Genomic DNA, 124,625 nt, shown 5'->3' with positions numbered 1-124,625 from the left:
GACCAGCTGGTACGAGATGGAGGTTAAGACCCAAAGCCAGACAGCTGTCACCACCCTCCTGGCTTGTAACCCATTTTCCCTGCACCATCTTGCTTCTGACCATCAGCTCCTTTAAAACATAAGGGACCTGAGTTCACCTAGGCAATTCATCTTGCCTCACACTCAGGGAAACCAGGGGCCCAAAGAGGTGGCTTGTCGAAGTTTGCACAACACAGACGTGGCAGAGCTGCGTCTCAAACGTAGGTCTCGAGCCTCTAAATCTCCCGGGCTATTTCTGGCACCACTGAATGCATCCTTGAGGGCATTATTTCCGCGACTCTGTGGCTCGGGGGCCTCCCTAGCTGTGTGTGCAGTCATCAGGCCATGGATAGGATCCACTCACGCGTCCATTCAGGAACTCCTGACCAACAGGGCTGGGCACCCTGCCATGAATAGAGAAGCAGCCCTGCTTTCCTGAATTTTACCATCGAGCAAGGGGGCGACAGCTCCTGAGCGATTACGCACACGGAAAACCTCTCTAAAGACCAACTCAAGTCACAGAAGCCTGCTGCTAAGGGGGAACATCCCCATTCATCTGAATGGGAAATAATTGTGATGTGTTCCTTTCCGACTGCAGAAATCCAAACCGTTTCCAGATGGAGAAAACAAATCACCTCAAAACGAGAGCGAGTTTATGTAGGAAACAAAACAACTTGAAACCAGTTTGCACATAACATAGAATGGAATGGCTGATTCTACTTGGTCTTGGGTACGTGTGATTTTCTTCACCAACGTCTCAACCCTTTGGGGGCACATCAATATCCACAGGTATCTTGCACTTAAACTGCACTTAAAACATAAAGTTAAGGGGCGCCTGGGTGGCTCAGTCGGTGAAGCGTCCGACTACGGCTCAGGTCATGATCTCGCGGCTCGTGGGTTCGAGCCCCACGTCGGGCTCTGTGCTGACAGCTCGGAGCCTGGAGCCTGCTTCGGATTCTGTGTCTCCCTCTCTCTGCCCGTCCCCTCGCTCGTGCTGTCTCTCTCTCCCTCAAAAATAACTAAACGTTAAAAAATTATTAAAAAAGAGTAAATAAAGGTAAAGCAGTTTTAGGGCAAAATAAAAGCGACCCCCGAGAAAGCATGAAACGGAGGACATCCAAGACAGAGGGTCTTAGAAGACGCCGTTTCTTCACCGCCCTTGCTGGAAGTGAGCAAAGGAAAACATTTCAAACTCACCCAAATGAAGCACACAATTCGAGTCTGTTCTTCATATCCTCTGACCAGAAACTTTGTTTTTAACCAGAAACCGTACTGTTGTCGTCCGTCGGTGAGGGTTTTTGCTTGAAAACATAATGTCAAAGTATCTCCTTCAGCATGTGTCATTAGTGAGCTTGTGTGGAAAAGTTGATACAGCCAGACAAGGAGGTCCTTGTTCAGAAAGCGGGAGAGCGTTCTAAAAGTCCTGGCAAAAAACTGGTCCTGGAATGACTGTTGTGGGAGACTGAGTCTGGATGGTTCGTAAGAGCCATGAAATGTGCTGTGAAGGAAGGAAACGTGAACCCAGAGAGTTTTGGGAGGCTCGGGGGGCACACCTGACCCCGGTCCTCTCTGAGAAAGCGACCCTGGAACTAGAATCCTTTTCCCATTTAGTGGCCAGGGTGTCCCTCAACGAGCACGCAAATAAAGACACATCTCACTGGGGCTGTGGGTGGTGTTTTCTTTTTAATCTCCATAGTGTATTTGTTCAGTTTATTTATAAGCAGATCACTTCACTATTTACAGTACATGAGCATAGAGATTCTACAGTTTTTGTGATGTAAACAATAACTCCATAGTAGGAGTCTGAGAAAAGAAGCCAGTTCTGAAGTATTTACAGACGTTAAAATAGAACTTTATACTCACGAAAGAATAATACATAGAGCAATTTGGTTAAATTATCTATGAAACTATAGAATCTGACAATGTACAAATACAGGAAAACAGTTTCTCATTTAGAAGGTGAGACAGATAAATCACACCGGAAATAAAATAGGGACCATGACAACCACAATAATTAAAAGCAAAGAAGGTTTCTTCCTTGCCTCTTACAGATAAAGTATTTATATAAATAAGGACACAACCCAACGAAATGGAAAAAATATATAAAAATCCTCTACCAATTAAAAAAAATAGCAAAACTAAAAACTCGATTCTCAATCATTAGCAGTGTCCTTTAAAAAATTAAAATTTAGCTTTCTATTATAAATAACAAAGCAGATGTGTCCCTCTGTGTAGGTGAAATTCTTGCACCTTTCTCAAGAAATGCATCAATGTAATTCCACACATACACACACACACAGGCGTGCACACGTGCAGACAGACAGACACGCGCACACACACACACACACACACAAATACACACCTATACGCACACACACAGCCTTGCGCTCACGCACCCCAGGCTGTAGTTACCTTGTTGAGCTTCCTAACAAATAATGCCCCCTACGGTAGTACCCCTGGGGATGCCCAAACCTGACAAGTTTAGCCATTCCCTGGTTTAACCCTGTCACAGAGCCGGGGAAAGCCCTGGCTCCCTATTGCTCAGAATTCTCTAGGCTGCATGGTCACACCAAGAGAAAAGGATTTGAGTCCAAGATTTGGAAATGCTGGAAGGGACCATAGGGACCACCTCGCCCAGTCGATTAAGGCTAGCTACAGACACAGTCTTTTAGAAACCTGGGGTCGGGGAGAGGGATCTTGAGTTGATTTCAACATTAGCAGCTGCCTCTGGAGGAAGCCGACGCTCAAAGCCAATGCTAATACCGTGGCACAAGGGGGTGGGTGTGAATTTCCAGAGCGGACGGCACCAAGCCAGACTTCTGGATGGTCATGGCCTCCAGAAACCATCCGGAAAGCCAAGCGGTCCACCTCCCTGTCCCGCTGACCACCGTGACCACACTCCCCTGGAGATTTCCAACCTGTTTCCATTGGAATCAGAACACCCCTCAAGAAACAAAGTTGGGGAGAGTTTATGACTTTTTATTCCTAACACAAAAACACTCGACAAGAGTTTGAAATACAAAACACAAACACAAACAAACAAACAAAAAAACCTGTTTGGCTATTCAGTGGACCGTATCCAAGGCCATGGCCAGCGCCCTCCCCTCCCCCACTCCGCCCCCCCCCCCCCCCCCAGTCTCCTCACACCTCTTTGCTTGTCCCGAGGGTACAGGGCGGGCCACCCAGCAGAGGTTCGCTTAACAAGGTCAGCAGCTGGGATGCCAGTATTGCAGTTACAGCAAACCCCTCCCGGGCACCCGGACACAGGGTCCACTCCTGTCTCCTTTGCCCACAGGATAACTAGTGTGCTTCTCGGTCTGTGCCAGAGTCTGCTAAGCGGTTGCTTCTGCAGTCTTCTGACTGGCGTGACACTGGGCTCTAAACACATAGACAGTTCACTCAGGCCATTACACAGAATTCCCAAAGTTGGTGTTGCACAGCAAGGGGGCCGAAAGGATTTATTTGCCTTCCATCTGGGAAGCTGGTGGGTACAGTCTTTGGCCACTAGAGGGCGACCAGACGTCGATAAGGCAAAGTGCTGAGGTGGAAGCCGACCAATCCCTTCAAAAGTCACCCATAAAGCAAGGCTGGCAAAGGGGAAGAAGAGGCTCTTTGAGGCTCCCTTGCAGGCTCCTTTGACAAAACACGCAGCACAGAGCGGGTTCTAGCTACATAAACACGTCTTTCGTGGCGTTGCTCTGCCCGGGGACTGACCACCTACAAAACCGTATTTCCCGCGCCCCCGGGTGGGGCAGTCGGACCGCCCTGCTGCTTCCAGATGTGCAAGGCATTCTGACGAAACAGAATATCTGAAAATCCGTCCCCCGAGGTCTCAAAGCCTCAGCCACCACTGCTGTATCACTAGAGAAACAAAAAGCAGAAGCTGCCCTAAACACATGCAGTGTGATCGATGCCTCCTGTCGCCCCGTATGTTTTACAATCATTTGAAGGAAACGTGTGAAAAGTGCCTAAGTTAAGCGCTTTTGAAAAAACAAGTGTATTGCTAGTATTGTCTGAGAGCAAGAGAGAAACAGCCAAGCGGTCACAACATTCGGATTAAAAGCTGTTCCGCGGGGACGATGACAACGAGGCCGATGGGAGATGTGACATCGCCACCCAGCCAAGTCGGGGTTGAACTTCTCACCATCCCCACGAGAAACTATGGCTTAGATCTGTCCTGGGGAGCTGGCCTCCTCATACAAGGTAACTCGGCCAGGACCATGTGGGTTCGAGTCTGCTGCTGGCTGGTTACCCGGCAGAGAACTCGCACCCTGAACACGAGCTGGGCGCGGCCAGAGAACGGAATCCGGTTCACGGGTGAGTGACGGGTTCCTGAGGCTCCCGGCTGGTAACCTGAGCCTAGCGGGTTCGAAAGGGACTTGAGTGCTCATTCTATCCAACATCCTCATCCGTTAGATGAGGGAACAGAGGCCCCGGATCACACAGCAAGTAAGAAACATCAGGTTTCTCACTGAGATGGCTTATAGTTGAATGACTTGCTCTGTAAACCCATTTGATGTCAGCTGGGCTGTTTCAACTTTTTATACATAGATAAAAATAGGTACCAAGATCCAAACTCACCGTTCCCCATCTCTAGGGCCTCCAACAAAAGGGCCAGCAAAGGGCTGGCCTTTCCTGTTGCTTTTTAGGAAGGCATCTCTCTCCTCCCTCATACCAGCCCCACTCCCGGCCCCATCCCAATCCCTGGGAGAGTACCTCACTCAAGCCAAAGGAGACCCATCTTTGCCAGCGTAGAAACATGGAGCCAGGCTGAAGGGTTGTGGTTTTCTCAAAGTGCTTTTATTGGTTCAATGCAAAGTCAGCCTCTGCCTACTTCCTGGACGTCCTGCAGCCGGCTCCCAGGGGTCTCCCCACACCCAGCGTCTGTTTTGGGCCACGCGGGCTTCCCAGCTCCCAAGCTCTCCCTCCATTTACCCTGTACTTCCGGACTCAGCAAACAGCCCCGGAGCCCTGTCTGCCCCGCGGGCAAACACCCCGGGGACTTGACTTGGGGACCGGCTTAAACATATTGCACATAAGCACTAGCTGCTTTCCTTCCGCCCCGGTGGGAAGGGGTGAGGGGGTCCCTCTTCTTTGGCCAACAAAACCATGAGGTTCACTTTTATTTGCTACCGCACACGCGATTTCTTCCCTTAGATCTGAGGGTAGCTGCTAGATCTCAATGCTAAGAAAAACACTGCCGTTTTGATGTGAGTCAGATCAACCAGTCCTCCAGGGCTGATTCCGCTTCACAGCCGGGACGGCCCATCTCTCAAGCTTCAGGCTCAGCTGTGATTTCAACTGAGCCCAAGGCTTGGGATGAGGTTCTCACCTGTCCATGCAGAAGGACCGCGTGTCAACACCCTCCCTGCCGCCCCCAGCCGCCACTTGCACGGTGGCCTCGGCACGCATGTTGCACACGCCTGGAAGACACTGCTCTCAACACATCAACAAGCAGAGGCTTTATGCAACAAGAGACCTCTTAGTGCATCTTTTCCTGCGTCAGGACTTGGGCGCTGAGTGTTTGCAGCTCAGAGCTCTCCTCCCTTCCTCCTCCTGCCCCCAGAGCCCCGGAAGCCCCGCCTCTCCCCTGAGCACAGTCACCACGCAGCACTGCAAGACCTCACGGCGGATGCAGACCCCTGACTCGTGCTCTTAGACCAGTTTCCTGGCTTGGGAGCAAGATGTGAGGGGCTACGGGGGGTGGGGGCCTTCTCTGCACTCCATCCACTCATATTCTTTACCTCTTTGATGCATTTTCCTTCGGTCACCAGAACCCCCAAGCGTGAGGATTCTGATTCAGCCTTGTACCGACTGAGGAAGGAGATGGAAGAATTCCACTTAGCGGTTGGATCGGACATTTTTGCAAACACCAGCACAGCACAGGGACGGACAGTACAACCTGCCCGGCGTGGGCAGCTGTCGACACGGTCTACAGTAAGCTTTTATGGCAATCACATGTAAACATCATCCAGAGCAAATACGAGGACAGAGCTACGATGAGATGGTTGCCAATAGCAGCTGCTCCCTCTGGGTTACTCCTTAATGTGGTGGGCAAGAGACCAAGGTTGCCTAGTTTTCCTGGAGGAACCCCGGAGTCTCCTTGGTTAATAATACACAGCACCGAATGAGTCGTCCAGATAGAGGTTATCTGCAGGGTTGGTCAATTTTAGAAGAACTTGCAGCCTTTTGTGGACGGGATGGCAAGCAGAAACCCTGCGGGATGCTCTCGGCAGACATCCTCTCCCGCCAGCGGCCAGCCCTGACTTTAGGCACGTTACCTCCCAACACCGTGCGCAGATCTCGACTCTGCTCAAGGGCCAGTATCTAAGTAACCTCAAGGGTCCTGTGTTAACCTGACTGGGAAGGGCAGCCTCGGCTGACCCAGAAGACAGGAGCGGCTTAGGCAACCTCCAGGCCAACTCTTCCTGGTGCAGAAGGGTGGGGGAGGGACTCTGTGACTTAGCAAGGTCACAAAGCAAGTTCTTGGTGGAGCCAGGCCTCAACCCAGCTCTTCCAGACTCTGAATCTAGAGCTCCTTCCTATTGGCTTCCACAGGATAAAACCTCAGCATACTCCTTGGTGCAAATCAGGACGCAGTGGGGGCAGCAGACAGATTTAAATTCTATTCTATTGCATTCCATAACCATTTATTTATGTGCCTACTGTATGCTAGGCAGTGAATAGCTATTAAAGGAATTTACAATGTTCAGGTCTGTGCTGTGGATAGTCCCTTTCTTGGTTCATCCTCACAAACCCCGCCTCCCTCAAACATTTCATGTCCGCTATTCCATTCGCTCCCCCCACTCAAGTGGGGGTCATGTGTCACAGTATTATTGCGAGTCCTGTGCCAACGAATGGCTTTAGGGGGATTTTCTCTCACAGATCAGGACGCGATAGGGATGGGCCGACGTGAAACCCAGCCACCATTTGGTTCTGTATAATGGGAACCTTTCGAAGATCAGACCAGGTTAAACTCTGATCCGTCAGTAATGGCTGCCCAGAGCACTGTGTTGAGGATCCTAATAGTTAGTATGACCAAGCTCAAAGAACATGAGTGCTGTGGTCGATTAGTTATGTCTGCCACTGGCCAAGGAGGTGGGAGTAGTGGTATATGTGCCATATATGTATTTGCCATCCCGAGCTAGAGACCACCTTCACAGAAGCTAAGACTCTCAGAGCCGGCAGGAACCTTGGAGATCAACTTGCCTACTTCCCCTCAGTCCATTTCAGAGAAAAGAATGTGGGGGCCCAGAGCGGTCAAGTGACTTGATCCCCAGGAGCTCAGATTCCCTATTCTTTCTAAAGCCTGTTTCCTCCAGTCTTCTCTGTGGGCTGGGAGTATTCTCACCTCCCAGGACAAGCTCGCTTTCCCAGTATACCTACTAAGGTACTTGATAATCTTTAAAAAAAAAAAAAAAAAAATCAACTACCAATTCTCAAAGTTCTAAAGCCTGGCAGTAGCAAAAGATTAAATTAGCTTGTTTAGTTTAATGAGTCAATTTCAAACACTGTTAAAGCAAGCAGGACTTTTTCTCTTTCCTTTTCTTTTCTTTTTAAGACAGAAACTTCCCAAGGGACCCTGATATATGAACGAGATTAAACTGGAGCCACTCTGTCTGAGGCAGAAGCAATGAGCTCACACCCAGCCTGGCCACGCTTCCCCAAGGCACCTGCACAACATCCAAGCTGGACATGGCTTGACATCACTCAAGAACATCAAGTTTACGGTAAAGCCCAATCAGAATGTGGTCTGGATGGCAAAGGACCTTGGAGATGGTCTTATCCACCCTCGGTCCTCACATGCCCTCCTGCTACCCCTGCCCCATCCACCGAAGCAACTTTCCAGGTGAAGGAAAGGGAAAGACAAGCCGGTCGGAGTGGGATGGGTTGGTGGCTGGTCCCAGCAAGGACGGCTGCTTTTGGATCACCCTGCCTGTGCCATCCCAGGCGTGTCACTGAAGCTCTCATGGCATGTCCACAGAGCCCTCTGGATCCAGACGCAGGTCCAAATCTAAACCCGCCTAATCCTGGCAAGGCAGTTGGTGACTTAACCCTCAAAGTGAGCCCGGAGACTTCTAGTCTGGGGCCCAATGTTGCTCAACTCACCTCTACCAGTCCCTGTGACTTTATATCTTTACCCCACTACTGCAGGAGCATGGGACCAGGAATCAGGAGGCCTGGGCTGGGGCACCGCTCTGCCCTCCCACTGGCCATGGGACCTCGGGCCCGTCATCTCACCTCTTGGGGCACTGCCCGCCTCACCTGGAAAAACAAGAACAGTGCAGCTCACCCCTGCCTTCCTCACGAGGTCCGCCAGGATCCGAGTGCGCCAGGCCAGGCGCAAGCTCCGGGCACGAGCTGGCACCAGATGAGGGTTCTGACTCTAACTGGACCCACCCTTGCTCAGTGAGACACCGAGGGCAGAGCACGGCAGAGAAGTCCCAGAAACCTCTCCCCTCTGCTCCTCGTTGCGGCTGCAGGCCGCACTTCCCTGGGGATCAGCCTCCCGGCCGCCCGGCGCCTCTCGAGCATTCTGGCAGAGGGAGCGGAGCAGCTCAGTGGCAAACACCTCGCGACAGTGCATAGTTAAAAAATCAAGGAAGCGATACGATAATCCCAGGCACAGTACATCTGAGCCATAAATACGTTATTTGAAGGATATACTTTTTTTCTTCAATTAAAAATGTGTTTATAATCCTGATTCTATTCACGAGTAACAATTTCATCATCACATACTACGGACAAGAAATGTTATGGTGGACACAGCTGCACGTCTACGAGGGAAGTCGGTCGGGAAGGAAGGGGGAGATGGGTGACTGACCCAGCACTTGGAGGCGCACCCGGGGCCACCCGCCGGAAGCGAGGACACTAAGTGGCAGTGGGACATCAACACCATGGAAACTCACAGACAGAAGCAGCTTTGTTCAATGTAAACATTGATTTTTTTTTTTTTAAAAGGACAGCAGTCTCAAGTGTCTCTCTCACGTGTGTTCTCTCACGCGCTCGCTCTCTCGCCTTCTCATATACTTAATTTCTTTGAAAACGTAAACATATTGGAAGGGCCTTGTCTGAGGTATTGAGGTATTCCTCGAAGGTTAAGGCTGTTATCAATGCAGGCTCTGCTGGGCCTCCTTCAGTAAGCTGTCAAAATCCATGGCTTCGTACTTGTTTTTCACGGATGCAGGAAGGGTCTCTTCTGAATTGGAATCTGGGCAGGGGGTGGAGGAGTCAAGGAGAGGGGAAGGCAGTGAGCCACTCAGAAAGGCCAGGCGATCAGAAAATCTGCCACCGGGGTCAGCCCCATGGGGTGCATGTGGCCCCAGGCCTCCAAGAACACCAGACAGCAAGAATCACCTTTGCCATTCTACCGTGACACCACTGCCCTGTCGTCAGTGTCTCTCGGCCTCGGCTGCCCTGTTTCTAGAATGGGGTGGCCTGAACCAGAGCACCCTAGAGCTCCTTCCTAGCTCTGATATCCCATTAATCTATTTCCCTAAGAGCTTCCTGCTGGCTGGTGAACCGCTGCGGAGGTCACGGAAGGTGGCCACCAGAGCTAGGATGCCCTCATTGTAGAGATACGGAAGCAGGTCCCCATGGGTGGCCGTGCAGCCAGGTGGAGCACTGCCCGGCCTGGAATCCTCCTCGGTTTACTCACACTCAGCCCCGTACTACAGACCCCGTGTCAGACTCTCCTCTACAGATAATTCTCTCCTAAATTGTACTTCTTTGTCCTTCTTCACCAACTCCTCTCCAAATGTGAGAGCACGGTGACAATATTATTTCATTGTGGCCCATTAATGGACAAGGCTGCCTGCTGCCTGTTGGGGTCACCATGGAATGCCCCTCAAGGCGGCAGTGCAGCCACTGGCCCTGTGAGGTCAAAGAGACAGTAACCATCGTTCTACCAGCTGGCTGTGAACACAAGACTAGACCTTCCAAGTGGCCACAGGAGGCTTGAATCTGGTACCAGTCTTGGGAGAGGACAAGATGGACCAGAGACCAGAAGAAAAGCAAGATGGCGGCCTCCAGGCGAAGTGGCTGCAAAGTTACCCAATCGGCACATTAGAGCTTTGGCGTGGGAACTGGGTCCAGAGGGGGCTTTGGGTGTGGGTTTCATTAAAGGAGGTCACTGCCCCTCATGCCTTGGGTCTCACTGGAAGGTGGCGGGGCCTTGTGTACTTACCATAGTCAGTGTGTCTGGGCCAGCAAAAGTGCTGGAGCCCTCCGTAGCTCAGCTGGAAGGAGGGCTCGTTGCGTTTCCGCAGGGCAGCGCCATTCCTCAGAGACAGGGCGGCGTGCTCAGAACACCGGTAGGTGATGAAGCCATACTTCTCGCCTCTGTGGGGAGAGGTCAGGGGGAGCATGTTACTGGGCCAGCTTGATTCATACCCTCAGACCACCCATTACCAGAGGCAGAGCAGAAAGCCACACTGATTCAGTAACCATGGCCGCTTGCCCCCCGCCCGCCCCAATACAGATGAGGGCAGTCGCTAGGCTGACCTCCACTGTGTGAGAACAGTAAGAGCAGGTGATTCCCAGAACGTCTGCCGGGCGCCTCACTCTTCAGATCACCCTGCCACTGGCCACTGGCATTTTCTCCCCGCTCAGGGATGAGGAAAACAGGCTCTGCGGAGTTCAGAATTTGCCCCAAGGCAATGGCAGGCAGGGCATTTAAACTCAGGCCTCCCACCATGAAAGCTGATGTACTTCTCTTGGACCTGTGGCACCTAGGCCCCCACCCTTCCCTCCTGCCTCCTTCAAAGCCAGCCTCAGCTACCAGCACCTTGGCTGCTGCTGACTTAGCCTCCCCCTTCCCTAGTACTGCTGGCATTCTGTACACATCATCCTTTATGGTGAACACCTCTCTGCTTGCTCAGCAACTGAGCCACGTGTTCAGCCGGGCTCAGGGCACCAGGGGATGTCACACGACGGTGGCCCTCCCTGGCTACAGTGATGCATTCAAGGATGAGCCTGTCACCCAAAGCAGAGCCTCAGGGTGCATCCCAGCTCTTGGCCCCAACTGTGAGGGAGACTCCTGCTGCCCCTGGTAGGAGGTACATAAGCTTAGACGTGGAGGCGGCCATTTTGCCACCCGAGGGAAGCCTGCTTGAGAAGGGTGCTGAGGCGAAGGGGGGCCTAAGGTCGGTCCTTTCCCCAGCTCCTCAGTTCCACAAACAGCAAGAAAAAGAATCCTGACCGATCTGTCCCTCTGCTGCGTGCACTCCTCAGGGCAGAGACAATGTGGACTTCTGCTACGGCTCGCGACAGGCTTACCGACACTAGGCGCCTAATAAGTACTCAGCTGGTTCACATTTCCTGACACCTCTCTGAACCAGGCCAAAGTTGGACCCCTTCTGCCTCTTTCAATGTCCAAGCCTGCTTGCTTTATTTTTGCACGTTCTCTTTGTTTGACGTCCTGAAGACTGCACAGAACTTAAAACCATCCTATTTGTGTAACGACTTTCTCTTTTTAAGTTGTGGTAAAAACACAGAACACACAAAGTACCATTTTTATGGTTTTTAAGTGTACAATTCAGTAGTGTTAAGTGTATTCACGCTGCTGTGAACGGATCTCCACTTTCTCTGCTTGCTGTTCCCAGGAATCTGACTACTGCCGACACCTCACAGAAGTGGAACCCATATTGCATTTGTCCCCTCGTGGCTGCTTATTTCACGTAGCCTAATGAGGTTATCCACGATTGTCAAGGTTCATCCGTGCTTGCAGCATGCGACAGACTGCCTTTTTTTTTTTTTTTTAATGTTTAAAATATTTATTTTTGAGACAGAGAGAGACAGAGCATGAGTGGGGGAGGGGCAGAGAGAGAGAGAGAGAGAGAGAGAGAGAGAGAGAGACACAGAATCCAAAGGGGGCTCCAGGCTCCGGCTGTCAGCACAGAGCCCGACACGGGGCTCAAACTCACGGAGTGTGAGATCATGACCTGAGCTGAAGTTGGACGCTTAACTGATGGAGCCACTCGGGCGCCCAAGATTTCCTTCCTTTCTAAAGCTGAATAATATTCCTTTGTTTGCATGTACTACATGTTATTTCCCCATTTATGAGCCAATGGGCATGGGGGTGGTTCCCCCTTCTTGGTTATTGTGAATAATGCTCCTATAAACAGGGGCGTGCGAATATCTCTTTGAGATCTCTTGTTTTCAGTTCTCTTAAGTATATACCCACGGGTGGGATTGCTGGATCGGATGGTAATTCTATATTTAACTTTTTGAAGAACCTCCGTACCATTTTCCATTGTGGCTGCACCATTTTACCTTCCCACCAACAGTGCACCGGGTTCCGATTTCTCCACATCCTTGCCAACACTTATTATTTTCTGGAGCCACCTTAATGGATGTGACGTGTGTAATGATCCCTATGTAGAAACAAGTTTCTCATTGAAGTTTTTAAAACGATTATTAAATTTGAATTTAAAAACCTTCAAAGCTCAGTTGGCAAATACGATGGGAGATACTTTAGAGTTATTTCAAAACTGACAAAGTTTTGACATCTAAGTCGTGTGTTTACATGCAACCTATGCTTCCTGCATGCGGGTTCCCTGACAGATGAACACTGCTTCCCCAGGTGAGTGAGGAGAAACAAAGATTCCCAGCAGAATAAAGGGTCTGACCTGGCTGCTCTGGAGGAACAGAGGGGCATGAGTGGCACGGGTCCTTGCAGGGCAGTGTGGTTCCTGTGTAAGTGTCCCTTTAAGCCCCGGGGGGCTGTTTGCTGCCCTATATCAGAGTGGAGACCTAAAGCAGCTATGAGAGCTGCAGATTTGACTCTGCTACTAACTAGCTGCTCAGTTAATCTGTCTGAGCTGCCCGGGAAGGGAAAGCAATAGAAAGAATGAGTGCATATGTCATAGGCAGGTTAGAACGTTTAAGAGAAGGCACAGGATTTGCCTGGCAGTCAGCAAACCATCAGTGGGAGTTTACTGCTTATTATTGGGCCACACAGTTGTTACTGGACCTTCTGTGGGACCTGGCTCTCCAGGTCCAGGCTGCGGATCTCATCAGATTTGTTCTGTGGATCTTCTCCGGCATCTTTTGTGTGGCTGGCCCTGGACGGGGACCCCTGCCCTTCCCCACTCCCCTCTCCTGCAACAGCTTGACCGGACTCACCTGTTGTTTCTCGTCAGCACCTGGCACTCCACAATCTCACCGAACACTTCGAAACGCCTCTTCAGCTCTCGGGAGCTCATGTCACTGGAGAGATTGCGAACATATACCACACGGCCTTCACCCTGCTCAAGGAGGGAAACACACAGAAACCCAGTCATTTCCTGGCTTCCTGGGACCCGCTTGATGGGGGGCTTCTATGGAGTCCTAGGTCTCAGCCCACGATGTCCGGCTGAGGGGGTAACACTAACTGGGGCCGGAATCAGAGAGAGGACAATGACGGCTCCTCTCCGGAAGACCTGCCTTGTTGGAGGAGGGGGCTGCTAAGTGTCGGACGGGGAAGTGGCTTTAAAGGGAGCAAATGCTGGGGCGCCTGGGTGGCGCAGTCGGTTAAGCGTCCGACTTCAGCCAGGTCACGATCTCGCGATCCGTGAGTTCGAGCCCCGCGTCGGGCTCTGGGCTGATGGCTCAGAGCCTGGAGCCTGTTTCCGATTCTGTGTCTCCCTCTCTCTCTGCCCCTCCCCCGTTCATGCTCTGTCTCTCTCTGTCCCAAAAATAAATAAACGTTAAAAAAAAAAAAATTAAAAAAAAAAAAAGGGAGCAAATGCTCACTTGGAGGAAACGAGCAGAGAATGGACAGAGGCAGGAGGGGGGAGTTTATCATCATTAATCTAACTGCTTACTCATAACTGCTTACTCATATTTGTGTTTGGAGTCTGGGATTTTTTCTGCATAGTGGGGAGGGGATAGGAAGGCAAGCTGCCGGGGCATCTAGATGGCTCAGTCGGTTAAGCGTCCGACTTTGGCTCAGGTCGTGAACTCGAGGGTCTTGGGTTTGAGCCCCATGCTGGGCTCTGTGCTGACAGTGTGGAGCCTGAGCCCTCCCTCTCTCTCCCTCTCTCTCTCTCTCTCTCTCTGCCCCTCCCCCACTTGCACTCTGCCTCTCTCTCAAAAATAAAGAAACATTAAAAAAAAAATAAGAAGAAAGAAAGAAAGGCAAACTGCCGAGGATGGGAATGGGCAGGCATGGGAAACCAGGTCGTTGTGGGGGTCACAGTGAGCTGGGAGGAAGGCAGTGGGACCAGGACACAGGTCTTGGGGTCACCGCTATCCTCAGTCTTGCCAGGGCAGTGCATAGACAACTGTGACTAAGGGGTCACTTCAGGTGAGCCGGGTGCCATGCTGCGGGCCCCTAAAAGAGCCCAGCAGAGGGAGGGGTGGGGAGCAACCCAGGATGGAATGTGCCCTCCGCTCCCCTCCAATCTGTGATTGGATCCAGTGAATGCCATCGCTGCTCTGACCCGCTGGAGAAACTCCGGCTGCGTCCTGGAAACCTGTGCTCCCGTGGGTGAAAGTGACAGGTTCTGGTTTGGACAGGCTTTCTCCGGGAACAGGTTAAAGCCATCTGGAACCACCCCACTCTCATCTCCCAGCTGGCAGGGAGGAAACAAGGCCCAGGGGCCACAGCAGGCCTCTGCTGTCAACCATGGGAACTGGGTTCTGCTCAGTGTAGGAATCCCCTCCCCCAGCCTCCTTTCAGCTCCTTACGCTGGGAAGTTCTTTCCTGCCTCTGCCCCATGGTTCTCCTGAAACTACGTGGTGGCTCCTTTCATCTGTCAGGGTCTAGGTCCTCGCAGATGTCCTTCCTAGACTGCCATGTAAACACATCCTCCCCACTAGTCAAAACACGACTGTTTGTTTCAGAGAGTTTAGCCTCATGTGATTAATTCCACCGCGCCTCTCCCAATCTCTGATTACAGTGTTTATTCCTTGCTTACGAGTCTGTTGCCTTTCTCTCCCTTCTGCCCCAGCCACGGGAATGAGGACCTTGTCTGTCTTGCTCGTGCCAGGCACGGCCCCACTGCTGAATGGTCACACGTGGAATCCAAGGTGATGCTCCAGGCACAGCCTGTGGTTGTAAGTACCTGCCCGCAGGCAGCTGGGTACCTCTGGGGTACACACACCTCATGTGTCCTCCCTGCTTCTGCCCGGAAGTGCCAGTTATGCAGGAAAGCAATCAAGTGCAAGCCTGTTTGTCTTTCTGAGCATCTGTCTTACTTTCTCTTCCCTTCTTTCTAGTGACATGGAGGGGCTGGCTCCGGCTCCCCACTGCAGATTCCTGATGAATTTTCTCTAGGTGCTTTGCAGTGGGTTCACCAGGCACAGCCTGGGCCCATAAACTAACTCTGGGGGAAGATCAGGGGGGTCAGTAGGAAGCAAGAAGCAGGCTTCTCCTGGTCCCTCAGACCAGATCAAGCTGGGGGATGCTTAGGAAGGACAAGGCCCAACTCCTTTGTGTATGGATGAGTAAACTGAGGCTCAGGGAAGCTGGGAGACCTGCCCAAGGTCACACAGAGGGTGGTACCGGGGCTGGTTTGTGGCCTGGCTGGCCCTGCTCTGCTCCTCCCCGCCCCCAACCGCAGCCTGCCCTCTCGGCCCTGCTAAGCCTCTGACGTTCAGCCCTAAAATCACCACCCACTACATGCCTCACTGCCAGTCCCTCGGCCGCACTTTGCACGATGCCACCTCTGATGCCCTTTGGTGACCCTGGTGCTTCTTTAAGTGAGAGAAACGTGACTATCTTCTGCAGGCCACAGCTGGCCTCAAAGAGCTTCGGGTCTATGAAGCCCCCGCGCGTCCTGATGCCCCTGCTCTTCCCCATTCACTCCGGGCTCCGGGGCCCCAGATCACTTACAATGGCCTTTTCCCGCCGCTTCCTGGCATGCCGGACACTTGGCGTTCCATCTGAACACGGTCCTCTGCTCTCACACCTGTCGGTGAACAAGCAAACCAGAGGCACTCACTCTCAGGAGGGACCACGGCAGGGTGGGCGGGTGCAGTTGCTCCCGGAAGCGAGGCACGCTTCTTTAGAACTTGCTCACGAGGCCAGAAGGAGCCCAGCACGCCCCGTTCCCAGCAGTGGCAGCCCGGGGCTGGGCATGGCTCTGTACAATGTGACCGGCGCCTCTGGCCAGCCTCTGGGACGAGATCACTGGGGACCACCGTGTCGCGAAATCCCAACCCGCCTGAACCTCGCCTTTTTATGCCATTAGGGGTGGAAAGGCCCTCTCACTTCATCACTGTCTGGGACCTGATGGGGGGAAAACAACCTTTGAGGTCTTACGTTTCCCCATTTTCCAGATGAAAACCCCGAGGCTCAGGTTCAATATGGGTTTGCCTAACGATGGAACGTGGGGAAGCCAGAGCCAGGAGGAGGTCTGCTGATCCTGGACCCACTGCTGTCTAATGGCTGGCGCCCAGGCACGAGGCAACCCGGCCCTCACAGCCCCCACGTCCAGTCTGGCTATCAGGCTCAGCAGCCCGCATGCGCCGCCCGGGGACACCCCTGGGTGCCACACGCCTGCGTCTTCCCGCCTGTCTGCACACTGCCTCCTCCCCCAGAGAGCCAGACTGCTGGACTGGAAGGAGCACAGCATGGGAGGCAGGGGGGAGTCCGGGCTCTGCACATACTGTCTGCGTCCTTGGGAAATACAGCACGCAGGATAAGAACACAGACTCTCCGGTCAGACAGCCCGCGTTCGCTCGCATCCCGGCTCTGCCACCTCCTGCTGGGCGACCTTGGGCTAGTTACTCACCTCCCCTTAGCCTGAGTTCTTCAACTGTAAACAGGGAGAACTGACCGTACTGCCATCTTGGCCATTTGTGAGGATCAAATCAGAAAACGCTCGGCGCAAGACCTGCTCAATAATTACTTGCTATGGTTTTCTATTGAACCTCTTTGAGCCTCAGCTTCCTCATCTATGAAATGGGGGTAAGAAGCAGATGCGCCCTCCAAGAGCATCTGCGAAGCTAAACAGGGTAATAGAAGGGGGTATGACTTGCAAACTTTAAAGTGCAACAAATCGGGGCGCCTGCGTGGCGCAGTCGGTTAAGCGGCCGACTTCAGCCAGGTCACGATCTCGCGGTCCGTGAGTTCGAGCCCCGCGTCAGGCTCTGGGCTGATGGCTCAGAGCCTGGAGCCTGTTTCCGATTCTGTGTCTCCCTCTCTCTCTGCCCCTCCCCCGTTCATGCTCTGTCTCTCTCTGTCCCAAAAATAAATAAAAAACATTGAAAAAAAAAAAATTTAAAGTGCAACAAATCGCAGTGTCATCATCCATTGGTAACACATTGGCAGTTCCCCCACCTGAACTGTTGAGAGTGACCGAAAGGTACTGTGGGGTTTGTGTTGTGACACCAGCTCAGAGCCGGGATCGGAAGCACAGGTTTAAGAAATGTGAGCCGGGGGGGGGGGGGGAGGTGGCGCCTGGGTGGCTCAGCTGGTGGAACGTCCAACTTCAGCTCAGGTCATGATCTCATGGTTTGTGAGTTCGAGCCCCGCATTGGGCTCTATGCTGACAGCTCAGAGCCTGGAGCCTGCTTTGGATTCTGTCTCCTTCTCTCTCTGCCCCTCCCCACATGTGCTCTATTTCTCTGTCTCTCAAAAATAAACAGATGTTAAAAAAAAATTTTTTTTTTAAAATGTGAGCCCGGAGAAGGCTGATGACTCCTTTACCAGGCTTGCCAGGCACCAAGCTCTGCCAGCTGAGCAAAAACCGAGTCAACCAATTAATTTTCTCCAGTGAGCAGAAAAAGCCAGCCCTGAACTTGGCCCAAAAGCAAGAAGAGGAAAAGGCGAATCCATGGGAGTTTCTAGAGAGACTCGCAGCTCTTTGCAGGCAAGTTCATGAATACAGGCCCTGCCCTGACACCCCTGAGCCGGTCAGGAGGGAAAGGAGGCCAGGAAGCCCCAGCTCCAGCCTTGGAGGATGTGTTTCAAAAAGAAGAGAACCTTTCGTAGCTTCTGAGCTACTCAATGTTGCAGAGGAAGCTGCCTAGTGTGGACGCCTAGTCACTTAAGTCCCCGTGACCCTTGGGAAAAGGAGAATGGAGCCAGAGAGAGGTCTGACCAATCATCCTGGCTTATTACAGAGAAGAGCTTTTAGAGAAATCGCTAGGGAAACTCATTTTGATTAACAGGTAGTTCAGGGCTTCTTAACATTAGTGTCAGGGGAGTCTACAACCCCCCCTCAAACTGAATGCCCAGTTACAGGTCTACATACATTTTAAAGGGAAGAGAAGCGTTTGCTTTAATCAGATTTTCAGGCAGTTAAGAGCTACTGGTGTAGATACATAAATACAAAGCAGAGTTTTTCTACGAGAAGATACTTTTCTATTACCTGAATTCTAGTTCTCAGAGTATGGCACTCTGGTGACATCATCACCTGGGAACTAGTTAGAACTGCGGATTCCCCCTCCCCCCCCCCCCCCCCCCCATGTACAGATTGAGACACCGGGCAGGTGGGGTCCATGCAGCTGCAAGGTAACAAGCACTCCAGGTGGCTGCTGCATGGCTCTAGACCCAAGTGCACCATCTAGTGGTCACTCGGGTGCATGGCAGGCAGAGGATTTGGGACATGCCCTGACCCCGCTTAGGCCTCCCCAGGTCAGGTCAGGTCCTGCTGTGATCAGGGAAAGAAGCAACCTGACTCCACCAAAATGCGCCAAACTTCCATTCTTTCTGCCCAGCTCCCCACTGACTTTTGGACCAGCTCCTTCTTTCAGACCAGTTCACTGAGCCAAGATGGTCTGAGCAAACAGGCTCATGATGCATCATCCCCGTGCGAAGGTGGAGCGGCTCCCGGGGGATCAACTGACTGGCTGGAAGTCCTGACACAGCTCAGCAGGACCAAGAGATGGGAATAACCTTACTGCTGCTTTAAATCCGGGTCTTATTTTTAGAACGAAGATTAGAGTTCTGCTAATCTGCCTTTGACATGCAAGGGTCACATAGACATTAAATTGGGTCCAAAGCAGGAAATGGATGAATAAGGGACAAGTTCATTTAGACATAAAGCCACAAGCAGCCAGGAAGTGGGTATTCTTCCTCTCCCGGGGCCAAGAGATTTGGGTCACTCTTGACTGCCACACGGCAGGCTTTGCCTGCCTCCAGGACTTGCCCCACAACTCTCCCAGGGAGACCACCTCCAGGGCCTCTGACCAGGACATAGGCCACACGGAGAGACTCAGCCCCAGTTTCAGGGCTCCTCCCTCCCTTGGCACCCTGGGAACTGGGGTCGTCGGCTGCCCGCTGTCCCTCTTGAGGCCACCCATCCATACCTGAAGGTCCTTCGGACGGCTGGTGACCGGGAGCGGCAGGAGGAAGAACAGGAACTAGAACGACTGCGGGAACAAAGCTGCCGGCCGGCCTTGCTGGGGGGGCTCTGGTAGGGGCAGTGGTCAGAGCAAGGGGGGCTGACCCCCGAGTCCTCTTCTTCATCGTCCTCCTCCTCCTCCTCCTCCTCCTCAAGGAGGAAGCTGCTCTCACCACTGCTGCTGCTGCTGTCCTCAAAGACAGTGTCATATTCAGGACTCTTACAGGAGGCCAGGTCTTCGTCCTCCAGGGCGCTCTCCAGGAGCCCAAAGTGCTTGGTGAGGCTGGCGCGGATCTCGTGGTCTCGCAGTAGCACACTGTCCTTGGCGGGGGCGCTGGCATCACGGCTTCTGTCTTCCTCCCTGTTGGAGGCCTGCACCTCGGCCTGGAGGGCACCTTGCTGAGGCCAGTCCTCAAGGTGGACCCCAGACGGCTCCCAGGACCTCAGCACCTTCCTCTGCAGGGCGCCTTCTGGCTTCAGCACCTGGCAGTAATCGTGGTCTCCGAAGGAACAGGAGAAGGGGCGCTTCTGACCAGTCTGGGAGGCTGGCTGGGTTGTGGCATGCCGCAGGTGGGACAGGAGCTCGCTCCGCTCTGGGTGCTTCTTTGGCAGCTTGTGGGCAGCCCCCGCGGCCGCCTCGAGCTGGAGGCCCTCCAAGCTGGGAAGGCTGGGAGCTCTGTCTTTGCCTGGGCTGTGTTTGATGTCTGGCTTGAAGGGGTCCTCCTCTGTGGGCTTGTACGGAGGTGTGGTGGGCGGGGTGAGTCCTAGCCAAGCAAGAGGAGAACCGTGTGAGGTGGAAACGGGTCACTCCTCCAAGGGACAGAGGGTCTGGTTTGGGATGGCAGATAAGCGGTGTATGTACCACCACATTCCCAACCCAATGAATGGCAGGCATCACTAATCGAACACCGCACTGGTGGCTGAGCCTGAACGTGGCCTGGGACTCACGCAGCCCACGGTTAGTTCTTGAGCTGGCATGTGACAAAATCCACTTGCCATCCCTCTGTAGCCCGGCAATGGTAGCCAAAGCCTCCCGGTCATTCGAGATATCTCCTCCTGCTCTCCATCCAATCATTCGACCAGCTCTCCCTACTGTTTTGATGTCTCCCCAGGGAGCTTAAAGGCAGGCACCGCAGGTCAAACCTCCCACCTGGATTGGACCCCCACGGTGCCATTAGTGCTCCTGCATCTGACCTTGGCCTCCATCCGCCCCAGTGCAGAGGAAACTTGCTAAATGCCCGAGATCTCTTCCCGTCTGGGGCTCCTGAAGCCTGCAGGATCAAGCTCAAACTCTCAGCCTGGCATCCCTCTCGGCCTTCTGTGATTGCTCCTTCCGGCCCCTCCTCCGCTTCCGCGATGTGGTGATGCCAGGCGCACCTCTCCTCAGGAGCACCTAAGGCTTTCACCCTGGGTGCCTTTTGCTCCTGTAGATTCTGTTGCCAGGGATCTACTTCTCGCTGCCTCCTCTCTCCAGCCTCTGCCTATCCTGCGAGCCCGGCTCACAAGCCCCCTGCTCTGGATGCCTTGCAAATCTTCCCAGGCCACACTCCTGACCTGCCCCACCTCGCCCCTTCCTCCATGCTCCGGCGCTCTCGTACATACCCTGAACCAACACGTCTGCAACAGCACCCGTCATGGTGGGAGCCTGTCTCCCACATAACACTGCGGGCTCCTTCGGGGGAAGACGTGTGTCTCTCCCTTAGCTCATGTGCGGCTTGCTGCAGCTGACCGGCTGACTCTCCCCCTTATAGCACCCTCATTAGGTATCCCAAGACCCTGTGCAGCCCGAGCGGCGGTGGCAGGGAGGGCTCAGTGGGGCACCCCCCACAACTGCCCGAGGGGCTGTTCAGGGTGGGGGGACTCATTGCCGGAAGTCATACCAGCTCCCCCGAGGGCACCCTACCAGCTGAGCCCCTCGCTCACCTGCCGTGCCACAGAGCTCCACCGTCAAGGTCTGCTCAAAGCTCTTCTTGCCAAAAGGAGGGTCACTGGTGGGGGCGGGGAGGACAGAAAGGAAAGAGGCCAGTCAGCAGAAGGCTCCACTTCTCCCAGCATGCAAGGAGGGCAAGGGGGCACCGTGACAGAGCCCGGCTCTACTGCCCACAGAGGTGGGTGCTGGGGAGTTTTCCGGGAGACCCCCATCCTGGCTTAGAAGAGTTCAAAGCAGCCTATCACTCTTGGAGGACACACAGGAGTAATCTGCTGGAAGGTGGAGACAGGACAAGCATCAGCACCCCGCTTATTTTACAGACCTGACACCCCGAGTGAGGAGGAGACTTGCCCAAAGCCACGGAGCATTATCACCTTTCCCCCGTGAAGAAAGTAATTCCTTCCCAGGTTCTGAAGAGGACAGCTTATGAAATGGCCTGAACCCTTAATTCCTTACGTTCCTGGGCCTGCAGAGACCTCCCTTCTAAGGGAGCCCGGCTACCAAGGGCTCCGCACGGCAATGAGGGCAGGGGAATGGGGGGCAGGGGCAGGCTCATGGGCTGATGAACCACCCAACCCCCACCGCCATACACACACCCAACAGGACACAGACTCATGAAATAATAAACCACTGATTTCCAAAAATCTACCTTTGTGACAAGGCCAGCATGAGGCACCTGGGAGAGTCTGAAAAGAAGACGAAAAAGAAGAAAATAAGATTCCCCAACACGTCATCACTACCAGATGTTTCCCTCTGGAGGAGACCCCGAGCTTCCACTGGTACCAGGCAGAGCTCCCTTCAAGCATGTGACCCAAAATCCTCTCTCACTTTTAGGGAAGGGCAGGAACAACTCAAAGTCACCGTCATTCGCAGGGTCTCAGCAACATTAACACCTGGCAGACTACTCAAGGTTTGGGAAAGAGCAGGTAGGTACGAGGGCGACCCCTTCTGGCCAAACAGTATAGTACAGCAGGGTGGGGAGCCCCAGGGAAGGCCAGGGGCTCAGGGCTGGTCCACAGATGGATGTAGGACTCGAGGGCTGAATGGACGGCTCAATCTCTGTGCCTCAGTTTCTGTGTGTGCAATGGACATTATGACAGTACCTGCCACACAGGCCCCCTGTGAGGAGTCACTGGGGATAAGCTGTGTCAAGTTTTAGACCAGTGCCTGGCACAACAAATACACAATAGATACCTGTTATTACCAGCTCTACCATTGTTACCATTTAAAATTCAACGTCATTAGGGGCGCCTGGGTGGCTCAGCCTGTTGAGCGTCCGACTTCGGCTGAGGTCATGATCTCACGGTTTGTGGGTTCGAGCCCCGCGCTGGGCTCTGCACTGACAGCACAAAGCCTGGAGCCTGCTTCGGATTCTGCGTCTCTCCCCGCCGCCCACCCCCCCGCCCCACTTCTCTCTCTGCTCCTCCCCTGCTTGTGCTCTCACTGTCTCTCTCTCTCTCTCTCTCTCTCTCAAAAATAAATAAATACACTTAAAAAAAATAAAATAAAATTCAACGTCATTATGGAGCTAGATTTATAGACTCACTCCTTTCGTCACACCATCACCCAGGACGTCTTCTTTAGAGCACTTAGCACCATTTGTAATTATCTTCCTTTTTTATTTACTTTGTGATTGCCTGTCTGCCCCACTGAAACAAAAGCCCCATGAGGGCAGGCATCTCGCTCCGTGTTCATTAAGTGGTGCCTGGCCCATGCGTGATGAAAAACTCAGAGATGTGTGGGTGATTTCTGAAGATCCGCCCAACTAGCCCATTGCACAGAAAGGGAAGTCGACAGCCGGAGAGGGGAAGGGACTTGCCCAACACAGGGCTCCTGGCTCCCAGCGCAGTGGGGTATGCCACACCCCATCCCTGCCCCCTCTCTTACAGACCACCGACTCCGACTACCTCTGGAAGGGAGCCGTGGGCAGCTGGGGTCCTCATCCGTGTCCCCACACCCACTCTCACAGGGGCTCTCCAGAGCCGGGATCTGGGGTCCCTGTGGGAGCTGCTGGTCTTGACCACTGTCCTCATCCGTGGGGCTGCCCAGCGCCCCCTCCATGTCGTAGGCCTCGGGAGCCAGGTGCAGTGAGGACAGAGCTCCTTGGGGCTCTGCAGGGACCAGAGACTCATCGGAGAATGTCAGCCAGGGGCCCAGCTCCGGGTTCAGTCTCCTGGAACGCCGCACGGGGCACACGGAACTCTCCGGCTTCCTCCCCAGCTTGGTCCACGGCAGGCCTCTGCCCGGCCTTTTCCGGCCCCATTCCTCCTCCTCCTCTTCCTCCTCTTTTTCTTCCTCCTCCTCCTCGTCCTCGTCCTCTTCCTCGTCCTCTTCCTCCTGCTGCTGCTGCAGCCTGGCCGACCGGCCGGCGCGTCCTTTCACCTCCAGCCGCAGCGGGCGCAGGCTGGGTCTGGGCCCTGTGCTCCTGGGAGAAGCTGTGATCCTCACCTCCTCCACGGGGGATGGGTGGCCAGGGGACGCCTGGCTGTCTTTGGGGGGCCTGGGCCTTGGCCGGGGCGTGAGGGAGGCATAGACAGGTGTGGCCAGGCGGTAGGGTTTGCTGACGTCACAGAGGACATCTTGAGCCAGAAGTTCCCTCAGGATGGAGAACTCAGCCCAGGAGGCTTTGGAAGGGTGCTGGGACCGAGGCTGGGGCTTGACCTGCTTGGAGGGGCTGCTGCAGGGTTGGGGGGCTGGCTCTGGGGCCTGTGGGGGCAGCTTCCTCTGGGGGAGGCAGTAGGTGTGCATGTAGCGAATGAGCTGCACCACGGCGTGCATGTCTTCCCGGGAAACCTGGGTGCCGGGACGCGCTCTGCCCGGTGCCGGGGAGTCCTGGGGCAAGGCTGGAGCCGGCTGGGGGCTCGGGCAGTCCTCACCGGGTTCCTCATCCTCCTTGGCTGGGAGCTGGGGGCTCAGAGCGGGTGGCGGCTGCAAGCCCCTGTCTGGGGAGCGGGCTTTAGTCTGGGGGCAGGACAGCACCGAAGTGAGGTGCCTATGCAGTTCCGTACAACTCCGGCTCTGAGACTGCACCGTGGGGACCTTCTTGTCTTGGGTGCCGTCCATCTAGAGACAGAGAGAGGCCAGAGTGAAGAGGGAGGCCCGCACTGCCCCCCTCCACTCTGCCCCCCTCCTGCAGCCACTGGCCAGGCCCCGTGTGGCACCTGGCAATGCTCAGGTGATAAGGAACAAAGGAGCGACCAGCCTCCTAACAGGCCTCCCATCCATAGATTTCGCCCTCGTGGGTTCACTGACAAAGCCCTCCTCTGACCACCCGCTCCCCTGAGCTATACCCTTCGGTAATGGCACCTGGGCCTGGGAACAGGGATTCACTGTAAATGAGGGTGCCGGAGATCTCTCTGGGATAATGGGAATGTTCTAAAACTGAGCTGTGGTCATGGATGGGGCGCCTGGGTGGCTCAGTCGGTTAAGTGTCCGACTCTTGGTTTCAGCTCAGGTCATGATCTCATGGTTTATGAGTTCGAGCCCCACATCAGACTCTGTGCTGACAGCGTGGAGCCTGCTTCACATTCTCTCTCTCCCTCTCTCAAAAAAATCAATCAATCCACCAACTTTGAACTGTGGTCATGGCTGCGCAACTCTGCAGATTTACTGAAAATCATCAAATTATACTTTAAAAATAGGTGCCTTTTATGATATTTAAGTGACACCTCCATAAAGCCGTTAAAAAAAAATCCTGATTCTGCCCGAGGGCATGGGATTGTGTTCAAGAGCCCCCTGCAGGAGTGTCCAGGGACCAGAGGGGAAGGACGGAGTGTAGGCTTTGAGCAACAGGAATGCTAGGAGATCACCTATGAAATCGCTCGTTGAAAGTCTTAGAAGATGGAATCCAAGGAGGAAAAGGGATCTGCTTCACTCCTTGGTGTTTGCGACAGAGCTTTCGACTCTCAAAGGGCTTCCCCCAGAAGAAAGGCAAACACCTTCTTGTGGTCTCCACAACCTGCAAGGATCTCATGTTTCTGTGTATCACCCGTTAGAATCAGCCCGCTGAAAGCAGGCCACACCTTCCCTGTCCCTGCTCTAACCCAATGTCTAACACGGCGCCTGAAACATTGAGGTGTATGAGAAAGTCCGGGGCTTTTTCTAGAACCCCAAACTGGAAAGTGCCCAGCACACCAGCTACAAGGGCTGTGTGAGGCACAAGGAGGAAAACCCCAAGTCGACTGAACTTGACACCCCCTGATATAGAGCTGAAGGTTATACCCCTCAAAGCCCACCTGGGGGCCTCGGGAGATTTGGGGGCAGAAATACCTTAACACAAGGCCGCTGACTCTTGGACCTGAGGCCTGCCTGGCGCCAGGTGGTCCCTTCCTTCTGGGTATCGGAGCTTGAGGACGGGTGGGACGTGGCGAGGAGGAGTTTCTGCAGCTGCAGGAAAAGCAGAGAGGAGAGGAGCTGGGGGTGAGCTCTGCGGGGGGACACGGAGAAGCGTATCTTGGGGAGAAGCTTGAGCCCAGAGCTAGCTTCTTGGGACTGAGCACGCCCTGAGCCTGGGTCATCACAGGACCACGGGAAGAGGGTATTTAATGACCGAGAATATGTTCCCAATGTACTAAGCACAGAAAGCAGACTGTCCAACAACAAAGACCCACACAAGTATCCCAACGAGACGTAAATCCTTCTCAGAGTTACTAACCCAAGAGGAAGATCTGTGACTTTGAGAAATCCAAACAGATCTTGGGTAATAATGTCTTCCCATTCTACTGTTAAAATATGACGTGTATACTTCATTGGGGCGCTCCACGTACACCTGTAGCACTCACACGCATGCACACGCACAATCTGGAAAGTCAGGCGCCACAGTGATTCTTTGGTTCGGGATTCCAGCTGATTTCCCTTTTTGTTCTCTTTGCTTCCCCATACTGCTTTGGTAAAAATTAATTTCTTAAATTAAAAAATTATACTTGTGAATGGTGAAAAAAATATATATACCACGAATTCTATGGGGTAGACAACTGGAAACAGGAAGACCTCCTGCCCGAGGTTCTCCTTCTTCCTTCCCAGAGGCAATTACTATTAACCACCTTCTTGTGACCCCATCACGAGGCGGAATTCAATCACACAAGAATATACGTACGTGCCACCTCCCAACACACCTGCTTGGTTTTTTCACAAGTGGAAGCATGCCGGACTTAAGCTGGTCTGGCTTCTCTAATTTTTCTGTAAAAATCGCTGAGACTCTTACACTTCTGCACCCAGAGGGCAGGTGCACAGTGTATCCGGAGAGCAGGGAGCTCAGCACACCTGCAAGTTCCACCAGGGATCCTATCGCAGCGAGACTGAGAACAAGTCGGGAAGCATGATGGGTTTTCACTATGGCAGTAAGTGTCTCCTTGAGGGATATGGCCGCCCGCAGCCCCCACCCCGGCCAGGTCACCCCAGCAAGGAGTGCCAAAGGTTCAGGAACCAGAGAAAAGGCCATTCCACACTCCACCAGGAGCTGGAGGGTTCCCACCACTCTACCTAGACCCCAAACCACGCAGGTCTGTGATTCTCTGACATGGACAGGAAAAGATTCCTGGGCTGGTGGGAAGGGGCCTGGTTCTGGCCCAGCTCAGCCCCGCTCACTATGAGACCTCAGTGAGTGAGTCCTTTCCCTCCCTAGGCCTTGGTTTCTCCATTGGCATAATGGGGGAAAACTACACTAAATGACTGGTTATCAACCTTTTTTGACTCAGGAGCCCCTCTAAGAATACAACCGAAGCCGCTGACCTCAGAAAACTGCAGGGACATGTAGAGGTTCATGGGTCCCGGTCAGTCCATTGGTGGACTCTTTGGGATCCATGGCTCCAGGTTAAGAACTGGGCATCTAGATAACTTCTCAGGGCCTTTCTGAACTCTGTCGGTATGCTGGGAGTCTAGATGGTGAGTCTGTTTCCTGTGTGCCTAGCACAGTGCCTGAAACAGAGGTGCTCAGTAAACCTGTGTGGAATGAAGGCAGTCTGAGGTGTGGGAGGGGAAACTACCTGTGGCCAGCAGAGGCCGCTCTCTGCCTCCCTGGGTTTGATCCCTCTCCAAAGCCCTCTGCACTGAGACTTCCTCTCGTTAGTACTAACGGGTCAAGCCAGAACTATTACTTAGATAGTATTTATTGAGCAACTTCTAAGTACCAGGCACTGTTCTAAGTGCTTTACATGCATTATCTGCAGTACTCCTCCTATCAGCCTTTGAGATAAGCACTATTATTTGACCCCACCTATGGACCAGGAAGCTGAGTCAGAGAGATTAGGTGTCTAAAGGACAGGAAAGCATTAACTAACCGGTGCGGCTGGGATTCAAACCCAGTCTGATTTCAGTCTGACAGGAAGCAGGACCCCTATCAGCAGAAGCCACAACGTGGGACTGAACATAGTCTTGTGCCCAGCATACAGCAGGTGCTTACTAAATGTTTCACACTGCTTTGGGGGAACTTGAAGACAGTGGGAAAGGAGGAAAGGGGTCCTGGACCAGGGGTCTGAATACCAACTTGCTGTGTGACCATGGGAGAGTCCCCTCCCTGCTCTGGGCCTCAGTTTCCCCATAGTTGTACTTGACGGTCACTACGGGCCTTTCTACTCAAACTGTCGACGACCTAAGACCCTCCCCAGCTCAACAGGCTCTGATTTTCCACCTGAGTCTTGTCAGGCCCAGGAACCTCAGCGCCAAGGTGAGGAGCCCAAGATAGGTGAGCATAGCTGGGCTTCACACACCCCATGAAATCTCAGCCTGAGTTAGGGACACCTGCTTTCAGTAACTTGTGAGGTCTGGACTCCTTCGAGAAGGTGATAAAAGCTGAGACCTTCTCCCCGGAAAACTGCAATTTCATGTGCACATTCCCACATTCCACGTATACTCACACAGACGGCATTTAACTTTTGCTGGCAGGGGGAGGGGGGGGCGTCAACCGGTCCAAACTGTATGGAGGGCCATCTGGAAATATCTGTCTAAACTGAAAACTCAGGTAGCTGTAGACCCAGAGATTCCATTTCTAGAAATTCATCCACTTGGACGTGGCAAAGGCCTGTCCGGGGCACTGACAGAAGCAGTATTAACAGTAAGAGCTGGAACTATGTCAGTTTCCACCAACTTGGGGACGAGTAAAGTAAGCAGTGGCACATCCTCACAAAAGAACATTAGGTAGCTAACAAAAAGTATGGAGCAGAGCCACCTGTGCTCATCTGAGTTTTCAAGACACCCAGTTCCCTGAGAAAAGGTGCAGAGCAGCATATAACGTAGGCTCCCTTTTGTAGTAAAAAAAAAAAAAAAAAAAAAAGGTGGAAGAGGAAAGTCACCAAAAGGATAGGTAACCATGGTTACCTCCAGGAAAGGAGAACGCAGTTGTGAGATGGGTAAGGAGGTTTTGCTTTTAACTCTCCACATCTCCTGCTTGAATTTTTACTGTGTATGCAGGTATAACCTTAAGGAAAACGTTTTCACACGTAATTTCAAGAGCTGACTAATCACAGAGGCCAATCCATAAAATGCCAAAGGACCTACGGGGTGCAAGTGGAGCCTCCATGGTTAGGCCAGCCGTACAGGTGGGAAAGGTGAGGCCCCGTCTAGGCTGCCCGCTGGGCACCCCTGTTGTCCGAGATGCACGGACACCCCTGCCGGATCGGGAGCTGGTTCCCCTGCACCCACCACCCCTGCAACCACACGCCATATCCCAGGCCACGGCCATCACTTCAGTTAGAAGCAGGTTCTCACCAGTGAGAGCTCGTCCACCTCAGGCGCTGGGGCCTGGGGCCTCTCCAGGGAGGGGCTGGGACTGGGGGGTGCAGATGAGGGGGCAGGCGAAGCTGAAGTACAGGATGGTGCGTCTCCACCGTCCAGGGCCGGGAAGGCCGCCAGACCCACGTCGTCTTCGGGGATGTCGTCCAGGGTCTTGGTGAGCGCTGCCAGGAGAGCTTCATTCTCGCTGTCGATTATCTGAAGTGAGGAGCACGGGTGGAGCAGAGAGGGACACAGTTAGCCAACGCCTTGGGCTCCGCACACGCAGCACCGTCACCCCCCCGCCAATCCCCTCCCATCCTTCCCCAGTCATCAGATGGCTCAGCGTTGCCGGGATAGCAGATGCCGAAGAAATATGTTATCGACTCCAGGAATCACAGAAGTTTGCGAGCAGACAGCAGGTGATGCTGGAAGGAGCCTTGCCCTGGGAGCCCCGCTCCTAACTCTGCTGCTCATCAGTGTGCAACCTTGGGCACAGGGCTGTCCACCTGAGACACCTGGCCCCTTTACCAAGGACAGCAGCTCTACACCACGGCCTCCCGCATCCAACTCCTGGGACGCAGCCCCCAGCCCCTGAAGCTGGTCTCTCTGCCTCTGAGAACAGCATCCACCACAGCGTCCCAGCCCCTCTGACTCTGGGGCCCAGGCAGGCAGCGTATACGCTGGAAGCTTCAGGGTTGGCCATGACAATGACAACCACCGCAATGAGAAAACCACTACGATTGCCCAGAGGGTTTCCAGGCCTTGCTCACCGCTCAAGAGTGGTCAGGAGCTTGGGCTCTGGAGCTGGGGTTGAATCCCAGATCCCACACTTACCAGCTGTGGGTGCTTAGGCAAGAGCGAGGAACAGAAAGGCTTCGTGAACATTGCCTCAGGTAAACCTTATAATAACCTCTACCAGGGGAGCCCTACTCTAATCTCCATTTTGCAATTGGGGAAGCTGAGGATCGTGGAGGTTGAACAAGGTGTCCAGGGTCACATAGCAGATCCGGGACAGAGGCAGGACTTCCACCATGACATACATGAGCCAAGACTCTTGCTTTTCTGATGTCTAAGATCTGTAATGACACGGGTCAGCATGGATGCTCCCAGACCACCCACAGACACCAGCGCAGCAGCCCCCATGCCCAGAGGCCCTGGCGTGTGGCCATCACACTGCTTCTAGGTGAGCGAGGCACCTCGCTCGTTTAGTAAACCCTGGTTGCTGGGCCTGTCCTGGCAGGAGGCACATTCTGTCACATGATGCCCCCACCAGCACTCGTTCCCATCCCAGGTCAGGCTGTTTATCCTTTCTTCAGGAAGTGCATCTGAAATATGCATCTCGTGACGGCCCTTTGGCTGCACTAAATCTGTTCCAGCCCTTGCAACTGGAGCAGCAGCTGAGTAACTCGAAGGGGGGACATGGGGAGGAGAGAACAAACGCATTTGTAATTTTTGGAACAGAGCTAAAATAAAAGAAAGGTCAAAAGGAGGTTTTCATTGGGCCTGACCCAGGCCCTGGGGAGTGTGTGTGGGGGTGGGGGAAATGACACACAAGGGCAGATCCAGGCCTGTGGACTCTGGCTCGAGAATGTGATGGGGCTCACTCGACTGCTCCCCACGCCCCCCACCCGCTGCCACCACCCTCAGGCCAGAGCCCCCCGTATTCCCAGAGTGATCTGTCTAGCCCAGCAGGGAGTTCAGACCTTGCAACCGGGGACCCAATGACCACTCTTGGGGCTGACCACCTGGGGCTCTGCCACCATAGGGTGATTGTGGCCAAACAGCTTCTCTCTTCTAAGCCTTGTGGTTTTTCCTGCAAAATGGGAAGACATGATTCCTGCCCCCACCCCCACCCTAACTGTCTGCTTAGGAAGGCCGTGCTGGGAAGCAGTGCTAGAAATGCTCCCTAGGGTGCTCCCAGGCCTAGCTCAGCGCCTGGGGCAGGCGGCTTCCAGGCAGATCTACGGAGGAGAAGAATGAATGCACCAAACAATGACTTCTGGCCACAGGGCGAGACTCAGATCTTCGTCTCAAAGGAGAGACTCTAAGAAGGAAGTTATTCAGAAATGATGTCATCGGCACTGGATGGAGCGAGAGTTCCCTTTCTCACAGGGACAACGGCCAAATGTCCAGAGATACTATGAACTATCACAAATATCAGAGCTGGATCCCTCAGGGCTCCTGTAGTGATGACCAGAAATGTTAAACATGCGGCCCACATGCCCCGCCTCCCCCCATATCACTAACCAATTGTGGCCTTCGTTCCTTCCACACCAAAATCTTTCTTAACACGGCCCTCTAGGCAATGACTACCATTCCCCATTTCCTCATGAGGAAACCTATTCGCCATTCATTTTGAGGGGGCAGGAGGGGAATGAAAGTCCAGGAAACAGACTTGTCAAGGTCACACAGCAAGTCAGAGCAGGGGCGGGTGGGTGGGGGGGGGGGGTGGTCAAGGACTCACTACGTGCCAGGCACCACGCAAAAATGAATACAACATGGCAAAGACCTCAAGAAGCACCCAACAGGCTTCAAATCAAAATGAGTGACAAAAGGCCTCCTCCCTCTCCTTCAGCCCTTCCTGGGCCGCTCCAGCTCGGGGAAAGGCCGTTCTGCCCGCAGCATCCGTCAGTGCTAAGGGTAATACATCACCGGGGGCCGTGCCACCCTCTCCTCTTCCCGGGCCCATTGGCCAGGCTCTCCCCACTCCGCTTGGAAGTAGAGTGCAAATTAATGGAGAGTTAATCAGCGGAGGAAAGGATATTAATAGACTCAGCCCCACCCCAGCCTTCCTGAGCGGCTCTCAAGCGAGAGGAAAAAGGAGTCTTCAAGAAATCTGAGGGGAAAGTGCTTCACTTTGAAGGCCCAGGAGGGCCTGGAAGGAATGACACAGAACAGGATTTCTGTCACAAGGGCCACAGAACACTCAAAAATCCTCCCCCTGTCCAGGGGGCTCGACTAGGGTGCAGAAAACCCAGGGTATCAGTTTTTCCGCCTTTTTGTCCAGCAGTAGGCCCATATATTTCACCAGAGCCTAAAAGGACCTGGTGACCCTCTCTCCAGCAGATGAAGAATTACTGATGGAATCCACATCCCTTCTTTATTCCTTGCATGGGGAAACCAAGGCCCAGCCTCAGGGCCCAAGACCACGCAGCAAACTGATAAAGCAACCAAATGCTTGCTTCCTCCAAAATTAATTAGTGACGGTTATGGCCCTGGCCATAACTCTGGGAACACAGAAAAATGGAAGACACCATCTCTGCCCCCCCCATCCCACCCCCTGCCGTTAACACTGTTAAAGTGGCTTGTCCCCCACATTCCTAGTCTATTTCCATAGAAATGGTGCCATTTGACTGGGGAAACACAACTCTGACACAGGAGCAGGGCTCTAGGATTCCCACTGGTCAAATGAGAAAACTGAGCTTGTGGCCAATGGAGAACCCACGATGCCAGCTTGAGGTTTTTGGAATGGGCCACGCCCGGCCCTTGGCAGGGAAGAAAGTATCACAATCGGTTCCTTCATTCAACACACGTGATCGAGTCCTTACAATGCAGGAGGGCCCCAGAGACTAATCAGATGCTGTTTGTCCTCAAGGAGCTCAGAGTCTAAAGGACACATAGAGACACTAGCATACATGTGCCCGCACAGGCGCACACAAGATGGGAGCCCAGGAGAGGAAGTAACTCACCGAGGGGGCGACATGAGAGCTGGCATTGAAGGAATTACTCATCTGATCGGCATTTATTAAGCCCTGAGAAAGTGCCAGGCTCTGTGCAGCGTGCTAGAAATGCACGGTGCCATCGTGGCCCCCACGGTCATGGGATTTATGACGTGTGTGTGGCAGGGGGGTCAGGTGCTGATCACAGAATCACACCCATAGGGACGCACCGGTGGGCAGTGGGTGCAACTGGCCTGGGACTGGGAGAGCGGGCGGGGTGTGCAGACCATGACAGGGAGAGGGGCTGGGTGGGCAGAATTTGGCCAGAGCCCTATCTGTCTGTGAGGGTTTTCTGGCTTCCTTGCTGGGCTGGGAGCCCTGGGGCCACATCAGGCTCACTTGCATCCAAGACCATTTCATGCACACAGAGAGGCTTTTCCTGACCAGCCAGTCTTCAGATCCTTTTCTCACACCTGGCTCATTCCTTTCATGCCCATGTCACAATGACCACAATTTCTGTGTTAACTGATCTGGGGTCAGTTTTCTCTCTACACTGTACACAGCACAGTGCCTGATGCACAGAAGGAGTTTCCATTTCTAGAAAGAAAGCTACAACACGTCAGGAGTCTATGAGATGGTGCTCGTGACACGTCAGCATGGCATTTGACACCCAGCACATTATTGTTGTTATTATTATTATATCGCCAGACAGGCATGGGGAGCTAGAGCCTCTCCCCCAAGTCTTTATAGGGGAGCATATTTCAAGGAAAGAATAATAAATCTGGATGTCCCCATCACTCCACTTCAACGTGGTCAATTTTATTAATTATGTATGTACGTATGTATTTTGAGAGAGAGAGAGAGAGAGAGAGAGAGAGAGCACGAACAGGGGAGGCACTGAGAAAGAGGGAGACAGAGAATCCCAAGCAGGCTCCACACTGTCAGCGCAGAGCCCGATGCGGGGCTCAAACTCTTGAACCGCGAGATCATGCCCTGAGCCAAAACCAAGAGTCGATAATTAACCGACTGAGCCACCCAGGCGCCCCAACAACACGGTCAATCTTATTTCACATATTACCCTCCAGGCCACACACCTACACACGCAAATGCATGCGAACAAATAGAACTCGTTTTATTTGGATGCAAATCCCAGACATCATTATTATTCCATAAGAGAGGGCTTCTTAAAGGAAATGTCACCCATCATGTGCCCCCAAGACTGGACACAGAGCACACAAGGTGAGAGGCATTGAAATGCACAGCAATTCTCAGCACTGCCTCTTTTTTTTTTTTTTTTTAAACTTTTTAAATTTATTTTTGAGAGACAGAGAGAGAGAGAGAGAGAGCATGAATGGGGAAGGGACACAGAGAGAGAGAGACACACACACACAGAACTTGAAGCAGGCTCTAGGCTCTGAGCTGTTAGCACAGAGCCCAACGCGGGGCTTGAACCATGAACTGCGAGATCATGACCGGAGCTGAAGTCGGATGGATGCTCAACAGACTGAGCCACCCAGGCGCCCCGCCTCTTTTTTTTAAAGAAGTCTCTAGGCTCCAATTGGAAAATGAAGATAACTGTACCTGGTCTAAGAGTTGTTAGGAGAATTAAATGAGTTAACACACAACAGGGACAGTCCTGCCTCAGAGCAGTTGTTCAATACATGTGAGTCACCTCCATTATGGCATCGCCGTGGTTATCAAGCCCTGGCTCGGGAGGCAGGCAGACTGGGTTTGCATGCAGCTTAGCTTCTGACTAGGTAAATCGCCCTAGGCATGTGACTTAACTTCCCCAAGCCTCAGTTTCCTCATCTATAAAATGGGTTCAGAATCACACCTGCCTCACAGGGTAGGGATGAGAATTCAGTGAGATACTATAGGAAAGGGAGGTCTTGAAACCACCCAGGCCCACAGAGCGGCTCATTTCTGACTGGGCGGCACAGCAAGAGCGGCTCTTCCCAGCCCTCACCGTCCAGAGGTGATAACAGGCTCGGCAAGGGGATGAGAACTGCCCAAGATCAAGGGCAGATCCAGGATGAGAGGCAGGGTCCCAAGAGCTTTGGTGGGAGATGAGACTTCTTTGCACAACCAAGTGCAAAAGAAGGTGGTGCAGGGCAGAGCCAGGCCTTCAGGAGTAGAGGGAGTCACCGCGAGGCTCGGAGAACGTACCTGGAAAAGCTCTGAGTCGTCGGGACTGTACTGGCTGGGTTCAGTCTCGGAGCTCTCCGGGCACCACTGCAGCTCCCCGAAGCAGGTGGCTGAGTCAAAGTCGCTGGCGTCCAGCTGGGAGAGGTCAAGCTCGGGAAAGTCAGCGCAGAGTTGCTCCTCCCCGGACCCCCCACCCTGAGGAGACAGGAAGGAAGGAAGCGAGTCAGAGCTGGGTCCAAGCACAGACCCTCTTGCCCATGGTGCTGCCAGCCTGGGCCTCGGGCAGCCCTTGGCCAAGGCCTGATTTTGCTATGAGACCAAGAAATGTGAAGGTAGGCCCCGACACTCTTGCAGCTGTTGAAAGTACCAGGAACCAAGCCAGGCCCTGGCAATACAAATCCTGCCCGCTGCTCTCTCCCCTCCTCCTTTGCACTCCTACACATCCCTCAACGCCTCTTTCCCATAGTACCTCCCTCCTCTTACCAAAACCGTTGTGTGCAAAACTTCATGAGAAGCTGCAAACAGAGACTCATTTGCATTACTGTCCCCAGCTGAAAGGGGTTTCTGGGATGCGATATTAATAATGAAACAAACAACAGCAGTAATAATGGCTGGCATTATTGAGTGATTACAATATTCTGGAGAAATACTCAGCCACAGTCTCAGGGATTTTACAGGTGGATGTGTGTCATGTCTAAGATGTGGAAGACTGCTCATCCGTGCACAACAGGGAAACAAAACTATCACCACCTGTAGCATGGAACTGTTGAAAAGAACGAGGCAGACCTACACGCTCTCCAAGACACGTTAAATAGAAATGAAAACTAAATCATAGAAACTAAAAATCTAAAACTGAAACTAAATCATGAAAACTAAATCATATAGCGGGTCGAATATTAGCCCATAAAGAGAAAAATCGAACGACACAATTCTTTCCGTACAATAGTGCATATGCAAATATACCGGAAAAGGTCTCCAAGACTAAAAGCCACCTGACAGTGGTGAGTGGGGTAGAAGGGAGGCAGGGAGGACTGTGGCGACAGCACTGACTGAACCAGCGTTTCTCAACGTGTGGTCCCAGGACCAGCAGTGTCGACACCACCTGGGACCATGTTAGAAATAATGCAGATTCTCAGGCCTAAGCCCAGACTCACTGAATCAGAAGGTGAGGGCTTTCTCACCTGGCTCCCACATTTAACAACTACCAGTAGAAGGACAGAGAGACGGCCCAAGCTGGGAGGTGGACAGAAAGAACACAGCACAGGCCTTGGGGTCCGGCAGACCCGAGTCATAATCCCCACTCGTCAGCTGTGAAACCTGGGGCAAGTTCTCTTTTTCCCTCTGAAACTCAACTGCCTTACCTATAGAATGGGACACCTCCTGCCTCATACGGTTAAGATTAAGTAAGGTGATATTATGGTCTGGCTCAGAAGGGGCTCAATAAATGGTAGCTAACAGTAATAATAGCAAGTAAGAATAATAATATGGGGCGCCTGGGTGGCTCAGTCGGTTAAGCGTTCAACTTCGGCTCAAGTCATGATCTTGCGGTTCGTGAGTTCGCACCCCGCATCGGGCTCTGTGCTGACAGCTCAGAGCCTGGAGCCTGCTTCAGATTCTGTGTCTCCCTCTCTCTCTGGCCCTTCCCCTCTCGAGCTCTGTCTCTCTCTCTCTCAAAAATAAATAAACATTAAAAAAATAATAAATAAATAGAAAGGAAGGAAGGAACAGGGGCGCTGACTGGCTTAGTCAGTTAAGTGTCCGACTTCGGCTCAGGTCATGCTCTCGTGGCTCGTGGGTTCGAACCCCGCATCGGGCTCTGTGCTGACAGCTCAGAGCCTGCAACCTGCTTCGGATTCTGTGTCTCCCTCTCTCTCTGCCCCTCCCCACTCTCGCTCTTTCTCTCAAAAACGAATAAACATTTAAAAAATCTTTTTAATTTAAAAAAAGATAAAGAAATAATAATAATAACAATGACAACAGTGTCTCATGGTGGGCAGAGAGGGTGGAGCTGCCTTAGAGAACAAAAAAACGCCTATGTGACACTTAAAAGAAATAGGTTTTGCACAGGCCTTTTCCTTAATTGTTCCCACTTACTAAGCCTCATAAATTATGAACAAATGTATATTATTAGCTCAACTTGACACAGGAAAAAGGCTTTTATCCGAATTTGGGTCAAATGTCTTAATTGGCGTTTTGCAAGAAGCCTGTATCCACAGGCAGCACCAGGGCCAGGTTCTCTCAAGTGGCTGGTCCCCTGCTCAGACTAGGGACCATGGTGCCCTGCGGGCCTCTGTCTCCAGGGACATCCCCTCCCCAGGATCATTCCAGGCCCCGCCCAACACCCTACTACTTCTGGTCATCACGCTCAGCTGCCCTGGCCGCAGGGAACACTCAGGCGGACTCTCAGCCTCCTCTGGCAGCTTCCTTCTCCTCTGTGTCCCGACAGACTGTGCGGATGCGGCAGCCTTGCCTGTTCTAGATAGATGATCCGTTTGTTTCCAGTCCCTGGCTACCGCGAACACGTCTGCAATATGTGTGCACAAGCCTTTGCGCGGACGTACGTTTTTAGTTCCCCTGGGTAAACATTTCGGAGTGGAATTGCTGGGTCATAAATGGATGTGACTTGATAAAACGACAAAATTGTTCTCCCAAATTGCTGTGCCACAGTACATGCTTATCAGCTGTGCTGAGAGCGCCGACTGTTCCACACCCTCCCCGGCACTGGGTGTTGTCACAGTCATTTTAATTTTAGCCACGCTAGTGAGTGCGTTCCCACATTTATTAAATGCTACTATGAGCCAGGCGCCGGGACATGGAGGCCTCAGTTGATTCCTTCACAAGTTGACATCTTCGCGGGGAAGAAAACACATGCATATTTGATTACAGGTTGGGTTAGTGCCACGAAGGAAACAGGCCAGGTGCACTGACGGAGGACAAGAGAGGGAGGCGAAGTCTCTGTTAGTGGGGGGGTCAGGAAAGGCTTCCTGGGAGAGCCGACATCCGAGTTGAGACTTGGAGAAGTCAGGCAGTGGAAGACGTGGGGAAGAACGTTCCAGGCGGAGGGGCAGCAAGGCAAAGACCCAAGTGCGGGCCAGGCCTAGAGCACAAGGCACCGACCAAAGGTTGGTGAGGCAGCAGCTCGGGGGGGGGGGGGGGGGGGGGGAAGATGCCTTCAGAGAGGCAGGTGGAGGCCGGATCAGGTGGGGATTGGAAGGGATTTGGGTTTTACTCCAAGCGTGATGGGGGTGGGGCCAGCAGGGAAGCAGGCGGATGTGGCATCCAGGACAGGGGCAGGTGGCGGGGCTGGGAGGTACCACTCAGGCAGGCAGGGCGGGCACACGGAGGGCCTGTGGAGTGGGAGGGAGGGCCAAAGCAGAGACACATGAGTGCTGAACGTGCTGAACAGCTAGTGTCTCACTGCCCCTGGGGTCTCATTGGCCGGCAAAGCCCTCAGTGATGAGCTCCCTTGGGGAGTTCTCTCTGTGTCCCGGATCCCTCTCATCCCTGTAACTCAGAGAAGCCACATCTGTAGGACTTGCTTCTTGAGGCCTAGAAACCCAGACTGGCGAGGAACCAGCCGCCCTGAGAGGCTGTCCAGGACAGTCACCGTGGACGATCTGGGAGTCAGAGGCCCCTTCACGAACCAGACGAAAGCTATGGACAGCTTTTAGGTTACCCATTAAATATGTCTGAGCAACACGTGTGCGTGCAAGAAATTCATACTTCTAGGCCTTCACGAACGCAGCCTAAGGACTCCTGGCCGGCTGGCCTACCTCCTTCACTTTGCAGATATGGAAACTGAGGCCCAAAGAGGATAGTAGATTTGCTCAGGGTCATCCAGGGAGTGTCCTTCCCATCAAAACCATGCCACCTCCTTTACAAAACACCCATAAAATGGCAGTGACTGCTGCACTTATCGATTAGCCACAGCAGCTCGGCATACCCTAAGTATACCCAGGACACAAAAATAAAGAAACCTCAGCTTCGCGGCCTTGGCAATTAGGGCCGAGGCCACTCTCTAGCTAAAAACCATTAAGCACTGCGTTAATAGTGATTTCTCTGGCCCTCTCCGTATTTGGAGAGGCTTTTGGAAGGGGTGCCTCGGGTGACCCAGTTCTCTTGGAAAGGTCTGACTTGAGGCCTCCTTGTTCCTTACCAGCCACCTTCTGCGGGCCCCCCTAGCAGAGCTGGGAGGTCACAGCACAGGACTGACTACAGCCACTGCTATTACTGAGCGCTTACCAAACGCCGAGGGCTGCACTAAGTACCTTATGCACATCCTCTCATCAGATTCCTAAAATAACCCTCCAGGGCAGATGTCATTGTCCCGTTACTAATCAGGAAACTCAGAGAGGGAGTCACTCTCATTAGTTGCCCAGGGCTGCTGTAACCAAGTGCCACAGGCTGGGTGGCTTCATTTTTTTTTTAAGTTTATTTATTCCTTTTTGAGAGAGCCAGAGCAAGCAGGGGAGGGGCAGAGACAGGGGGGTGGGGGAGAAAGAGAGAATCCCAAGCAGGCTCAGTGCCGTCAGCACAGAGTCCAATCTCACAAACCATGACCCAAGCAGAAACCAAGAGTGGGACGCTTCACTGACTGAGCCACCCAGGTGTCGTTGGCTGGGTGGCTTAACCAACAGAAATGTTTTCTCTTCCCGCTCTGGAGGCTGGAAGGCTGAGCTCAAGGTTTTGGCAGGGGCGGCCCCTTCTGAGGCCACTCTTGTTGGCTTGTGAATGACCTTCTCCCTGTATGTCTTCCCACCGGCTCCCTCCCTCTGTGGGTGCCTGTCTCTGTGTCCACATTTCCCCTTTTGATAAGGACACCAGCCATGTTGGATTAGGGTCCATGCTAATGACCTCACTTGAACTAGATGACCTCTGTAAAGACCCTATCTCCAAATCAGGTCACATTCTTGAGGTACTAGAGGGTTAGGATTCAAACATCATCTTTTGGAAGACACAGCTCCACCCACAGTACCCAGGGTCCCAGAAAGGCGAAGCTGAGATTCCAAGCCAAGTCTCTTTGTTCCCTGCAAAGCCTGTGTTTTTTTACTTCTGAAAGTGAGAAGGAACATTCAAGACCATTTATTCCCATTTACAGATAGGAAGGTGGAGCTTCAGACAAGATCTGAGAAAGATCCAAGTCATGTGGCAGGTTCGCGGCTGCACAGGAACAGGTGTGGGGCCACACACAGGACATCTCGTGCATATGGCCCCCTCTGGTCTCCACTATTGGTCCGTTCACACCCCTGCCGGGGGATGCCCCTCTGGTCGCTGAGCCCTCTGTACCCATTCCCTCAGCAGCATCACACCCCTCATCTGAAAAGGCTGTGGCTGCCCTAAGCCAGGGAGATAAATGGCCCTAGCAGTGGATTAATGGTGTTTTGTACAGATTCACATAAGTGGCTTCATTGGAAGCCTGTGTATCTTGTTGGAAATCGATTCCCTGCTTAAGAAAGAATGCATCTTCAGGAAAAATTGGTGACTCCACTTTCCTGACTACAATCAGCAAATCGTCGAGCTTCGTCCCTGGCCCAGAGCACATTCTCGGAGTTACTGAGCAGAAGGAAGCAGGAAGGGGGAAAGAGGGAGGCAGCAGTGACAGAGCTCGGGTTCTGGGTCTGTCCACATTCACTATGTGTCCTTTACCATGTGTGCACTTCGCTATGTCACCTCCCCTCTCAGTTCCCACTGCCCCTCCTATTAAAGAGAACATCAAACAGACAGACTTTATGACCCCTCTTGCTCAATCAAGCATTTGATGCAATTCTGTACTAATCTAGTCTCTGAAACCCACATAGGCTTTCAGGAACTATCTAGGTAAAACTCGGCATTTAACTAATAAATAAATGAATTAATGAATTTACCGAAGGGGACCCAAAGGCGGAGCGAGAAATACTGTCTTGAAATGGAAAGAGGCTTAGACAAAGGTCGGGGCCCTGGCTTTGCTATTAATGCTAATCCTTTGAGGTCAGGACATAACTTTGGCCACTTCAGTTTCTCTTGAAGAAATGGGGATAGTAAAAAGCATCCTACCTCACAGGGTTCTTACAAAGATAAAGTAACATAGGTTGGGAGCCTAGCATGCATCAGACACCCCATGAATGGTAGTCAGAGATACAGCACCTACAGTTGACTTTCAAGTGACATTCACAGCTACGCTCTCATGGACACCTTCCCAAATGCAGGAGTGGTCAGTGGTCAGCATCTCCACTTAACTGATGGAAAAATAGGGGCTCTCAGAGGATCAATGCTTGAACTTGTCTTCTTACCCATCCCCTCAGTCCTTAAACCTACTGGTTAAACCGACTGGCTCTTCCAACCCTGTGTTCCTTCCACCTCCACCAGCTCCTGGATCCCAGTGTTATCATCACTCATGGTTTCTGCTGGAGGAACACCCTCGCTCTGACAGCCAGACTACACTGGCTGTCTCCAAGGCCTGCCTGGGATGGTGGGGAGCAGAGCCCCTACCCAGGCCTGACAGACCTGTTGACCACCATCTTGGATGCTCTAAGTACGACAGGCTGGCACCCTACTACCAGCTCAGAGCCTCCTCCACTGATAATAAGCTGTCTTTGACGGCCTGAGGCAAGTTTTCTCTTTTAAATTGCAATCGGGAATGCCCAGCCCAGCCACGAGAGCTGCTACGGTGGCAGGTACCCGGCAGTGAGGTCACCTTTCCTGCCTTCCTCACCATGGTGGACACCACTAACTGAACACAACTATATTTCCTGCTGAGCCCCACGCCTACTCAGAATGGAGCCTTAGTAGCCACTACTCATGAATCAGAACTGGCCTGGTCTAGATCTAGAACTCTGGGCCCATCCTCGCCTTCTACGAAGGACGTAAGGTTGGTATTCATAAAGTTCCTGCAAAGCCATTTCATTGCACACGTTTTCTTCCCCTCCCACCTCTGATGTGGCTGGCCTCCCACCCACCCCCCCTTCTTAATGGTGGCGGCCTCCTGATTTTTTCTTGGGGAAGCCGCCCTTCCCTGCCACCCAGACAGTCCAGGTAAGCACGGTCTAGCTAATTAAAATGCTTCATCCAGTGACCACAACAACTGCTTCAATTGGTTCAGAGGTGGATCACAGTGAACACCCAAGAATTCGCCGGCTCGTTTAGACAGAGGGGCTTAGCTGATTAAATTTAATTCTGGAGCGACTGGCAGCCATCTTTGCCACCACCTGGGAAGAGAGCCTGCCTGAAAAGGAAGCCGGCGTAAGGAATGCAGACCAAGAAGCTGAGAGAGACAGAGAGTCCTGATAAAATAATTTAAACACTTGGATCCAGCTGTGCCTGAAGCCAGTCTATTCTCTGTACTCTGCAGTTATATGAGTGAGTAAGTTCCTTTTCAGATTACATGCCAGCTGGAGTTTCTGTCACCTATCAATGAAAAAGTTATGACTAATTCATCTCTCTTACATTAAAAAAAAAAAAAAAAATCTAATCTTCCCACTGTCTTCCAAATTAGAACAAAACTCCTAAGGAGACTTCTAGGAGAACAGTAAGACGAGTAATTGATCTTAGTCCACACAGAAATCCTTACAGCATCCTCTGAAATAAGACACGGGAGCCACAGACACAAAGCTAAGCTCCACTAAGAGTAAGTTGAAAATGGAAGGGTTCTGGGCCCAGCCTAAAGGAACAAACACCCTGAGAGTAGATAAACCAGGCCATTGAAAGCCTCTCTGATAAAAACACTCAAGGCCTTTTCCATGTGGAAGCATCTGGCCCCAGGCCTGCCAAAGCACAACTCACGGATGTTCAGCCCTTTTCACTGGCGTCCAAGTTCTGGCCATACAGCCGCCCGCTTAAGGTTTAATGTAAAGGCAATCCAATGGGAGGTCATCAGGTCTGGTGAGAGTGAGTTCTCCAGCCCAGAGAGCAAAACGGGTTCTAGAATTCCAAACTGGGCTATATGCCAAGCCACACCCAGCTAACCAGGAAGGGTGACCAGATACCAGTGACTGGATGGAGCTCTTCTCAGCAGCCGGCCAGGTTCATTAACACTGTCAATCTCCTCCCGTAACATCAGTGTTCACTGATGCCCACGGTGCCCCCAGAGCCGCAGGGAGGACCCCCTAGGGCATCCACACTTCAACTCCCGCTGGCTGGGTTGCCTGTGTACCTGGGGTCAGCTCTGCTTCTTCTCAAACCTGTTTGTTACTAGAAATTCTTGATCCAACTGAATGAATCCCCAGTCTGGAAACAGGAGCCCTGGTACAGTGGGTGTGGCCTATACAGGAGATGAGCTGGGAGAACCCTAAGTGGGTTCAGCTGGTACCCAAACAGCTCTATAGCAGAAAACTGGAAATAATGTACATGTCATGCGGCTTCATTATTATGTTTTATGATTTTGTGCTCTTACTGACTGACTTTTTCCTAAGAATTCCCCTCTCCAGACCCCACCCCACCCCGCTACTGTTCCCACTCTCTCAGATAAGATGCCTATTGTACATGGATTGCAGCCTGCCCAGCACTGGAAATAAATACCTACGATGGACTACAAACAGCACAGAAACCAGGGGCTTGGGTGCTGGAAGATTCTGTAGAAAGACTTCTTTTGCAGATAAGGAAACTGAGGCAGTAAGTCTCCTGGGGTGGGTGTTATCTTACTCAGTCATCTCCTTCCCCCTCCCCGTTGCCTTCAAGCGGCCCCTTATCAAACAGAGATCTGCAAAGTCTCTTGGAGCTATGCCCAGGTGAAGCTACCTGGGGCGGAGTGGCTCCTGAATGCCCTGGCAGGTGGCTGTGCACGGCCCAGATGCCCCTCCCTTGGCAGCAAGGCTGTAGAAGGTGCCATCAGCTGTGTCCCAGCCCCATCGCACCCCTACTGGCACGACAGGCCTGCCTTTCAGAAGGCCCAGGCTGCCCCAGGCCCAGGAGAGTGGTGGACGTTGCGTGATTTATTTTCAAACAGTAAAAGGTTGGACTATATCCTGCCACTTGAGCGAGTGAGGGAGCGAGCGAAGGTGTTTTGGGGACAGTGCGATCCGCACGTTGCGTCTGCCTGCAATTGCAGTCAATTTCACGCACTTGAGTTCAAGGGCTCTTGAATTCAAAGGAGAGGGGCAGGAAAAGTGCTTGGCAAACTGCAAAGCATGTGCAGGTATCTGTTGATTTGTTGAGGCAGAGCTGGCCCCGGCTCGTCACTTACTAGTCGCAGGGCGTCACCCAGCCTCTTGGCATCTCCTGAGACCAGCCTCCCCTGTGGAACTGTTGTGTGGCTTGAGTTTCCAGCCTGGGGCCTCTCTGTGCTGGCACTCCCTTCGCCCGGACCGCCTCCTCTCTCTTGCATCTTCGAATGGCTGGTTGCTTCTTACGATCCCCGCAGCAGATTAAATGTCCCTCCCAGATGGGCCCTCCTGAGCACTGTATCCTACAGACAGCCCCGTCTCCCTCTTACGGTAACACCACTCTGCGGCAATGCCCTCAATTAGCACTCTATTCCTTGATATTTCCATTCCCCCTACCACCCCCGGTATTTTTAAAACTTGTGGTAAAATATACATAACATAAAATTTGCCATTTTGGCCACATTGAAGCAGACAGTTCAGAGGCACGAAGAAGATTCATTCACCCTGTTGTGCAGCCGCCGGCCACCAGCCCCTCCAGAGCCCGACCCCGTTTTTCCCGTATCCACCTACACGTTGGCGCCTCCCCCAGCTGTCTCCCTGGTGCCGAGCGCAATACTCGGCACATAGTAGGTGCTCAATAAACAAAACGAGCTAAAGGTGGACGTGCCTTGTAAACTGTGCATGACAGTACGAAGAAAGCAGCATGAACATGTTTTTCCATACAGCCCCGACACGAGGCCAAAATGCCCGGGAGCCTCAGTTACCGGATAATGATTTCGAGTTTTATCCAACACGGTGGGGGCAAACCCGCCAAGAACTCCTTCTCTTGCCTGGTTCCAGGCCCCTTTGCGAGGTCAAGAATGAAGATATCCGATCACACAAGCCACCTGACACGAACACTCACCATTTCAACACATCAGCTGTACCCAGAGCAACATTTTATCAGTCGCTGAAGGGCAAGCACAAAAATAGACTGTGGAGAGCAAATGCCACCCTCGGCGGCGGTTGAAAGGCTCTGGCATACGGTGACCCGAGGCCTGGGGACCCGGGAGGTAGGTCCTCTGTCACAGTAGCACACAGAAATTGGAGGGTGGAATCAGAGCCAGGGTGACGATAAGGTGAGGGAGGCACCCAGCCCCCACCCCCCGCTTTGGGCACCAAAAAACTCAGTAATCAAAACAGATCGTCTCTAGTGCAACACTCTGAAAAAAATCAAAATTAATGCAAAAACCCCATGATGAGCAAAATATCAAAATTCTAAATAAAGAGAGGCCAGTGGTACTGGTTTTTCCTTTTGCTTCAGGCATCTATATGGCTCTGTATGGCACTCTTACTGTTCCTGCCTTTATTTAAAGATTTGGTATTTTGTTCTGCATGGATATTTAGGCGTCCAGTTTTATTATTTTTAAACACTGCCTGAAAATATGATTAGCAGGGGTGCCATGGGTGGCTCAGTTGGTTAGGCGTCCAACTCTTAACCTCAGCTCAGGTCTTGACCTTGATCTCAGGGTCACGACTTCAGGTCCCACACTGGGCTCCATGCTGAACCTGAAGCCTACTTTAAAAGAAAAAAAGAGAGAAAGAAATTCAAGGGGGAAAAAAAAACCACAAAACCCTACGAATTGTCTTGATTACTGACTTTTTTGGCATCTCCTTTAATTTTGTACCTGAACCATGTGTCTCCTTTGCCTCCCCCTAATGCCAGCCTGGATGAGACGCTGAGTTACTCTATGTGCAGATGGCTCAAATGAGATCAGTCACGTCCAAGATCACGTCACTCCAGGCCTCTGTTTGCACATCTCTACAAAGGGACCCGTAACCCTCTGGTTGCTGTGGAATTATCCCAGACCAGCCCAGTGTGCTATTTTAGACGGAAAAATGCTTGGGAAAACTCTGAGGTGCTGTCTGCATGATGAGGAACTGTTATTAAATTTTTATCAAAGGTAGTGAGTGGTCCGACTGACTGGGAGGCAGCACTCAGTTCAGCAAAACACTTGCCCTATTTAGAATGAAGGAGGGAAGTTTGCTAAATGAATAGATTTTGCTTAAGAAGAGACAGAAATGAGGGGCGCCTGAGTGGCTCAGTCAGTTAAGCGTCCGACTTCGGCTCAGGTCATGATCTCAAAGTTTGTAGGTTCAAGCCCCGCGTCCGGCTCTGTGCTGACAGCTTAAAGCCTGGAGCCTGCTTCAGATTCTGTGTCTCCCTCTCTCTCTGCCCCTTCCCTGCTCTCTCTCACTCTCTCTCTCAAAAATAAATAAACATTAAAAAAAATAAAAAATAAATTAAAAAAAAAAAAAGAGATGAGAGCAGGTTCATGGTTCTCTCTGCAACCAAGCCATCCCCTCCCGTCTTGACCCCATTCCTGAATGGGAAGAAAGGCAGAGGGTTGCAGCTCGCCCTGGCAAATGTGCCCACCCGATGTGGCTGAAAGGGGTGACCGCTGACATTCTCATCAAGTCGTGGCAATCCTAAACTGGCTGACGCTTTCCTTCCTCGGCACATTTTGTGAGGTTTCCTCAAAATCTGAATTTCCTCAGGAGATGGTGGGGGGGGGGGGGGGCGGTGTTGGCTAGCAGGTGCCAGCTGGGAGATGGATGAAAAAGCACCTGGCTTTGGTCATATGACAAAGAAAGTTCTGGAAGTGGATAGCAGTGACGTTTGTGTGACATCGTGAATGTGCCGAATGCCGCCAAATCGTACACTTCAAAAATGTTTAATTTTAGGTTATGTATATTTTACCACAATAAAATAAAAACAAACATAAAAAAGTCCCAAAGACCGAAAAAAAAAAAAAAAAAGTAGCCAGCACACTCTGTCTGGAGGTATTCTCTGGGGTCCTACAGTGTCCGTGTTCTTTGGTTCTATTTATGTGTCTCTTCCCCCAGCTGCCAGGAGAGACAGGGAGCTGGGCCAGGGCTCGGCTGAGAAGCCCTTTTGCCTGTTAGCACCGTTATAAATAACCCAGAAGGAGGCAGCAAAGGGGTCCTGGCAGGGGAGTGAAGGTCAGGCAGCCCCTTTGTGGCATTTGAGGAAATGTCACGCTCCACAGGCCAGCAAGGTGCCAGCTCACATCTCCAGCCTGGCACTGCCCAGCGCTGACTGCGACCTTGCCCTCATGCCAGGGACCCGATGGGGTAGCGCTCCCCCCAGGAAGGGCAGCGCCCAGGGGGCTGGCTCCTGGCGGTTCTGAGCAGAGACAGGGCCACTGGGTGGGTGGAGGGGTGCTGGGTAGCTGAGGATCACCCCCCCCCCCACCCCGGCCTAGCGGGGAGAAGCCGATGTCAGGTCCCCAGGAACCCAGGCCAGGGCTCGGCCACCGGCACACCAGCCGCAGCCCCTCGGCCGACACACACACCGACCCGCTGAGAGAGAGACACGACTCAGCAACGCTCAACCCACAACTGCCCCTGCTGGGGCTGCTGCGCAGCCTGGGAGCCGGGAGGGGCCTCACAGCCCATCTGGTCCTGTGGTTCCCACGCTGGGCTCCCTGGGGAACCCCCTGCATCATCTCTCCCACAGCCCACCAGGGCCCTGGGCTCTGCAGTGGGAGAGATTATGAGCGGGTTCATTCACTGGTTTCTCCATTTTTATTAACGAAAAACCACGCAGTGGCCACCCATCCTACTCCTGTGGAACCTAAGCGAATTCGACATTATGAGCTGGGCCAAACACAAATACACGGAAAGCCAAACTTGTGCTTCTTTCTTACATATCAGAAATAGGGTGACATTATATTTTGCACATGAATCCTCCATTTCCCCATACCTTAATCTTCACACACACTGTTTCATGGGTAATCGAAGGCCTTGAGGAGGGTCGTTTGAATCCTCAGACTAAAAAGCCACTCCCCGGGGAGGCGGTATCCCCCGCTCAGAGCGCCTGAGTGGCACGTGAGTGAGGGTACCCCCCACCTTGCAGATGGAAAGGTAACGCTCAGGGAGGAGACATGACTTTGCTAAGCAGGATGTGAATCCAGACCCAGCTCCCAAGTTCTTGGCTGCCCCACCCTCGCCCCCCTCCTCAGGTGACTACTGCCGTCAATAGCCCTACGGGCGGTTGGGGGGCTCTTTCCCTCGCTCTGTGCAAGTTTATCTACTAGACTTTAAAATAATGGGGAGGGGAAAATGTTCTCAGAGCCCTGCTAGCACCTTTGAGATTCTTTATGCGTTCAGGAGGCCCAGGTCACAAGCTGCTGGTGTAGACCAACAGATGAGGGAGCCAAGGCCCCCTCCGGGAGGGCACGGGCACTGCCACCATCACCAGGGAGCAGGAGGCAGAGCTGAGACTAGGGTTAGTCATTCACTCTCCTACTTGAAAGCCTTCCCTGACTCCTCCCTGCCCCTGACAAACCCCCAACGTCCTCACCTGGCTATGAGGCCCGGACTGCCTTCTTCCCCACCCTCTCGGCTTGGGCTCTCCACCTGGGACACCTCCCTGGGTCCCTGGCCACTCTGCCAGCATTCAGTCTCAGTGAGACAGGCCCTTCCCAACACGGAACTCACGTGGTCACAGTGAACCATACATACCCCCACCTGCTATCCGCATCACAAAGCCAGGGACTGTCTGTCCCCCCTCCAGAATGCACACCGCACAAGGGCAAGTGGCTGGGCTTTCCTAGAACCGTGGCTGGCACAGAGTCGGTACTCACCAAACCTCTGTGGGATAGGTGGGGTAGCCGGGGATGCGGGTACAGCCCCCACTTCCCAGGACAGTTTTGGCATCTCTGCTTCACATTACTGTGATCCCTGCAAAGTCTCCCTCACGCTCACCGCCCCTCCCCCCACCAGCCTTTCCTGGGGTTGGGGAGGGGGTGATTTCCTTCCATATCCGTTTATTCCCTTAAGGAAACTCCTGCCTTTCCTTTTCCAGTGGGTCAGATGATGAGAAACCCAGACCCACGGGCTCCCAGATAAAGCTGGTGGGAAACAGATTCTCTCTGGCCCCAGCAGGCCCTCCCTGGTCATGGGGTCAGTGAGGGCCAGAGGAGAAGGGAGGCCAAGAAGGCCGGCTTAGCAGACCCCCTCTCACTCACGCCTGAGGCCTGGGCTCCTTCCAGCCACGGGTGGACCTGCCTTCCATAGAAGTGTGTTCCCTGCGAACATCACGTGGATCCGTGTCCAACAAATCCCCCTTCTCATGTGTCCCACGAAGTGGTACTGCCCCAGGCTTCTCGGGCAGGGCAGGGCGTCGTTAGTAAGCACTAACAGTGGAGTAACGGACGCCTACACTGTGAAAGGGAAACCATCCGACGGTGCTTGGTTATCACAGAAGCCACGTGATGGGAACGAGGCAGGAAGTGGGGAGTTCTCAGATACAGAACGGTGAGATTTGTCGGGGAGCGGAGTTCCCGCCGTGCCTGCATATAAGTGCCATCTGAACCTGCGAGGTTTCCCTCGCCCCATTAGAATCGGAGGTCTTCGGGCTCATAGGAATCCTTTATGCTGTAACCTAGACGTTCGCCCATTTGATCCTCATAAGACAAAGGTTACGCCATTTTCCCGTCGAGGAAGTTAAAGTTCAGAGAGGGGAAATAACTTGCCTAGAGTCATACAGAGAATTAAAGAGAGGAGCGGGACTAGAAACCCCAAGACCGCGGACTCCTGGTCAAAGCAATAATGGAGAACGCTGACCGGAAGTCCCAACCCTGACTTCTCCGCGCTATTGGCACGGACTCTTGAATGAGTCCCTCCATTTCTTGGAGCCTCAGTTTCCCCATATGCCAACACTGGCCAGCACTGGAGACCACGGCCAGTCAGGTGGGGCTCTGGGACGTGCAGGGTCGGCCCATGACGTCCTGGGCATGGCGGGAAAGCCTCAGATGCCCCGTCAGCAACTAACAAGGGGGAAAGACGGCGCATACAGAGCGGTGAGCACGGAGACGGAGCTCGTGGCGGTGCGCGTCTGCACCGGCGTCACGGGAGGGCGTGGGGAAGATCTGCAAGCTCCTGGCTGCACTCTTCCAAGTGTGGTCCACGGGCCAGTAGCATCAGCTTCATCTGGAGCTTATTAAATTCTGCAGACTCTCGTGCTGAATCCCCAGACCTCCTGATTCAGAATCTGCACTTCAACAAGATCCCCAGATGATTCATAAGCACATTAAAGCTTGGGAAGCAAAAATGTTTAAATGAGGAGTCGGGTTGGAGCATGTGATCTCGGGTTCAACACCTAAATCCTTCGAGCCCCAGCGTCCCCATCTGTGGCGTACAGATAATGACGTGCTCACAGGACGTCCTCACAGGACGGCTGCGAGGGTTACGTAACGTCACGCATGCCAGCGGCCTTGCCCGGTGCCCGGCAGGTAACAGCTGCCCAAACTGCTAGCTTCTTCCCTTCCTGGAAGGCCTCTCTTTCCATTCCAAGTCCTGCCTGCACATCTGGGAAGCGAAGAAAAGACCCCCATGGGGCAGCAACAGATGGGGACAGGGTGGGAGCAGAGGGAGAGGAGGAGAGAAGAGGAAATAAGAAGCAAACTAAAAACAAGCAGCAGAGACCGTCCGAATCCCCAGGAGGCAGGCGACATGTGAAACCCAGAGATGCAGCCAGCAGCCGTTTCAGCTCACGTCCTGCACCGGGGCTATCAAGGACTGCCAGAAGCCACCAGGCCGGGAGGGAGAGAGGAGAGGAGCAAGAGCCACACACCGTGTCCCCTCGGGCCAACACGTGACAATGCCTTTCCAGGCTGGCTCTGAACCGGTTCTGTGGCCAGGGCAGACATGACACCACCCCAAGGGTCACTGGAGCAACCAGACAGAAGCCAGGGGCTCCGGCTGAGCCCTGAGAAGGGTCAGACTTGACTGTAGGACACAGTTCCAGGGACTGTGCTTGACAGTGGGGGGCTGAGCTATGTGATCTTAGCCGAGCGATTTAACCCCTCTGGGCCTCAGTCAAACAGAGGATAATAATAGCCCTACCGACCACCTTAGGGTTCTTAAGAGGACGTAAGGAGAAGGGCTTTGCGTAGCGTCTGGTGCAGAGTAAGTGCTCAACAGACAACAGCCATTAGTGAGACTACACTGAAGAGTCCAGAAGGAACTGCTGGTGCTTCCTCACCACCCCCACCCCCATCACTGAGTTAACCCTTCACTGACCCTGGTGCACACCGCCATCAACTCACACAGGCTCCTGCTTCCCCTCCAGTCCCCCTCCGAGCTTCTGGACATGAGCCGCCACAGCCATCCCGTCAAGACGCAGATCTGACCCCACCGGGCCCTGTTTAATGCCCAGCCTGCTCCTGCTTGCTCCCAGATGGCGACCAAAATCCTTCCTGAGGCCTGGAAGGTCCCATGTGATCTGGGTCCCACCTACCTGCCCCGTATTGTGTCACCATATTAACCCACCCCTACCTCCACTTTTGGCCCCATTGGCCTCCTTTTCACCTCTGGCGCTTGCCAGGGTCTCTCCCTGCACAGGGTCTATGCACGGGCTGTTCTCTCTGCCTGGAACATCATCCCCACGCTTAGCCCTGCTCTGCCTGCGTATCTCTCCCCGCTAGCCTACTTCCCAGGGGAAGCTCTCCTTGAGCCCCGAGAAGCACGTGAGGAGCCCCACCGCACCCTCTCGCAGCCTTCTAGAGGTCCTGAGCCTTCCAGGGCTCATCACAGTTACTAACTAAACACTTTTTTGAATGGGCATTTTATTAACGCTCACTGCTATATCCCCGGCCCCAGGCACATAGTAAGTGCTTAATAAACACCGGGGTCGCGACTGAATATTCTCGAGCAACCACCTCACCCACCCCCTCATGCCCCAAGCCTTCACTTTCCACACACATGGAACAAGCCCCAGTGCTGCCTGATCCTCAACCTACATCCATGACCCGCTGGCCCGGCGCCAGAGATCCAAACGTTTCTAGATCTGATTTTCTTGAAAGCAGCTTTGGGACGTGGCCAGGGGAGGCGTGCACCGCCAGCCTCGGCAGTAAACGCTGATGAAGCTGTCTGGACCAGCTGAGCTGAGATCAGGAAATGCCAAGATTTAAAAGCATCCGGAACCCATTTATTTATTGTTGTTCTTGCACTTCCAGGCTATTTTAAGCTTCAGATCGATCTGCTGGCCCTCCTCTCTCCAAACGCCGCTTCAGAAAACACCCAACATGCACCTGGCCCTACCTGGCAAGGCTCGGCTGCCCCTGCCCCATATGATACACCACGGCAACAGCCACAAACGGGTGGCTGTTCTTGTTTACCAGGTGCCTCTGGGACCGGTAAGTGCTTTCACCGAAAGTCCCCAACACTCCCAAAAAAGGAAGTATTACTAGCTCCATTTGAAAGACAGAGAAATTGAAACTCAGAGAGGTGAAGAAACCTGCCCGGGGTCACACAGCTAGAAAGTGCTAGAACTGGGACTCAACCCCAGATCTGCTGAATCCAAAAGTCAGGCTCAACTCCTAGCCACTTGGCTATACTGCCCACCTCATGCCCCCACCAAAGCTCGTCGTACACACTGGGAGTTTTCTCATCCAGCCACCTGCAAGGACCGTACCACCAGTCGAAGGCCCCTGCCCCCACGGGCACTGCCACGAAGGTAGCCACGGTGGGTTGCTAAGTGAAAGGGGGAAGTTGACATTCTATGATCCTGTCTGTGCTTTTAATAAAAGATGCAGCATGGGTGGAAAGTAGACGCACAGGTCACATACTCAGAGATCCTCGCTAGGAGGACAGAAGAAAATATTTAAGAGTTTGGAAACAGGAACAAGGAGTTGGTTGGGGATGGGGGAGGTCACAGAATTTTTACTTTCTATTTAGGTCCTTCCTTACTCTTCGAGGATTTTATTTCTATTCGGTCACATACACGCCTCAACCCCTCCTCCAAAGTCCAATTCATATGCCACCCTGGCTGTGGAGCCTGCCCTGACTGTCCCCGCTTGTCCCTCCTCTCAATCTCCACTATCTGCTGCCTCTATCTCTCAGGCACATAGGCCACTGAGCCTGGGTCCTCCAGTGCATACAGATATGAGAGCTCCCAGGCAGGCAGGAGCCCCAGGGCCTGGGTCAGGGTCTCCCCACACTGAGGCCAAGCCTCTGCTAAGGTAGGGGCATGGAGAGCCTCGATGAATGAGTAACTGTTTCATTTTCTATCTATCTTGGTCCATGGCCTCCTGAAGCCAAGGAAGTTGGAAACTCTAAAATGGAGCTTGGAGGCAGGCAGGGAAGGAGGAAAGCAGAGAATCAGAGGGTAAATTCAGCTCCTGGAATCCTGCCCAGTGCTCATCCCTGGGAAATGACTCAAGCACTGCTTATGCCAGCAGACGGTCCATTTGGGCCCTGAGGTCACCAAATCTCGTCATGGTCCTGCTTATTAAATATAGAGGAGCGTGAAATAAAGCCACCACGTCTGGTGTCGGGGCTCTGAGGAAGGGACAGAGAGACAAAGACGGGAGGCAAGGAGTCTGTCCCCTGTCAACCAGTCCTGACTGCTCACCGAGGAAGCTCTGGGCTGTAACTGAGACTGGACCCGGATATCGGACTTGGCTCCTGGCCTTGGTGGGAGCTCAGGGATGGTCCCATCTCACCTCACAGGCAGCAAGGGGGTCCCTGCCTTCCTCAGTACCCAGCCCCTGCTTGAGGACCTCTGAAAAGGTCACACTTGATACCCATGTCATCGGTACTGTCCAACCACCAAGTAAAGAGAGGTAGACACACTGACCACCCCATTTTACAGATGAGGAAACTAAGTCCTAGGGATGGTAAGTAATATGTTGGAGATCATGCAGCAAAGTTAGTGATACTGGAACTGGACCAAGGCTGCAGCACGGGGAAGAGCCTGAACTAGAACTCCACTGGCTGGAGCTCTGTGACTACAGGAAGCCACCCATTGGCCCAAGGCCTCAGTTTTCTCATTTGTTTAGTGAGCTGCCTGCTCACAGGGCAGCATGAGAATCTACTGAGCTGGGGCCATGCTTCTCTGTCTCTGATCACATACCTACGGGGGACGCAGTGGTCGGCAGAGAAATACAAATGCACAGGCCCTCTCCCCACTCCCCAATATCTGGCACAATGGCAAATTAAATCATTTCACTTGGTAAGAAAAACTTTCTTCTATTATAAAAAACAAGGGTACACTGGGACTGTAACGCAAAAGCCGTATTAATCTTTCCAGATAAAATATGAATGGTTTTTGTGCCGCAGATTCTGTTTAAATCAGTCATAGGTTCAACTGACGGGGCCACTTTGGAAGTAGCAATGGAAACTGTTAACAACACTGACTTTGGAATCAGAAAGATCTGCATTAATTTGAGCTCGCTCACTCAACCAGCTGTGTGACCCCGGCCTAGATACTCACCCTCCCTGAGACTTAGCTTCTTTATCTATAAAACGAAAACGATAAGATCATGCTTTTAAAGCAGAAATCAATCTCTTTTGAGTGACTGGGTCCCACTGGTGAAGCTTACAAGCTTCTCAGAATGTTTACAAAATGTTTACAAATAAAATTAAGTGAAATGTTTCAAAGCGCATAAAATAAAACAGCATTATAAAGGAAACCAATGATATCAAAATACACTTATAAGATATTAGGAAGAATAAATTTGTGTTACAGTAACATCACATGCTTCCTCACTGCAATGTTAAAAAATAAGATCTCGGCGCAAGTATAATAATTACCCATAATTTCAAAGGAGCGATGAACATAAATATTCCCAGATAACTGAAATAACTGTAATGTGATATGGAAACAGCTGTGATTCCATTGGTGACAAAGTCACAGCCACCACTAATATTTTCACGGTTTGTCATCTATGTTCATAATGAATGGAAATTCTAAATTTCACTCAGAGGTTAGCAAAACATTCACTTAGAGCTTAGAGATCATTTTTGTTCTCTATCCAAGTTCACAGAGCCCCTAAATTCTAACCCCTGGGGCTGGAGAACGTGAAGGTTAAGAAGCTCAGTTATAAAACATTTCACACAGTGCCTGGCTGGTACAAGCCGTCCCAGGTTCTGTCCCCACACAGAACAGGGCCCACCTGCGTGCCGTGAGGAGTCCTCGGGGAGTGGCTGGAACAGCCCTGAGCCCATGAGGGGCCCCGGGCGGGATGTGGGTCACGCAAGGCTGTTGAGTGAGTAAGGGAGGTCCTTAAAGCTAAATCCACAAGCTTAGGACTGGAAGAGGGTTAAGCCCCAGTTACACGCGCACTTGGGCTGTCTCAGCTCAAAACATGCCATGTCCTTCCTTCCCTGCATTAGCTGTGTCCTCGGCTACTCCGGCAAAGGAGCCCTTTCAAATCTTGTCCCCTTGACAGCTCACTGGGTTGGTTTATTGGCATCTCAACCTTATGTCGAGTCCTCCTCCTGTCAGTGATAGGCAAAACCCTCACCCAGCGGCTCAGAAGCGACACTCGGAACACCTCTCTTTCCCTCCCTCTCAGTCCATCAGCTGGTCCTGTCCACTCTCTCTCCATCTCCGCTCTCACCCTACTAGCCCATGCTGCCATCGTCCCTTGCCTGGATTCCTACAAGGCTGCCTAGCACATCTCCCAGTTCCATACTTGCCCATCCCACTCCATGTTGGTCTCTCCCACCGTAGCCAAAAGTCATCTTTAAAAAATGTACATCGGGGGCGCCTGGGTGGCGCAGTCGGTTGAGCGTCCGACTTCAGCCAGGTCACGATCTCGCGGTCTGTGAGTTCGAGCCCCGTGTCAGGCTCTGGGCTGATGGCTCAGAGCCTGGAGCCTGTCTCCGATTCTGTGTCTCCCTCTCTCTCTGCCCCTCCCCTGTTCATGCTCTGTCTCTCTCTGTCCCAAAAATAAATAAACGTTGAAAAAAAAAATTAAAAAAAAAAAATGTACATCGGATCATGCTGCCCCACTCCCTCCCTACTCAAAACTCTCCAAAGACTCTCCTCTTGTACTTAGGATGAAATCCAAACATCCATGGCGATAAGGTCCTCACCTACCTTGCCAGCATCCTCTCTGGCCACCTTCTGACTCAACTGCCATGCCCTCCACATCTTGGCATTCTTTTATATATTAGAACTCAAAAGTTCATCACTGCCCCAGGGCCTTTGCACAAGCCATTTTTGCATGGCTGGCTCCTTCTTAACACTTTGACCAAATGTCACCTCTTCAAAGAGGCCTTCGCTGACCATTCACTCTAAAGTGGCTACCCTTCCCCACTTCGGCACCCTGTCCATTACGTGGCTCTGTCTTATCTTCCTCATGATCCACCTCACTGTCTGAAAAGATCTTGTCTGTTCTGGCCGTGTGTTTGTTATCTGTCCACCCTCACTAGAATGGAAGCTCCTGACTGCTGGAAACTAGTCCGGCTTGTTTCCCACTAGATCTTGGTGCATAGTAGGCACTCTTTAGATTTTACTGAGTTAGCTTATTTTGCATAGAAAATGGGCTGAGCTCATACACTTTCTGCCATTTAATCCTCACAGCTGCTATTATTTCTATTTTACAGGAGGAAGCTGAGGAGGCCCAGTGAGGTTCCCTAGCTGGCTGAGGGCCACGGACTCCAAAGCCAGGTTCTTAATCATTGTATTCTACTGCTCCAAAAAAAATTACTCCCTCCCTCTCCCCCATCCCCTCCAAATATCTCCAAACAGAAGACAAGAGAACGATGATTCTGCAGAAAAATGCAGAGGGGTGGGGCTGAAGGGATACTATCCCAGGCCTCACGATGCCGATGCCGTAACCTCGTCCTGCTCAGAAGCCATGCCGGGCCTGGGGCCACTCCGCCCAGGGGAGCTGGCTGGCAGGGACATGGCTCCCACACGCATATATGCCTGGAACACCCTGGAAATTCCCCACAGCTCCTTTCTCCTCAACTCCCTTTTCCAGGCCTCTAATCTCTCGGTCAGGTTTCCAGGGCTGTGAAGTGTCCTCTGCTTGGAAATTCCCCAGTCAACAGTGGGAGAGTGGGACACGTGCCTGAGAGGCTGGAAATCTGGAATTAGAACCACACAGAACCCCACGTAGGAAAAGGCCTTGACAGCCATTTAGTCCCATCCCCTCCTATGCTTTAACAAACACTAGCTACAGGTACTTCGTGGGGGAGGTTCCCTTTTTATCCCCATTTTACAGATGAGAAAAGTTGAGGCCCAGAGAGGTCTGCTGACTTCCCCTGGAGGCACCCAGCTAAGTTAAGTCCTCAAGCTGGGATGGGAACCCAGAAACCTGACCCCCGAAGCCACAATATCTCACCTCTACCCTAGAATAAGAACAAAGCCCTTTTTGTTTCAGAGCCTCTCCACGGGAGGCACAGGGGCCAGAGTTACAGAACAACAGAATGAAAAGAATCCTTGGACAGAACTGGCCCTGAACCTCCTATTTTCGGCGGGAGGAAACTGAGGCTCAGAGAGGGAAAGTCTGACCCTCAGCCGGCACGGCGTCCAGCTGCCTCTGGTGAACCCCTCATGGCCCTGGACACAAGGCAGGGTGCACCGGTGGCACGCGTCCAGGGGCACCGACCCCACAAAGGACCCGCTTCAGGACGGCAGCCCCCAGGGCCTGCATTCCAATCTGGTTACAGCAGGAAGGGCAGGTGCTTGCAGACAATGCTCAGTCCACAGCGGGCGGGAGGCAGCTGCTGGGCAGCGGCTGGCCTTAAACAGAACTCCCTGTTTCCATTTTAGCCCTGTTGCCATGGGGTGGGCCCGGCTGGGACGACAGCCTCCTTATATAGGGCAACGCAGGAATCCTGGCCCGGCTTCTCCAAACGCTAAGGCAATGGCCCCAGAGGAGACAAAACAAGCAACTGCCCTTTAGAGGCAAACACATCTCTTTGCCGTGTTGCTGCTTAGAGAATTGTGCCTGTGTGTACGCATGCACACGCACGTGCCATTCAAGTGCTCTGGCCTGGATCTGAGACAGAGAGCCGCCACGATATGCTCCTGAGCAAAATGACTCTTTTCCCTTCATTGAAGCACCAATATAGGCACACCACCACCATGAAGCCAGTCTGCATGGAAGTTCTTTTCCAAGAAACTTCATACTTCCTGGTCCTGCTCTGACAGAGGCTGAATTTTAAGCCCTTCCTTCATAGCTCGAACCATCAGATGCTGGCAAGCATTTTCTGTAAAGGCCAGATAGTAAATATTTCAGACTTTGGAGCCATAAAGTCAACTGCTCAGCTCGGCGGTTGGAATGTAAAAACAGCCACAGATGACGCATAAACCAATAGACGTGGCTGGGTGCCAATAAAACTTTATTGACAAGAACAGAGCTGATTGGCTTGGCCTTCGGGGCCTTAGTTGGCTGACCCCTGGATCCATCATCTCCATCACTGCCCCCTCAAAGGGGCCATTTACTCTGATGCACGGCAGTCCCTCCCCTTGGGGTGCGGTGTCTCCAGAGCTGCGTGCCTCTGCCCTCCACAGCCATCTCCTCTGGGCAGTAGGGTGTCGGCCTCACCATCTTCCTAACGTGGGCCTGCTGTCCTCACCAAGTTCCACTCCTCTCCACTTAGGTACCGCGTCTCATCTGCAGCAAACTGGTCAACCGGGGGTCTCCAAGCTGAAGGCTATCTCTAAAACCAGAAGGAGTCTGGGAACAACGGTGCCTGGCCTCTTGTCATGATGGATTTGGCTACCACTGGCTCTGAGTAGAGATTCCAGAAGGCAGAGGCTGCTAGACGAGATACGTCTGAGGTCAGGAGGAAACCAGGGTGTGACCTGACCTCCCCACAAACATGTGAGGCACGGGTGCCAAATTAGGCAGTGCAAGGGCATTCTCTTACACAGGGGTCCGCTCACACTGCTTTTAACAGCACACTGGGATTTTGGGAAGACAGAGGATGCTCTGATGAACCAACTTCCTTCTGCATTTCCCCTGGAAATTGTGATATGCCCACTTCTCCCTTCTGACAGGAAAACATCTTCTATGAGTCAGGGGCTCCTCCTGCCCAAGAAGAGCTTCCTCACTGCCTCCGCCCAGTTCTCCGGAAGGCTAAGGGGAAAGGGCAGGCAGTAGCCGAAATCCCCACAGGCTGTTTGCAGGGCACCCACCAGACCAGCAACCAACAACCGTGACAGGCCCACCCACCACCAAACCCAGTGACCCGACTCCGCGATGGCCCTGACTGGATAAAGTAGCTGCGGATGTCTGGTCCCAAGGCTGTGGTCAATGTCATCGCACAGCTCTGAAGGTGTTCCAGGAGAAGACGCACAGACTTCTTCCGTGGAGCCCCAAGGGCAGATGCAAGACACCAACGGGTGGAAGTCCCATTTTTTTTCCCACACAAGGAAGAATGTTCTAATGAAGGCAGTGATTTTCCTCCAGGCTGTGATTCACAGAGGCTGGCAGGGTGCACTGCAAAGGGGACTCGTGCACCCAGGGGCGCACACGGCTTTGGTGAATCAATAGGACTATGTGCCCAGCCTGCGTCCTCTTCTGCTGATGTCCCTCATCAGCATGTCCTTCAGGCTTCGCGACAATCCTCAAGGTAGAAATTCATACCATCCCACTCTGCAGATGGGAACACTCAGGCTCAGAAAGGCTATAACAGAGAAGCAAGAGCAACACAGCCAGCCAGGAGCAGAGCCCGGCTCCCAGGGGCCAGGCTCTCCATACAGTCGCATTCCTGAAATGACACTTGGGAATCCGAGTCCCATCCCAAAAGTGGAGTGAATGCCTTTCGGGAGGGTGTCTTGGCCTTTCTTTGACCCCTCCCACCTCTGGGGAGCTGCTGTGAGGAGTGGGGGACCCCACATCTTAAAGAAGAGGCCCCAAGGAGAAAGGCTTCTCCCCGTCTCTTCCCTGAAGGATCTGGCTCGCAAAAGGACTCTCCACGCGGGGCCTATCTGCTCATTGCCATTTTACAGCCTCCTGCCCTGCCCCTCCCCACCCCCTGTGCCAAGTACGCTGAATGGTCCCACCTCCGCACCTTTGTACACAGCGTTCCCCCACTCCACCCTGCTCCCAGCCTTCCCGGCTAGGCGACTTTGTTCTCTGCACCACGTCTTCAGGATGCTGCTTTTCCAAATCTCGCCTGAGAATGCCCTCTGCCCTACTTACACTCCTCTACAGCCTTAGCATCACATCCCCATGGGGAGCCTTCGAACCCAAGGCCAGGGGATACAGGGTGTGCCCGAGGGTCCCCTGGGGGCCCGCAAGTGCTCCTTCAACCCATGTTTGTTGAACGAAACTCTTATCGATATATCCTTTTATATCTAAACAGAAAAACCACAAGCACCGAGACCTAGGCGCAGGGTACAGTAATCTGTGGAAGGCTGTGAAAAGGGGGAGGGGGCTGCCGGCCGCCAGTCCGATCAGAGCAGCTCAGCTCGTGTCCACTCACTGAGCCGGTGGGTAAGATCCTGCCCGCAGAGGGGAGAAGAGGAGCCTTCCAGCAAAGGACTGCCTTCCAGCTCTGATATTGTCGAATCACACCCCCCTCCCACCCCCTTCTGCAGAAACTGACTTCTGCTAGGTAAGACAAACCTCTCCAGGCATTGAAATCACAGAGTCACCAAAGGAGGCTCTGAGCTTGGCTGGCTCACCAGCCCCAACCCGGAGCAGGCACGCTCAGGAGCTCCTTGCACACCTCCAGAGATGAGGAGCTCGAGCACAAGCACAGACTTGTCTCTAGAAACTCTTAAGCAGGAGCCCTGGGCATCTTGCAGGGTCTTTTGGCGGCCCGACAGGCGGAGGCTCTCTCAGAGGAGAGCCTAGGAGAAATCTAAGAGAATCAAAGAATATCCTTAAGAAGAGACACAGTATTTCCAAGGTTTCGTTCACTTAGCCGCTGCTGCAGAATCTCCTGGGGAAGCCTGTAAAAATGCAACTTCTTGGGCCCCACCCCAAAGGCCCTGAATCCATTTTTGGATTCTCCATCCTTCAGACCCAGGAATGTACATTTTAAACAAGCCCCCAAGCGATGATGCAACCACTAATGTCCACTGTCCAGAATACTGCCCCAGACCAGGAATCTATACATTTCACTCATTTCCCCATAGGTTGCCGGGTCCCATTTCACAGGTGGCCTTACTGAAGCCCATTCCCAATGGCAAAGTACCCAGAGTAAATGACAGGAAAGCAAACCATCAAGGAGCATTGTCATTTATCCCTTTGCTTATTTCATCAGGTCCCAAAACAAGGGCACTTGTATACTCTCAGATGCCTCACCCTAGTATCAGAATCTCTTCTGATTGTGCTCCTTTTATTAGACTTGTTTAAGCCTCAAAGGCCCCCAGGAAGTGCACGCTGCAGACTAGCTCACTCTGGATTTGGCTGGTTTGGGGCTGCGGCAGCAAGGACCAGGGAAGCAGCATCTGTCTGCGGCGGGAGAGCCGGTGAGAGCAGAGGCACACTCCAGAGGGTTAGCGAGCCCCAGGTCTGGGGGCTTAGGGTAGAGGGTGCTAGCTTCCTTTTATCTGCTCATAGCTGTCCCGGGCATCATCATAAATGAGGCTACAGGAAGTCCTTGGTCCTGAGAAGAGCAGCCCCCCTCCCTACCATTTCAGGCTCCTTTAACCTCAGCACGCACACTCCCACCCCCATCCCCATGACCCACACTGCATATTTAATATGCTACCTCTCTTACATGATCCTCGTTAGTCCCCGCAATAATCCCACACAGCAGGTATGATTATCATCTCCACTTACAGATGAGAAAACCAAGGCTCAGAGAGGTTAGCTAACTTGCCCAAGGTCACCCAGCTGGGAAACAGTAGAGCCAGGAGGTAAATCCAGGCAGTTTGACTGGGGATCAAGGGCTCACCCTTAGGTTTACACTGCTTTCCCTTCCTTACTGCCTATGAGGTCTTGGAAAAGTGTCATCAACGCCTGAAAGGTTGACACACAGACCAGAGCAGACCAGTTTCACCTCCATAGGTGTTAATGAGGGAGTGGATTGGGACATTTCCTGAGCAAGAAAGGAATTAGAGGTGCGGCTTCAGGTAATCCCTTTCAGGTGCAGCACACTTTACAGTTTACCGTGAGAAGCACCATAATGAAGGGATTCAGTGCAGGCCACAGCCCCAGGCTGCCCTGCTGTGTGGACCTGTGACTTAATGTCTGAACCTAAGTGCTGTCCTCTTTAAAATGAGAATAACAGTAACTACCTCATGGCTTGTTCTGAGGACTGAATGCGGCTAAAGTAAAGCACTTAGAACAGTGCTTGGAACATAAAGTGGCACTTAATGCTTGCTGTTATAATCGTATGATGAAATGACTTCCCATTTATCACCTCAACTGATCCTCCTAACAGTCCTGCTTGGTTCACAGGACTGGACCATTTGTCCCATTTGCAGATGAGAAAAGGCAAAGGCAGGGAAAACAGCTGACACACAGTCAAAGGCTAGGTCTCTGAATTAACTCTCAAGTCACTTCCCAGGCAGGCCCCCATTTGCATCTGTTTCTCCTTTGAGCCCCGACGTGGCTCTCATTTGTTCTGTTGCTTCATGTCTGAAATGAGAGAGCTAAAAAAAAATCTCCCGGGAATGGCTCCCATGACAAACTTCACCACTTCAATGCCTTTGCCCATGGCAGACACTGCTAATCAATCACAGGCCTCCTTCCTGCTGATCCGGAGCACAGCTTCGGACTCTCCAACAAGGCACTCTTGGCAGTCATTACCAATCGATCACAGATGGGGGATAATCAAACCCAACCCTTCCATCGCATGGAATCTTCTATCCAAACTTGGGTTCTTTCCAAACCCAGTTATGACTGGGAGACAGGGGTGCCCACAGCTATCGCATCACTACACATGTCAACCTCCCTGCAGATCCCTCTCAGAGACTGTAGTGTCCCGGTGGGTAGAATGTGGTCACAGCAGCATCCATCTTTCCCCACATCCAAGAAACTGCTCAACACAGATGTCCTGCTGAGACTCGACCCCAGAGCCTCACCTTTGACTGGCAGTCATGTCAGCTAGTAGGGAAGCATTCCACATCAGCAGGTCTCCCCTGTGTGGCAAAGGACTCCGGTGAAAGGTGTGGTAATTAGTTATTATCACATTTTAAAATCCCAATGTGGAGGACGATTGGTTTTTAATGTAAAGAGGAGCTGTTCAATGGGCACAAGGAGTTTTTATCCCTCTGCCATCTCTCTGGAGAACAATACCCTTCCCATTTGAGGCCTCATAGGTCAGTGATGCTGAACCCACATACACACTCTTGTTCCAGAAGTGGGCCCATGACCCACTGCTGGGCAATCAGAGGCCCTCGTTTCCCAGCCATCATAACTGGCTCAGAGCTGAACCTGTGCCCCCAATCCAGACAACAAGAGTCAGCCCCACAATGTTAGCTGATGTTATTGGAAAAGAAATGCTCTTCTCTGATTGTGGTTACTATGCTGATCCATGAGAAGCCTGGTGGCCATTTTCCCCATTGACTGGGAAGAACCTGTATGAAACTGGTACCCCCACAAAGTAGAGTTGAGAGAGCACCTAGAGCCAACTGAACCTGAACCCCACATTTTCATTTATGGGACAAAATAAATTCCTTTATTAGGGGGTGACTTTGAGTCAGGTCTCCATTGCTTATAATCAAACAATCCTGAGTACCTTGGATATGCAGAGGGCAGAAAGCCTGGGTTCTCTAACACGCAGGTTGGGTAGGATAAAAAAAAAAAGCTTGACAGGCACCTGCGTGGCTCAGTTGGTTGAGCATCCAACTTCGGCTCAGTTCATGATCTCACGGTTAGTGAGTTCGAGCCCCACGTCGGGCTCGCTGCTGTCAGCACAGACAGCCTGCTTCGGATCCTCTGTCTCCCTCTCTGCCCCTCCCCCCGCCCCCCTCTCTCTCTCTCTCTCAAAAATAAACATTAAAAAAAAAAAAGTTCGAGAACCACTGAGCTTAACGCTATGGTTTTCCCTAGTAATTTTTTTCTCTACTCTAGGCACCTAATAAAACTGACAAGGCTTGAGCCAAGGGGGCTAATGCTGTGCTTCTGAGGTCTGGGAGAAGACTCGGCTCTTCCTGGCAGGAGAATATTTTATTCATTGGTTTGCTCATTCATCCCTTCATTCATTTTGCCGACGTTCTCTGCTGTTTGACGGTCTCCATTCCAATCCTCTGAATCCTCCTTCACCTTTTCTACTACGGAAGACATTCCTCCCCAACTGCCTCCAGGTCCAGTTTCTGTAGTCTACAGCAGGCATGCAGCCGGGATTGGGCACAAGGCCACCCCTGTGACGGGGTGTCTGGGAAGGCGTCTGCATGGATACCTGCCTCTGGGTCTTGGCCTCTGCCCCTGGGGCATCTTCCCATTAAGAATGGGTGTTGGTGGGGGGGGCCTGGGTGGCTCAGTCGGTTGAGCATCCGACTTCAGCTCAGGTCATGATCTCGTGGTTGGTGAGTTCAAGCCCTGCAGGGGCTCGCTGCCGTCCGCACAGGGCCCATTTCAGAGCCTCTGTCCCCCTCTCTCTCTGCCCCTCCCCTGCTAATGTTCTATCTCACTCTCTCAAAAATAAATATTTTTTTAAACATGGGTGTCAGGGGCACCTGGGTGGCTCAGTCAGTTAAGCGTGTGATTTTTTATCTTGGCTCAGGTCATGATCTATGGTTCGTGCGATCGAGTCCCTCATTGGAGCTGACAGCATGGAGCCTGCTTGGGATTTTCTCTCTCCCTCTCTCTCTGCCCCTCTCCTGTTTGCCCTTGCTCTCCCCCCCCAAATAAATAAAATAAACATAAAAAAAAAAAAAAAAAAGAATGGGTGTCATGCTCAGCCTTCGGTTTGCCTTCACTGAGCCAAGGTTGGCCCAGACCCTTGGGCAGATAATCTCGTAGCTGTGGGCAAAAGGTTAGGGAATGATCCTACTCTCTGGCCTCTTTTAGTGCCAACCTGGGTTTGGGTGGCACCAGCTCCCAAGAGTCACAACACTAACCTCCAGACATGCCTGGACCGTTCGTAAAGAAACCAAAACGTCTTTTTGCCCTGTGTATGGAGAAGGTAGACTGGGATCTCAGGAGAGGCAGAGTGAAAGGCCAGACCATACGCACAGCAACCTCTCTACAAGTACTCAGCACTAAAAGATAGGGGGGGGAAATGAATTTTTCTTAAAGAGTCATTTGAACTGCCACGTTCCAATGTCAGATTGTAAACTTTTTAAAAAAGGAAGGGCCCCCCACTTACTGTGTGCTTGCTGAGTATTGGGCACTGCCATTTGAGACAACAGAAATGATGATCTCCGTCCCCTTCACAGATGAAGAAACCAAGGTTCAGAGAGGCCCAAGATCACTGGCCAACCAGGGATAAAAGCCAAGATTTGAACCTGGGTCTGTCCGGCTGCAATGCCCATGACACTAGCCTCTGCCTTTTTCCTGTCCTATCAGTAGAAGTAAAAGGGCCCTTAGATGAGAATGAGGAGATCTGGTTCGACCCTTGGTTGTACAGACACGAGACGGAGGCTTCAGAGGAAGAGGCTTATGTGGGACCCAGGCTTCCTGCTGCCCTGGGTGAGGGTTCTCTCCAGACCTCCCGAGAGCCTGGATATCAGAATGGAGAACTCCCTGTTGCCCTGAGAGTACATAAACACTTTCCTTTTCCCCGAACAGTTATTTCAGTGCTAACTTGCACCATGCATCTGGGGATATAGCAGTGATAGAAAGGCAGGGTCCCCGCCATCTAGTTAGACGGGGAGCTCCCAGACCTGTGCCCAGGAGATTTAGAACACAAAGACAGTCGGCTGGAGTGAGGGTTCGGGGAGACCAGGAAGAATGAGAAGGAAGTACTCAGGGCCTCTAATGGACTTCTAACCACTGTGTTAAGGGTGGCCTTTGCCCTGAGATCATGGGGCTCCACTGAAGGGGATTTCTGCAGGACAGTGACAAGTCGGATTTGTGTTCTGGCTGCCACGTGAAGATAGGGACAAAATGGCAGCAGGAGGTCCAATGAGTGGCTGTCCCGCAGGCCAATGCGACATAGTGGCCTCTGGGCAGAAGGAAGTAAAATGAAGAGGAGAAAATGTTGGACCTATTGTGATCTCTGTTCTGGTGAACAGACTGGGTGATAGCCGGGCTGTGGGGAGTGAGGAAGGAGGAAAAGTTAAGGAGGGCTCCCTGGTTCAGGGCTGGAGGCAGGGAGTGAAACGTGAAAGGAGCTTCACTTGGGACATGCTGAGTTTGGGGTACTTGAGAACAGGGGAGCAGTGCAGCCAGCGTCAGGCAGGCAAGTCGGGGGGTCTCTCGCACCTTCCTCGTCCAGGCTAGGCCGGCACCTGAGTGCGTGTATACACAGGTGCACGCAGGCGGTGGGTAGGAATACGGCTGTTACCATACTCCCGTTTGTGGAAAGCTACAGAACGGATCCACAGGCTCTCTTATCAGGCCCTTCTAGCATCCTGGTGAGTTCTCCCCATTTCACAGATGAGGAGCCTACAACCCACCAAAATTGGATGAGTTCTCCGAGGTCATGACTCCAGCCCACGCTTTGCCTCCCAGGCCCCACGCAGTCATTGTCAAGGTCACTGGCCCTCTTTACCCTGACATGCCACCCTCTGTATGAAAAGCCCTGCACAGCCTTAACTGAGTTTCCAACAGGGCAAAAGGGGAGCAGATGTGCTGATCGGTCAGGACAAGTCCCCTAATCCTGCTTGCTCGTGGCTGTGCGTCTCAGTGGAAATTAACTTATTGGTCTCCGAGGCGCTGAGTGTTGCAGGAGGGGCAAAGATGTGTCCTGAGGATGAGAAAGGCCTGGGCAGGCCAAGGTGCTCGCTCACGCTCGCTCACTCTCCCTCCCGCTCTCTTTCTGTCGTTCCAGTGTGACACTGACGCCAGCACCCAGGAGTTCTAGTACCCATTCTGGGACCTTTGCCCTCAGCACCCTGACTTTCTGTCAACCCCGCAAAGCTCAGAACCATTGGCCAGGACAGCCCTCCCAGCTGCCTTCACACAAGCCCTTTCTTCCCTTTTGCTCTGCCTCACTCTCTACCTCTATCCCAGCCGGCACTTGGCAGCCCCCCAGAGGCCTGCTGGGAGTCAGGAGGGAATGCTGAGCATCTGGACAGAGCCCAGGCCAGCCTTGTGGGTTCACATTAGGGCACCTGCTAATGTGCAGGACCCTGGGGCCAGCTGCCCTGTGACTGGCTGGCAAAGCCAAGCATCAGGCCACCCCAGCACCCAGAACCGCGTGACCCCAAATCCCAGCTATAAATAGATGAGAACCTGTCAGCCCCCCTGCCCCTGCCCAGCCTCCCCTCTCTCTTGGCCAAGAATGAAAGGGTGCCTTGAAATGATGCCGAGGCCCGGATACCCAGCTCGGCTGCTCTGGACCTCAACCTGCTGCTGACCTCAGGGAAAATACTCCATCCTCTGGAAATCCAGGGATCTGTCAAGTCCAAGCCCCACTCAGCCCACATCCTGCTTCTATCCCCGGTAACTACCCTGGTGTACTTACTGTTTCCAGCCCCCAGATTTCTGAGTCATTTGGATCACACTTTAATATGCTGCCACCAACAAGGCATTCATTAGGAACCCACTGCTTGGGGAGAGGGGTGCGTGTGTGCATGTGTGTGTCAGAGATGCTGGTCTTTGCAGAAATGGTTTTTTCAGAGCTTCTTAAGAGCTTGCAGGATCTCAGACGAATGCTCGCTCCTTTCCTCACACAAAGGGAAGGGGCCTTACCCGAGGCCACAGAGTGAAAGGGTGGCAGATCAGTGACCCGACACCCAGCCCAGTGCTCACTCACCACAGCTCCAAGCTATCGCGAGCCCTACTCCCAACCCACCGCCACCCGGAGTTCCTGCTTACGCCATACCAATGGCCCAGAATGCCCTTGCTGCTTCTCTCTTCTTCTCTTACTCTCCCCGCTCCTGGACTTAGCCCACCACCACCTCCACCAAGAAGCCATCCCAGCCTAATTTAATTTAGCTCCCAGCTGTCCCAAGCCCTACTCCCTGCCAGCACAGCCACTCCCCGTCATGCATTTACTGAGTTGCTTGCTTGCACTGACCACAAATGGCATTAATAATTTCCCTTTATTTAGGGGTAGCAAATAGAGTTTCTCTCATAGGCCAAATCCTAACAGTTAATAGTAGCTGTCATCATGTGTTTGAGGATTTTAAGCCATATCCGAAGTCAGCAGGACGAATATGGTGCTTGATGGGTAATGTCTGTCTCGGCCAGTGCCCATGCCAACATTCACGCCAGGTTGTAGTAGCACTGCTTCAGGGTTTACTCTTCCGTCTGTTGCCCCCAAAGACTAGATTCCTAAAGGCAGAAACTCAACTATATAGACCCGTCAGTTTGAGCTGTGGGAAGAGGGGTTCCTTCCTCCCAGCCCGCCACCCAAATATCAGCCAACACGGGTGCCAAGCAGACAATGCAGAGAGAACGATAATCATCTCTTGCTCAAATCTGGGGTTGCCCCACACAAAGGACTCCGCAGCCGTGGCCTCGACTGATCTCGACGACAAGCCTGAGAGACACACAGGTATTCTCTCTCCTGTCACATGAGTCAACTGAGGCACACACAGGCTGAGCGACTATCCCGGCGGCCCGCGACAGGAGTTGGCAGGCTCGGACCTGAACTCGCCTCACAGAATGGCATCCACGCAGAACTGGCAGGGATCATCCAGTCCGGTCCTCCAGAGGACAAAGACCAGCCAGCCTGCCAGGTGACCGTCCCACCTGCCCTCTCCTATCTCCCACGACAGGAAACACCCTACCATCCAAGGCAGGCCAGCTCATTCCATCTGGGGGCAGTTCTGGACATACGGGAAGTTCCTCCAGAGCCTGAGTGGGAACCTCCCCTTGCGACCTCGGCTCGCCAGCGCCATCCTCTCCAAGGTCAAGTATTTGCAGGCAAATCTCACGCCCTCCCTGGAATCTGGTTTCCTCTGGGTTGCACGCTGCTACAGCCCCTACCATTTGGAAGAATACATGGTTTAAAGGCATCTGGCTTTTTGTTCCTCCTTCCCTGAGAGCATATTTGTTTGCCTGTTGTGCTGACAGAACCATCTTCTCCCTAGTTCTACACCTCCGACTTCTATTAAGACATCTGAATGTTCTGGGGCGCCTGGGTGGCTCAGTCGGTTAAGCGTCCGACTTCAGCTCAGGTCGTGATCTCATTCATGGTCCGTGAGTTCAAGCCCCACATCGGGCTCTGTGCCGACAGCTCAGAGCCTGGAGCCTGCTTCGGATTCTGTGTCTCCCTCTCTCTCTGCCTCTCCCCCGCTCATGCTCTGTCTCTCTCTCTCTCTCTCCCTTCCTCAAAAAATAAACATTAAAAGAAAAATTAAAAAAGATATCTGAACGTTCAGAATTATCCATCAGTTTTTGAGATTCATCATGCTTCATACTTCACTCTCCCCTCCCCCCAAAACCCTCCTGCCAATGTCCTATAAAACTTGGATAAATCAGAATTACAAGCTGTCAGAGCAAGAAGGGGCTTAGAAACTCGTAGTTTAAGCTTCTCATGGTGCAGAGTAGGGAGAAGGGTCCTGTTCAGCTTTAGCAGCAAGATGGTAGAGAGCCAGACCGGAACCCAGATCCCGTCCTCCCAGCGCTGGACTCTGCCCACCGAACATTAGGTAATGTTTGACTTGAAATCCTGCACCCAATTCAAGGTCAGGCGAGCCAACCTGGGTCATACTGAGGACTGTTGACAGGTCAGGATGAGAATCTGAACCCTGCAGGCCTGGGGCCAGGCCTTGGGCCACACTTGGCTCCGGCTGCCGTCCACTCAGGATTCATCACCGTATCAGAAGCCGTGCTTGGGGCTTCACCCTCCTGGGTGTTGTGGGCTGACAATGGCTCTGCTCCCCCACTCCTGCCCACCCCCAAACTCTGCAGCAGACGCGGCCTTTCCACCTGGAGGCCCAGGCACTCATTGCCGGTCCCTCCCCCTCCACCCTACCCAGGACCCAAGGCCCTTCACCCACATCTCCTCTCAGCCTGGGGACAGGGAAACGGTCACTCCCTTGCTGCCAGCCAGAGGGTGTTAGTAAATGCCAACGGAAACAGGAGAACTCCAACGTGGAGGGACTCTGTCAACACTCTATCAAACATCACAGAGCAACAAAGCACCAGGGCACAGCAACACGGGGGCGGGGGTGGGGGTGGGGGGGAGACAGTGCCTGCCCTGACCTCACCACCTGGCATACTCCACTCGTGTCGCCCTCCCCTGCAGGTCTGTGCCCTCACCCCACCAGCCTCCAATCGGGGCCCGTCCAGGCTCTTTCCAATGTTCTTTCTTGCCAGACGTCTCAAAAGTCAATGCTGGCACAAGCCTTTCCAGACGGCCCCGTCTCCCATTATTTCCTCTTCTGCACCCCTCAGCAGCCGCTCGCTTGCCCCCATTCTGTCTCCTGATTTGCTTCCTCATTTCTGTGCCTCTAGAGAGCTCGTGAATGCAGCAGCCTGTCCGTCTTTCCATCACTGTACCCTCCGTTTCTGGTATACAGCAGATGGTCGATAAAAACCTGAAGGCAGGAGCGTCGTGTGGTGCCCGAGGCGGTCCAGCCACACTATGGGGGGGAGGGCGTACCAAAATTTGACCTTGAGGGCAGAAGAGGCAGCCCCTCCCCCAGACGCAGGAGTGCCTGTTTCTGAGCGCTTACGATGCACCAGAATTTGCATTTGTCTAAAAGATGGGGAGACTCGAGGTCAGAGAGGCTTACTGATCCGCCCATGGTGGGTGGCCAAGGTGCAGCAGAGGTGGGACTCAAAACTCAGGACTCTCCCGCAGCTGCACTCCGATTCAGAGCCTGGCTGTGATCAGATCATAATGGGGCTTCGGTGTCGTGAGGAGGAGCCTGAAACTATCTAGTAGTCAACAGAAATCTAGGGAAGACCCTTCTGAGGAGGGGCTGAGGAGGGCCCTTCAATCTGTGACATTCAAAAAGTGTCTTGTTGGGACCTAGTCTAGGGCACCTGCTCCCTAAGACTGGTCTGCCAGGAAACTCACTGTCAAACACAAGACATCGGACACAGGTCATCTCTCCCCTGTGTGATGCTTCTAGAACCTTCTGGATAATCGCTTCCCATGGACTCCTAGAAAATGGTGGAGGGGAGGTTCTGAGATCACACAGTCCCACTTCCTTTTTTTCAAATAAGGAAACTGAGGCCATAAGCGCCAGATTTTGTCTGAGATTAGCCAGCCACAGCCAGACAGTTACAGATCCAGGATGTCTGGCCTCCTGTGTTGGCGGGGGAGCCTGGGCGGAAGGGGGTGGGAAGAGCTGGGACTTGCAGGGGAGGGGTGAGCTTCACTCTGTGAGGTCCCACGAAGCTAAGCCTGTAGCTCATTTATCCTAAGGAAGCCCCAGGACAGCCAGAGCCGCCCAAAGATGGTTCCAGGCGGCCTTGGAGGTAGTGAGGGCTCTGAGACTGGGCATGTGCAAACACAGCCTGCGTGGTGGGGTGGCGGGGGGGGGGGGGGATGCAAGCACCAGATGGTGGGTGGTCTCCAGGAGATAGATAGCCTTGAAAACCCCCTTGACCCAGAGAGCCCGCAGGCCTGCTCGGAGCCTCCTTCCGCTGCCGTCGGGGTTCTCTCTGGCCACTGGAGGTCCAGGTGGAGTCGAGAAGCCTCACAAACCTCCTCACCTCCTGCCCAGTTGTAGGCTGGGGGTAAGAGAGAGACGAAATCTTCTTGCCAGGGACACAGGCCCCCTACCGCCCTCGGTCCGGGGGATGCCTCCCGTATGCCCTCCCCAAGAGCACAAGGTATGTGCCGAGAACTAGCGGATGCTGGTCCGTACGCGTGAGCAGCCGGCCGCTCTGCGTGTGTTGTCAGAAGAGAGCCTTCAATCCCTACTTCCAAGTGTTCCCTGCTTGGGAAGCTAGAGCTTGGGAGGGGGTGGGGCGGTACAGCCTCATGGGGAGAGAGGACCAAAGAAGGCAAAAAGTTGGGATGGAGGGGCGGGGGGGGGGGGGGGGGGGAAGGGGGGGGCGCACAGGCAGTTTCCTGAGGAGACCCAGGCTGTAAAAGGAGTGAAGAGGCCTCGGTGATCCATGAGGGACGAGGCAGCCACTTAACTCTTCCCTCCCAGCGTGGGAGGGTAGCGTGGGATGGCAGTGGAATTTCCCAACACATTCCTGGGCACAGAGCCCAGTGTGCCCCCTCCCACTCCTGGCTGTCAGCACAACTCAGGCCAGGCCTTACCACTGAGCGTGGCCTGGCCATGGCCCAGGGGGTGGGGGGCTTTGGGAGGTAAGTGGAAAGAGATGTGGGGCGGTGGGGGCGGGGGGGGGGGGGGCAAGCTCTGGAGACAGAAGGAGCGGCCTCGGATCCTGGCTGTGCCAACCTGGGCAGCCTTGGCACGCGTTTGGGGACTTCTCTCAGAAGACGAGTTTCCACATCTGTAAAGTGGGCAGAGTGTGTATGTGTGCGTGTGTGTTTGAGATGACTGGGAACATTTCTCCAAAGCCCTGGCACACAGCATAACGCTCAACAAACGGTAGCTGAGACCCAGCACACACAGCGACAATGACAGAAATGGACTCAGACGGAGTCCTAGCCCTGACCCTGCTGCTTAATTAAGACCAGTCACACCACCTTTCTGAGCCGCAGGCCCCACACCCGCAAATGGGATTAACAGCCTCCCTCTTGCAAACAAAAAAGCGCAACGTGCCGGAAACGGTTGTTCCTGTGGTGGAAGGGCGGGGGGGGGGGGGGGGGGGGGGGGGGGTTAGGAGTCGTGGCCAAGAGCCAGTCAGGAGTACGAGGGTGCGTGCCCTCGAGTACACGCAGAGCACCTCACCCCAACTGCTGCTAGAGGGAAAGGGTTACCGGGCTATTTCTATCCTCGTCTGAGAACCACACAGTCTTGTTCAAACTTGTCCGAAGGCTTAGGGCTCGCAAGTGGCTGAGCATAGATACAAACGCAGGTCCAAAGGCTAAGGCCACGGTCCCTCTCGGTGGACCATTCCCCTGGTCCCACCAGGGCCACCTGGTGAACTCACCGCACCCTAGGCGGAAGCATCCACCTCGTGCATGATCTCAAGACCCCCTGGTCTCGGGATGCCAACCGTGGGCGGTACCACTGCTAAGGGGCATTTGCGAGCTCCAAGTTGGTACAATGATTTGGGTGCCTGAGATGCTAACTGTCCCGACTGCACGGGCAGTCCTACATGCGGCGAAAAGCTGTCCAGACTAAAAGGATTTTGGCACCCCTTTCGGGACACACTGAACATAGGCCAATTTTACAGTGCAGACGGGGCAACTAAGGCCCACAGAGAGGCAGGAATTTGGTCGCACAGTAAGGTAGCAATGGGAAGGAAGCTATAGTCAACTCCTCTTGCTCCCAGCCTAGTGCCCCTTCATGACCTTTATCCCTATGCTCTGTTGTCTTTTCTATGACACCTGTCAGAGAAGTGTAGGAGTGGAAAAGAAAGCTCGTAACCAAGATGGAGGTAAAGCGATGCGGTCATGCCTGGGCAGGGAAGAAAAGGAACGATGGAGAGTGCGTGGTACAGTCAGCATGCTCTCAGTGCTCACCACTAGGGGGCAATGTTGGCCTCAGACAGCTTGGTTGTGTTGGAAGCCAGTTAAGGGGAGGTCAGGGAGGGGAAGAAGGGAGGATTCTATCGATTAACTGATCTCTATCTCACTTGATTTACTTTCCTTATGGACCATCCAGCACCTAGCACCACAACTCCCTTCCCTGCTAACTGTGGAGAGAGGCACAGGGCAGGGGGAAAGGGGAAAGGGGAGAAGAGAGTCAAAAGACAGACGTGGAGCCGAAAGCCAGAGACCCAGAGCCCTGAGTACTTCCTGGCTCCCATCCTAGGACACGAAGAGAAGTAGGTGTCATTAGCTGAAGCCTTCAAAACAAGACATGCCCAGCTGCAGACTCAGCATCCCTTTCTAGATCGCTCAGAAAATGTTGGTCTCGAGTGCCAGCTCCAATGGATTGGGAAGTCTGCCCGAAGCCCTGTTTTGGCAAAGGAATCTGTCCAGATTCAGAGGACAGAGTATGGTGATTGATTAGTTCTGTCTGCCATGGGCGCTGTAAGGGGAGTTTCCGCTTGTGTGACATCTCAGACATGATTTTCTCCCTTCCAGGAAGCCTGTCCATGCCTCACTCTACTGTACCCTCCAAGCAACCCAGGCAGTGGGCAGGGCAAGAATGATGAGCTCCTTCGAAGAGAAGGAACTGAAGGCCAAGGAAACCATCTAAGGTTACAGAGAGTTGGCAGATGACAGGTTTGCTGCTATGTCCCTGCCCCTGCCCCTGCCCCCACAGTTATGACTACTGCAATAAAACCCCGAGGAGGGGTGAGAGTTCACCCACGTGAGGCTGTCCAGAGGCCTCCATGGCAGGGAGCTGCCCCTACACACCCCTACACACCCCTCACACACCCATCACTGTGCATGAACACGCCCACCAAATGAGGAAAGGGAGGCCAGTCCAGGTGAAGTTGTGTAACCAGCCCCATTGCTGGTGCCTACCCCACGGCGGCCAGCACAAGCCACAACTCGCCCTGCTCTCTGGCTGGGGGACATGTTGTTCAGTTGGGCCGTGGTCCCGAGTCTCACATGAGCTGAGGTGGAGGGACCACCACAAAAGGCCATGCTGGGCAGTGAGGAGCACTGGATGTAGAGTCCAGAGTTTTGGACTGAGGTTTCAGCTCTGCCAATCACCCACTCTGGGACCTCGGCCAAGTCTCCACTTCCCACGCTGGGCCTCAGTTTCCTCTCTGTTCAATGTGGATTCATGGCCTCCAAACGCCAGTCTGTGGGCTAGCTATGTCAGAGCTACCCACGCATGAGGACTCCAGAACCCATAGACCAATCCCAGTCCCGGACCAAGCGAAAACCTGGGATGGGGCCTGGTATCATCCATCCTGTGAGCCAGTTCCCCAGAGGACTCTGGGGGTTCTATGGATAGAACCCAACCCCTGGGCACAAGGCCCTCAGCTCTCAAACCTGCCACCTCATCCCTTGAGCGGGTCCTGGAGGACTGCGGCCATTTTCTGAGCAAGCCAACGGGGCCTAGCTGCAAAGGACAGTATCGGGCTCAGTGCAGAGCAGAGGCAGAGGGGAGATCGGGTGAGGCTCAGACCCTGCCCAGCAGGCAGGTCACACCTGGGGCAGCCACTCAGTCATGCGTATCCCTGAACACCTGCCTCCCTGAAAGGCCTGGGTTTTATGCAATGCAGCCTGCATGCCCAATGAACCAATGTGAAAGCTGGGAGTCTCAGAGATCGTCCCAAGCCCCAATTTAATACTCAGCTGTGATCCCTGTGGTCAAGTAGGTCGTCACGGGACCAGACCCCAGCAGGACGATAGCAGCAGCGAATCTTTATTGAGCCCTTACTCCGTGCCACACCCACTGCTGAGTGCCTTACCTGTATCACCCCAGTTACACTTCTTAAGGATATAAAACTATGTTATATTTTGAGCCCCATTTTGTGGGTGGGGGAATTGGGGCTCATTGCACACAGTTAGTTAGCGGCAACCCTCCTGTGCCCTCTCAACAGAGTGGGGCAGGGGGCTTCGCCAGGCTCCCTGCCTCACGGCTGCTACGAGGTACCAAGCCCTCGACTTCCTAATGGGGCTCAGATGCCGCTATCATCCTGGCCTCTCCACGAAGGGCATCAGGGCAGAGCTGAACTCAGGACAAAGGCCTCATTTGCTCTCCTAACTGGTGCTAAAATGGCCAAAACAGGGGCGCCTGGGTGGCTCAGTCGGTTGAGCGTCCGACTTCAGCTCAGGTCACGATCTCGCGGTCCGTGAGTTCGAGCCCCATGTTGGGCTCTGGGCTGATGGCTCAGAGCCTGGAGCCTGCCTCCGATTCTGTGTCTCCCTCTCTCTCTGCTCCTCCCCCATTCATGCTCTGTCTCTCTCTGTCTCAAAAATAAATAAATGTTAAAAAAAAAATTTAATTACAAAATGGCCAAAACAGGCAGGGCTCCGGCTGGGACCCTGAGGCACACCAGCAGATACCTCCTTTCTGAGGGACTGGCCACGCAGGCTGCCGTGGGGCCCCACGCAGGGTGGGGTGGGATCCTGGGGACAGAGCACCGACATCCTGGAGAAACGCCAGGAAGGTGCAGGAGGGCCTGGCACCCTGGGCCCTGACCACAGTCACCCAGTCCCAGAGAGTCACCATCGAGCCCAGGCAATCAGGTCTCCTCCTGCAGAAGTTCACACTCACCTCCTCCCTGAAAGGCCGATCCCCGCTGCTCTACCTGCTTCCACCCTTCGGTCTCCAGCGAGGCTAAAAGCCACCCTGCCTGGGCCACCTCAGGGGCCCTCCTGGCTTTTGAGTGCCCCCCCCATCCCCCCGCCCACCACATCTGGTGGCTTCGTAGCACTCTCTCAGTGTGCAGCCGCGCACTGATTTGGATCCTTGATTATTGTCTGTCTTCCCCCAACCTCATCCCTTTCCACAAAGACGGGATGCTATTGTGTTCACTTGCCCAAGGCTGGCAAATGCTGGGTACCCAATAAATGCTTACTTAAGCAAGGAGCAAATCCAGTGGGGAGGCAACATGCAAAGTTGAGAGTAAGCAATGCCCGGCAGAAGCCCAAATGGGCAGAGATCACTCGGGGTTGGGGAGAGAAAGTCAATCAGGGAGGTTTCCTGGAAGAGGAGTTAGGCTTTGAGGAGTGAGTAGGAGTTCAACAGGCATTCAAGAGAGCGGAACCTCACAAGGCTGGGGTGGGGGGTGGGGGCTTCCTTTCAAAGGGAGGGGACCAGGAGGGGTCAGGCTGGAGGAGAGCAGCCTGGCAGGGACAGTAGAAGCTGTCTCACCCTATCCTGACCCATGAGCCAGACAAGGAGCCACAGCCGGCTTCCCTCTGTGGGGGCGGGAGGCATCGGCTGAGAAAAACCAACTGCCAGGTTCAGTCATGAGCCACACCCCCCAAAACACCGGCCAGAGACACTGACAGGATGTCAGGGGGGCACTGGGGGCATCAGGCTTGGGGGGCAAGGCTGTGCTTCCTCTGGGGCTGTTTTGATTAATCAAAGGCAGGTAGGTCTCACCTGACTGCCGAAGCCCTCACCTTAGCAACCTCTGTCCCCCAACCCCGTCAAAGCCCGTGTGGCCGCCCCAAACACCAAGAAGTCACAGACCGAAAGCACCAGCCCAGCCGGCACTGGTAACCAAAAACAGCAAGCACCACAGCCCGGGAGAAAACACCATTCTCCAACAGCACCACAGCCAGCACCCTTACCTTGAAGGCCAGATGCCTCCGTGGTGGGACTGTCAACACGGGACACGGGCATCGTGAATGCTGCCACAACGCCTTTCGCAGGGTCACAAGCACTGTGCCACCAATTCCCCCCCCCCCTCCGTGCACCACCTCCACTGCTCAGTTCTAGAAAACACAACAAAGGTCACAGCAACACCACGCAGCCCCCACAGCCACGTCCGTGTTACCAAACGTCGCGACGTCATTAGCACAAACCCCAACAGCCAGCATGACACAGACCCACCACATCCTAACCTACCATCCACGGGTCCAACAATGTCCCTGCCAAACTCCCTCCTAGAACGTCATCACCACCAGCCCAGCATGCTCACAGCAAAGGCCTTCACCACCAAAGCTGCTCTGGCCCAACACCAAACGTTGCTCCTGGGTCTGCTTATCTAAAGCTCACGTGGTAGGTCAGAGTGGACCCTCGAAGGGCTCTCCACCCCCAATACGGCGTGGGGCTGTGGTACGCCCAACCTGCTTCTGGACTCTGCTGGTTCCTCTCACTGTATGATGTGCACCCTGACCACACCCCACAGCCACAGATCAGAAGCCACGTGGGAGTCCGGCTGCCCGCCCAACTCTCCTCTTGGCCCTTCTGGGACCTACCGTCTCCCCTCCTCCCCACCCCCACCCCAATTCTCAGTCACATTCTCCAGATCAGTCACCCTGGCTGAACTCACAGGGAGTTGCTAGTAGACCAGAAGGGTGAGAGTTTTTCAAAGCTCCCAAGGGCTCTGACACTGAATGCCAACCCCCTGAGAATCCCTACAGTACAGCTGACACCAGCAGTTGGGGGAAAGAAATGCCCCTGCAACCCCTCTATGCCTTTGGGGCTCCATCTAGCCCTCACTGACCTTGGTGTGGTGAGGGGAGAGGCGACGTGAGGTCTGGCAGCGACAGCACCAGTCACCGGGAAAGAGACCTTAGGGGTGACCTCTAAGGTCCTGCTGCACAGACGTTCCCCAGGACCTGTTGCAAGGGCAAATCTCCTGCAAAAAAGCTGGCAGGACAATGCCTATGGCCCTGGGGTTTTAGGGCCACACCATTAGAATGGATTCGTTTGCAGGGCGCCTGGGTGGCTCAGGTGGTTAAGCCTCCAACTTCCGCTCAGGTCATGATCTCACAGCCCGTGAGTTCGGGCCCCGCGTGGGGTCCTGTGCTGACAGCTCAGAGCCTGGAGCCTGCTTCGGATTCTCTGTCTCCCTCTCTCTCTGCCCCTCCCCAACTCGCACTCTCTCTCTCTCTCTCTCTCTCTCTCTCTCTCAAAAAAACAAATAAACATTTTTAAAAATGCAAAAAAAGAAAAAAGAATGGATTCATTTGCCAGGGCTGCCTGAACAAAAGACTGGGAGGTTTAAACAGCAGAAATGTATTTTCTCACAGTTCTGGGAGCTAGAAGTCCAAGACCAAAGACCAAAGTGCCAGCAGGGTTGGTTCTGGTGAGGATTCTCAGCTCATAGACAGTTGTCTTCTTGCCGTGTCTTCACGTGGCCTCTTCTCCGGGGTCTCACTTAACCTTACTTAACCTTACCTCATTAAGGGTCCTGTCCCCGGGTACAGTCACACTGGGGTTTAGGGCATCAATACAATAATGGGCAGGGTTTTGGGGCGGGGGGGGGGGGGGGGCGGGACGGAATTAAGTCCACAAGAGGGAGAAAGGCTCAGTATAGCACCCTCAGGTTAGGAATCTGGCAGGCTTGGGTTGGAAACCTTCACCTCTCTGAGTCTGTTTGCTGTCTGCAAATCTGGGATGATGCACCTAAATCACAAGATCGTTTGAGGATTAAAATGAAATGTAAAGCAGATGAAAGCCGGAGCCAGCTTGGAGAGATATTCAGTGGCATCACAGTGGTGGCGTGAAATTGGCCACAGTAGGGAAATTTACATCACGCAACCTGGCAAATCCTAAAATTCCGGGCTCCTCAGACGACCCCACAGCCGGTTGTTACCCATTTACCAGCAAACCCATGAGAAGTAAGGTAGGGTAAGGCTTTTTTTTTTTTGTTAACGTTTATTTATTTTTGAGACAGAGAGAGACAGAATATGAATGGGGGAGGGTCAGAGAAAGAGAGGGAGACACAGAATCCGAAACAGGCTCCAGGCCCTGAGCTGTCAGCACAGAGCCCGACGCGGGGCCCGAACTCACGAACCGCGAGATCATGACCTGAGCCAAAGTCGGAAGCTTAACCGACTGAGCCACCCAGGCGCCCCCTGGGTAAGGCTTTTTAATTGGTGCCACCAGGGGTGCCTGGGTGGCTCAGTTGGTTGAACGTCTGACTTTGGCTCAGGTCATGATCTCAGGGTTCGCGGGTTCGGGCCCCGTGTCGGGCTCTGTGCTGACAGCTGAGGGCCTGGAGCCTGCTTCGGATTCTGTGTCTCCCTCTCTCTCTGCCCCTTCCCCACTCGTGTTCTCTCTCTCTTGCTCTCTCTCACTCGCTCTCTCAAAAATAAACATTAAAAATAATAATAATAATAATAATAATAATAATAATAATTGGTGCTGCCAGATAGGCAAATAGAACAAGGAAAAAGAAATACAGTTTGTTATATCTTTCTACATAAAATTGGCAGAGGAAAAGAAAACACTTCTACTAAAATTTCTGTAGCACACAGTGCAACACGATATGTGGTACCCATTACTCTATGCCTTCCCCACCCCCAAAATCTGACCTCACAGGTCTGAGACCACACTCAGCTAGATCCCGCCTCCGTGCCTTTGCCCACAACCCTGCCCCCTGAATAGCTCTTTAAATTTTTTTTTTTTTTTAAACGTTTTTTATTCATTTTTGGGACAGAGAGAGACAGAGCATGAACGGGGGAGGGGCAGAGAGAGAGGGAGACACAGAATCGGAAACAGGCTCCAGGCTCTGAGCCATCAGCCCAGAGCCCGACGCGGGGCTCGAACTCACGGACCGCGAGATCGTGACCTGGCTGAAGTCGGACGCTTAACCGACTGCGCCACCCAGGTGCCCCCTGAATAGCTCTTTAGACCTGGGCAATCAGGGCCCTCGCTCTGGGTTTTGCATCTTAGAGGGCATTGCTTTGGCCCTCCCCCAGACCCCAAATGCCTAAATGGCGCTGAGCCTGCTCCCAGACCCTGTGCAGACCTCCCCCTGCCGCCCCCACTCAGGTCCATCATCCACAGGACAACAGCACAGCACACACAGGGTACACGTACTCTACTCCTAGGCTCAAGGGGTGACTGAGCAGCTGTCGGCTGCAGGGAAAAAGGCAGAAGGAGCTTGGACACTCAGCTGGGGGCACCTGCATGCGTGTGCATGAGACCCCACACTATGCAGGCTGGGAACTTCCATTTGTACTCTTGTCTTAGCCTCAATAAACCAGCCATTCCATTTCTTCGAGGTTCTAGAACATGCAATTTGGCAGTGGTGATGATTTTCCAAAGCCCAAGGTCCTCAACTCTTCCAGAGTGGCCCCCACCAACTTAAGCCATAGCCGGCCTTACCCTATAATAATTTTGGGTCACGTTTAATCACGTAAGTCCTTATGACTGCTCTGGTATTGCTCAAGGTATCTCATGCCATCCCAATAAACCCTTGTATTTCCAAAATATTTCCTGATTTTTAGCTTAACGCCACCCTTGGAGGAAAAAGAAGGTGCTACTATTCCCAGTTAACAGATGGAGAAACTGAGACTCAGAGATGGTAAGTTACTTGCTAAGGGCACAGAGCTACTGACTGCCTATGTCTCCTCCTAACTGGATGATCAACTTTTTTTTGAGGGCAGAGATAAGGTCATATTTCTCTGCACTTTGAGGGGTGCTATCGGACAACAGAAATATGGCTCCTGGAAGGGTAAAAATTCGGTGCGTTTTCACTTGAGTCATAAGAAAATTGAACAGAATCTGACAGCCAGAGTAGGCACCTCCAGGACCTCAGCATTTCTGCCTGTTAGGAATCCAGACTCTGCAAGAGAAAGGGGGTCCTGCAACCCGGAGGGAAGGAGGGGGGTGCATCTGAGGGGCAGTGCTGAGCTAACACATGGCTGAGGGGGCTCCAGAGATCATGGAGTTCATCCCTACAGCAAGCGACGTCCCCCAAAGATGCCTACATCCTGATCCCCCAAATCCATGAATGTGTCACCTTACAAGGCAAAAGCGTTTTTTACAGATAGGATTAAGCTAAGGATCTTGAGATGGGAGATTATCCTGGATTATCCGGTGGGCCCAATGTAATCACAGGGTCTTTATAAGAGGGAGGCAGGAGGGTCAGAGCCACAGAAGAAGGAGCAATGATATAAGTAGAGGTTAGAGCAATGCGACCACAAGCCAAGGAGTGTGGGCAGCCTTTAGCAGCTCGAAAAGGCAAGGACATGGATTCTGTCCTAGAGCCTCCAGAAAGGAATACGGGCCAGCCAACAGCTAGATTTTAGCCCAGTGAGACCTGTTCTGGACTTCTGACCTCCAGAACTAAAAGATAATAAATTTGTATTGCTTTAAGCCATTACGTTAGTGTGAAATGGTTATAGCGGCAATAGAAAAGCTAATACAGCCCCCAATCAATGTGTAAGTAAAGAAACTAAAGCCCAGAAGAAGGAAGTGGCCAGCGGTCCCTCCACTGTGGGCAAAGACCCAAGGAGGGGAAAAGCAAATTCCTCCACCCTCGATGCGCTTCCTGTCCCAGGGAGAACCCACCTCTCCTGCTCTTTATCATTTAGCCACCTTGATTATCATTTGTAAGGGGGAAATGCAAGATGTTACATAGAAGAATATGGACAAATGCTAGAAATTTCCAGGGAGAAGCTCAGCTCAACAAAAGGAACAGCTAAGCTGTCAGATGTCCAAACGCAATGGGATACCCCGCGGTGGGAATGAAATGTTCTGTCTCAGGAGGTGCACCGATAAGTGGGTACAGCATTTTCTGGGGATGCTGAGAGAAGCTTCCTTACTTCGGGAGGAATGTGAAACCAAAGGATCTCCATAAATTGATGACTTGAGAGGGTTCTAGATTTCTAGACTTTTTACATTGAAAACAAGGTTCTAGATTCCCTCTGAAGTTGTAAAACCTGACTCTCCCCTTCAATAAAGTCTTACACCCCATACCATCTCTCCACACATCCTCAGTTTTCTGGTGTCCCATGGGCTCAGAGAGAAAAGCAGGAAGAAGGAAAAGCAGGGCTTCCCTTGGGAGCCCTGAATAAACTATCATTTCTAAACAATTATTTTATTATCAGGGAATCTTTCCAGCTGGCCTCACCCAGACACATCTCCTGAAGCAGGGGAAAAGGCTGGAGGTACAGGATTGCATCTGTGGGCTTTTGAAGCTCTCTGCACAAACACCCCCTCAGGTCCCAGCCCCGCTTCCATGAACTTTACACCCCAGCCCACACCCTTCCCTGCCAGCCAAGCCAGCGTGGGAAATGGGCAGAGGCGTCCAACTGTACAGAAAGAAGCCTGTTGTTTCCTAGCGTGGGGCAGACTTCCTCCCCTGGCCCAGGAGGATATCCTCGCCGGGGGCCAGGGAGTTGCTAGGACAGCCCTCTGCCCGCTCAATGCGGGGACCGGTCCTCATCTCCACACCAGTCATGCCAGGCCTGCACCGTCAGCCAAATGGACTTGGAAAGAAACACAGTGGTTTTGTTTCCTCCTTACGCTCCAGCCACCTCCCTGCTGATGGTGGGTAGGTTCACACTCATGTTCTCAAAGTGCAAGCAGAAAACCTGCTTCTCTCTCAGAGCCACTCAGAGAACATCCACCTTCCCAAAGAGGCCAGCCACCTGATTTGGGGGGAGGGAGCAAGGGGAGGAACAGATAATTCCATCATCTTACACTTGCCTTCAGTGGGATCCAGTGAAATGATGGGTGCTCTGTAATCAGGACTATAGCGTGTAAACCCGGGTTCTGGGGTGACATACTGTTTCTTTAGGTCAGCTGCAGGCAGAAACCAAGAACGTAACCCACTAACCTCTCTAGGGTCCAGGAACAGAGCAGATATTTGGCCTGGCCTTGGTTGAGAGATGGTAAGAAGGCTAAGATCACACACAGGCTTCGGAATCAGACTGCCTGGTTCAAATTCCAGCTCTGATACATGGGCTGGCTATGCACTGTCATCAAGCAAGTGACTCAGTTACTTGTGAGCCTCAGTTTCCCCCTATGAAATATGGTACTACTAATATTGATCTTGCTATGTAGAATGGACTGCGAAGGATAGTAGTCCTTTGCTATGCAAAGTATGCAAAGTGCTAATTAAGTTGCCTGGCCTACTGGGGCGCCTGGGTGGCTCAGTTAATTAAGTATCCGACTTCAGCTCAGGACATCGTCTCACGGTTTGTGGGATCGAGCCCTGCATAGGGCTCTGTGCTGACAGCGTAGAGCCTAGAGCCTGCTTCAGATTCTGTGTCTCCCTCTCTCTCTGCCCCTCCTCTGCTCACACCTTGTCTCTGTCTCTCAAAAATAAATAAATGTTAAAAAAAAAAAAAAGCTACAAAAAATAAAAATAAATTGCCTGGCCTATTAAGACAGAGCTTAATGAGTGCTACCTTTAAGCATATAGATCAGTGGATCATTACGTCTCTGCCAGGTCTGTTATTCTGTAGTTAACCTGGTAAAGACACCTCAGTCCATCCTTCTTGATTACCCTGTAACCATATGGATTTAGATTTTCCAGCTGGTCTCCTTCTTTCAGCCAAGCCCTTTCAAGCCAAAACCAAAATATAGTAGTAATAATAATAATAATAATTGTAATAAATACTTTATTAAACTAAAAAAAACCCTGAACCTGCAATTTGGGTAAGCGGCCACTAGGTGGCAGAACTCTGAATGGCAAGGTCTATTATAAAGTCCAAACTTTGCCTAAAGATTCAGAGGTAAAGTTCTGCTCATGTCGTACAGGCTAGTAATCATGAAATTTCTTCATGCATTCATTAAAAAATATCTTTATTAAAATAAGAGCCTTAAATAAATTCAGCAACTTATTGGCAGGTCCTGCCAGGTGCTTAATCTCATTTAATCCTAAAAAACAATCCTGCAGAAGCTGACATATTATGGCCACTTTTGGAAATCAGGAACTAAAGGCTCAGAGAGTCTCAGTGACCTGCCCAAGGCCACACAGCCTATTATGTCTTAAAGGAAGGATTTCAGGTAAGAATGAGCACCTCTCCCCTTTCTGCCCTGAGGGTTTGCCCTCAGCTCTGGGTGGCTCCAGTCCCACATGGCCCCGGGCAGACAGCTCTGGTCTTCATTTTACCATTTACGAGACAAGATGCCAGTGGACTATCTCAGTGCCTTCCAGAAGGGAAGTGACACAGGCCAGGCTGATTTGACGCCTCCAGTGTGTCTTCCCTAGTCCAAAGGAGGTCTTCTGTTATTTAATAAATAGAGGTGAAGAAGAGGGCTCTTCCCTCCTTTTGGCCCATAGGATTAGTTTGCCTTAAAAAGAAATTTCTGAATTACCTTGGGGCATGTCCTTAATACTTCGCTACCTCTTTTCGTTTCTGTTTGTTTTTGAGAGAGAGAGGCGGAAGGGGCAAAGGGAGAGGGAGAATTTTAAGCAGGCTCCAAGCAGAGCCCAACTCGGGCCTTGATCTCAAGACCAAGAGACCATCACGAGATCATGACCTGAGCTGAAATCAAGGGTCAGATGCTCAACCGACTGAGGCACCCAGACACCCCTTCCCTACCTCCTGAATCAAGATTTGACTTGGTTTCCTTCTATCAGATCCCTAGAGGGAAACTCCCTTGCCTGCATTTTGGCTATCAATAACTCTGATTCCAGTGTTAAGCACTTTCCACCTGCTTCTTCTCATGTCTCTCTCCCCCAGCACCCCATCAAGTTGCCATTCTGGTGGGAGGGGAGATAATAAAGCAGTATACACAGAAGTGAGTCAGACATCATCCTGAAGCAGTGAAGAAAATAAGCAGGGTGATGCAGCTGAATCAAGGGTGCGTAGGGATGGCCCGGGAAGGTCTCTCTGCGGGGGCGTTAGAGCCAAGTCTGAAGGAAATTGAAATCAAATTGCCTGGCCTATTAAGAAAGAGCTTAATGAGTGGTACCTTGAAGTATATAGATCAGTGGATCATTAAGTCTGCCAGGTCTGCTATTCTGTAGTTAACCTGCTGAAGATACCTTAGCCCATGCTTCTTGGTTACCCTGTAACCATATGGATTTTGATTTTCCAGCTGGTCTGCTTCTTTCAGCCAACCCCTTTCAAGCCAAAACCAAAATATGATGATAAAAAATAATAATAATTTTTTTTTAACGTTTATTTATTTTTGAGACAGAGAGACACAGAGCATGAACAAGGGAGGAGCAGAGAGGGAGACACAGAATCCGAAACAGGCTCCAGGCTCTGAGCTGTCAGCACAGAGCCCGACACGGGGCTCGAACTCACGGGCCGTGAGATCATGACCCGAGCCAAGTCGGACGCTTAACCGACCGAGCCACCCAGGCGCCCCAATAATAATAATTTTTTAATAAGAAAAAAAACCCTGAACCAACCGGACCTCGTAGGGCCGAGCAGCTCCACCTTCTCATGCTATTTCTACGGCGGCGGCCTGAGGTGCCTCGGCCGCCATGCGGACAGCCTGCGCCCTCCGTGCCCAGACAGTGTAGACCTAACTGGCCCATCGTTGGACAGGCCGCCCAAGCAGCTCCTCCAGCCACCATATCTCACAGATCAGCCAGGGGGTATCTTCCCAGTCACAGAGCTAGGAGCAACCTAGACAACCCCAACCCCATGTCTTTGGTTGGAGCCCATTGTGCCCCATCAGGCTGGAAGGGGCCCAAGCTCAGGTCCTGGGGAAAAGCCCCTAAACAGCTCCAACCTCCCTGGTCCCTCCTTCTCTGCACCATTCTTGGGAAGCACCCCACCCAGAAGGGGAGGAGGGGGCATGAGTGTGAGAGGCCTGAGAAAATTGAAACTTAAAAGCTTAAGTTATGGGAAACTGAAACCTAACCAAGCTTAACCAGCTTGTTCCGCTTCTGTACAATTGCTTGGTGCGCCCATGTATTCCTGATCAATCATTATTGCCTGGCACATCCGTATATTCTTGATCAACCATTGTTACTTGGCATATCCGTGTACTCCTGATCAATCAATCATTGTTGCTTGGCACATCCGTGTATTCCTGATCAATCATGTGACACCCGTACCCCCGGTTGTGGTCTGACCTAAAGGCAGGAACCAATCGAATACTGTTAAGTGTCCAACTTTAAACACCAACCAATCGCAGCTCTGTAACTGTGGAAAATTCCTGATTTCCCCATGACTTGTTTGTACCTGTCTATAAAAGGGGTGTAAAAACCTCTCTCAGGGCCTCTTGGCGTCACCGGCAACGGGGGCGCGGAGGTCCAGGTTCGAACCTGCAATAAATGACCCTTGCTGCTTAGCTTTGACTCTGGACTCTGGTGGTTCGTTTTTGGGGGTCTCTTAGACTCTGGGCGTTTCAAGTGCTTACATTCTAGCCTCTGTCCCGAGGAGAGCCCATCCTCAGGGTTCAGGGCTCAGCCTGGGTCAAATCTGTCAGTCATTAGTGCAGTGGGGCCTAGAGCATCATGTTCCCATGCTGGCTGCCTTAGTTTCACCTTATCTTTGTGCCTCTCTACTATTTCTTACCCAGTATCTGTCTTTCAATCTGTTCATTTTCTCCTTAAGAGTTATCCTTAGGTATACATACTAGCTGTATTTTCTCAAATGTGCACTTAAGTACTTAGCTATTAAAATGAAGTAACTTCAGAGTGCCTGGGTGGCTCAGTCAGTTAAGCATCCGATTTCGGCTCAGGTCATGATCCCACGGTTCGTGGGTTCAAGCCCCACGTCGGGCTCTCTGCTGTCAGCGGGAAGCCTGCTTTGGATCCTCTGTCCCACTCTCTCTGCCCCTCCCCACCCCCCTCTCTCTCAAAAATAAACATGAAAAAACTTGTTTTTTTAAATGAAATAACTTGATTCATGCCCCCCCCCCCCCCCCAGCCAATTCACCAAGCAGACCACACTTGGGACACTCCTGAGTTCACTCATTCACAGGCACTGACCTTATCCCAGCCTCCCGCTCTTGCTGGCCTGGGTTCCTCCCCTGGAAAATTCTGAACAGTAGCATCTGAGGTCTTTCCAACCCAACGCCTGGTCTCCCTGGGTCTGGCACCTTCACCAGCCAAGGATCACGTCATCCTTGTACTGGGGCCAGTCTTGATCCCACCACGAAGTCACAGGTTCCCTACCTTTAGCCAGCATCCACCAGCCCACCACAGCCTCCATGTTTGACCCAGTCTCCCCTACCCCCATGCCTCAGGGTCCTCCCCCCTCGCTCGTCTCACCCCAACCCTGCTTCTGTATGTGCACAAGCCTCACAGCCCTGCCTCTGGCCAAGCCCCCCAGCACTCCACTCACGGTCCCCACTCTCCTGGTCCCAGTGCCACCTGCTACCCCAGCCCCCTCCTCCTGCCTACCAATAAGTGGAAGTATGGGGGTGCTTCTCTGCACTTCAGGGTCCCTGTCTGTACAATGAGGGTGGAAGGACGCAAATAAATTCTTATTTCAGGCCCGTATGCGGCATTCAGTGTCCACGGAACCACATGCAAACCTTTTCGTGTTTTGACTTTCTTATGTAAAGAATGAAGGGGGCTCTGGCCAAAAACTGGTCAAAGCCCCAGGAGTAGATGGTCTCTGAAAGCCTTCCAGCTCTCACTCACCTCCTCGGGATCCTCGCATTTGGGACCCAGGGCGCAACTGGCCTCAGTGAGAGACTTAAAGCCCCCTCATCTCTCCCTGAACCCCAACCTTCATGACCAACATCTCCTGCAACAAGAAAAGAAAGAGAGTCACATCGAGGGTTCGATGCCTTCTACTCAACTTAAGAGCCAAAGGGAGTTATTTTTAATAGGAGAAAGAAGGTAAACTTCAAGAGTCACCCCAGGACCCGGGGCCACAGCGAGCTCTCAACCCCATGGTGGCTCCCCCGGGAACCCAGAACAGGAATGGCAGGACCAGGGCCAAGGGCCAGAGGGAGGGAGGCTGCAAGGCCAGGGAAAGGGAGAGGGAGGACCAGAGGGAGGATCGGGAGGGACACAGGACGCTTGGGGGAGAGTCCACAGGGAGCCAGAGGACAAAAGAAACAGATTCGGCTCAGCACCCACATGTCACCAACACTGTCTCCCGAACAAAATAGGGGCCTCCAGAGACACTGAACACCCCGTCCTTCCATGTTTGCAAGCAGCCGCTAAAACGTCCAAGCCCTGCCTGGGAGGATGTTGGATAAGACGTCCTCTAAAATCTCTTCCATTCCTTGGGTCGCCTGGGCGGCCCAGCCGGTTAAGCATCCAACTTCAGCTCAGGTCATGATCTCATAGTTTGTGAGTTCAATCCCCACAACGGGCTGTTCATTCCAGAGTCTGCTTCAGATCCTCTGTCTCCCTCTCTCCATGCCCTTTGCATGCACTCTCTCTCTCTCTCTCAAAAATAAATAAACATTAAAAAAAAAAAATCTCTTCCATTCCTGAGAGCCTTGGATTCTTCCTCAGGACAAAAGCGAAGACTGGAGCCTGGGAAGGCAGGGGAGACGGTTAGAAAGAGGCCTCCGTGGGTGAGTCCGGCCAGGATCAGAAGGGAGGCATGCACAGGCCACCACTGGGGTCTCCTGACCTAAGTCATCCCACTGCCTCCTGCTTGTCACTGCCCCTGCTTTTTGCACCCGCCCCCTCACATAAGTCCTCACAGGAACTTCACAGGAGGACGAGGGTCTAGCCAGACAACAGGATGGGGGGCAGGCTGAGCTAAGGAGGGAACCGCAGGGTAGAGGAGGCAGAAATCCAAGTTGTGAGAGCAAAAACAAGCATTCATCGGGGCAGGCGCTGTGCTCTATTCTCGAAGCACAGATATCTCTGGCCCTCACAGTGCCCCGATGAGGGTGGTGGATGAGGAGGCAGGACAGTGGGGACCCGCAGCCTGTCAAGTTCATGAGCCACAGAAGCAGGATTGGGCCCCAGACAGTCCCACCCCGGCCCACAAGACCAGAACGGTGCCGTGGAGTGTGAGGAGGGGCTGGATGCACAGCCAGCTTCAGTCCCTGAACTAATTCACGCAGACGCCCCGTGCTGCTTTAATAACTAGAGCAGCAGGAAGTATGCCCAACTCCAGAAGCTTTCCTGCTTCTCCCTACCCGCCCCCCAGTTCAGGGCATGAGCCTTTCCTTTCACCTTTACTTCAAGGATGGTCAGGCTCTCCTGGAATGCTCAGTGTGCACTGTGGGACCAGGTCAAATGGAATCCTGTTAGACCTCAGGGCAAATTCCAGAAATGACTCCACTCCTCCTCATCTCAAGGGGCAGTCAGGCAGAGCAGGCCTCGGTCCCTCTCTTATTTGTGTGGCAGGTACATGAGATCATTAGCAGGGCACTATCTATCACGTCTGCATAGTATCGGGGCTCCACTTACATTTCACAACACAGTGTACAAGCAGTGTGGGTCCCAAGCGTGTCCCAGATTCCGCACAGCTGCTGCCACTGCCGTGAGGGACAATGGCAACAAAGCCGGTGACGATGACCACAGGCTGCTGCAGACACATTGGGTCCACTTATCATTTCATTCTTGCACCTTTTTGAAAACAGGGTAGGAGGCTCAGAAAAGCCAAGCAATTTGCCTAAGGTCACACAGCATGTTAATCGGCAGAATCTTCAGACCCGGCTACCACTGGTTACCATTCAATGCCAAAGTCCTACCCTTGCTGCTAGGGCACTGCTGTTGGGGTGCCCCAAGCTCAAGCTCCACCTCCAGCAATTCTTCTCAGGGACTGCAGCCCAGAACCTTCTGCCATCTATACAGCGGTCTTTCCCTCACCGGGCTCATTAGCCTCCACCTGCCGACAGTTTACTCTTTGCTGGTCAGTGTGGTCTGCTTGCTCACAGCTCTGGGCATGGAGCTGAGCACAGGGCCTGGCGCGCCATATGCTGAAGGAATCTACCAGTGGACATCCCTACTGGGTCCTTGACCACCGCAGTGTCTCCTGCATGACGCATATGCATCAGTTCAGCAAGGACCGCACCCCTTCTTTGTCCCCACCACAGCTCCTTGCAGGTCAGAGGGGTGTCAGTCATCCCCCTGGGTGAAGGAGTCTCAAATGGACGACGTGGTAGGAAAAGCCCTGGGTTCAAGTCCCAGCTCTGCCACTAACATACTGTCTGACTGAGATGGCTCAGTGTCTCTGAGCCTCAGTATGCAGGGCAGGGGTGGGTGGCCCCGGGTTTGGGGGAGGCTCTCGGAGGACAGGCCCTTCACCAATTCCCAAGGAGCAGCCTAGCAGCCGTCCCACACTGCTGCTGGAAGCATGCCTGGTGGAGGATGTGGGTTATTCCTAACCAAATGCGCTTCCTCCAGTTTGTGAAGACAAGGGGAGGTACAGGAGTTCCATCCTTACGCTGGACTTCCCTTTCCATGCTGCTCACGTTCAACTCTGCTCAGCAGCCGCCTAAGGCCGGTGACTTTCACTGTCCTGGCCACCAAGCCCCCTCCCTCCTCACCTGCTTCCCCAGTGGCAGCTGTGGCATACTCCAAGGCACCAGGACCCGCACTCCAGCAGGGAGAGACAGTTGTTTCTCCCTTTTACAAAGAAAGAAAGAGGCAAACGGGACTCAGTGAGTCTCCTGAGGTTGCGAGTAAAACCGAACCGGCTAAGACAGAAGAAACCACAAAACAGAATCTCAAGCCACATTACCTCCATGAGAAACATTACCTGCCATCATCAAAACAGTCAGTTAAAAAACTTAAGGCCATGGAAAACGCCTTCTATAAACCTTAATAAAGATTAATAAGTCCTTAATAAAAATATATTAGCCAATATAACGCCATGAAAAAGTCATGGACAATAAGATCTGATTTTTTTTTTTTTTAAAGGAAAAACGTACAGGGGAAGAAAGAAAAAAAGGCATGTTCATGGTGGTCGCTTCTAGAGAGTGAAATTAGGTGTGGTTTCTATGTCCTTTTGAAGCGTGTGTCCATTTCTGCAATTTTCAATCTTCAAATTTTCTTCAATAAAGATGTAATTCATTCATAATAAAAAATCTTACACAAACTTTTGTGTCACACTTAAAAAACAAAACAGGAGAGGCGTCTGGGTGGCTCAGTCAGTTAAGCATCCGACTTTGGCTCAGGTCATGGTCTCACAGTTTGTGGGTTCGAGCCCCACATCGGGCTCTGTGCTTACAGTGCGGAGCCTGCTTCGGATTCTCTCTCTCCGCTCCTCCCCCACTTGTGCACACTCTCTCTCAAAATAAATACACTTTTAAAAAATTTTTAAAAACTTAGAACAAAAATAAAAAACAAAGCAGTTACCCCCTACGTGAACCAAAGGAATTGTGAATGTGTAAAATTAATGGCCCGTTCTTTAATTAATTACATCTGCTTTAAAGTAAAAATTGGAAGTAAAATGCAAAAACTGTATAGTTCTTAAATATCTGTTGAATTTTTTTTTAAAGCAGGATATAAATTCACAGTAGAAACACAAAATGCCATTGAACCTGGAAAGAAAAGGTGCAAGAACATACATGGGCAGAACAGGCCTGAGGTCAGCTTTGAATCCCATGGCAGTGAGCTCCCAGATAGGACCCCTGCTCCCAAAAGGCAGCACCAGGCCTGGCACATGACCACACAGGAGATCCCACATGGATCAGATCCCTCAAGCAGGTCCCGCTTCTTGTGTTTTGAGGTGTATTTCACAACGGTAACTGACATGCAGCTTCAGTGACAAGTAGAATCATAAGGGTGATGATGTATGCAATGCACAGGTCTGTTTCCTTCTCATCCCCTCGGACTCTAAGCTCTAAGACAACGGGGACAGTCTGTCCTGTTGAGTCTGTGCTCCTAGCACCCAACGCAGAAACTGACAGGGTTCCATAATGAACAAATGAATAAATATATGACTGAATAGGTGAATGAACGAATGGATGAATGAACGGATGAGTAAGTGAATTCTGACCTAGAATAAGGGGCGAATTATCTGGCCAGACAGAGTCCACCCTGCAGAGATACAGGAGATGGCCGAGTGACCTTCAGCCTTACCACAAGCTCTACCCTCACAGGGCCAACAGTGGCTGCCGATGACCACAGACAGTACACGCATGGGATGGAGGGATGAGGGTCCTGGTATAAGGGGGCAAGAAGAAGAGGTTCCTACCACCCAGGCTATTGCTACAAAGAGATTAATCCAGGACAGAAAATACCCCAAGCTGCCCACCTGGCCTTTTTTTAGAACATAAACCCCCGGGGCACCAGGACTCCCTCCCAGAGCAGTGGTGTCCCTGGGAGTCCAGGGCCTCCACATTATTCCCTGTCACTTCAGCTCTGTTACCAGTGGCTCCAGCCAGCCCAGCCCCCAGAAAAGCCTTGCTGGTTTCTCTGCATCGTGACCCTGCCCTGGGCCCAGATATTCCAATTCTAAGAACCTCCCTCTTATGAAGCAACCCAATTAGCTCCCTGACCTCAGTTCTCTGCAACTCCCTGCGCAGCCGGGCGTTAAATCGCAGATCCAGGAGTGGAAATTGACTTTGCCGATGGTGGCTGTGGGCACTGACACCATTAGGTGGCGAGCCGGCGAGGGAGCCCTCATCTGTTATGAGGGCACTGCCAGAGCTGCTCTGAATCCAGGAATGCCTCCATTCTGCCACTTCCGAAGGCCTTGTGGACCCTACTCATTCCAAACTAGTGCGGAAGCTCCAGAGACAGCCTAAAATGCATTTACTCACTCACCTCCCCCAGCCGGACACAGTGATCCCCTCAGGCGAGGCCAGCTCTGATTTAAAACGAGCTCATGGTCTGCTCTGAAAAGATGCTCATATATGCCAGATCTCTTGACATAGACGCCCCCCGCCCCCCCTCCTTGGATCCTGTCCACACAGTCAGATGAGTGTTCTGTGAGCGACAAACCCTGCCACACAAGACCCCCTTGCTGCCCCTAACTGCCTAGAACACCTTTTTTCCAGAAACCTGCTTTCTTTTTGATTTCTCTGTCATCCCACAGGGGCTTCCAGACCACCCTTTCTCATGGAGCTCACGGACCCCCCCATCACATGTCCTTGTCTTACGGATTCTCTTCTCAGGGCTTATCCTCAGCTGAAGTCACCTTGTTTTCTGCCGCCCTGTGCCCAGCTCCCTGTGGGCAGGACTGGGCTCGTAGCTGTGTCCCCAGGCTCAAGCACACAAGAAATGAACTTAAACGTAAGTTGGATGAGAGGGAAACATCCCACGGCCGAACAACGAATGAAGCAACGAGACCCAAGCTGAGGGGTCGGGAAGCCAGGTCCAGTCTTGGTGGGATATCAAACAAGCCACTGGACCACAAGGCTACAGCCGCTCAGTCCTTGTGGGGGGGAACGAGGGTGGCAGACTGAGTCAAGTTCCCTAAGGTTATGGAAAAGAAGCATCTCACAGGAAGTAAGTCATGTGCAGAGTCTATAGGGGCAGGGAAAACCCCCAGGTCCCCTCGGAGTTGTGTGTCCTAGAGCTTCTAGATAGAGGCCAGGCAGAATCTAGTGACAGTGACCAGACTGTGCAGCTGTTACTACGACCAAGACAACAATGAGCATAAGCAAGAATCTAGGACATAAACTCCCCCAGGCCAGGGACCCTGCTTCTTTTCTGCTATACCCCCAACATCTGGGCCAGCACTGGCACATACAGGCACATGAGTAAGTTGTGTTTTTTTTCATAACTTGTTTTTTACAAATGCCTCCTACGTGTAAGTACTTGGTATTCAAAGTCCACCGATTCTCCAAATCACAAAGCTTTGTGGCTAGGACTCCCATGATGACCTCAGAGATGTGAAGTAAGATGTCCTACCAACAAGGCAGGGCAGAACAAGGCCTTGACCCCAGGGTGTCAGGCGCCAGAGCCCGGCTCCCTGCTTACCCGGCCGCCACGCCTCCTGCAAAGCCAAACAACGATAATGACACCATTTACCAAGTCCCATCATGTGCCAGACGGGCAGGGCGCTACCACTGTGGTCGCAGTAATCCCTTCCAGCAGCCCTCTGCCCTCCACAGAGAAGGTAACTACGGCCCAAAAGGGTAACATCACCTGGTGCAGAGACTGCAGCTAACAGCTGGCAGAAGTGGGGTCCAATCTAGAGATTTCTCAGCCTCCTGGGGTTCAGCCACACTGCACTCCCATGGAAGGGAGAGGCTGTCACGGAAGCTGGGATAATTTAGTATAAAAATCAGAATGCTCTCGAAGAAACGACACGTTGCCCATGGCTCCTGCTACAGCGAGACAACTCAGGACCCCACTCCTAGTCAGGCCTGCCTCTAACTTAGGACTCTGGCAGGTTCATTCTCTCTGGGCCTCAGTTTCCCCAAATGTTTAACCAGGTGACGAGCCTCTGGAGCTCTAGGAATCCCAACTCTATCGCTCCCTTGAACCTTAGTAAATATTAACGCAGTATTATGTTTTTACAGCTTTCCACAGTTTATAAAACACTTTTACATTGATGATCTCACCCATCCAATAACCCACCTGTGGAACGAACATCCTGACTTACAGAGTGGGAAACAGTGACTCAGAGAGTTTAGGTGACTCAGCCAAGGTCACACAGCGGGTAGGTAACAGGACTAGGATCTGGATCCCAGCCCTACCTAGTCCAGTAGGCTTTTTCCTCCAACTGGGCTGCCTGCTGGAGGAAGGTTGGGGCCCCAGAAGACACCAGGGTATTGGAAGGGAAAGTAAGGAAAAACAAGCATACCCCGAAAAAATCAGTAAGAAAAGAATTAACAACACAATAGGCAGTTCTTTGGAGACGAAACACAAGCGACCCTTAACCAGGAAGGAAAGTCTGCAAATTAAAACTCCAAAGAAACACCAGAGTAACAGAGATCAAAAAAATTTAATACCACGCCGTGTTGGTGAAGGTGTTGAGGAAGCAAGCGGTTCTCGTGCATTTCTGTGGAAATGTAAAACTGATCAAATGTCATCAAAGGGACTGTGGCAGTCACCATCAACACTGTAAACGCACACACCCTTTCACTGGACAACTGCCCCGGGAGGTATTTTTCCTACACCTCTACCACACACGTGCAAAATGACACAAGATGTCCACTGCCTGGTTTATCTCTGGAAGAACATGTTGGAAGTTGGTGGTGGGGGGGTGCCTGGGTGGCTCAGTAGTTGAGCGTCTGACTTCGGCTCCGACTTGTGAGTTCGAGCCACGCGTCGGGCTCTGTGCTGACAGCTCAGAGCCCGGAGCCTGCTTCAGATTCTGTGTCTCCCTCTCTCTCTGCCCCTCCCCGGCTCGTGCTCTGTCACTCTCTCGCTCTCAAAAATAAACATGAAAAAAACCTTTTTTTTAATAATAAAATTAAAAATTAAAAAAATATAAAAATACAAAAAGAAACGCACACTTAGATAGATACGACATACATTGTGTGGACTAAGAGCCAAACCTCAGGAGTGGTCAAACCCTGAAGCACAATGGCCCACGGTCATGTGAAATACTTGGAGGTGGTCAGATATTGTCCAAACGTGGTACTGCCTGAGTGAAAACAATAGCAGCTGCTGTGGGGGCCTTGTATCTGTTTATGACCCTACAACTTGCAATTAGCTTTGAAACCCACGATATGTGCGTTTTCACAGCAGAGCAGGGACTGTTCCCATTTATGAAAGGCTGAAAGAGGTCACATGGTGGGTGACGGTTACACCAGGACTGGAGCTGAGGTTCTCTCCCTGTCAAGGTCACAGGCAGAAATCAGCTCACAAATGCCAGCGGGGAGGCAGGGAAAGTGTACCCAAGCAGGGCAACTTTTGGCTGGAGGTGGGACCTACAGTGTTATTTTAAAGAAAAAAAAAAAAAAAAAAAAAGCACTGTTTTTGACTGGTTATTTCTGGGTGCCGGATTATTTTCTGTTTTTTGTTTGGCCCATTTGTATTCTCTCAAATTTCAATAAATTAATATCTGCCACTTATTCATAACAAGAAAATATATTTATATAAAAAAACAAAATGGATAATCTGCTACTTCGTTGAAAGGCACTGAAACATCCCAAACTGTTAAAGAATGGTTGTTTCTTTTTTTTTTTAATGTTTATTTATTTTGAAAGACAGAGAGTGAGAGCAAGGGAGGAGAAGAGAGAGAGAATCCCAAGCAGTTTCTGTGCTGTCAGCACGGAGCCCTATGTGGGGCCCAAACCCAGAAAGTGTGAGATCGTGACCTGAGCCAAAATCAAGAGTCGGACGCTCAACCGACTGAGCCACTCAGATGCCCCAAGAATGGTTGATTCTTAAGGGTAAGAGAGTATATAGGATGGGTGGGTGTGGGGGGGGGGGGTAACCTCCCTTTTTTTGACTTATTAGTTCCAAACATTGGAAATTTTTAAACTACTATTTAAAAACACTTTCTAGTAAAAAAAAAAAAATTTAATTCATGTTCATTTTAAATACCTAAGTATATATATTGCATATGTGGAACCAACACCTAAAATCTAAAATGAAAGAAAGAATTCAAGGCAGTAAGTCATCTCTCGAAAACATTCTGGGGTTAATGGCAAATTATAGAGCAGTTAAACAAACATCTGAGTTATAGTAATGTAAAACTGTTGTTTTAAAAATCTCATCATTTTTAGCTTCCTCTATTACCCAAAAAAACTGCTTTGAAATTAACTCGCTCCGTGAGGCTCAGAACAGACTTCCCCTGGATGCAGGCAGATCCCATCTCCCAGGCTGAAGCGGGGCCAGGCTGCCTGCGCGGGCACCCACCACGTACACATGGACCTGCCTGTCAGGCGTAGTCGCCTAATCCTTGCGGCTGCAAAATCCAGCAGCTGGCGAGGGCCCGAGGGGGTTGGGTAGGAGTTGAATTGCCTATTGGCTACATGGTATGGTAAGTGTGGTCACTCTTTTTCCACTTGATGTGAGCTTTCCTTAAATAATTGCAGACCTCGTGGTTGCACCCGGCAGGAGCTCTGCGTGAAAGGCACCAGGGCCCGAGGATGGCCATCTGAGCCTCAGAGAGCACCCACGGCCGAGTCTGCAGACTCCCACAGTATCTCAGAGCTCACTGACACCTTCCCTCCCCTACTGAAGTATTTCTTCGCTGAAACAGCGAGGGCTGAAAGACAGTCTTAAAGATTACAAAATGATTCAAGGTGGATAACACAGCACTGTAGAAAAAAAAGGAAGAAATCAATTTTAGGTATAATCCGCAGAGGATTTTGAATAATTTTCTCCTTTAGAAAAAAAAAAAAAAAAAAAAAAAAAAAAACCTGGCCCGAAGTTCCTAAATTGCGCCCAATCTTTCCACCCCCATGAGTGACTTATCCCAATGTTCCATGATTCACCGGGGAGGTTGGAAATCGGGGATTCTCTTGCCTAGAGTTCCTCCTCTGCCTTCTCCTCCTTCCAAACCCACTCACTGCAGGCACATGATCCCACGACAAATTTCTTCCAACTTGGAGTTCAAAGAGAAGTCAGCACCTGTCACCGGGAAAGGGGACACAACCTGGAAAGTAAGAACCTGCGACGGTTGGAGGGAAGTGGATGGAGGGAAGTGATGTCGCCCAACTGAGATGTGTGAGTTATCTGGCTCCCTCCGGCTCCAGTAACTTACCTCCCTTTCCCTCCAGCACCTGGCGGTTCCGCCCCAAACAGACAGCCCCCACAGTGGAATAATAATGAGTCACCAATGGCAGAGATGAGAGAGTTGGGGAAAGCCAGAGCCCAGAGAGAAGGCCAGACTTGTCCAAGATCACACAGCGAAGAGGGACAAGGGACAGGCAGGACCGGAACCCAGATCTTCGTCCCAGGCTCCCAAGGATAATGCTGCCACCACCATGGGACTCGGTCCTCAGCGCAGCTACAAACTTCTCTAAACAACTCTCTTCCCTAACTCTAACTCAGAGGGATCAATGGAAATTACACTTTTCGGGGGGAGTTGCAATTCTTGCAAAATCACACAATGGAAGGATGTCGCAACTTCAAGAAGACTGGGGATCACTGCTCCAAGGAGAATTCGAAATGATCCTGGGAATTCAGTCTAAGACAAGGCAGTGACAGGAATGACTGAGAGGCCCTTTCCAAGGCTACCCCATCTTGACCAGGTGGGTCTTGTGCCCCTCTCCAGGTCCACTTTCCACTTGGGGGCAAGGGGTGGGGGGGGGGCATAAGTCTCACATTCCTACCAAGTTCCCGCAACAGTGACCTTATTGGGCAAGACATTTCAACACGCCTGGCCTCGGGTTCTTCATCTGTAAAATGGAAATGAAAATCCTCCTGAGGACATGAATTATGGATGTGGAACGCGCTGAGAATCTCAGAGAAATGTGCTAAAAGGGATAACAGTGGTGGCAAGAGGAATAACAACAGTTAGACCACGGCAACACCTATCATTATCGTCACTGCATTTACTCTGTAAAGCTACCAACCCTTCCCCTGTCCGGCAAGGACCTGGTGGGTGGACGGGGCCTGCTGCTTTATTGGGCAAAGGCCTTCAGTCAGGAATGCAGGTGAGAAGCTGTGCCCCAGCCTTGTGTCTCCATGTCTAGGGCCTACACAGACCACAGGGTGATGACACTCACCCACCCTGCCTGTGAGGCCCGGGGAAAACCTAGTCACCCTCCCTAAGACCTCCCCAATCCCCTGAGCAGCCTCCAGCTAGCTTTCCAGGCTGGAAATCTCAGCGCTCCTCTTTGTATCTCTTCCAGATACTCAGATCATCCTCTACGTCCTTCACCCTCACGGGAATCCTAGGAGCAGCGCAAACCCTCCATCCTGGGGCGGGAGCTCCCGTCTCCCCTGAGTCACTCACGGCTCGTTCACCAGCCACAGGATGAACAGGGCCTTGTGACAGGCTGGTCTCTCCCTGCGATGCCCTTCCCCACCATGTCAGCCAGCTCCAGCTCACCTCTCCACACGCCGTCTGCTACACAGGCTGTCTGGACACTCCCTCTGCACCGGCCACTTTCCATGGCCATCTGCAGATGGGTTCTTCCCGGGCCAAGGAGCAGGGCTTGTGCAAATCTGCAATCCTCGCTTCCCACACCCAGGGAGTGACTGCTGCGTGGACAAAAAAAGGAAGAGGCACCAAATGCTAACCTACAGTCTGTAATTCATGGGGTCTTCCAGTCTCCTCCACCAATGTGTCATCAAAGCAAGCAGTCACTGATTGTAACTATTGCTAATAACAACACCCAGGCACAGCACTCTCTTCAAACATTATTATCTTCTCGTTTCAACCGCCCACTGAAATACTGATTATTATCCCATTTCAGGTACGGAAACTGAGACCCAGGCAGACTAAGTAACACGCTCTAAGTCACTCAGCTGCTAAAGATCCTAGACTCAGACTCTGGCCGAAAGCTCTAGTCTTAACTAACCTCTCTCCAAGCCTGCCTTGTGCTGGCCCTCGAAATCCAGACCCCAGGCTAACGTCTACCACTGGAGCCAGCTGACAGCTCCCCTTCCCTCGCTATCCCACAACTGGATCACTGAAAACTTACCGCGAGGTCACCTGAGCAAAGGAGACCTTTCTCCTCATTCTGGAGTGGAATTTAAATCTCCCTCCTCCCCCTCACGCTTTTCACTTCATCCTTGAGCCCATCCTGCTCTCCCCAGGGCTTGATCCACTAATCTGGGCCAACTGTGGCTCAAGGGAGAGGAATCTTGGGCAAAATATCACCACTGTCCTCTAGGCCCACCTGCTACAGTGTCCAGCTTACAGACCACCCCACCCCCACCCCCAGAGGTGGGAGACCGCCACATTCCTGCTGGTGGCTGGGCTGCAAAGTACAAAGCAGGCGGCCACATCCTCGGCCACTAGGACAAAGAGCAAGTACTGGAGAAGCTGAAGGCCCAGGGCGCTGCTGAGCACGACACGGGCCATACCCACGCAACAAGGAAGGGCTGTTGCCCAACCGTGGGGAGAAGGTGGCGTGAGGTCCCCGGGACACTGGGGTATGATTCCTGGGGGACAGGTCAGTAAAGAAGCCATATCCTCCCGGTCCACCACTCACCCTCTGAGCCTCGAGTCCCTCACCTGAAGAATGGGGCTTTATCTCTGGGGGCTGCCAAGAGACTTAAGCGAGCTCACCCCAGTGGCCAGTACAGATTAAGGGCTCAAAGCAAATTCATTCATTCATTCATTCATTCATTCATTCAAGAAACATTCAGGGGCGCCTGGGTGGCTCGGTTAGTTAAGCATCTGACTTCGACTCAGGTCACGATCTCACAGTTGAGTTCGAGCCCCGTGTCGGGCTCTGTGCTGACAGCTCAGAGCCTGGAGCCTGCTTCGGATTCTGTGTCTCCCTGTTTCTTTGCACCTCCCCTGCTCACACTCTGTCTCTGTCTCTCAAAATTGAATAAATGTTAAAGAAGAAAAGGAAGGAAGGAAGGAAGGAAGATTCAGTGAAGGCCAATCACGTGCTGGGCCCTGGGCTAGGTGCTAGGGATACAGTGGAAACCACTCAGGCAATATACAGGCCTTGTGGAGCCTTTCATTCCCACAGGGGCAACAGGCAACCAACGAGGTACAAATTCAGAAACATGAGCGTATTTGGGAATGGTATGTGCCTTAAAGAAAAGAGAATATGGTGCTGGGATAGAAAGGGGTCAGGGCAGGAAGGTCACAGAAAGCCTTCATGAGGACATGTCTCAGCAGATCTGGAGGAGGAAAGGGAACAGCAAACCATGATGCCTGGGAAGAGCATTTCTGAAAGAGGGAACAGCACGTGCAAAGGCCTCACTACACTAACTTGAAGACTATTTTCGTGATCACTTGAGCCACACCCCGTCCACTCCATAGAAGCGGCACATACAGCTGGGAGGACAGTGAGCTGGGCATCCGGAGAACAGGGTTCTAATCCCCTTGCTTCCCCTAAACCACCATATGGCTTGGGACCATGACCAACAAACACCCTTTGATCTGTAAGGGTCCCGATAAATCCAACGATCCCTGATCTGAGGATCTGTAAATGGCTTGCATTCCCTCAATCTCCTTCCTTTTCCCCTCTTCCAATCCACCCACCTCTTGAAGTAATCATGATTTCCCCCAACCCCCCCCCCCCCCGAGTGGCCCCGTAAGTGAGGAGGCGGCTGAGGATCAAGGAAGACAGATATAGAGATGAAGGCAATAGCTGACAACTGATCTGCTGCACTCTCTCGGTTCCATTTCCCCATCTGTAAAATGGGAATAGTACCCCCCGCCCCTGCCTACAACACAGAATTGATGTGAAGATCGAGTGGAAATGCCACATAAGGAAGCTACCCTGCTTTATACAGAAGGGGTTCTATCTGCTTCTGGGTCTTTTGTATCCTAAGTGCTACCCTGTGTTCTGGACTAAGGCAGAAAGGACAGAGAGGGGAGGGAATGAGAGTTAATGCCAGATACTCTACGAACAGTATCTGATTGTTCAAGACCAAAGCAGGGTGCCATGAGAGGGAGCCTTCTAAAAACACAGAAGCTTAAGGGCTGGCTCTCAAAGATTCTCATTCACTGAGTCTGGGACAGCCCCAGACGGGTAATTATTATTGTTTTAATTACACAGTTGATTCCGATATGCACTCATGGTTGAGAACCACTGATTAGTTCTACCAACCCTGGAAGGTAGGACATATTAGTATTCCCATCTGGGAGCTGGGTAACTAGAGCACAGAGCGGCTGTCTAACTCCTTGGATCACACAGCTAAGATCTGAACCAGACAGTTTGCTCTCGTTAATCATGAGGCTACACATTTTTTTTTTTTTTTTTTTTTAGGTTTTATTTTTAAGTAATCTCTACGCCCAACGTGGGGCTCGACCTCACAACCCCGAGATCAAGAGTCGCATGCTCTAGAGACTGAGCCAGCCAGGTGCCCCAGGGCTACACAATTTCTTGAGGCCAGTCATACAGACTCCCACTGCATCTATACATACATACTCCTGTGCAGCCCTAAAAATACAAAAACCAACACCTCACATTCACAGGTCAACTGTTAAAGTTAACTGCATTAACTTTCAGAGAAACTTCTATGGCAGGACCGACTCCTTCCTCACTTGGCATTATTGGGGAATAACGTGTTCACAGAAGGCAAGTTTGTAGGTAACTTTGGAACTTTTCCTGCTTCTGATCGACTTCCTGTTTTAGGTGGTTAATGCCGAATTGCATTTCACTCTCCCTTGCTTCCTCGAACAGAGAACACTGGACAGAATATACCTCTCCTTGGGAAAATTTCTGTCTCTATGGCCCATCAACTTTGTAACTTCTGTAAGGTGTATTCCGGAACGAGAGGCCTCCTTGCCCCCTTACCAAAAGGCTCCCAGTTGCCTGCCCAGAAACATGTCCACGTGTTTCTACCTCTGATAGAACCCTGTCCCCACCCCCAACCTGTCCCATGCCTGCACGGACACACACTAACTGAACTGGCTTACTGCTACTGACGTCATGAGGTGTGGACAGGACTTCCAGGCTTGTAAGAATGGTGTGTAAACTAAGAGTGAGTTGGTCCCGAGCAGGAAGGGTGGGGCGGGGGGAGTGGTGATACTATGCAGAACAGGGTCTTGAGTGGATTCTGTGCAAGGCAAGATTGACACCACGTGGAGTTAATTGTCTCAGGCTACAGAGTGTGGTCACTGGACCCTGAGGGCTCCCTCTCTCCTTCTCCTGCCTGAATTTCCCCCTTTCTTCCTCCAGAGTGGAGGCCAGTCTGCCCGATTCCTCTGGAATAAGGGCCAGAAGGCCCAAAGGAAGGTGCTGGTTTCGATGTCTTTGGAAGGTGTGGGAATATTAGACCAGACACCCCCCTGCAACCACAGAGACTCCTGAAGCCCTGAGCCCCTCCACAGTGGGGCCAGAGCAATGCCCTGTAACAGACTGGATTCCAGCAGTGGTTTAACGTTCTACAAAGACATGTCCACTGCAGATGCGTTCTGATAGCGGGGTTCTGGAGGCTCCAAAAAATGTTTGTCTTTGATTCCTTTGTGTGCAAGTCCTATCTTGGAGACAAGGGCAGCAGGCCCCTTGTGAAGACGGGTACAACTCCCCCAGTCCTCTCGCCCACACACCCCAACATAGTTCCAAGCAGAGAAGGGGCCTCTGGGGCCAAGCAAATGGTTGGTGAATTTCCTGAAAGCTCAAATAGCATTTGTTCAGTCAGTCAACAAACATCTATTGAGGGCCTATATTGTACCTGCATCTGGTAAGGCACTGGGGGATCTGATGGTGAACCAGCTTGATGAGGTCCCTTTCCTTAGGGATCTCCGGTCCTGAGTGGGTAGAGGAGAGAACAGTGAAGAATACACACATAAACAAAGGTTATCACAAGCTGGGACCAGAGTTTTGCATTTAACAAGGCTCTAGGGAAAGCCAGGGGTGGGGACAAACCTTGCACACAGTGGGCCCTGAATAAATGGATGTCTAATCCTCCCCCAAAGCAACTCCTCTTCCGCACCCCTGTCTCAGCTATAGGGATGCCACTGAGGCCCCTGCACTCTGGGCCTTCTCTCTCACATCCCACTTACTTCCACTTAGCACCCCCCGCCCCCTTTGCTGAAGCCAAGTGCAGATGCCTCCTTCCTGTAGCCCATCACCCACACTGGAGTCCTTTCTCTATGCTCAGCCAGATTACCCACACTGCGGTGGTTAAGACCAAGCGCTCTGAAGCCAGGCAGACCCAGGTTCAAGTCCCAGCCTCGCCACTATCTGCCTGAAGGATGCGGGGCAAGCCACTGAACTTGCAACCTCTGCTTTCCAGTCTGTCGTAGCACCAGACTCACCAGATGGTTGAGGATTAAACAAGATAATGCACCCGAAAGTCCCAGCCTAGAACCTGGTCATTAAGGGTTAGCGGTTTCTACGATTACTGTTATTAATAACAATATTAATGAAAACCTTTGCCGGAGCACCTGGCTGGCTCAGTCAGTAGAGCATGCGACTCTTGATCTCAGGGTCATGTGTTCAAGCCCCACGCTGGGCATGGAGCCTACTAAAAAGAAAAACAACAACAACAGAAAACCTTTGCTGACTCCTCCCTGCATGCCAAGTGCAAAGTCCTGGATGGTCAGAGCTCTCCCCTTTAGCCAGCTTCCCTGTTTTGTTTTGGGATGACTGGAGGGCAGGGATAAGCTCAGCAGGGTGGTAGAGTACACAGTGGGGCAGGGCACATGAGAGGTCTATAATAGACGGGGGGATCACAGAGCAGAAAGGGCCCACTTGCAAGAGGGAGAATTAGATGCGGTGGAACTCAAGCTGGGCCTTGAAGGATGCAGCCAGAGGGGGGGAGAGGAGACAGACGCCTCATGCTAGGAGTCCGAGCGGCTGCCTGGCACAGGAAGGAATGGCACCAACACCACAAACTCTGTGGAGTCAGCCTCAGCCTACTCAACTGTAAAATGGGGAGACCGATGGGCACTCCTTCATGGGGTTCCTCAGAGATCAATGTGACTGTGAATAATTTACATGACTAACTTGGCCTAGGACATGACCGAGGAACCTGAGGCCAGACTGCGAACCCCTGACACCAGGCCCATGTTAAGATTATTATATTGTTCTGTTTCTGCAGCACCAGATCCAGTATGGCATAGTCTCACACTAGTTGAGGAATAAATTGCTAGAAGGGTAGGCAGGCATTTGAGGCCTTGAATGCCATCACCAGGAGCTCACTTCTGCAGGCTGTGCAGGGTGGACCCGCAGATGTTTTAAACGGTGGCTGCTGTAGCCTCCGGGATCAGGAGCAGCGCGGAGGCCGGGTCATCCGTGGTGTCAAGGAGCCAAGACAGGGCCCTCCTCCCCAGCGTCCTGGGTACCACGCTTCCCGCGAGGAGGCTGAGACCAGAAATAAAGGCTCCAACAGCCACGTTGCCAAGGCTGTTTGCCATGGCAACCTCAGGGAGCCACTCGTGGGCCGGCTGCCGCAACTGCTCAGGGCTTGGTTTCTAACGTCTCCTCGCTCTCCCTCTGCTAAATGGCTGTGTTCTGCCAGGCAAGCAAGGGAGAAAACACGGCTGCAGGGCTGCTGGGGAACATCCCTCTCAGCCAAGCAGGGCTCGCTCGGCTGAGTTCCCAGACAGTGGGTCCCAGACAGCCGAGTGTCTGCTATCCAGAGCCAGCCCTGCCCAAGTAGACAGGAGCTAGGGGTCCTGTCCTGCCTCTGCTAGGTGACCCGAAGCCAAGTCCCTGGTCAGCTCCCAGCCTGTTTCCTCACTTCGAGGTAAGGGCCTGAGTAAGATGGTCTGTAAGGCACTCCAGCTCCCCGAAAGCTGTTTTCCACTGGTGTGTTTATACATCCTTGTCATTGTCATCATCCTAGTGGCAACTGTTTGCTGAGTGCTTACTCTATGTCAGGCAATGCTGCGAGCGTTATCCACTCTCTGCTGTAGCTATCCAAAGAAAACACCACGATTCTCCCCAATAGTGTACGTGAGGCCTTGAATGCCATACCCAGGAGCTTGCTTCTACAACTGGGGTCAGAAAGGTTAAGACACTTGCTCAAGTGTCTCGTCACACAGCTAGTAAGTGGTAGACCCCTGATTTTAAATCCTTGGCAGCGAAACTCCAAAGCCGAGAGCTCTTAACCACTACCTGGTTCTTCTCTCTTCAAGTAGCATCTAACTGGATTCAGTTTTCTAAAAGTCAATATTGCGGTCCTTGCTAAGGTTGGGTGGGATTCCTCTTCAGCTCCCTCGGAAGCAGAGGGGGAAGGAAAACATAATACTCTGGAAGAGAAACCTCAGGGCGGCCTCAATGGGATCAAGGCCCCAGAGCTCAGTGGGACGGCAAAAGGCGGGGTCTACGCTGGATTTGTCTGTTTTATTACTAACAATGGCTCCTACTCACTGAATATTCCTAAGCATTTTACAGGCATCATGTCAACTAGTCCTAAAACCCTCCAAACTATGTGCTACTATCCGTCCCACTTCCCAGGTGAAATACCTGAGGCACAAAGAAGCCTGTGCCAAGGTCACAGGGCTCCCAGAATCAGAGCCCAACCCTAGGGCTCAAGGTCTCTCAGCCACTTAAACAAATAATCGGGGCAAATGTTTGTTTTCTTACCTAAAAGAGGGAGCTGTAATTACAGGCCTTTGGGGATAATTAATCAATGACTTTACCCTCCCATTTGTAAAAGTCTCTCTGGTCTCCTACCCTACTCCTGGGCAGCAAATCTGTCTCTGCCCAAAAGAGTAGTCAGGGTGGGGGGAAATATTAGAAAAGAAAGAAAGGGCAGGGTGGGGAGCCCAGGAGTCTAGCTGCCATCAGGGGCCTATAGACCCTGTGCCCAGCCCAGCTGTATGCTTCAGATCGGACCCTCCCTCAGTCCTGTGAACCCAGGCTTCTGACCCCCCATCGCCACCCCCTGACTCACTCACTGGGTAATCCTTATGAAAGCACCTAATGAAGAAACCCAGGGTTAACTGCTAGGGGCATGGGGGGGCCTTTGGGGTTTAGGAGCTGTAAGAGTAGGAAACAAATGCAACCCGTCCAGGGGTGGCAGTGGAATGCACCCCAGGATCCCACAGCCACCACAAAGCCCAGCCACCTGGGCAACAGTGTCTCTCTGAGGACTATCCACCTGTCTGTCCCCGAGAGCCAAGACACCCCCTCCCCAAGTCCTGATACTGGAAAAGAATAGGTCTGAGAGTCAGGGACCTGGACCTCTTCCAGCTAGGTGGCTTCTTCTGTGCCTCGCTCCGTATTCCTCTTCTGGAAAAGTCAGGGAAAGAGTGGATGCTCTCCAATGACCCTCCCAAGCATGGCAGGACAGGATGGGGCTCAGGGTCAATGTTCAAATCCCAGGCTAGACCCTCACGAGCTGCAAGCCCCTAAGTGACTAACCCAATCCCTGTGCACTTACAAAATGGGGACAACAGAGCCAACGTCACCGTTACTGGGAGAAACCATGTGATAGTACTCAAAAGTCTCTTTTCACAAATACACACTGAAACAGTCACGGACGACAGGATGTGGTGTGTGCGTGGATGAACAAGAATGGCCAAGGGTCCAAAATGGCAGAATCAGGCTGATGGGAACATGGGGATTCACCACACCATTCCGTGGCCGGCCCCTTCTGTATGTGTTGGACATTTTCCAGAGTAAAATGTTTAAAACACAAACTTCTCTTCAGAGAACCTGACACCTAATCACATAAAACATTCTTCTGCTCAAAAAAAAAAAAAAAAAAAAAAATCAACTACGTAACGGGTAACCGGAAAGCCAGCTCAGGATAAAAATACTATTTCTTGCCCTCCCAGAGCTGTCAACCTAGCGGTAGGGACAAAATCACGCAGACACCAGAGGGACAGTAGGTAGCACCGTCCATGTGAGTGGTAGACTTAAGAGGCTTCCCCTGGAGGACAGGTGTGGGGGTGGGAGGAGCCCGAAGTGCAGGTGGGCTAGGAATACATTTAAACGGTGGGGTGGAGTGATTTCCTAAATGAGTAAACTTAACGCGACCTACATTAGGAAAAAAAACATACCCATTATTTGGAGCTTATTATACGGCACGCATCGCGTTAGGCGCTTTCAATCCATTTGCATTTGATTTTCATTGACTTCTTGCCACAACTTTATAAGGCAAGTACTCTTTATTGTTATCTTTATACAGGAGGAAACAGGAGTGCAGGGAGGTTACGGGACCCACCAGGGGTCTCACAGCCAGCAACCGGCCAAGGCCAACCCACGGAGGATGAGTGAGTGCAGTGGCCACACCAGGGATGAGCAGCTGTGCCTGGAGAGCGGGGAGAAGGTGGCACCACGACAATGGCATCGGAACTGGATCTGGAAGGATGAGTATGGAAATGGGAGAAATAGTAGCAGAGGAGATAGACTACACTTCCAGGAAGAAGATTCATGACATACCCTGGGGGAGGGGGAGGGGACACCCATACCGAAAGGGAAAGTAGGCGAAGCAGGATAATGTCAGGGGCCTGGCTCTCCAAGTTCAAGTCCTTGGAGGCCCTTGAACATTTAAACTTGGGGCTTTAGTGTAAAAGTCCTGGGAAGCCACGGGGTGGGGGGGGGGGGGGATGTGTGAGCGAGGGAATGGCATCAGACGTGCATTCTAGTAACTGCAGGAATCCCATAGTCATGAAAAGACAAGACCCAGACCGGAAGAGGGGGAGAGGAACAGAAAGGGCAATCCAATCCAATCCAATTGATTCTACATCAACCGAGAGTCCACAGGACCCATGTGAGGCACTGGAGTACCTTGGAGAAGAAATAGCCAATGGGCCTGCTCATTCTCTTCCAAATGACTTTATCTGGGTCTCCTTCACCCTCACATAAGAATTATGTTTCCCTCTTTTGCATAAAAAAAGACTGCATGAAGGGGAGTTTGCTTACACTTAATCCTGCCCTTCCAAAGTGCTTCAAAAAGAATTCCAAGTGTTCTGAGCTGCAGGCTGCGACTCATTTTATATACATTATATTATTTGACTCTCAACCCTGGGAGTTAGGGACTACAATCCCCACTTCAGAGATTGAGAAACTGAGGCCTAGAGAAGCAGAGGGCCTGATGAGTTGTCTTCTCTCTCTCTCTCTGCAATGTGCCTTCATTCGCTCGAGGTGCTAGAAACACACTGCACAGGAGTCATCCCTGCCTCTCCCTGCCTCGGGAGCTTGGAGTCACGTGGTCTGGGAACCTCGCCTCTGATCCTGGCTCTTCTACTCACTCCAAGACAGCGTAGGTAGATTATCTTCAGCAAGCCAGCCAGTTCTCTGAAACTAAAATCCTCATCTGTAAAATGGTAATATAATGGCACCTACCCTTTGCAGACTCTCCCTGAGGACAAAACGCAACAATGCAAAAACAATGCTTGGCAGAGTGCACGGCATCTAAAGGATGCTCCGACAGATGTCGCTGAGGATGATGAAGGAGGAGTTAGCTGTTAGCACTGCAGTGCTCATGTTATGACCTCACTTCTAAGCCCAAGTCCCCATTTGCAAGGCTGCTTCTGACTCAAGCCAGTATTCCTTCTATTATTCCAGAGAGAGAGAGAGAGGGAAAAGGGTGACTCATACCCTGGCAATGGTGAAGCTTCTGGCTGGCCTGCAGCAGCTGGGGAGAGGAGAGTCCCAAGGTGAAGGGGAAATATGAGCCCCCCAGGGCCCAGTTGCTGGGCCATTGCCTTTCCTGGCTTTCACAGGCATCCTGATCATTAGTAGCAGCCACGGAGCCCCAGTGAAAGTGGAGCCCTGCCCTCAGGTAAACAAAGCCAGCACACATGTCCCCTTCTGGGCTCAGGTGAGGAAGTTACTCCCTCTGTTCCCACACAGGTGAGGGGTGCGCAAAGGCACCCAGCCAAGGCTGCACTCCAACCTGCCCCTCTAGATGCCTGCAACGTTGACTTGGAAAAGCAGTTAGCCCTGGCATGGGGGGCCATGGAAGCTGGGGGGCTATGGAAGCTGCAACACTGCATACCCAACAGGTGAACACTAAGGAGTTCAAGCCATTTTCCCAAATCTCCATGTGACGGGGCCCCTTCTCAGTACTCAGGTCCAATTTTAGAACGCTGAGGGGATAGGACACCAATTGAGAAATGGGCCAAATCATAAACATGACATTTCACAGAACAGAACCAAAAATGGCCCATCATCATATGGGGGGTGGGGGGGGGGTGGGCAGGGGGGAAGCATTACAAGTGAACAAAGAAATGCACGTTAAAACAAAAGGTTAAAAGAATTTATTGATGAACAGACTGGCAAAAATGAAAACCAATTAAAATACCAAGAGTTTTCTGGCTACAGGAAACCAGGCATTCCCACACAATGCTGGTAAGTGTGTAAATTACCACAATCCTTCTAGAAGGCAATCCAGAAATGTGTTTCCCAAACGCCTGCATAGTTCCTTTGACAGAGTAATTTCACTTCTAGGAATTTAAATGAAGGAAAGAAGACATATGCAAAGATATTCATTTCAGCATGGCTTACAAGAACAACAAAAATTGTAAACAACTTAAATGGCTAACAATAAAGGACTCATTAAATACATTTTGGTTCAACCCTCAATGAAATACTATATAACCATTCAGATAGTATGATATTAAGTAGAATATTTATTGATGTGGAAAGACAATCACAGCATATTGTTTGGAGGAGAAAAAAAAAAGCATATTACAACAGCATGATTCCAAGTTACAATTAGGATATAATGAGTGACTCCATTTTTGTGCAAAGATATAATCGATAGGAGTGACTCCATTTTTGTGCAAAAGATACAATCGATAGGAATCAATAGGAAAGAAAGGTCTGGAAATATATATAAAAATTAACAGGGGTTACCTCTGGGTAAGATTACCTATTTTCAATTTCCTCTTCATGCCTGCCAGTATTTTCTAACAATTCTATAATTGAATATTTTTAAGTGGTAAGAGATTAGACCACATGATTTGTAAAGCTCTGACATTTTGGGCATCTATCTATGATTGATGTCCCAAGTGACTTCAAACAACCCATATTTAGTGTGGGCTTACTGTGTGGCCTTTAGAGCCTAAGTCATGGCCTATAGCTGTAGCTTTCTGCATTCCTTTCTACCCATACTGACTGCCCAGCTGTCTCAGGGACTGCCTAGGAGCTTCCCCTGTAGTTCACGTGCCTAGCCAAGAGCCAAGCAAAGGAATTCAGCACGGTGGCAGGTGCCACGGGGCCACAAAGAGATGAAAGGCACAACTCTAGTTCCAGAATCTTACTGGGCCACAGGACTCACACACAAAATGCTTGGTTGTATCACACAGACTAAGAAAACCAAAAGAGACACAAACCAGAGCAAGCCAGGAAAGGAAGGCCTGCTCGAGAGGGCCATGCAGGAACAGTGGGTGAGGGCACTGGAGGCAAGGGGCACAGGCTGGGCAAAGGTGAAGCCAACCCAAAGTCCTCTGGGATACGTGCCCCAAACCTTTCCAAGAAACTTTCACAATCCTCGGTCTGCAGAATTTCTGAACTTTGGCCCGAATGGGTAAAAGTTAAGCCTCCTAAACACAAGTCCTCCCTCTCTCTAACTCTGGATTAGCCACCAAAGACAAGTCTTTTGGATAAAGACAATAAATTAGCTTTTTATTCGCTTTCCCCACCCTTTGGGGGGGGGGGTCGGGAATGGAGGGAGCGACAGGGAGGGTCTGGAAGAGGAGAGGGAGTTGCAGGAACAACCAGACATCTCACATGCAAGCAGAGCTCACCCCCACCACCTCGACCTCCTCTTCTCTTGCCTGCAACACCAGCCCCATTTGACAGATGGAGGAAAGGAGGCTCAGAGAGTTCAAATGGCTCGCTCTGGGGTCACCCAGCCAGAGAGTGGGGAAGGCGACTCCACTCAGGCCTTCTGACTCCAAGTCCAGTGCTATTTCGAGGTAACACACAGGACCTGGAGTCAGGAGCCCTGGGTGGCTCTGTCACCCGCTGGCTGCGTGGTCCTGTACAAGCCGCTCACCCCTCGCAGCCTCTAACCCCAACTGTAAAATGAGGAGGCACGCGATGGCCCGCCCAGGTCCTCTTCCGGCTGGGCTCTATGAACCTTCTAGGGGTGGCTGCAAGGCTCCCCTATCAATTACATTTCCCAAGTTGGGCCGGCAAAGATCACCAGAGGAGCCTCTGCCTGTCACGTGGTTAAATAAAAAAAGCAAACGTCCCAGATTAACTTTCACTGCACTGCTTCTGCTGACAGCCGATTACCCAATTTTCTAGTTTCCTTGGGTGAAATATCCCTGCAGGGTAGGCCCACTGCGAGACTAAAGGGCAAATAATGAATTACTGGTTAGCCAAAGAACACTGAAGATGGAGTTAAAACCAGGGTCCAGAACGGACGGTTTTTGCTCTGGGTCCCCGAACGAGTCTCCTGCTATTTCAGGCTTCCTTCACCCGAGTCTCAGTCGCGAGGTTTGGAGGCACCCCCAGACAAGTGCAAGGGATGAGGACAGAACTTTCCCGGGGGCAGCTCTGTCCCGCCCGCACCCAGTCCTCCTAGGCCCAGGCTGTCGGCTGGGGCTGGGGAGGGGGGCGGCGGTAACGGGGCGGCGGTGGTGCTGGGGCCGGGATCTGCCTTCCGAGTAGACGTGGGCGCGGGGCGGGCGACGGCGCCCGGTGACCGCCGCGGGAGCTCCACTGCAGTTTCGTCAGAGGTAAAGGTACGCGCCCGGCGCGCGCGGCGTGTGCACACAAACACACACACCCGCGCGCGCAGACCGCTCATCACACACACTACCCACCCCACCCCCGGCCCTAAGAATGCGCGATCACACGCCACCACCCCCTCGGCCCCAGCCCCGAAACCACCCCAGCACGCCCGCCACCGACCACGAGGCCCCGCGGCTCCCTGACGCATGGATGTCTGCAGCGGGCGAGGGTCGGCCTTCTCCCGCGCGCGGCGGGCTTCCTCTCCGCGACACCCCGCCACGCCGCGCCGTCCCAGCCGCCAGCCGGGAGTCGCCGCCCGGAGCTGAACGTCTCGGCTGCTGCGCGTCCCCTCCAAGTCGAGTCTCACGGCTAGGAGTCAGCTTGCAAGCCTCTCCCCGCCCACCCGGTCCCATGACAGCTGCTGCCGCCCAAAGACAGGCAGATTATAACAAGAAGCAAAGTTTCCCTCTCTCTCCTCCCACCGCCCGCCCCCCCTCCGCCTTCCCCCTCCCTTCCAGTGTTATGCAAAACGAGCCGGCACCGGCGCTCCGACTCCAGGTACCAAACCAGCCTTCGCGAGCCGCGCCCGGTTCCGCCCGGCGGCCCCCTCTCCGCGCCCAGCCGTGCGCCCGCATCCGGGGTCTCATTCTCGCCTCCGCCGCATCCCCAGCCTCCCCGCTACCCGCAGCCGGGCGCCGGGAGAAAAAGCCATAACTATGGGGCCAAACTTTATGCTTGCAACAGGCATGGGGTGGGGAAAACCAAGGAAGGGGTGGGGGGCGCGTACGCCTAGTGCAGGCATTTTCGGTGGCGGCTCGTCCCAGCAGCAGCCCCCCCCCCCCCCCGCTCCCCGTCTCCAAGTCACCAGCTCTCTCGCCTCCCCCCGCCCCGGCACACCAGAGCACCCTCTCCTGTCACGCGCGTGTCGCCGGTGGGGCTCCCAGGCGCAGCCAGAGCCCGGGACGCCGCCTCGCCTTCCCTTCCCCCAGCATCGCCGGGCGCGCACCGGGGCCGCGCGCCGCAGGGGGGACCCAGGCGCCCCCAGACAGCCTTTCCACCCCCATCCTGCCGTGCTTTTCCCCCCGGGGGATCGGCCGGTAGCGAAACCAGGAAGGTGCTATCTCCGGCCGCATGTCCACGTGCCCCGCAGACCCCCTAAGCCCTTAGCCGGCAACCGGCAGGAAACTCTGCGCTGCAGGCGCCGATGGGGAGCCGCGGGGGGCCAGCAGCAGCACTCCGGGCACCCGAGACCGGAGGACCAGGGCACTCGGGGGACCGGGGTAGGCGCCTGAGCCGGGGCCACAAGTCCACGTGAAAGTACGGCAGCAAGTGCCGGCAGTCTGAGGGCGCGCCTCCAGCACCCAGGGCCAGCCTGAGGGTCCCCCACACCTTGGCGCGGCTCCACCTCCCCAAGGAAACGCGGTAACCCCCACTTCTGCCGGCGCGGGGGGGGCAGACTCCAAGCACCCGAGGCCAGACCCTCCCCAGCGGCCGTAGCTCCCCCCACGCTCCGGCTTGCGCGGGGGGAGCCCCCAGCTCCCTACCTCCGAAACAGAGATCCTCTCAGGGTGCAAGGAAAGGGGGGTTCCGCAGCCGGGAACCCCCGGTCCCCCCGATGCACCCACCATCGCCTCCCGGCCTCCGCGGCTGCGACGGCAGCCCCCGCAGCTCAGCACCCCTGGCCCCCGGCCCGCGGCCCCTGCTGGCCGTACCTGCGTGTCGGCGAGATAGTTGAGGAAGAAGGAGGAGAGCTCTTCGTCCAGCAGCGCGCCGCAGTCGTTCCCCGCCATCTTCCAGCCGCGGCTGCAGCGTGCGGCGGAGTCAGCGCCGAGCCGGCCGGGGGGAGGGAGCGAGCGAGCAAGCGAGGGAGGCGGGAGGAGGGAGCGAGGCCGGCGGGAGGCGGAGGGCGGAGCTCAGGGCCCGGCTGCCGCAGGGCCGCTGGCTGCGGGGGCGGGGCCGCGCGGTGCCCGCGCGAGCCGGGGGTCGCGCCCCCACTTCCCTGCGCCACCTCTGGCGCCGGGGTCCTCGCTCGCAGCCCCCGGCCCGGAGGAAAGCGCCCGCAGCCGGGTGACGATGCCCCAGCCAGCGGCCCGGTGCCTGCGCAGCAATGCGGGCAGCCCCCCGCTCCTGCCAGAGCGAATCACGTTGCGTTAGCGCTGGGCGGGTCCTTTGAGACAACCTGCTTCTGCACAGCTGGGGAAACTGAGGCCCGAGAAGGCAGAGGACTTGGTTTGAAGTCACTGTGCATTTCAATAGCAGGAAGACGCAGTGCATAAGCTCAGGTCCGACTGCCCCAGAGGTTTGAGGTTTTCTGCTTGAGCTGCAAGACCAGAGAGGGAGGAAAACCATAGGTCAAAGGTGGAGAAATCAGGGAAGACTCCTCAAAGGAGGTGGCTTTTTTTTTTTTCTTTTCCTTGAAAAATGCATTAACTCGTATTCTGTTAAGTTTGACCATCTCCCTCCGGTCTCCCTTCACTCCCCTACCCCTGAATAAACTTCCATGACTTCTCTTACCATGCATGGTTCACATGCCCGCTTCCCCGGCCCCCCTGGCCTCCCAGTTCCTTTGATGAACCCTCTCAATACCCGCATCCACACACAGTGCTTTCCACTGACCAGCAGCCATCTACCTAGTAACCACATCTTCAGAGGGTGGGTCCCCACTTCAGTGGGTCCCCACTGCCCTTCAGACTGTCAACCCCTTCTTTCTCCCGCCACCCCCACCGCCATGGGCCCCCTTAGCTCTACAGGCCTTTCCTTTAGGGGCATCTGGGTGACTCAGTTGGTTAAGCATCCAATTCTTGATTCAGCTCAGGTCATGATCCCACAGTTCTTGAGTTCCAGCCCCACATGGAGCTCTGTCCTGACAGCATGGAGCCTGCTTGGGATTCTCCCCCCACACACACACACACACACTCCGTGCCTTTCTCTCTCTCTCTCTCTCTCTCTCCCTCTCTCTCTCTCAAAATAAATAAATAAACTTAAAAAAATAAAAATAAAACACTGGCCATAGCTGCCATCTTACATTTGTTTCAGTGAAGATTTGGTCTTCACGTCTCTCCTTACTAGACCCTAAGACCCATGAAGGCAGGGACTAAATCTGCTTTCCCATTTGCTATATCTCCAGTGCCTGGCACATAGTAGGTGCTTAATAAATAATGTGTTAACTATAAAACCCAGAGGATTTTGATTCCCCCCACACCCCCACCACCCGTTGAATAGATAAGGAAACTGCCCAGAGCCGATGGTGCCAGAACCAGAACTCAGGCCTCCTGACTGTAACCTTGGACTCTCATCATCATGCCCTGCTGTTTGCCAGGCAGCACATGAGGGCACCACCTGGATAAAGGCCTAAGGAGGGAAGATTTAGGCCTGTTTCATTGGGCACGCCTGCCTCCTGCCCTCCTCCCCCACTGGCACTCAGGAGGGCTGCCCCACCCTGCCCACCCTGCCCACCCTGCGTGGGCTCCCTCCCAGCCAGAGGAGGAAACAGGGAGAGTTCTCAGTACACCTGCTCAGACTTGAACACCAGAGCAAGAGCTTCCTTCTTCTCCAGTCTGAGGTTCCCAGAACCGCAGGGCGTGATTTCACTCTTTGGGCTTTAGGCCAGCGCGCTTTTAAGGAATAAAGAATCCCAACAGAGAGCCTCCATGTAGCCTTGGAGCACTAGCCTGGGATTCAGGAGTCCCGGGTCCTGGTCCAGTCCTGCTACATCTTGTCTCAGTATTGGGCAACTCAGGAGATCAAGAGCATGGGCAACCCCCCCCCCCCCCCCACCGCAGTCAGACTGTCTGGTTCTGAACCCCTGCCAATCATCTAGTGTCAGGCCTTGGTTTCCTCATCTACACCAGTGGAAATCATAGAATTACTTACTTCATAGGGATGTTATGATGAGTGAAGAGGTAAAATATGTAAAGTGCTTGGCACGGTGCCTGACCTCACGGGGAAAAACACTAAACTCTGGTCCTCTGTTTCCTCATCTGTAAAAATGGGGAGAAAATACACGTCCCTTGAAGGAACGGGCCGGTGTTACTTTCCTTTCTTCCAGCACTCACAGGCTGCTGGCTGCCTTGGACTCCTGTAGATCCGGATTTGAATCCTGGTGCTCGCTAGCTGTGTGCCCTTGGTCATTTACTCAACCTCTCTGAGCCACAGTTTCCTCCCCATAGGGTTCTTGTGAGGGTTGCACAAATCAGTGCACGTAAAAGAAATTGCTGGGCCCTGCACCTGGCAGATAGCTGGGCTCGTCCTCCCTCATCGTCATCACCGTCACCAAGGTCATCGTCATTAGCACCAAGGACTTTGCTGCCGCTGCCCACAGACCCCAGTCAGAACCCTGCAGGACAAGTTTCCAGAGATGTCCCTACCAGATCCAGCATGGCCTCTGACTGGCGTTGAGCCCCTTGCAGCCGAGAGGCCAGACTTGGGGAGTCCCCAAGGCCAGCCATCTCCAGGCTTTGGCCTTGCACAACCACAGTACCAGACAGGGCCTCCCAGGGAAGGCCTCAACAGTGCTCGAAACTCTGGTGTCCTTAAACTCTGGTGTCGACAGAAGAGCCACAAACTGAGCAGCTTCAAGGACTTTCTCACCAATCACTATGTCCTCAGAACAGGCTTCTGGCTGGCAAACAACTCAGGTGATAAGACTCCCCACCTGAGATATGTAGCTTTCTTTTCAAAAGCACATTTCAAAATGCCTCCATCACAAGCCACCTACAGATCTCAGCCTCCTCACCCTCTCTGGTCCATGGAAAGACTCAAAGATCTTCGTTGAGAACAGAAGCCCTCAAGAAACCTAAGGTGCTAGGTGATCTTGTGCAATTTGCTTGCCCTCCGTCAGGCTGTTTCCCTGCCTTTAAAACAAAAGAGCTGTGCTCACTTGGGCAGCACGTATACTAAAATTGGAATGACACAGAGAAGATTAGCATGGCCCCTGCACAAGGATAAAACAAAGGAGCTAAACTAAACGACCCTTTCCTGAACGCTGCAGCTCCAATATGATAGCCGTTTATAGGTTACTGGCTAAAACTTCGCTTTTCCATACCACACATGGGCCAGATACCTGAATGTGTATCATCTCAGGTTGTTTTCAACAACCCTGAGTAGTCGGCATTATGATATCCACGTAATGACTGAGGAAACTAAAGCTTAAGAGGGGTTAAAGTGATTAGCCCAAGACCAAGCAGTTAGAGGCACAGCCAAGATTCGAACCCAAGTCTGTGTCTGGTCCAAGCCACAGACCCTTGAAAGGAATTAAGAAAAACCTCACACCAGCTAACCACTCCCAAGAAGCCGGAACGGTGGCACATTTCTTGTTTTATGACTTCCAAGTGAAGGGCAATAATAATGCCAAACTTGGACTTCATGTGGCTCGCTCCTATCTGCTCTGCCTTTTTATTGGCCTCGCCTCTCCTGAGATTAGTGAAAGTTTGCTTTGCACATACACCCGGCAAAGCCCAGACTCCTCCAGGTTCCACGGAAATGGCGACAGCAATATGAACCTTTTTCACTTGATTATAGTCACCACTGACAAATGCTCAACATTAAAAACAACAGCATTTTCTCCCTTCTGATCCTAGGAGCATACTTTATTCAGACGCTTATAACTGTGGCTCTCAAACTCTGGAGGGCACGACGGTCACCTGGGTTCTGCTACCAGAGATTACAATCGGGTAGCTCTGCAGTGGGCCCAGGAATCTGCATTTAAGAGGCTCCCCTAGATGACGCTTCCTACAAGAAACTACCCATCGTTCAGCCAATATTTAATGAGCACCTACTACGTGCCAGCCACTGCGCTAGGTGCCATGGATAAATCAGAGAACACGGTGGCTGACGACCTGGCTGTATTCTATTCACGGATCAGGGCATGGTGAATTTTCTTTGAGGGAGGGAGAGCGCTAGGACCCGGGTCTTTAGAATCACTTGGGTTTCCTGCCGGCCACCCACAACTCGGATTCTGTGACCCATGCCAGGGAGTCAGAAACACACCTATTTCCCAGTTTCTGTCCAGGAGGCAGAAATTCGAGCCAAGAGGAACTAAAAAACACCTGCTTTGTGTTGTCAATTCTGACAGCCATCTCCACCTTTCGCTGAACACAGAAACTGAGAGCTGCAGGGGTGCAGGGGAGAAGGCGTTATCTACCCCTTCACCGTACAGGTAAGGAGAATGTGGCCAAAGCCACGCAGCCCTCCAGGGGCAGAGCCAGGACCGCAAGCCAGGCGTGTGCGGGGCTGCGTGTGCAGGGCTTGAGCCTTTGGAAAGATACACTAGATGGTGTCATTCTAGGGTCTCAGAGTTGGGGGGTGGGGATCTTGGGCGCTTGAAAATCCATCGTAAGCAAGGCATTTCTAGTGTTAGTCAATGCCCTTTTCTTCCTGGAGGGTTAGCCTATGAAATCACCAGTACCTTTTGGGAATACACTTAGCAGATTTCTCTTTCATATGCTAATGATCAAAGGGCTTCCAGATCAGCAGGTGAGGGGCATTAAGTCACTTTTGCAGAGAGCTGTTTTTCATTCACCCTCCTCGGTTTCATAAATAACTGTGCACTAAGCATGGGAAGGATGGATCGGGGTAGGGGATAGAAAGGTGCTTCTTCCTTATCTGTCCACAAAGCAAAGAGATCGTCTGCCCATTTGATAGATACTGAAACAAAAGCTCATAGATGTGACGGTTATTTTGTTCTGTTTTGCTCTTACAGAGATGTGAATTCTACCAGGTTGTTACATGTATACCACAAAAGCAACATTTAAAGAGACAGTCACCTGACATTAAAGGGCACCATCTAAATTTAGTATCCCTATCAAATAAGACAAGCCGATGGCAAGACTTGAAGACCTCTTCTTGACACTCTGTCACTTTCTGGCTTTGGGACCTTGGGAAAATGACTCCTTGGTGAAGATCATCCTATCTACCCTACCTGACCTAGAATTTTCTGTGGATCAAGTTTACTTACGAAGTCATTATCCTAAGTCCTCCATAACGTTCCCTCTGGGAATTTATCCTAGGGGTCTGATTCAAAAGATGGGGAAACTACAACATGATGTTTACATACACTTTGATTCAACAAATATTTTCAGAACCTGCCGGGTGTCAGGCACTGTGCCACAGGCCCCCAAATGGGACCCATGATATAGTCTTTGCTCTTGCATAACTCACAGCTTTGATCTCCACCACACGCATGCGAGAGAGACTAGTCAAAATGCAGTTCACTAGAGTCATAGGTTCTGCAACAAGTTGGGAGGCTGGAGGCTGGAGGGGCTGGGAGAAGTGCCCAGGGGAGAGGTAGGATCCTAAGCCAAGACAATGAAGGTAGCAAGAAGGATATGAAGGAGTGGATGAGTGGAAGCCATAGTTCAGACTGGGAATCAGTAGGCTTTGGTCATAGGTAGGAAATGGGGGCCGGGGTAGGGGGAGGATTACAGGACATCCAGTTTCTGGATTCAGTGAGTGATGGGTCTTAGAGGAAACACAACTAGGGGGAAGTCTCCCAAGGGGGGTTGGATGTCTGTGGGGCATCTCCAAGCGGAGACACGTAAGGGGAGCACATTGATGCCCGGGAAAAAATCGGAAACAACCCCACCATGTAGTAAGACAGAGCAGTTCGATTCCACACCTCCTCACAGAGAGCAGACAGAAGCTCACATGTGCACAGAGAACTGTGTCCAAGGCTGTTCACTGCAGCATTAGTAATTATGGTAAAAAGAGAAGGGTTCTAAAAAAAATGAACTGTGATGAGATCTCATAATGGAATATTAGACGATAGTGAAAATCAATAACATCATGAATCCACATGGATTAATCACAAAAACAATAGGCGAGACAAGCAAGCATTCTAAGGATACATGTTGTTATGCCACTTACGTAATATTTTAAAATATGTAAACTAATACTCCATAATGTTGGGCAATGCATGTGTATGAAGGAAAAGCGTAAACATGGGACAGCAAAGACACAGATCACTTTCAGGAATGTGACAGGAGAGGGGGTCTGAGGGCCAGCTTCGTGGGTGTGCGTCCTGCACAGTCACCCTGGGCCGCACACTTAAAAACGCCCCATGCTTCCTTGAACGCTCTGCTGTCACTGTCTTGAAATTCATAATGATTTTGAACACCCGTCTCTGCATTTTCACTTTGCACTGAGCCTTGCAAGTTATGTCGCTTGTCCTGGGAGATTAGAGTCCATTGTACAGAAGACAGCTCCAGCTGTACCTGTAATGGTTTATTTTCTTGGAAAAGGTCTCAAAAACCTTTGTGAAGTATCAGTATTTGTTGAACCTGTGTCGCGTATCGTTCCTGTGCTTTCCTGTATGTTTGGAATATTTTAGAAGAACAATGAAGATGTACTTATGTAAATATGGTTTATTTACATGATGAAATACTCTGCAGAAGGCAGGAGAAAGCGATGTGGAAAATGGGGAAAATGGGGGCGCCTGGGTGGCTCAGTCGGTTGAGCGGCCGACTTCGGCTCAGGTCATGATCTCGCGGTCCGTGAGTTCGAGCCCCGCATCGGGCTCTATGCTGACAGCTCAGAGCCTGGAGCCTGTTTCAGATTCTGTGTCTCCCTCTCTCTGACCCTCCCCTGTTCATGCTCTGTCTCTCTCTGTCTCAAAAATAAATAAACGTTAAAAAAAATTTTTTTTAAAGAAAATGGGGAAAATGTACAATATTAAGTGAAACAAAATTATAAAAATCCTTATGAAATGATTATAGCTGTGTGCATAAACGCGTGTGCAAAGTATGTATGTTAGAGCAACGTAAGACGTCTGCGCACACGAAACAGGATTAGGATGGCAGAAATACATTATTTTAATATGTTCACTTGTGTCATTACAATTTTGTTTTTTTGTTTTTTTAGGGTTTATTTATTATTGACAGAGAGAGAGAGAGAGAGACAGAGCATGAGCGGGGGAGGGGCAGAGAGAGAGGGAGACACAGAATCCGAAACAGGTTCCAGTTTCTAAGCTGTCAGCACAGAGCCCAACGCGGGGCTCGAACTCACAGACAGCGAGATCATCGACGAGCGAAGTCGGACGCTCAACCGACTGAGCCACCCAGGCGCCCCTACAATTTTGTTTTTTACAATAAATAAAATAAAATGTAACTTGCTATCTGCTTTCTATGCTAAAACCCAGCTCCTCTGGGAAACTAGGTTGCTGAGTGCTGAATGTGTGATTTAAGTAACAGATGCGCATTGTGACAGGGACATCTTGGAGACAAGATCTCTACGTAAAGGAGAGCTGTGACAGCGGGAACTTTTGGCACCCTCCTGAAAATGAGCTCTGAACTGGGAGGCAGGTCGGAGTCTCACTCTGGCACTAAACTCACATTTGGACAAACCTCTTCCCCATTCTAAGACTCAAATTCCCAGTCTGCACAACAGGCATAGACTGGATTGGCCACCCCAAACGGTCGTGGGATAGGGGTCTCCCTGGGAGCCTCTGCCCTGACCGTGAGATGCTCTGATTCCCTCTCCCATCTGCAGGAGAAATCATCTGGGCCGTGTGGAGTTTGGCAGAAGAGGCAGCTGGAGTCAGGATACTGAGAAGAGAATCCAGGTCAGTAGGCCACCCCAGGAGCATTTTATATGGGGTGGAATCTCCTTGGCTCCTGGAGCAGCCAGAACGAGAGTCCCAGGGAAAGGGCATGGCCTCATAGGCATGGCAAGGTACAGAGAGTATAGCATGGCATCGCAGGCACAGCATCGTGGGCGCAGCAAAGCATCATGGGCACAGCATCAGGGGAGCAGCAGAGCATCATGGGCACATCCCTGCTATGTTCAGTTTCCCTGAGAATACTGACGACACCTCGGTGGGGGGTGGGGAGCAGGCTAAAAGGGAATAGTCCGCTTTCTGCCAGAGTTCTTATTTTTTCATCATAAATTATTTTAGATTACACAAACGATCCATAATTATTTTATCCTTGTATAAAAAAATGGAAAGAATAGAGAGAAAGGACATTCCTGTGACCACGGCCACCCGATACCCCTCCCTCCCCAGAGGTGCCCACTGTTAGTGTTTCGTAAGTGACCTTCCAGACTTTTCTCTTTGATTTATACACTCATTATGTTCACAGAGAAACTCAAAGTTTTGCTTGGGAGATTTCGTTTTTAATGACAATGGAACCTTACTGTCATTACTGTTTTGTAATTTCCTTCTTTTTTTTTTTAATTTTTTTTTCCAACGTTTATTTATTTTTGGGACAGAGAGAGACAGAGCATGAACGGGGGAGGGGCAGAGAGAGAGGGAGACACAGAATCGGAAACAGGCTCCAGGCTCTGAGCCATCAGCCCAGAGCCCGACGCGGGGCTCGAACTCCCGGACCGCGAGATCATGACCTGGCTGAAGTCGGACGCTTAACCGACTGCGCCACCCAGGCGCCCCTGTAATTTCCTTCTTGAAGAGTCTTAGAGGTGCTTCCATATCAGCACATATAGATCTACCTTCTTCCTTTATATCACTGCATGCTATTCCCCAGGGTGAGCGGGCCACAGATTTCGCTTGTAACTGTGGCCCCAAATGACTCTAGACTTGTGTTATGTGGTCTTGGTTGTATCACTGAGGAATATACAAGGCTAAAAATAGAAAGTAATGACAATGCATGAGTCCTTTTATTCCTTCAGCCAACAAAAAGCCCATGGAATGCTTGCTTTAAGTATACCTTCATCCTCTAATACACAATCAAGCCAGTTCTGTACAGATGAGTCTAGCAAACAATATTAATCACGTTGCCACATTGTTTGAAATTCATTCATCATTCCTTCATGAGCCGCCTACTTTGTGCCAGCTTTATGGGACTGTATTAGTTATGACCGCTTTGATTTCAATGAACAGAAAACCCCACTCAAACTGGCTTCAACAGATAATGTATTGGCTTCCATAATTAACACATTAAAAGGAGGAATGTTGCCAGGAAGTTGTGAATGATCACTCCTCAGCTCTGCCTTCCTCGGCACTGGCTTCATCCTGAGGTCGGTTTTCCCCAGTGAAGGCAAGGTATGTATGATCCAGGCCTACACCCAATCCTCTTTAGCAAACCCACCAGAAAGAACCGTCCCAGGCTTCCAGCAAAGTCCCAGGGTGCACTCTGATGCTACCACTTTGGCTTAAATGCCTATAGCTAAGCCAGTCTCTGCTCTGATTGGCCGCTACTGGGTTGCACGCTTACTTCGGAATCCCCGGAGTCAAGCAGTTTCTAAACAAAGGTTTCTTAACAAGGGGCGGTTGATTTACATAGGAAAAAATTATAGCTCTCTTTTCACGGACTTCTACCTGAAATTTAGCATTTCCTTCTGTTACAAATGTAGCAAACGCATCACAGTAGCATTGAAAGTACCTACAACTTTGTCACCAATAGAAATCACGGGTGTTTCGTATGACATCACAGTTGTCGGTATCTCAAAGTATCATTTATGTTCCTCACTATTTGAAATATGGTAGGCAGCGGACCAACTAGATCTTATTATTTAATGTGCTAATAAAGAAGTGTATGGGGGCGCCGGGGTGGCTTAGTTGGTTAAGGTTCCAACTTTGGCTGAGAGCATGATCTTACGGTTTGTGAGTTCGAGCACCGCGTCAGGCTCTGTGCTGATGGCTCGGAGCCTGGAGCCTGCTTCGGATTCTGTGTCTCATTCTCTCTCTGCTCCTCCCCCGCTTGTGCTCTGTCTCTCTCTGTCTGTCAAAAATAAATAAATGTGATTAAAAAAAAGAAGTGTATGTATAAGACTATAGCAAAATTTCATGTTTCTAATTATTTGAGAACGATATCAATATAATTGACTTCTTTTAAATCATGCAGTCTATAGTATGCATTTTGTTTCAACGTTTTTTATTTATTTTTGGGACAGAGAGAGACAGAGCATGAACGGGCGAGGGGCAGAGAGAGAGGGAGACACAGAATCGGAAGCAGGCTCCAGGCTCTGAGCCATCAGCCCAGAGCCCGACGTGGGGCTTGAACTCACGGACCGCGAGATCGTGACCTGGCTGAAGTCGGACGCTTAACCGACTGCGCCACCCAGGCGCCCCTATAGTATGCATTTAAAAACATCCATCTGCAGAAGGGTCCATGGACTTCTATAGACTGCCAGAGGGGTCCATGGCACACACAAAAAGGTCTAGATATATTGTGGGAGAGTGGTGTCTCCCCAAAGGACAACCAAGTGCCTTGTCGGAGGGGAGGGAAGAGAATGCTGAGTAGAAACGACACATGCCCACTCCAAAAAGATATATAAAGACACATATAAAGAAGTGTCAGATGTGAGCCTGCTCTCTAAGCCATTTAGACTAGAAGAGAGCCCTGGACATGCTATGGTGCAGCCTATTTTATTTTATTTTATTTTTAAATATTTATTTTGAAAGAGAGAAAGAGAGAGAGCATGCGCAGGTGAGGGGCAGAGAGAGAGGGGGAGAGAGAGAATCCCAGGCAGGCTCCATGCTCTCAGCACAGAGCCCAATGTGGGGCTCGTTCTCACAAGCTGTGAGATCGTGAGCTGAACCAAAACCAAGAGTCAGACACTCAGCTGACCGAGCCACCCAGGTGCCCCCTGCCTCCTCATTTTATAGATAAGAAACAACAACTAATACCCAAGAGGGGCAGTGACTTAACCAAGGTCACCCGGCACATGTCAGTTTCAGGACCCGGGAAGGCTCCCCGACTCTACACCTGGTTATTTTACTCTGGCCTCTCCGGGGGCAGTGGAGAAGTTGAGACGGAAACCCCAGACTCCTGACGCTAAACAACAGCACACAGGAGAGAAGGAAATTCAAAGCACTAAATG

At 52.2% G+C, this 124,625-nt stretch overlaps 1 protein-coding gene and 1 non-coding gene across 3 annotated transcripts; one reads left to right on the top strand and one right to left on the bottom strand.

Annotated features, from left to right (window-relative positions):
• Nucleotides 1-8,664: 8,664 nt before the first annotated feature.
• Nucleotides 8,665-113,730, bottom strand: PPARGC1B (PPARG coactivator 1 beta). Of its 2 annotated transcripts, none has more exons than XM_086698972.1 (12): nucleotides 113,564-113,730; nucleotides 34,758-34,931; nucleotides 28,927-29,148; nucleotides 25,492-25,608; nucleotides 23,130-24,285; nucleotides 21,872-21,908; nucleotides 21,216-21,280; nucleotides 19,258-20,056; nucleotides 15,836-15,911; nucleotides 13,144-13,268; nucleotides 10,205-10,359; nucleotides 8,665-9,229 (listed from the first exon to the last, which is right to left on the bottom strand). In XM_086698972.1, the coding sequence occupies exons 1-12, from the start codon at nucleotides 113,639-113,641 to the stop codon at nucleotides 9,129-9,131; spliced, it is 3,105 nt and encodes a 1,034-aa protein (XP_086555098.1). In that variant the 5' UTR covers nucleotides 113,642-113,730; the 3' UTR covers nucleotides 8,665-9,128. The 2 variants fall into 2 exon arrangements, with proteins under 2 accessions (XP_086555098.1, XP_086555888.1); XM_086699762.1 differs by having other exon boundaries at nucleotides 13,144-13,265; nucleotides 113,564-113,728.
• A 2,992-nt stretch (nucleotides 113,731-116,722) lies between these two features.
• Nucleotides 116,723-116,827, top strand: LOC112861790 (U6 spliceosomal RNA). The gene has a single exon (XR_003223688.2). It is a non-coding gene; the product is annotated as a U6 spliceosomal RNA (small nuclear RNA).
• Nucleotides 116,828-124,625: the final 7,798 nt, after the last annotated feature.

Source organism: Puma concolor, chromosome A1 (assembly GCF_028749965.1).
Source record: "Puma concolor isolate L17-30 chromosome A1, mPumCon1.1.hap2, whole genome shotgun sequence".
NCBI lineage: Eukaryota > Metazoa > Chordata > Mammalia > Carnivora > Felidae > Puma > Puma concolor.
Note: the sequence above shows the minus strand (reverse complement) of the source record. Positions and strands in the feature narration are given on the sequence as shown.

Bases quoted from the DNA above. Each gene is read 5' to 3' on its own strand.
- PPARGC1B (XM_086698972.1), bottom strand. From the start codon at position 113,641: ATGGCGGGGAACGACTGCGGCGCGCTGCTGGACGAAGAGCTCTCCTCC. The intron at 24,286-25,491 runs GTATTTCTGCCC...CTCTGTCTCTAG, and splicing joins GTCAGCGGCCTTGTGTTAAG to ATGGACGGCACCCAAGACAA. The intron at 9,230-10,204 runs GTAAGTACACAA...CCCCCTGCCCAG, and splicing joins GCCCAGACACACTGACTATG to ATTCCAATTCAGAAGAGACC.